This window comes from Somniosus microcephalus, chromosome 3 (genome assembly GCF_052327205.1).
Source record: "Somniosus microcephalus isolate GS21.2 chromosome 3, FLI_Smic_1.0, whole genome shotgun sequence".
NCBI classification, from domain to species: Eukaryota; Metazoa; Chordata; class Chondrichthyes; order Squaliformes; family Somniosidae; genus Somniosus; species Somniosus microcephalus.
In genome coordinates this window covers 298,749,814-298,893,992 of record NC_140989.1, presented here as the reverse complement: position 1 = coordinate 298,893,992, position 144,179 = coordinate 298,749,814, and the positions used below count along the sequence as shown (strand labels likewise).

Genomic DNA, 144,179 nt, shown 5'->3' with positions numbered 1-144,179 from the left:
GATATTCTGCTGTGCCTTGGAAGATGTGGGGAGAATCCTGTGGAGACACAAGATAGATCCTGTACTTAAACAAATCCAAAGAATGGTTTCCAATTCATTATCCTCGGCACACTATTAAAACGGAGTTCTCAGCCAGTGGAGATACTCTTGAGGCCATAGAGAGCTAAGATCCACCTATAAAAATAATCTAAATACATAAGCTGAAACATCAAGAGTAAGAGGACAGAAAAACCCCTAAAATGTAACTGGAAAAATTGCTAATCAAATAACTGGGAGATGAAGTGTGTGCATATTTCAACATACAACTTACACAATGACGCACTGCCAAGCTCCCACCTGTGCAGTGCACGGCCCTCTCTTTCTATTATCCTCCCTTGCATACTCAGCTGCACAATCCTCCCTCTTCTCCCTCTGCCACATACATCTTGAAGTGAGGGTAAAGTGCTGGTGAATGAATGAGACAAGACGTGGCCGATAAATCTCTTCCTTTTTAGAAAGGCAAACCATGATGCCTTTCAAAACATTGGTACTTTTATAACTGATTGGCTATTTTAGTTTAAAGTTATGATACATTAATTGCGAGCAAAAAAGCAAAAATAAAATAAAATTAAAGGGCAAATCAGCTTTAGAGAAGAAATAATCTTCAATGTAATAAATGAACAGTAAAACCAGGTAGCAGTTGCAAGGGAAGATGAGATGTTCTTAAAGCTGATGCGATATTTGTATGTATGACCTTGCAAGTAAGACTTTGTCACTAATATATATTACTGAGGCTGACAATATATATATATATATATATATATATCACCTAATTAGGTGAGAATGAATGAGAAGGTTGTGGCTTTATGACACCAGTATACATTTCAGTACAAAGCAGAAGCCAAGAGCTACAGTGTACACTGACATGCTATTACATTATGAGGTTATGTGTTTATCAATTTTTGTTTTGCTTGCTGTGTATGTGATTATTCCACCTTCCTAATAACAGTGCTGATGAGGCTATGGGCAGATGAATACGTGATTGACTCTGGATTGTACCAGAGGGCAGGGAGCAAAGAATACATTTCCCCCAAAATAGCTGCAATGTTAATGGACTAACTGTGACTTGCAACGCTAACTTGCATCATTGATTACAGATGCTATTAGTGTGAAATCGCAAAGGTTGTGACCCTTGAGGATTTGGAGGCAGATACGTATTTAACCCCTCTCCTTATTTATCAAATTACTGTCCCAACTGTTTGCTGCACGTGAACAAGTCTCATATTTGAACATATTATCCACATGAGTTGTCATAGCTATTGCCCAGCAGGATTCTTTGGTTTTCTAGTGGTATGTTTGGGACGAGTATTGATACTCGTCCCAAACATATAAATGTGTCATTTTCAGGTTGGCAAACTATAACTAGTGGGGTGCCGCAGGGATCAGTGCTGGGGCCTCAACTATTTACAATCTATATTAATGACTTGGATGAAGGGACTGAGTGTAATGTAGCCAAATTTGCTGATGATACAAAGATAGGTGGGAAAGCAAATTGTGTGGAGGATGCAAAGAATCTCCAAAGGGATATAGATAGGCTAAGTGAGTGGGTAAAAATCTGGCAGATGGAGTTTAATGTGGGAAAATGCGAGGTTATCCATTTTGGTAGGAAAAATAAAAAAGCAAATTATTATTTAAATGGGGAGAGATTACAAAATGCTGAGGTACAGAGGGATCTTGGGGTCCTTGTACATGAATCACAAAAAGTTAGCATGCAGGTACAGCAAGTAATTAGGAAGGCAAATGGAATGTTGGCCTTTTGCAAAGGGAATGGAGTATAAAAGAAGGGAAGTCCTGTTACAACTGTACAGGGCTTTGGTGAGACCACACCTGGAGTACTGCGTACAGTTTTGGTCTCCTTATTTAAGGAAGGATATACTTGTATTTGGAGGCAGTTCAGAGAAGGTTCACGATGTTGATTCCGGAGACGAAGGGGTTGTCTTATGAGGAAAGGTTGAGCAGGTTGGGCCTATACTCATTGGAGTTTAGAAGAATGAGAGGGGATCTTATTGAAACATATAAGATTCTGAGGGGGCTTGACAGGGTAGATGCAGAGAGGATGTTCCCCCTCGTGGGGGAATCTAGAACTAGGGGGCATAATTTCAGAATAAATCGGAAATGAGGAAGAATTTCTTCTCTCAGAGGGTTGTGAATCTTTGGAATTCTCTACCCCAGAGAGCTGTGGAGGCTGGGTCATTGAATATATTTACGGTGGAGATAGACAGATTTTTGAATGATAAGGGAGTCAAGGGTTATGGGGAGCGGGCAGGAAAGTGGAGTTGAGGCCAAGATCAGATCAGCCATGATCTTATTGAATGGCGGAGCAGGCTCGAGGGGCTAAATGACCTACTCCTGCTCCTACGTCTTCTGTTCTTATGTTCTGATATTCCCTGCCGCTGAGATGGCCCCTATCCAGAATATTGCCCTGTGAAAAAACCCTTGAATTATGTAGAATTGCTTTTCCTCCAACATGCCAATTGTTCAGTCCTATTACAAATATAAATCTGAACTCCTCAGCACGTTGCCTGCTCACTTCCCTGGGTTAATTATTAGTTTCTGGGATATTTGGTCACATGTAGTGCAGTTTTATCTTGTGGTCCCACTATCCATAATATATTCCAGTGATTTGTGACAGTTGCAGAGATACTCTATTCTTCACATAAGTGTTGAATTTGCATCTATTTTTAATGTGCCTGTTCAGAATAATGTTCTAATATAATGTGATGTGAAGAGGAATGTAGCACCGAATTATATTGACTTAAGTCTCTTGGTGGGAATGAAGTCTGGTCTGAGTATGCCTTCTAATGCTGGTGGAATTCACAAATTCCGAATGTGCAACATAACTTAACTCTATTAGATTCTTTCTCACTCTGCAATAATCAGCTTAGCTGATATTTTTCATCCACTGGTGTATAATATTTACTGCCGTGTTCAACCAATTCTGTTCAGAACCAGTTGTTGTACTGATCTTCCGAGTCTTCATGTCTGTACTGCTGCAAAGTCATCATCCGAAAACACAGTGTCAGTTTCCACATGTACGCTGACAACACCCAGCTCTACCTGACTTTCACTTCTCTCGACCCCTCCACGGTCTCTAAATTGTCAGACTGCTTGTCCGACATCCAGTTCTAGATGAGCAGAAATTTTCTCCAATTAAATATTGGGAAGACCAAAGCCATTGTTTTCGGTCTCCGCCACAAAGTCCGTTCCCTAGCCACTGACTCCATCCCTCTCCCTAACATCTGTCTGAGGCTGAACCGCACTGTTCACAACCTTGGTGTCATAGTTGACCCTTGAGATAAAGAATAGATTTGCCTTCCAAAGCTAGGCTTTATTAACTTTAAAATCAGCAGCATATCTTTCCACATCCAGTCCCAACTAAGCCAGAAAAGGACTGAATTTAAGGTAGCCACAACACATCATGTGATCATCAACTACCAATGAGATTACAACACATATCCCAAGGCAGTTAACAAACAACGAATCACGATACTTTTACTAATCAAGGAATAATCACCACATTCACCCCTCCTTTTAAAATATACTCCAACCTAATAACTTTTACAATTTACAATTAATTATTTACAACTAAACTATGCACGAGAATAAAACTATTTACATAACACAATACTAAATGAACAACAACAAATAATAGCATCACGCATAAGTATTAAGTATCTCTCAACTAAAACAATATACTATAATATTTCAACAATTTTTAAAACATTACTATCAATTTAAAAGTCCATTTTCAATCGGTCGACCGGATAGCTTGTTCGTGTCGACCTTCTTAACCTTGGTGAAATTCCTTGCCCTCCCACGCCAGAAGGCACAGAAGTATCTTCAACAGGAAGGCTATCCATATCCCGATTCTCAACGGTTTCCGGATTAGAAATCCCATCAGAAGATGAACTAGGACGGTCATAAACATCTATTAAAGGCTGACTAATAGAAGTATGATTATCTGCAATCGGATTGGAAATATTCGTAGTATCTGTAACAGCATCCACATTATCCGAATCATGACCATTATTAATATTCTCAGAAGAGGGCTGGCCCCCACAAGGAGCCAAGTCTTTAATTGAAACAATACTTTCTTTCCCATCTTGGAATCGAATATGAGCATATTGGGAATTTGCCTCCAACAGCTCCACCTCCTCCACCAAGGGGTCATATTTTGACAATCTAACATGACGTCGAAGCAACACAGGTCCCTGCATAGTAAGCCATGAAGGTACCGAATATCCCGTAGTAGATCTCCGCGGATAGTTAAAGAGCCTTTCATGGGGGGTCACATTAGTAGCCGTTGAAAGCAATGATCTAATGGAATGCAGGGCATCAGGCAGCACCATTTCCCATTGTGTATTCTTAAAGTTCCGGGATGTCAACGCCAACATAACTGCCTTCCAGATCACCCCATTGTATCGTTCACACTGTCCATTACCCTGGGGATTATACGGGGTAGTTCTACTAGTAGAAATTCCCCGACTCTGAAGGTATTCCTTCAACTGGGAAGACATAAAAGAACTTCCCTGATCCGAATGGATATACGCAGGCATCCCAAAGATGACAAAAAGTTGAGTCAAACATTTAATAACTGTAGCAGCTGATGCATCTGCACAAGGAAAAGCAAAAGGGAACCTTGAAAACTCGTCCACAACAGTAAATATATATCGGTTTTGAGTAGTTGAAGGAAGAGGTCCCTTAAAATCAACACTCAAACATTCAAAAGGAGAAGTAGCCTTTATAAGATGAGCTCGTTGAGGCTTAAAGAAATTCAGTTTACACCGAGCACAGATAGAACATGATGAAGTCATCCGCTTGACGTCTTCAACTGAAAAAGGCAAGTTCTTACTGCATACAAAGTGTATCATCCTCGTAACCCCAGGATGACATAAAGCATTGTGAAGATTAATAAGCGTATCTCCGTGAATCACAGAACAATAAGCCCTCGACAGTGCATCAGCAGCATCATTATCCTTCCCCGGACGATAAACTATGTCAAAATGGTAACATGCCAACTCAATCCTCCATCTCATTATTTTATAATTTTTAATCTTTCCAAAATGTTTAACATCAAACATAAAGGACACAGATTTTTGATCAGTTACCAACGTGAAATGTCGCCCCGATAAATAATGTCTCCATTTACGCAATGCTTCTACTATTGCGTATGCCTCTTTTTCTATTGAGGAATGCCTTTTTTCACTATTATTCAAAGTACGTGAGAAAAAGGCCACAGGTCTTCCATTTTGGTTCAAAGTAGCCCCAATTGCAAAATCCGAAGCATCCGTCTCAATCACAAAGGGAACCTGCTCATCAATGGAATGCACAACTGCTCCTAAAATATCCTTTTTAAAATTCTCAAAACATGTCCTGGCCTCCCATGATAGAGGATATGTCGTAACCCGAATAAGAGGCCAGATCTTCTGTGAAAAATTTGCAATCCAATTAGAATAATAAGAAAACAGTCCAACAACTCATTGCAAAGCCTTAGAATTAGTAGGACAAGGTAAATCGATCAATGGTCGCAGACGTTCTGGATCTGGTTTAATCTTATTTCCCGAAATAATATACCCCAATAGATTTACCTCAGTAGTCGAAAAGATACATTTCTCTTTGTTAAAAGTTAAACCAACTTTTTCCGCAGCTTGAAGGAATCTTTTTAAATTAGAATCATGCTCCACCCTTGATTTGCCACACACTGTGATGTCATCTAAGTATGAAAAGGTGTCAGAGAGAGTGTTATCACTTATAAAAGCATCCATTGCCCGTTGAAAACAAGCAACACCATTAGTAACACCAAATGGTATTCGGCAAAACTGATACAGCTTTCCACCAGCCTCAAAGGCCGTATATGGTTGATCCTTCTTAACAATAGGAATCTGATGATAAGCACTCTTTAAATCAATAGTGCTAAAAACTTTATACTGAGATACTTTATTGATAAGCTCTTAGGGTACGCGTCTAATTGAGTATACCTATTAATAGTTTGGGAATAGTCTATCACCATTCGTTTCTTGTGTCTCTCATTAGTCATGACAACTACCTGTGCTCGCCAAGGCGAACAACTAGGTTCAATGATTCCTTCCAATAAGAGACGTTGAACTTCAGAATTAATAAATTCTCTATCCTGACTACTATATCTTCTTGACTTGGTAGCAATTGGCTTACAATCCGACATCAAATTGGAAAAAAGTGATAATGGAGGAATAGATAAAGAGGTTAATCCACAAATAGATAAAGGTGGCTTAGTCCCTCCAAATGAAAGACTAAGAGACTCGTGTAACTGAAGCACATCATGTTCAATCAAAATATCCGCACAGAGATTAGGCAAAACAGATAGGCGTATATCAGTATACGTATTACCCAGAAGAACCATTTTCACAAAGCAACAACCAGCTATTTGTGAAGTAAGGGTCGTCTGAGCCATACACACCTGATATGTAACAGGCGAAATTTTCAAATGCTTCTCCTTCGCAAACTGAAGACTTATAAAACTCTCAGTACTGCCCGTATCTATAAGGGCCTTCACTTCCAACCCATTAACTTGAGCCGTAACTATAGCTTTGTTTAGGCCATGAGCAAATGCAGCAGAAATTGATGCAATAAACGCCCTATCTAAAGGCTGAATAGTCACAGAAGAGGTAGTGGAGGAAGACCCTCCCACACCAGGAGAAGGGAAGGTAATTGAACCTGATGATTTGCACACACGTGCATAATGACCTCTCTTGCCGCATTTACTACACACAGCCTCCCGAGCAGGACACTTCAGACGAGGGTGCCGGATATTCCCACAAAAATAACACTTCTGAATCCTAGAGGCAACGGCCGCCGAAGTAGAAACTGTTTCAAAATCTAGTAAACCACTCCCATTAAGTCCACATAATTCCTTTTCATCCGAAACTGCCGAAACCATAGTCGCAGGCCGATTAAAAAGAGCATAAGAATCCGAACTTCTCTGAGCCACATCCAATGTAGAAGCTTGCTCAAAAGCACTTTTAAGATCCAGAGTCTTATTTTCTAACAACCGCTGACGAATTGATCTAGACAGTAATCCATTAATAAAAGCATCCCGTACCGATTCGTCCTTATGTTCTTCAGCCGTCACAGCCTTATAATTACAGTCAACACTAAGGCACCGAAGTGCTTGTAAATAAGTATCCAAAGATTCTCCCACCTGCTGCCTATGGGCAGATAGAAGATGACGTGCAAATACCTCATTCTTTGGTTTAACAAAAATCTTTTCCAATGTAGAAATAGCCTCTTCATAAGTTTTACAGTGCAAAATATATTTATATACATCCGGGTCAATGTAGTTGATCAGCATATTCAGCTTATTTAGAGCCTCTTGATCCAACACGCCCAAAAAGTTTTTAAATGTACAATACCAATGTTTCCATTTATCATCCACTCCAGCAGAATTGGGGTCAGCCTTGAATCGTTCTGGTTGAAGATATCGCTCCATTCTAACAAAAAGTTAATAAATTGAGATAAAGAATAGATTTGCCTTCCAAAGCTAGGCTTTATTAACTTTAAAATCAGCAGCATATCTTTCCACATCCAGTCCCACCTAAGCTAGAAAAGGTCTGAATTTAAGGTAGCCACAACACATCATGTGATCATCAACTACCAATGAGATTACAACACATATCCCAAGGCAGTTAACAAACAACGAATCACGATACTTTTACTAATCAAGGAATAATCACCACAACCCTGAAATGAGCATCCGACCACATAGCTGCAGCATAACTAAGACCGCCTATTTCCACCTCCGTAACATCGCCGGTCTTCGCCCTTGCCTCAGGTCATCTCCTGCTGAAACCCTCATCCATGCCTTTGTTACCTCTAGACTTGACTATTCCAATGCACTCCTGGCTGGTCTCCCACATTCTATCTTATGTAAACTTGAGGTGATCCAAAACTTGGCTGCCCGTGTCCTAACTCGCACCAAGTCCCGTTCACCCATCTCCCCTGACCTACATTAGCTCCCGGTTAAGCAACACCTCGGTTTCTAAATTCTCATCCTTGGCCTCGCCCCTCCCTATCTCTGTAATCTCCTTTAGCCCCACAAGCCCCTGAGATATCTGCGCTCATCTAATTCTGCCCTCCTGTGCATCCCTGATTATAATTGCTCAACCATTGGGCGCCATGCCTTCTGTTGCCCAGGCCCTAAGCTCTGGAATTTCCTGCCTAAACCTCTTTGTCTTGCTACTTCTCTTTCCTCCTTTAAGACGCTCCTTAAAACCTACGTCTTTGACCAGTCACCTGCCCTAATTTCTCCTTGTGTGGCTCGGTGTCAAATTTTTTATCTTTTAATACTCCTGTGAAGTGCCTTGGGACATTTTACTACATTAAAGACACTATATAAATACAAGTTGTTGTTGTCATTGTTATAAAAAGTTATCATTAGTCCCCACAGTTACTGGCAAAACTTAAACTAAAAAAATTCAAAGCAGAAGCCTTCCTTTCAGCAAGTAAATACAAACACAAACTGAATCAAGTGAGTCATCATCATTTGCTTCAAACACTTGTTCTATTGACAAATATATTGTTCACTTTGTGGCAAGTGTGGATGTGGTTCATGATTAGTTCTTTTACTCCAGCAAAATTAAAAAGTTAGTTTGCGTAAATGGCTTTTTGGTTGGTCGCAGAGTTCTGCTGAGGGTCACCTGTTGAATTTGTCTGCATTTAAGTTTTATTTAGAATCAATTTTTGAAAATGTTATTTTTTAAAACCAATTTCCATCAGTTCTGAATGATTTTTGGGTTCCCTGGCGAATAGGGTGGACAGACAATTGGTTTCTAGGGATCTTTCAGTGCCACTCCTGTGGCAGTTTCTGAGAACAGTTTTAACATATTCTGATACTGGTATAACATGGCAGTAGATTTTGGTACCTTATCAAATGCTTTTTGAAAGCTCACATATAACACATGCACTGCATTTCCTATCATCAAGGAATAACCCAACCCCTTTGCATCCCATTCGCCATGACCAGGTGAAGGAAAGGAGTCAACCTATCTACCGCTGTGGTTACTGCATAACTGGCTCATACCTTATGAGCTCATGCGGTCGCCCGGCTTGTATCGCAACTTTCTAAGAGACCAGCAAAGGTTGGCCTTGTGACTTACCTTGCCACCTTTATAACACCTGATTTCATTTGCTTCAGGCCTTGTCAGTGAGGATTCATGCAAAGAGGCTTCTCACCGACTCTCACAAGGCCAGTAAATGATGTTTACCCAGCTGCTTGAGAATTTTACATTTCTGATCCAGTAACCAAATTCTTAAATCATCTGAAAATATTTCCAAAAATCTGCCTCTTAATAGTGAATGACAAAGACCTTTGCAGTCTGTTACATTTTTGCTTTCTAACCAAAGCTTTCATACTTCCAATTCAATAACCATTTCTTAATATATTGAATGGATTCATCCTTCATTTTTTAAACTTTTGCCTATATGCTTCAGATGTTGTCATAAGCACCAAGAGTAGCACATTTTACAACACCATGCTTCATACTGTCCACGGGGTCGACACGAGACAATGTGATGATTGCTTTACGACTTATTTGCTGGACAACTGGCCCTTACATATATACAAGCTAACTTGAATGTCTGAATACAACTATCAATATTCTCATATCATATTTGGAATCAGATTCAATTTATTAACATTATAGGTAAGGTGTTCCACAGTCTCACTTGCCACTCACTGTCAATGAGTGTTTCTCTCCTAGTTCAAGAGCATGATGACACTCTCTATTTGTCCTCAGTCCTACGCTGGCATTCTTTCTCCTTGTCCTTGAATTTGCATTGTTCACTCTCTTCTTCCTGGTTATGTTATTCTTCTTAATGTCTACATTATTCTCATTTTTCTTCCCATTCTTGTTACACTAACTCTAGTTGACACTTGTGCCATTTTAACTGAAACTATTTTTTGTTTTTTCTTCAACAATAATTAAGTTAACTCAAGTTCTATGGGCAAGAAATTCATATACTTAGCGCCACCTATTAGCGCCAATGATTCTCGAAAAAATGGCGGCCTCCATATTCGTGGGACTCTTTGCGCTGCCAGTAACGCCCTGTAAAAAAAATGACGGTGTGGTGACGTCAGTCAGCAGGTAACGCCGACTTAATGTCACCTTCGCGAACTTCTACCCTAGCGCTCAATTCAGCACTGGGTCCTAAGCACGCCAGGTTAACCTGGTGTGCAAGCAGGCTGACAGACGCTGACAGGGGCAATATTTGCAGCTGTTAAAGTGACACACACATCAATCAGGTAAGTTTGAATGGAAGAATTTGGCCTTGGTTTTTTGGATTTTATTGAAATGGTGGCTTGCTGCAATATATGTGAAAAGCTTTTTAAGTGTTTTGGGAGTGCTGCTGGATGTTTGCAAGGACTCGGATGGTAAGTGAATGCCTTTGAGAAAACAGAACATGCTGCGAGTACTCAGCAGGTCACACTACATCCGTGGAGTTCACGTCTCAGGTCGACATGCTGCCTGACCAACTGAGTATTTGCAGCATCTTATGCTGTCATTTCACATTTACAGCATCCGCTTGTGGAGGGACGAGGATGATGCAGAAGAGGAAGATGCAGAAGAGGAAGGCACAGAAGAGGAGGAAGCTGAAGAGGAGGAATCAGGCAGAAGGATGCATCCCAGACAGCCCCTTTGTGGACGGGATATCAGGGATGGAATCATCTGCCTGCAGTCCCACTGGCTGGGCAGGCTGCATTTTGTGGGTGTGTGAAATGAGGAAGGCACAAGGGTGGAGTTGTGCTGACGGGAGGGCGGGAAACCTAGAGGTGCATGCCAGAAGGGGGATAATGTACGAGGATACCCGCATCTTGTATCCTTTCAGCCTCGCCACTGGCCAAGGGCTCAACCATGCACCTGCCAAGAATGGCCTGCACTGTCTCCTCCAAGGGGGTGAGGCGATGCTAGGAATGGTAGAGGTGCCTTGTCATTGGTGCAGATTATTGGTAGGTGAGTGACTGGGGGTCCTGCATTGAGCAGTATGTGAGGCTAGTGGTGCAGTTGGTAGGTGACGGCTTTTGAAGATGCATTCACTGACCTTGAAGTGGTCTGAGGTCAATAAACTTCTTTGGGCACTGGAGCGAGGTCGTGGGGCTGACTCTGCTGGCAGTGACGGCCTTGGTAATGTACTCCCACATTGTTCTTTCTGGAGGGCCTCCTGGCCCCTGTGGGTGGAGGGCCAGTCTTGCAGTGTTGACCCCCTGCACAAAGCTGGAGTGCTGCGTGTGAGACCCTGGGTGCCCCTTCCCTGGCTTGCTGAGCCAGTTGTGTTAGTGCTGAGGCAGTTTTCCCATTTGTTCAGTTTAGGAAGGTAATTCAGCTTTAAGAGCTGTATAATTACATTTGGAACTTCTTTTAAATATTGAATATTTGTAAAACAAAGGGACAGAAAGGGCTGAATCGGTGTATTTTGTTTTGTCTTGCTTCAATGTGCATGGCCCCTTTAAATTTCAGAGCTCCTCACTGCGCCCAATATATTGCGAGCTTCACAGCCTCGCACACAGACGCTCGGGGAAGCAGCAATGCCGCACCAGGACAACAAACTGGTCCCAGATCCCTCGTGTAACGCCACCAGGACGGCGTTGATCCTAAGATTAGCGCTGCACCACCTACCTCCATGCCCCCCACAGCAATTTAGGACGGTTAGCGCTGCGGCCATTTCGGGCGGTCGTTAACGGCAGTTGGCGGTGACACCAAGGGCTAGAAATTCAGTTGGTTGCGCCAGCCGTTAGCGCCTTAGGAGGAGTAGATGTCAAGCGCTGGGCGCTTAGCGCCCGGGCGCAGCGCGATCTGCGCCTCTCCCCAACTTCAGTAGACATTTAGCACCGGCGCAAAGTCTTTGCGCGCGCTCAGCTGCGCGCGCAGATCATGACGTCATTTCCGCGTGCAACGCCCTTTGTGCGCCCCAAACCGGATCTTCAGTCGCGCCGGGCCATTGTGCGCCGGGCGGCCCTAACGACTGTTGAGTGAAACGTTGCTCAGCCGATGCGGGCCACGGGGAGCGCAAATTAAAGGGCACTTCCCCTGCACTAGACACGGTAGCCGTGTTGCAACACTCCTTTTTGTGAGAGACAGATCTTCTGGTTTGGCTCAACACAGGAGGAGGAGGAGGAGGAGAAGGAGGAGGACTAATGTCGGCCTTGCAAAAACACAAATGCACCCTCCCCCTTTAAGAGCTCACCGGCGCCAGAGGGTCTGCCGTCAATCAGCAGCTCGCCGCACCTGCCCTGCGCCCGACTTCCGGTGTTTCGCCCCGGGCCGCCGGCTTAGCGCCTAATGATAGTCGTGCATCGCCTGTTTTAGCGCAGCAGCAACCTCTTAGGGCGATGCGACTGAATATCGGCGAAGGGGGCTCGACTTTGCGCCGGGCGCAAACTTTAGCGGCCGCCCGACTTTACCGCCCCAAAAGTGGCTATACTGAATTTCTAGGCCCAACTGCCTTGCTGGTGATTACCAATTTTTCCCCCTATCTCTTTTGGCCAGGACAACAATTTTAAATATCATTGTTTCTGTTCAGTTCACGTTTAAATTTTAGATGTTAAACCACCTTAATGTCACCAGTGCAAATTAATATCCCAGGTAACTGCCACCAATTGTTCCAAATGTTGGGTTTCCACCAGATGTTCAATCGAGTTCAGCATCAACAGTGTCTGCTGTAAATGTACCCTGCCGCCCTTAATAATCAGAAGTTTACCTTTACTGCCACTATCTAGTCATACGATAGTATAACCCGGGGGGTTGTAACGTGAAGTGGATACTAGAATACCACATATACACCCACGAGCCTTTCTCATCTTCTAGAAGGTGGATTGATACACATTCCAGTGAGACGATGCCAATTATAAACCAACAGGCTGATTTATTTTAGGTAAAATATGTGAATGAGCAGATGTTTTTACATAAAAACATAAGAATAGAAGAAATGAGAGTAGGAATAGGCCATATGGCCAATCGAGCATGCTCCGCCATTCAATAAGATCATGGCTGAACTTCTACATCAACTCCACTTTCCTGCCCAATCCCCAAATCCCTTGATTCTCTTAGTGCCCAAAAATTAATCAATCTCAGTCTTGAATATACTCATCGACTGAGCATCCACAGGCCTCTGGGGTAGAGAATTCCAAGGATTAACAACCCTTTGAATGAAGAAATTCCTCCTCATCTCAGTCCAATATGCCCAACCCCTTATTCTGAGACTATGACCCCTGGATCTATTCTCTCCAGGGAGGGTAAGCAGCCTCTCAGCATCTACCCTGTCAAGCCCTCTAAGAATTTTATACATTTCAATGAGATCACCTCTCATTCTTCTAAACTCCAGGGAATATAGGCCCATTCTACTCAATCTCTCCTCATACACTGCATTTTAACCTATTTTGTAAAGCTCCTTGTAACATAGAAAATATTATCCCAGTTAGCAAGCTAAGTTCTTGGAATTTACTCAGATTCAGAAGGGAGTTCTCGTTCTTGGTGCTTGACTTCTGAGCCAGATTGTTGTAGACTTTCCTTGTGCTTTCTTTTTTAGTGGGCAGGAAGCCAAAGGCTTGAAATGTGACCATCCCCAGCTATCTGTGCCTAGGATATGGCCAATCAGACAGCTAATTTTGTCAGCTACCACCCTTGTAGGAGTGGGTTCCTTGCAACTAACCACTGATGAGCTCACACGAATGAAGCCATTCCAGGACATTATGTGTGACTATTCACTGGGATGACTTTAATGACATTCTGTTGTCTCAAACTGATGTATGTGGGAAATATAATTTGCCAGCTGGTCTTTCTGGATCTCATCCCTTGTGTTCTAAATTCTAATCCACACGCCTAAAAGTTGTGGGCTGGAAACTCAGGTTGATTATTCGGCACTATGGGTGCCGATTTGTGTCCAAAATGGCGTCCGCATTGCACACGCACACTTCTGGTGCGGGTTGTGCCGGACGTTATCTTAGTCAAGCCCAAACAAGAGGCGTCCTTTACCCACACCTGAAGCAGGTGTTAGGCCTTTTACATATGCAAATAAGGGGCCTAACGCTGGCTTCTGGTCCCTGCTGCAACTTTGGTTTGTCCTGAGGCAGCCAGTGCCAATGCTGATTGCCTCTGGGAAAATCAATGCTAAATAACATGTAAATAAATAAAGGTAAGTACTTACCATAATCACCGCCGCTCCCGGTCCCGAGATCTCCAACACCACTCCCAACTCCAACCTCCAGGCCCCCTGATCTCCCCCCGGCACTGGCCCTGACCTCCCAGACTCCCGGACAGCACTCCCAGCCCCCCAACAATACACCCAAGGCTTGCGACCTTCCTACCCGACCCCCCAACAGCATTCTGATCACAGACTTCGAGGTCCAACCGTTCCTCCTCCAGGTCCCCGTGATCCAACCCATTCACTCTGTTTTCAGACTGGGTGCTGCAAAAACTGACTCTGTGGAATGTCTCCTCGGAAACTCTCAACATTCCTAAAAAATTGACCTTGAGCAGGCGCTCCAATTGTGAACAGCAGGACGCGGCCAACTGCAAGAACTTCAGTGTTTGAAACTTGGGAAGAGACCGGTCTCAAAGAAATATGGGTTCAGATGGATTCAAAGCACAATAAGGAATGGTAGAGAACATCGCGACAGCACGGGCAACGGAGATACTGGAAATAAACCCATTGCTAGACAAATCCAAGCAGCTAGAAGCCACCAAGAGGAACAAAACTCATTTAAAAAAGTACACAGAAATAAAGGGAAAAACAATTCTGTCCATCTTACTCACCCCAAGGAGACAGACTTTTAATTCTCGGATTGCCATAATCAATTTATAAGGCTGTTTTACCAAGCTCATGTATTAAAGTGCGCTGTTTATGCACTTATCCCTAGAAATTGGATCACTAACCTGTGCGGGCTCCTACCACAGCCCCATCTACATTGTAATGAAATCCAATACCCAAAATTCGGGGCTCCTCAGACCTCCCCACTTGCTGTTAGCACCCTGCGGGTAAGGCGCCCAAAAATGGGCGTTTCCGAATTTCTGGGGCTATATGTTGGAAGGGTTTATTTGAAGGGGTTGATGCAACCTAGTGGCCAGTCATTGAGCAAAATTGGCAGAGACTAAGGAGGAGGTTTTCAGCGTAGAAGCATCAAGTGAGAAGAATTCAAGCAGTGACAGCAGCGGGAGCGGCAGACCTGCGAGGGAGCAGCGGCTGTGGGTGAAAATAAAGGTCGGTGATTTTCAGGTCCAGTCGAGCAGCGGCAGCAGCGGGAGTGGCGGACCTGCGAGGGAGCAGCGGCTGTGGGTGAAAATAAAGGTCGGTGATTTTCAGGCCCAGTCGAGCAGCGGCAGCAGCAGGAGCAGCGGACCTGTGAGGGAGCAGCGGGAGCGGCGGCAGAATTCGAGAGTGACGTCACAGTACAGAAAGTGATGCCGGCGCAGGGGAAGCAGCTGATTGGGTGAGTACGGCCAGGTGAGTATTTATATTACTCTATAGTTTGACAGTTAAGGTTAATAGTTTATAAAGTTTAAAAGGTCTTAATTTTGTGGCTATAGTTTCTAAGGTCTCTGGTGTGTAGCAGGGAGTGCTAGGAAACAAGGGCCCTCGAGTATATAATTTAATTATAGTGTAATTAGTGGTATTGATTTGATTTAATTTAATTTGAATTAATTAAAGGGTAACTCATGGCAGGACAGCTCGGCCTCATGGCATGCTCCTCCTGCACTATGTGGGAAATCAGGGACACTTCCTGTGTCCCTGACGACCATGTGTGCGGGAAGTGTATCCAGCTGCAGCTACTGGCAGACCGCATTGCGGCATTGGAGCTGCAAATGGATACATACTGGAGTATTCGCGATGCTGAGGACGTCATGGATATCACGTTTAATCAGTTGGTCACACCGCAGGTAAAGGCTGCAGAGGCAGGAAGGGAATGGGTGACCACCAGGCAGAGTAGTAGGCGCAGGCAGGTAGTGCAGGGGTCCCCTGTGGCCATCCCCCTCTCAAACAGATATACCAATTTGGATATTGTTGAGGGAGATGGCTTATCGGGGGAAGGCAGCAGCAAGCCAACTTCCTGGCACCGTGGGTGGTTCTGCTGCACAGGATGGGAAGAAAAAGAGTGGGAGAGCTATAGTAATAGGGGATTCTATTGTAAGGGGAATAGATAGGCGTTTCTGCGGCTGCAAACAAGACTCCAGGATGGAATGTTGCCTCCCTGGTGCAAGGGTCAAGGATGTCTCTGTGAGGAGGATGTCGTGAAACTCCAGTACGATTTGGACAGGTTGGGTGATTGGGCAGAAACATGGCAAATGCACTATAATTGGATAAATGTGAGGTTATCCACTTTGGTGGCAAAAACAGGAAGGCAGATTATTATTTGAATGGCAATTGATTGGGAGAAGGGGAAGAGCAAAGAGACCTGGGTGTTCTTGTGCACCAGTCGCTGAAGGTAAGCATGCAGGTGCAGCAGGAGGCTAAGAAGGCAAATGGTATGTTGGCCTTCGTAGCAAGAGGGTTCGAGTACAGGAACAAGGATGTCTTGCTGCAGTTGTACAGGGCCTTAGTGAGACTGCACCTTGAGTATTGTGTGCAGTTTTGGTCGCCTTATCTGAGGAAGGATGTTCTTGCCGTGGAAGGAGTGCAGCGAAGATTCACCAGGCTGATACCTGTGATGGCAGGAATGACGTATGAGGAGAGATTGTGTCGATTGGTGTAGGGTTTGAAAATCCACAACCACGTTTTATTGGAGCCCTCTAAGGGCAAGGTGACCAAAATTGGATTGCCCTGCAGTGGTCCCGAAAAGCAGGCTGGGATATCTGATTACAGGGGTCTGTGGCTCAGAAGCGAGCCATAGATGTCGGCCAATCGAAACAAAATGCATTCTCAAAGGCCAATCAGGGAACTGAGTCGGGCCTGAAGCAAGGAAATCCCCGGCCAATGGGGACTACCCAGCCCAGGTTTGAATATGTGACTCACCCCTAATCAAGCTATGAGTACAGGCCATCATCACCTTAATCAACTCGGACTAGGGACAATAGTTTTGGGATCACTACAGTTAAGAGGTGGCCCAAAATAAACAAGTCCCAGGACTGACACAATGGGACAGCAGACTTCGAGGAGCCGCTGTGCACTCAAAACGATACCCCTGCCCTCGAACTTGTAAACACCAATTTAATTGGGCGCAAAGAGGCCGAAATGGAATTGGGTATAAAATACAGAACCAAGAGATTATTAAAAAAAAGACCAGAAGAAAGAGCAGGAGAGCGAGTTAAGAAGCTGAGGGAGAGAAGAGCTGGGGCGAACTACCATCTAAAGAACTCCAACCACACTGATGAGAAGATCCACCATCAGGCCCCAGACTCAATCGGCATACTGAAAGTTTAAACCGCACCATATACCGACTCCCGTCCCGGGGACATCAACAAGAAGACACCAACGACCGAAGTGGCTGTGGAAGACGGCATTCACTCCCGCTATTTCAGGAGCCTTTTCCATCAAGCACAAACCAATCACCAACAGCAACAACCCAACAACCACACTCAAAGTAGGCTGTGAGTATAATCCAAGGGCCTGCAACTGTCAGTCTAGTCTAGGTAGGAAAGTGGGTTGGTGGGATTGGACTTGGTAAAGTTAAAACAGTGTAAAACATTCTTGTTATGTCCGTTCTCTCCCATATTGTATTTATAGTTATAGAGTGTGTGTGTTTATTACGTTCGTGGTAGAACCAAATAAAATTGGTTGTCACCTGTTTTTTTCAAAGACTACTTGTCTCCGAGTGTCTATTTAAAGTGCATCATTCTCCATCCAAATTCTGGAGTTAGAACCAGATAGGGGCATTAGGGCGCTTCGAACCCGCCAAACAAGGGAACAGCAGGCTAGGGAAAAAGAGAGAGGACTACAGGAGCCCTTGGGCTCGGGAGTACCCCGCAGATTAGGTATAAACTGTGCGGGTCGTCACCGTATTCTAGTCCTCCTCTATAAGCTGTTGTTCTCTATCTCCTTAGAGGGTGTTTAGTGACACCCGACCTGCAGGCTAACATAAGCTGCAAGGGTATAAAGGAGACAGAGGCCCAATACATTAACAGGCACTAAAGACCCCTGTAATTGGGCAGAGCAAAACCCCCTACATTGGGCTTATACTCACTGGAGTTTAGAAGATTGAGAGGGGATCTCATCGAAACCTATAAAATTCTGTCAGGCCTGGACAGATTAGATGCAGGAAGTATGTTCCCGATGGCTGGGGAGTCCAGAACCAGGGGTCATAGTCTAAGGATAAGGGGTAAGCCATTTAGGACTGAGATGAGGAGGAATTTCTTCACCCAGAGAGTGGTGAACCTGTGGAATTCTCTGCCACAGAGGGAGGTGGAGGCCAGTTCATTAAATATATTCAAGAAGGAGTTGGATATATTTCTTAAGGCTAAAGGGATCAAGGGATATGGGGAGAAGGCAGGGACAGGGTACTGAATTTGGATGATCAGCCATGATCTCATTGAATGGCACAGCAGGCTCGAGGGGCCGAATGGCCTACTGCTGCTCCTATCTTCTATGTTTCTATGTTTTTATGTCTCGGAATGGCTGCAGGGCATTCTGGGGGGGGGGGGGGAGGGTGAAAAGCCAGTTGTCATGGTGCATATAGGTACCAACAATATAGGTAAAAACCGGGATGAGGTCATAAAAGCTGAATATAGGGAGTTAGGAGCTAAATTAAAAAATAGGACCTCAAAGGTAGTAATCTCAGGATTGCTACCAGTGCCATATGCTAGTCAGTGTTTAAATAGAAGGATATTTCAGTTAAATATGTCGATAGAGGAATGGTGCAAGGGGGAGTGATTCAAACTCCTGGGACATTGCAACCGGTTCGGGGGGAGGTGGGACCAGTACAAACTGAATGGTTTGCACCTGGGCAGGACTGGGATCGATGTCCTTGGGGGAGTGTTTGCTAGTGCTCTGGGGGAGGGTTTAAACTAAAATGGCAGGGGGTTGGGAACCTGTGCAGGGAGACAGACGAAAGGGAAACAAGGATAGTAGCAAAAGACAGGAAGGAGAAAAGCAAAAGTGGCAGTCAGAGCAATCAAGGGTTTAAATCAAACATGGCCACAGTAAATAATAATTCTAAAAGGTCTAAGAGTGTTAAAAAAACAAGCCTGAAGGCTTTGTGTCTTAATGCGAGGAGCATTCGTAATAAGGTGGATGAATTAGCTGCGCAAATAGATGTAAATGGATATGATATGATTGGGATTACGGAAAAATGGCTCCAGGGTGACCAAGGCTGGGAACTCAACATCCAGGGGTATTCAATATTCAGGAAAGACAGGCAAAAAGGAAAAGGAGGAGGGGTAGCATTGCTGGTTAAAGAGGAGATTGACACAATAGTAGGGAAGGATATTAGCTCTGATGATGTATGGGTAGAGTTGAGAAACACCAAGGGGCAGAAAACATTAGTGGGAGTTGTATACAGACCTCCAAACAGTAATGCTGAGGTTGGGGATGGCATTAAACGGGAAATTAGAGACGCGTGCAATAAGGGCACAGCAGTTATCATGGGTGACTTTAATGTACATATAGATTGGGCTAACCAAATTAGTAACAATACTGTGGAGGAGGAATTCCTGGAGTGTATACGGGATGATTTCCTGGACCAATATGTCGAGGAATGAACTAGAGATCAGGCCATCTTAGACTGGGTATTATGTAATGAGAAAGGATTAATTAGCAATCTTGTTGTGCGATGCCCCTGGGGGCGGAGCAATCATAATATGATAGAATTCTTCATTATGTTGGAGAGTGAAGTATTTGACTCAGAGCCTAGGGTCCTGAATTTAAATAAAGGAAACTACGATGGTATGAGGCGTGAGTTGGGTCGGATAGATTGGGGAATGTTACTTAAAGGTTGACGGTGGATAGGCAATGGCAAACATTTAAAGATTGCATGGATGAACTACAGAATTTGTTCATCCCTGCTTGGCATAAAAATAAAACAAAAAAGGTGACTCAACCATGGCTAACAAGGGAAATTAGGGATAGCATAAGATCCAAGGAGAGGATATATAAATTGGCCAGAAAAAGCAGCAAGCCTGAGGATTGGGAGCAGTTTAGGATTCAGCAAAGGAGGACAAAGGGATTAATTCAGAGGGGGAAAATAGAGTATGAGAGTAAGCGTGCAGGGAACATAAAAACTGACTGTAAAAGCTTCTATAGATATGTGAAGAGAAAAAGATTGGTGAAGTCAAGCGTAGGTCCCTTGCAGTCAGAATTAGGGGAATTTATAATGGGGAACAAAGAAATTGCAGACCAACTAAATACATACTTTGGTTCTGTCTTCACAAAGGAGGACACAAATTACCTCCCAGAGATGTCGGGGAATATAGGGCTAAAAATTGAGTAGCGCCCCAATTGAGGTGCTAACTTCACCGGAAATTGAGTGGTTGCGCCCCAAGAGGGAAGCAGGGCGCTACTGGAAGTGGGGCGCCTCCCTCTTGGGGTGCTGCGAGTGAATATCGTGGCGCTATGTGCCGCAGTGCCACACGCTGTGGCACGTCGCACTGCGGTATTGCAGGCCTTCCTCCCCTTCTTAAAGGGGAGGGGCCTTGTGCAGCGAGACCTGGGGCCCAGCTGGGCCCCCGGGGATCGGGAGTACAGGTAAAAGAGCCTGGCTCCCAAGAGAAGTGCCGGGCTCTTGGAGCGCAGCCGGCACTCCGCGGGGAGGGGGGAGGGGTTCAGGAGGACGGGGGCGGGAGCGCAGGCAGCTGCTGGCAGGCGGCCAGCAACAGAAATGGCCGCCCCGCACCTTGTCTTTAAATTGCGCCTCCCTGGCCACAGGTACACCCCACTGACCCTGTCGGACATAGCGTCTGGCGGTAAATCAGGGGGCACTCCCGAAGATCGTGGCCGGGGTGTGAGCGGGGCGCCCGCTCACACCACGGCCACGATCTTCGGGCAGTGCCCCCTGATTTACCGCCAGCCGCTATCGTCCGACAGGGTCAGTGGGGTCGTACCTGTGGCCAGGGCAGGCGCTAGTTGGTTTGCGCCCCACTTAGCGCCCTCTTAGGGCACTAACGGGTGGCGCTACCAACTGAATTTTCCCCCCATAGGGTCTAATGAGAGGGAGGAACTGAATGAAATCAGTTTCTGTAGGGAAATGGTGTTAGGGAAATTGACGGGATTGAAGGCCGATAAATCCCCAGGGCCTGATAATCTACATCCTAGGGTACTTAAGGAAGTGGCCCTAGAAATAGTAGATGCATTGCTGGTCATCTTCCAAAATTCTATAGACTCTGGAACAGTTCCCATGGATTGGAGGGTAGCTAATGTTACCCCACTATTCAAAAAAGGTGGTAGAGAGAAAACGGTGAATTACAGACCGGTAAGCCTGACATCAGTAGTGGGGAAAATGCTAGAGTCCATTATAAAAGATGTAATAGCAGAGCATTTGGAAAGCAGTGACAGGATCGGGCAAAGTCAACATGGATTTACAAAAGGTAAATTTTGCTTGACTAATCTACTGGAATTTTTTGTGGATGTAACTGGTAGAATAGATAAGGGAGAACCAGGGATGTGGTGTATTTGGACTTTCAAAAGGCTTTTGATAAGGTCCTGCATAAGAGGTTAGCGTGTAAAGTTAAAGCACAAGGGATTGGGGGCAACGTACTGACTTGGATAGAGAACTGGTTGGCAGACAGGAAGCAAAGAGTTGGAATAAATGGGTCTTTTTCCGAGTGGCAGGCAGTGACTAGTGGGATACCGCAGGGAACGGTCCTTGGACCCCAGCTATTCACAATATATATTAATGATCTAGACGAGGGAACTAGATGTAATATCTCCAAGTTTGCAGACAACACAAAGCTGGGTGGGCGTGTGTGCTGTGAGGAGGATGCCGAGAAACCAGTATGATTTGGACAGGTTGGGTGATTGGGCAGATGCATGGCAGATGCAGTATAATGTGGATAAATGCGAGGTTATCCACTTTGGTGGCAAAAACAGGAAGGCAGATTATTATCTGAACGGTAATAGGTTGGGAGAAGGGGAAGTGCAACGAGACCTGGGTGTCCTTGTACACCAGTCGCTGAAGGTAAACATGCAGGTGCAGCAGGCGGTTAAGAAGGCAAATGGTATGTTGGCCTTCGTAGCGAGAGGATTCGAGTACAGGAACAAGGATGTCTTGCTGCAGGTCTACAGGGCCTTGGTGAGACCACACCTTGAGTATTGTGTGCAGTTTTGGTCGCCTTATCTGAGGAAGGATGTTCTTGCCATGGTGGGAGTGCAGCGAAGATTCACCAGACTGATACCTGGGATGGCAGGAATGACGTATGAAGAGAGATTGGGTCGATTAGGCTTATACTCGCTGGAGTTTAGAAGAATGAGAGGGGATCTTATTGAAACTTATAAAATTCTAACAGGACTAGACAGACTAGATGCAGGAAGGATGTTCCCGATGGCGGGGGAGTCCAGAACCAGGGGCCATAGTCTAAAGATAAGGGGTAAGCCATTTAGGACAGAGATGAGGAGGAATTTCTTCACCCAGAGAGTGGTGAACCTGTGGAATTCTCTACCACAGAAGGCAGTTGAGGCCAATTCATTAAATATATTCAAGAAGGAGTTGGATATATTTCTTAAGGCTAAAGGGATCAAGGGATATGGGGAGAAGGCAGGGACCGGGTACTGAATTTGGATGATCAGCCATGATCTCATTGATGGCGGAGCAGGCTCGAGGGGCCGAATGGCCTACTCCTGCTCCTATCTTCTATGTTTCTATGTAATTGGCCAACGAGGCTGGTCCTTCTGATAAACCGTGTGCAATTTGTACCGACATGGAGTCTTCACAATTTATTTTGTTTCATGGAAGAGACTAACAATCGGAGGTAAACCTCTTCAGAAAATTCTGTCAAATCTTTCTCTAACGGATGTGTACCTAATATAATTTGACAATTTCTATTTCCAGGATGAAAATATCATAATCGCAAAAGAACTGCAGCCCTAGTGATCCACGGTGTTTGTTATCTATATGCTTCTATCCTTATAACCTTTAGCCCCAGTTAGCTCTCTGGCTTCTTTTAAAGGATTAATTCACATACTTTGAGTTTGTGGGAGTTGATTCCACGTTTTAACTACTCTGAGGAGAAATAAATCAGGAATGTAAGATAACGATCCACGTCATATGCAGAATAAGTTTTATGTTCTGGTTTCTTACAAAATAACATGTTAGATTATATGGAAAACTTAAAGTACTGAATAAATCATTCAAATGATGGAATGTGCAATCTTTATGTTTGACAAAAAATGATTGAATAGATCACTTAATACTCAATCCATAAAATGTTTCATGAAAGTGAATGCATGGAGTTTGCTTAGTAGATACAATGTCTGAACATTGGATTCAATGCCCCAATACATAAATTTGAATCCATTCAAGGCCAGCATTTATTGCCCATCACTAATTGTCTTTGGGAAGGTGATGGTGAGCCACCTTCTAGAACTGCTGCAGGCGATATGGTGAAGGGATTCTCACAGTGCTGTTAGGGAGGGAGTTCCAGGATTTTGACCCAGTGACGATGAAGGAACGGCGATATATTTCTAAGTCAGGATGGTGTGTGACTTGGAGGGGAACTTGGAGGTGGTGGTGTTCCCATGCGCCTGCTGCCCTTGTCCTTCTAGGTGGTAGAGGTTGTGGATTTGGGAGGTACTGTCGAAGCCCTGGTGAGTTGCTGCAGTGCATCTTATAGATGGTACACACTGCAGCCATGTTGCGCTCGTGGTGGAGGGAGTGAATGTTTCAGGTAGTAGATGGAGTGACGATCAAGTGGGCTGCTTTGTCCTGGATGCTGTCGAGCTTCTTGAGTGTTGTTGGAGTTGCACTCACCCAGGCAAGTGGAGAGTATTCCATCACACTCCTGACTTGTGCCTTGTAGATGGTGGAAAGGCTTTGGGGAGTCAGGAGGTGAGACACTCGCCGCAGAATACCTAGCTTCTGACCTGCTCTTGTTGCCACAGTATTTATATGGCTGGTCCAGTTAAGTTTCTGGTCGATGCTGAGCCCCCCTCATCCCCCCACCTCCAGGATGTTGATGGTGAGGGATCTGATGATGGTATTGCCATTGATTGTCAAGGGCAGGTGGTTGGACATTTTTTTATTCGTTCATGAGATGTGGGTGTCGCTGGCAAGGCCAGAATTTATGCCCATCCCTAATTGCCCTTGAAAAGGTGGTGGTGAGCCATCTTCTTGAACTGCTGCAGTCCATGTGGTGCAGGTACTCGCACAGTGCTGTTCGGGAGGGAGTTCCAGGATTTTGACCCAGTGACTATGAAGGAACGGTGATATATTTCCAAGTCAGGATGGTGTGTGACTTGGAGGGGAACTTGAAGGTGGTGGTGTTCCCATGCACCTGCTGCCTTTGTCCTTCTAGCTGGCAGAGGTTGTGGGTTTGGGAGATACTGTCGAAGAAGCCTTGGCGAGTTGCTGTAGTGCATCTTGTAGATGGTACACACTGCAGCTACGGTGCGCTGGTGGTGGAGGGAGTGCTTCTTCCAAGTGGTGTTCAACATGGAGGAGTACTCTTGTTGGAGATGGTCATTGCCTGGCACTTGTGTGGCGTGAATGTTATTTGCCACTTATCAGCCCAAGCCTGAATGTCACCCAGGTCTTGCTGCATGCGGGCATGGACTACTTCGTTATCTGAGGAGTTGCGAATGGAACTGAACACTGTGCAATCATCAGTGAACATCCCCACTTTGACCCTATGATGGAGGGAAGCTCATTGATGAAGCAGCTGAAACTGGTTGGGCCTAGGACTCTGCCCTGAGGAACTCCTGCAGCGATGTCCTGGGGCTGAGCTGATTGGCCTCCAACAATCACAACCGTTCCTTTGTGCTAGGTATGACTCCAGCCAGTGGAGAGCTTTCCCCTTGATTCCCATTGATTTCAATTTTACGAGGGCTCCTTGATGCCACAGTCGGTCAAATGCTGCCTTGATGTCAAGGGCAGTCGCTCTCACCTCAACCCTGGAATTCAGCTCTTTTGTCCATGTTTGGACCAAGGCTGTAATGAGATCTGGAGCTGAGTAGTCCTGGCGGAACTCAAACTGTGCATCAGTGAGCAGGTTATTGATGAGTAAGTGCGCTTGATAGCACTGTCGATGACACCTTCCATCACTTTGCTGATGACTGAGAGTAGACAGATGGGGCAGTGTGTCTGGATTGTATTTGTCCTGCATTTTGTGGACAGGGCATACCTGTGTAATTTTGCACATTGTCGGGTAGATGCCAGTGAAGTAGCTGTACTGGAACAGCTTGGCTAGCGGTACGGCTGGTTCTGGAGCACAAGTCTTCAGCACGACAGCCAAGATGTTGTCCTCGACCATAGCCTTTCCTGTATCCAGTGCACTCAGCTGTTTCTTGAGATCACATGGAGTGAATTGAATTGACTGAAGACTGGCTTCTGTGATGGTGGGGACCTCAGGAGGAGGCCGAGATGGATCGTCCACTCGGCATTTCTGGCTGAAGATGGTTGCAAATGCTTCAGCTTTGTCTTTTGCACTCACGTGCTGGGCTCTGCCATCATTGAGGATGGGGGTGTTCATGGAGCCTCCTCCTCCCATTAGTTGTTTAATTGTTCACCACCATTCATGACTGGATGTGGCAGGACAGCAGAGCTTTGAGCTGATCTGTTGATTGTGGGAGTGCTTAGCTCTGTTTATAGCATGCTGTTTCCACTGTTTAGCATTGTATGTCGTCCTGTGTTGTAGCTTCACCGGTTGGCACTTCATGTTTTGGTACACCTGGTAATGCTCCTGGCATTCTCTTCTACACTCCTCATTGAGCCAGTGTTGGTCCCCTGGCTTGATGGTAATGGTAGAGTGAGGGATATGCCAGGCCATGAGGTTACAGATTGTGGTAGAATACAATTCTGCTGCTGCTAATGGCCCACACAGCGCCTCATGGATTCCCAGTTTTGAGCTGCTAGATCTGTTCTGAATCTATCCCATTTAGCACAGTGGTAGTGCCACACAACACAATGGAGGGTGTCCTCAGTGTGAAGATGGGACTTCGTCTACATAAGGACTGTGCGGTGTTCACTCCCACCAATACTGTCATGGACAGATGCATCTGCGACAGGTAGGATGGTGAGGACGAGGTCAAGTAGGTTTTTCCCTTGTGTTGGTTCTCACACCACCTGCCGCAAGCCCAGTCAAGCAGCTATATCCTTCAGGACTCAGCCAGCTCGGTCAGTAGTGGTTCTACCGACCCACTCTTGGTGATGGAATTTGAAGTCCCCCACCCAGAGTACGTTTTGTGCCCTTGCTACCCTCAGTGCTTCTTCCAAGTGGTGTTCAACATGGAGGATTATTCTTGTTGGAGATAGTCATTGTCTTCCACTTGTGTGTGGTGCGAATGTTACTTGCCACTTATCAGCCCAAGCCTGAATGTTGTCCAGGTCTTGCTACTTGCAGGCATTGACTGTTTCATTATATGAGGAATTGCAAATGGAACTGAACACTGTGCAGTCATCAGCGAACATCCTAATTTCTGAGCTTGTGATGAAGGGAAGGTCATTGATGAAGCAGCTAAAGATGGTTGGGCCGAGGACACTGCCCTGAGCAACTCCTGCAGTAATGTCCTGGGGCTGAGATGATTGGCCTTCAACAACCATAACCATGTTCCTTTGTGCTAGGTATGACTCCAGCTGTGGAGAGTTTCACCCTGACCACATTGACTTCAATTTTACTAGGGCTCCTCGGTGCCCTTGATCAAATGCTGTCAAGGGCAGTAACTCTCACCTCACCTCTGGAATTCAGCTCTTTTGTCCATGTTTGGACTAAAGCTGTAATGAGGTCTGGAGCGGAGTGGTCCTGGCGGAACTCAAATTGAGCATCAGTGAGCAGGTTATTGGTGAGTAAGTGCCACTTGATAGCACTGTCGACGACACCTTCCATCACTTTGCTGATGATTGAGATTAGGCTGATGGGGTGGTTATTGTCTGGATTGGATTTGTCCTGCTTTTTGTGGACAGGACACACCTGGTCAACTTTCCACTTTGTTGGGTAAATGCCAGTGATGTAGTTGTACTGGAACAGCTTGGCTAGAGGCGCGGCTAATTCTGGAGCACAAGTCTTCAGCACTAAAGAGACCTGGAAGCCTAAGGTAGGAATGGCGGTGGTTGGGACAGAAGAAACCATTGGCCTCTCTTGGACCATGACAAACTTTAAATAACAGTTCATCTAGAGGCAGGCTCGCAGCTGAGAAGAATATGCCAAGTATGCATCTACAAGATGCATGTAGCAACTTTAGTACTGAAGACTTGTGCTCCACAACCTCTACCAGCTAGAAGGACAAGGGCAGCAGGCGCATGGGAACACCATCACCTCCAAGTTCCCCTCCAAGTCACACACCATCCTGATTTGGAAATATATCGCCGTTCCTTCATCGTCACTGGGTCAAAATCATGGAACTCCTTCCCTAACAGCACTGTGGGAGTGCCTTCACTACACGGACTGCAGCGGTTCAAGAAGATGACTCATCAGCACCTTCTCAAGTGCAATTACGGATGGGCGATAAATACTGGCCTTGACAGCGATGCCCATGACGTAATAAAGACTCACTGCGCACTTGGTTGTACATAAAGCAAGGCTTTAATCGACTTGTAACAAAACATGGAGGTCTAGTTAGTAGTCACTAGCTTCCTGTTTCCAGACTGTCTCTGGCCAAGCTGGGCCCACGCCCGAGTATTTATACTCCTCGGACGGCGCCCTCAGCTGGCCATTCAGTAGTACTTCCTGAATTACTTCTTGTAAAAGTTGTGATTTATGACAGCCCACATCCCAGGAATGAATAAAAAAATAGTGGCATGGGAGAGCTGGAGTAAGAGATGTGGTGGGTTCAGCCTGTTAATGTAAAGGAAGGGGTTTTAGGGTTGTGCATGCAAGTAATTGCTGTTAGGGGAGATGGGTAGCCATAATGCAAGATCCTGTGTTAGTGTCCCCCAGAACCAGCAAGCACTGTGAAGAGTTAGTTTTAAAGCTGTTACTTTTAGAGAGTGCAGAGTGCGCTGGTGCCAGGGTGCCAAAATTAGAAACGAGAGCCTGGCCAGTGTCTTAACTTGCCTGCCCTGGTCAGGTCACTGAATTTCTTGCAGCACTAGTCTGTATTCCTGGAGGTGAGTAAATTGGCACTCAGTGTCAGTGCCTTCTCCCTCCAGGTGGCATGAGGGATGTTTCTGGCAGGTTTTCTGCCACAGATGCCCAGCAACATGTATCTCCTTATCTTGATTTCCTTGCAGGGCTTGCAGGTCAGAGTCTGTGAAATTCTGGCATCTTTTTCTCTGCCTGTGTGCCAAGACCTGCTGCCTTGTTTGGCTGCGTGTGCCAGCTGCTCCTATAGTAGACATTTTTGAAAAGTGGCAGGAAAAGATTCCTGAGACATGCAAACAAGCTGACAGTCAAGTGACTGAGCCAAGCATTGCTCCTTGCTTACCTGTTGCTCCCGCAGGCTGCTGTAGTCTTCATCCATAACTGGCTTTTTAAAGGCTGCAAACTCATTTCCATACGCTGATTACACACATTTTACTGAGATTTACGCCAATCGCTATTCCATAGTACATGGAAATGAGCTGACCCAGGAAACACGTGTACAAAAACCTCTTCAGACCTTCACTAGACATAACATTTTTTCCATTGATGTAAAAATGGTGCAATTCGCTGTGTCGAAATCCCCCCCCCCCCCCTCCACCAGAATGCAGTAGAATTTCCATGGAAATCGCTCGATGCCCCACCATTACTTCACTGCTTCGTTTCTCCAGGGTTTCTGCTGATCTTCCATTGAAGTTACAGTGGGAGATTGGGAGAACTCCCATGCAAATCCTCGGCCAATATCTCAATTATAGGTTTCAAATATCATTCAATAAATAAATATAATTGAAGCATGAGGACGTAGTGTTGCTTTTCATTGGTCCTGGTTTGATATTTGGAAGATGTTAATTTGTAAGCTAGCATAGAAGGGAATAGAAATTCGCAACCTCCCCCTCAGATCAGCCATGATCTAAATGAAGACTCGATGGACTGAATGGCCTCCTCCTGTTCCTGTGTTCCTCTCCCCTTCCAATCGCTTTTGGAAACAATCGCAATTTATGCCATTTATAACTTTTAGTTATGTAGTCGTTGCTATTAATTAAATATTTCATTTTGGCATTTTCTACAATGATGAAATCTGACAGAATGATTGGAGACTTTGTCATGTAACTACTGTAACAACTGAGCCTGGCCCAAGTTCAATGTGCAATTCCTTTGAGAGCTGACACTTCTTTTCTTTATAAAGATTCCACAGATAAGGTTCAGTTTTCATTTTCATCAGTTCCACTGGCTGATTTTATGAACATTAAAAATGTATTATTTTTCACGGCTGTGTTTATTAAAAAACACTGCAGTAATGTACAATAAATAACTAATGGATTCATTTTAATGTTGGCTTTTAGCAGAATGGCTCCTGACATCAAGTAGTCTTAAAAATGATTGGGTTAAGAGATAATGAATAAGACAGACTGATGAAACTTTCAGCAGTTACCTGGAAGCTACTGTGTACATATTTTCTTTCTATTAACATCATTAATACGTTTAACTTGCTCTGAAATTGGTGCAGCCATTGAAAATTATTGCCAGCAAAATGTCTTGAAAATGTTTTGGAATTACAATAACAAGGTCGGCGCTAGTGTGGATAGTACCTTGAACTTGTACCACTATCTCCCCCATTCTCAGTATAGGTTAGATAAAATACCGTATTGGAGCAGCTAATGCAACTTTATTGAAAAGGGATATTAAAGGCTGTCTTCTTGGACCTCTTTCTGATCCCTTGCCAAACTATGGCCTAGAAATTCGGTTCCTTAGCGCCAGATTTTTCGGCACTGCGGGTGCAGTTTTGTGTCCATCTGTGGTGGATCGCGCCGGACGCCATTTTGGTGAGGTCATTTGCATTGGCGCAAGGAGTGTGTGCCGGAAGTATGCAGAGTACGCAGATTGTGACGTCAATCAGCATGTAATGGGCCAGTGCTGCCATTTTCGACCTCAGCATTGGAGCTAACGCCCTTTTTTAACCTCCCACAGCTGAACATGTGTTCAGCAGCAGGAAGGACCCCCCACCAGCGCTATTTAAAGGGATAATCACCTGCTTTCAGGTTAGTTGCTGACTGATTTGTATTGGCTCTTGGTGAGTTTGTAGAGGTCTTTCTTGGTTTGGTGTCTTATTTGAAGTTACTGAAGTCTCCAGGGAGTGGCGTGGCAGGTTACTTCAAGGCTTCTGCTCAAACCAGTTACCCCCAGACATGGGTGCTGTAGTTTGTACCCCCTTGGCCTGCAGCATGACAGGGAGGATGAGCAGAGGCGACACAGAGCAGGACAAGCTGCTAGAAGAGACAGGAGGAGGGAGGGGAGAAGGGCTCTCAGCAGGAAGCCATATCCACCCAGGGCCTTCAGGAAGCAATTCTCCTACCTCAATCTCAGCGAGGAACAGTGTGTGCGACGTCTCTGCTTCACTACAGAGATGTTCACTGAAATCTGCCACCTGCTGCAGGCAGAACTACAGCCTTAGAGCAGGGCGAGGGCGGCATTACCAGTGACTGTGAAGGTGAGCATGGCCATGAATTTTTATGCATTGTGTAAAGTCTGTGTGTTATATTGCGAATTACTACACAGACCACAAGAGTAAACTTTAACAGGACTTTACTATTCGAAGGTCAGGGCGGAACTGCCCAATAACTCATTACACAGCACTTATATACCGGTGTGGTCACCACCGGTATTACAGTATACAGCAGCCAAGATAAAGTAGTGCAACACCTAAAATAGTTCTCTTAAAGGTAGAACGGTTACATACACTACAATCCTCCCTTTTTAGCTTACAATATACCTATTCCCCATTAAACATAACATCATAACATATATCCAACTTCATGTAAAAACAGTTCACAGATGTAGTCGCTGCGGGAAACAGTTCACAGATTCAGTCTCTGCGGAAAACAGTTCACAGATTCAGTCTCTGCGGAGGCGCCTCCTGCGCTTCCTGACTCGGTCCGGACAACGCCTCGGTGGTGTAGCAGTTCCCGGTGGTGTAGTCGGTTCACGTTGCTGGGGTGACTCATCCAATAGTCCTTCACTGGACTTAACAGCTTGAACTTTCGTAACTTCTGAACCAGCATTGCTGACTTCTAAAAGCTTGAGTACCTTGGGAAGTTTTTCTACTTCCAAACTGATTTGACTCAGTTCGGAGGGACCACGTGCGTGACCTGGTAGAGGTGATAATGGTTCAGATGGGTCATCTTCTTCTGCTTCGTCTTTTCCTTTCCTGCTTCTTGGAGACTCTCTGGGCTCCACTGCCAGCCGCATGCACAGTTCCTCCTCCTCTTCCTCCTGTTGCCGTAGTAGCGCCACCATCTCCCAGTGTTTCTTAGACTTTTCGTGATTCTTCATGGTTTTTGCACTTTGGAAGATTTCCCCACAAGCTGGGCAGAACAGGTCATCGTTATATTCGGTGTCGTCCAACAGGTCATGGTAATAATCGGTGTCGTCCTGAGCTAGGCCAGCGAGAGGGTCTTCTATTTCCTCCATGCCCAGCTGGACGTTAGCCAGCTTTTGTTCCAAATCCAGACATCTCTCCTGAAGAGACTTCTTCATGTGTTCAGCTTCATCCAGCTTTTTCTGGGCTTCCTGCAAGTCTTTTACTAATGACCTCATTCGTGATTTCAATACTTCAACTTCATTCGGAGATTGATTGATCGTACTATTCAATCCCCCTACTGGAGCAGCTGTTTCAGCATTCTGTTGTTCTACATTGACGTGAGTCAGCGTACTTTTGGCATCCAAGAGCTGCTCTGCTGCAATCTTCTCAGTCTGTGTTGCAACCTCAGCTATTTCAATAACTTTTGAGAGCTCCGAACCCCTTTCCTTTGAAGATTGAAGCTTGTGTTCAAGTTTTTCCCATTTCAGAGTCTTGTCCCTCAGCATATGAAGGAGTTGGCTGACCGTTAACTCTTCTGACATCAGATGTTTCCCAGTATCGTCGTCGTGTGTTTTTGACGTATAAGCTGCAGGGCTGTTTGTAACCTTGCACTGGGGCTCCTTTGCTGCTTTTAATTCGCCATCATCCGCAGCCTCCACCATTCGAATTTCAACAAATGAATCGTCCGGTGATGCTGCACCCAACTTCAGTAGGAGCTCGGAATTCATGGCAACCAAATCAGCCTTTTCTGCCTGTAACCTGCTAACAAGCGCCTTCAGTTGCTGAACATCTTGCTCCACCAGATTAGAGCACGCACCTTCAGAAACCGAATCAGCTTTGATTCGTTTGGCCTCCTCGCGCAGACGGTTTGTGTGCTCCTGCTCCATTTTCTCCATCAGCTGCTTCTGTTGTCTTTCCAGATTCTCCCACTCTGTGTCAAAGAACTTTTTCGTTGCATTCATCTCTTGCTCAAGACGGCGAATCATTTGTTCTAATTGCTGTTGTAGTTTGAAATGGAGTTGAGTTCGAGCCCGGTGTTCCTCAGAAATGTGCATGTCTGTAGACTGGACAGACTCAGAATTCTCTGTCAAACTATGTTGTTGTTGTTCAGTGGAATTCTGTTCTGAAACTTTGTTCTCCTCTGAAGCATAAGCATTTATGCACTCCTTCGTTTTTCCAACATTAGTCTGCAAGTCCATTTTAGACTTGTCTTTTGCACATGGGCTGGTCTTACCATCATCAGTTCCAGAGTCTGAGCTGATTGTCTTCACCGAGTTCTCACTCTTTATGGCTTTTAGGAAGTGCCAGTCTATATTTATTTTCCTGATCCACTCCCGTCCCAGAAGTGGTGGACCTCCCTCAGGTAGTACATATAAGTCCATTCCTTGGTGTTCTTTGCCCTTGTGTCTCACCTTGACTTTTATCTTTCCGATGGGGTATACTCTTCGCCCCGTGTATGTCTGCAATACAATCTTGGTATCTCTCAAGGGAATATGTGAGAATAGCCGCTTGTAGTCCCTTCAGTTTATGACTGTTAGGGCTGATCCTGTGTCCAATTCCATTTTCACTTGGACTCCAGCTATTTTGAGCGTGACCCAGATAGTTTGTAGGTCAGCTTCCTTACTCACATTGTAAATTCTCAGACTACCCAGTTCCTGGCTGTTGGAGTCTGAATCCGAATTCTGTTCATCCGAACTCTTCTCAGCCACCTTGTGTACCTTGCTGCACTTTTCCTGCGGTGACTTTTTTTTGTTGCTGGTCTTCTTTCCTGACCGGCATACTTTAGCTATGTGACCAAGCTTGCCACATTTTCTACATTCCTGGTTTTTAAACCAGCATTGGTTCTGATCGTGTGTTGTCTTCCCACAACGATAACATTTCGTTGTACCTGAAGCCATTTGATCCACGCTGAGTACCGCTGCCTTCAGCTGCATTTCCGCAGTGCCTCTCGCTGCGGCTTCGTGCGATGCTGCAATAAGGACAGCCTTATCAAGTGTAAGATCGTTCTCTTCGAGTAGTCGCTTTTGTGTTCCTTCCTTCGACAACCCGCACACGAACTTGTCTCTCAGTGCCTCTGTCAGATTTTCCCCAAACTGACAGTATTTCGCTAGTCTACGCAGTTCAACAAAGTACTTCGCGTTGCTTTCCTCTTTCAGTTGCGTTCTCGCATAAAATTTAAACCGTTCTGCTAACATCAGCGGTGTGGGGTTCAAATGATCCTTCAGGACAGCAACAATATTAGCGAAAGTCTGATCCGCCGGTTTAGCTGGTGATAGAAGATGCTTCAATAGCCCGTATGTCTTCGCACCCATTGAGTTTAGTAAGGTTAGAGCTTTATCATCATTTGCTATTTTATTGGCCTTACAATATATCTCGATGCGTTCTACATACGTGGCCCAATCTTCCACATCGGAATCGAAATCGTTGATGTTACCACGCTTAGGCATCTTCACAATCTTTCTGAGAAACAACAACGAAATTTTTCTTTAACTTTTTTTTTTCAAAAATGGCGGTTTCCCGCGCTTATCTTCTTCCCCGCCTCCGAGAATGGCGGTTTCCCGCGCTTGTCTTCTTCCCCGCCTAACTGGCGGCTTCCCGCGTTTCTTCCTCTGGCGGGAGGGGTAAGCTTTGCCCTCGGGCGACGACCGCTGGCTTTCGGGGTTCGCAGCCTGCGCGCCGGCTTCAGTTTATTCTGAAGCGCGAGAACAGCTGATTGCGTTCCTTGTTCCCTTTCTCGACAGGGGCAACTGGGCGCTGGGGACAACCAGTTGGCGGCGGACAGTTCCAGCTCTTGGTCCTTTACGGAAAGCTGCTGTAAGCCGCTGGGCGGAAATCTCGCACGGTCTCCCTCGCTCGGTCCCATTCCCCCCTCGCTCGGGCTCTGTCTCTCCCGCTCGCTCGGTCTCCCTCGCTCTCCCGCTCGCTCGGGCTCCTTCCAGGCTGTAGCAGGCAACATTTGCAACATCTCACAGTTTGCCATTCACCGTTGCATAAGTGAGCTCACTGAGGCTCTGTATGTAAAGAGTGGTGAATACATTTCATTCTCTCTTGCCAGAGAGAAGCTGGCGGAGTGAGTATGCGGCTTCACCAGGATAGCAGGCTTCCCATGATGCAGGGTTCCATTGGCTGCACACAAGTTGCTTTGCAGGCACGCATGTGAACTCGGAGACGTACCACAACTGGAAGGGATTCCACGCCCTCAATGTCCAGCTGGTGTGTGACCGTACTCAGCGCATAATGCTCAGTATCCAGCATCAGCCACGATGCCTTCAGACTGCAGCAGGCTGCTGTACCATCTGCATTTGAGCCACCACGATAAACAAAATGGTGACTACTGGGCGACAAGGGCTATCCACTGACCACCTGGCTCATGACTCCAGTGTGCAACCCAAGCACACGTGGGTAGCCTGCATATAATGAAAGCCATGCTGCTACACAGAATGTGATCGGTCAGATCGGGTTCCTCAAACAACGCTTCCACTGCCTGGACAGCACTGAAGGAGCCTTACAGTACTCAACAGAGCACGTCTCAAGATGCATCATAGCCTGCTGCATGCTGCACAACCTCACCATCATGAGGGCATGCCCTTGCCACCAGGCATACGGTGAAGAGCTGAGGAGGAGGAAGAGGAGGAGAAGGAAGAGAGGAAGGGAGGAGGCAACCAACACAGTCCCTTTCTTGCCGGGCTGTTCATGATCAACTGATCTGACTGCGGTACCAGTAAATGCAACCCCAATTCCTCATCCACCCACAGTCCTACACCTTACCATCCCTCTGTTACAGGTCATCACGTGTCCTCTTGGCCACAATGCTACAATAAAAGCCACCTCAAAACAAACATTCCAATCCAACTTTATACATCAATCCATCCAATATTACACACCAAAGTCAACTAGTCACTCTTGTGTATTCCCTCAGTGCCAGTCTTCCATGTGCCTTTGCCTGTCCTAATGCTCCTACGCAGTGCTACCCTAATGGCTGCTCCTCAGAATCAGTCTCATTCCTGGACACACGAATCTCCATCAAAGACGGACACCTCAGCACTTCACTCTACCGCAAGCCCACGGACAACCTCACGATGCTTCACTTTTCCAGCTTCCACCCTAACCACGTTAAAGAAGCCATCCCCTATGGACAAGCCCTGCGAATACACAGGATCTGCTCAGACGAGGAGGAACGCGATGGACACCTACAGACACTGAAAGATGCCCTTGTAAGAACGGGATATGACGCTCGACTCGTCGATCGACAGTTCCGACGGGCCACAGCGAAAAATCGCATAGACCTCCTCAGAAGACAAACACGGGACACAACCAACAGAGTACCCTTCGTCGTCCAGTACTTCCCCGGAGCGGAGAAACTACGCCATGTTCTTCGCAGCCTTCAACATGTCATCGATGACGACGAACACCTCGCTAAGGCCATCCCCACGCCTCCACTACTCGCTTTCAAACAGCCGCCTAACCTCAAACAGACCATCGTTCGCAGCAAATTACCCAGCTTCCAGGAGAACAGCGACCACAACAGCACACAACCCTGCCACAGCAACCTCTGCAAGACATGCCAGATCATCAACACAGATACCATCATCACTCGTGAGGACACCACCCACCAGGTACATGGTACATACTCATGTGACTCGGCCAACGTTGTCTACCTCATACGTTGCAGGAAAGGATGCCCCGGAGCATGGTACATCGGCGAGACCATGCAGACACTGCGACAACGGATGAACGGACACCGCGCAACAATCACCAGGCAGGAGTGTTCCCTCCCAGTCGGGGAACACTTCAGCAGTCAAGGACATTCAGCCTCCGATCTTCGGGTAAGCATTCTCCAAGGTGGCCTTCGAGACACACGACAACGCAAAATCGTCGAGCAGAAACTGATAGCCAAGTTCCGCACCCATGAGGACGGCCTTAACCGAGATCTTGGGTTCATGTCACGCTACATGTAACCCCACCTGATGCAGGGTCATCCAGACTCGAGTCGACATTGGCTTGTTCTCTCTACACAGATGCGGCTGGACCTGCTGTGATTTCCAGCCAATAAAAATGTTTTTTGTCTGTTTTTTTGTTTTTCATACAGACCCCAGCATCTGCAATATTTGACCCCTTGTGACCCCACCTCATTGTTCTTTGATGTAATGTTTCCCTGACTGACCTGTTTGGACACCATTCACACCTTTGACTGCTGTGATTATCTCTCTGCCGAGGTGTGATAAATGGCAGTTGGAAAGGTTACCTGTAAACATCTGACATGATTCTCTGACTATATAAGCTGTGTCTTTATGCATTTCTCCACTTCACCTGAAGAAGGAGCAGCGCTCCGAAAGCTTGTGATTTCAAATAAAGCTGTTGGACTATAACCTGGTGTTGTGTGATTTCTTACATTTGTCCACCCCAGTCCAACTCCGGCATCTCCACACTAATGGCTGCAGCATGGCTGGTGGAAGGCTGCTAATTTTCAGTTGGGGAGACTGCAGGTGGCCTTGCAGGACAACCTTTAGCAGCTCTGGGCAAAGAAGGCTCGGCTCCGGACTGTGTAACCTCGGCATGGGCGGCAGCAGTCTGAGTTGGCTGGCTGACAGGCAACAGCAAGGGCACTGATGGAGTGGCAGTGGTGGGAGGATGAATGATGTCATCCTGAGAGAGGACAGCAGGTTCGTGCTCCACGGAGCCACTGCCCCAGGGCGGCGCCTCAGCAATCCTAGTGATCTGTTGGAGGACAGAATGCTGGACTACTGTGACACCCTGCAAGCCTCTTTCAACACTGGTAAACCCAGCCATGATGGCAGCAGTCTGTGCTTGTGTGGCAACAAGCTGAGCTTGCATGACTTCAGTCTGAGCTTCCACTGCAGCACTCAGACATTGGGTGGCTTCTGCTTGTGCTGCACTGGAAGCTGAGACATCGGCCATCAGACGCTGCATCGTGGTTGGGTCCACAAGTGTGCTAATGAATCTTCCCACCCCTTCTATGCTGGATAGGATGGGCTCCAAGCTCTGGGCAAAGCCCTGTGCAAGGTTGGTGCCGGACTCCTCCATGCTCCTTGACATTGCATTCAGGCTTTCTGGCAGGCCTGCCAATGCACCAAGCATTTCATTGTGCATACCCATCAGCGTTCTTCTGTAGACAGCCCCACCAAAGACCTCATCTGAGTCCTGTGCAGCAGAACTTGTGTGTGGCCTTGACCTCTAGGGAGCTGGCACCTGTACTACACTTTCCTCCTGCCCTAGCTGTAGCCCATTTGTGCCGGGTGACTCATTACGTGCAGATCCTGCCTCTATGCTACCCTTTAAAGTATGCACATTGCCAGTGTCTGAGCTGGTGGCTGAGAGTGTGAGATTGAGTGACCATGTTTCTTCTTCATCAGTGTCATCTTCCTCTACCACCACTGACCAGTTTGGAGTTGCTGTGTGTCTAAAAGGAGAAAGGCACAAGGGTAGGGTTGTGGTGAGGGGAGGGGGGAAAGCAAGAGGTGCATGCTTACACCATGTGCAGCTTGTAATTCGGAAGAGATTGTGGGATGAGGAGGAAGTGGAATATGAGAAGGAGGATTAGGTATGAGCATCTTCAATGGTTTCTGCCTCCGCCACTGGGTCCGGCCTCAGTCACAGCCGCTTCAATAATGCCAAGCACTGTCTCCTCCACTGGGGTTAGGATATGCAGGCATGCTTACCCCCCTCCAGTTTGCTCCTGCTGCCTGCGGTTGTGCTCCACCTTCTCCTGCAAGAGACAGGGAAGTGCGTCACTGAGTGTGGTGCAATGTGTTTGGTTGATGAGGCTGTCATCAACCAAACACATTTGAATAGCTTACAGTGTGTGCAAGCTGTGAGATGTGGGTGTGAGTGTTGCAGCAGTGCTAAGTGTGTGAGGGTGAGGTGGAGCATATGAATGTGAGGTATAAGTCGTGATCGATAGAATTGTTGGTAGGTGAGCGATGGAGTTGTGGTGCATGGAACCGTGTGTGAAGCTAGTGGTGCAGTTGGTGGGATATGGTATTTGAAGATTCATTCACTGACATTGACCACTTGTGTGAGGTCATTGAACTTCTTTCAGCACTGCATCGAGGTCCTCGGGGCAACAATGCTGGCATTTACCTCCATGGCTATCTGCTCCCACTGCCTTCACAGTGTCTGCCTGGAGGTCGTCTTTGGCCCTGCAGATAAAGGACCTCTCTCCTCCTGTCCACCTCCTCTACCTAGGGCTCTAGTGTTGCGTTGGAGAACCTTGCAGCCCACTCTCTGGCATGTTGTGCCATTCTGTTTCTGTCCCAGGTCAAACTCACTTCTGGAATGACTTCCAGCACCTGCTCCCATCAACCTGCACCTCCCCTTTAAGAGGTGCAGGCTGGCTTTAAGAAGTGCAGGCTAGCTTTAATTGGTGCTGGCTTCACACGAACTTGGGCCCCCTGCTGAGCATGCAGCCACTCAGCAGCATGTTCAGCACTGGGCTGAACACCACAATAATGTAAATTACCAGGCAGCACAAAGTTTGCGTGCTGCCTGCATCGGAAGGAACGGGTGCAGGTTCATAGAATCATAGAATCATAGAAATTTATGGCACAAAAGGAGGCCATTCGGCCCATTGAGTCTGTGCTGGCTGAAAAAGAGCCATCCAGCCTAATCCCACTTTCCAGCTCTTGGTCTGTAGCCCTGTAGGTTACGGCACTTCAGGTGCATATCCAAGTACTTTTTAAATGTGATGAGGGTTTCTGCCTCCACCACCCTTTCAGGCAGTGAGTTCCAGACCCCCACCACCCTCTGGGTGAAAAAAGTTCTCCTCAACTCCCCTCTAATCCTTCTACCAATTACTTTAAATCCATGTCCTGGTTATTCACCTCTCTGCTAAGGGAAATAGGTCCTTCTTATTCACTCTATCTAGGCCCCTCAATTAAATCTCCCCTTAGCCTCCTCTGTTCCAAAGAAAACAACCCCAACCTATCCAATCTTTCCTCATAGCAAAAATTCTCCAATCCTGGCAACATCCTCATAAATCTCCTCTGTACCCTCTCTAGTGCAATCACATCTTTTGTGTAATGTGGTGACCAGAACTGTATGCAGTACTCTAACTATGGCCTAACTAGTATTTTATACAGTTTAAAAATAACCTCCCAGTTCTTATATTCTATGCCTCGGCTATTAAAGAAAAGTTTCTGGTATGCCTTCTTAACCACCTTATCTACCTGTCCTGCTACCTTCAGAGATCTGTGGACATCTACTCCAAGGTCCCTCTGTTCCTCTACACTTCTCAGTATCCTACCATTTATTGTGTATTCCTTTGCCTTGTTAGCTCTCCCCAAATGCATTACCTCGCACTTCTCCAGATTGAATTCCATTTGCCTGACCAGTCCAGAATTGACCACGCATCGCGTTCCCTGCGCCTGTTTTCAGGCCTTATCTAATTTCTAGGCCTATGTCTTGTAACTGTTGTGAATCCTTTCTCTCCGTACAGTATAGTTGCTAGTTCTCCTGAAGAGAAAGCTGAGAATTTTGGCTTCTCCTCCAGATCTCCTAATCTAATGTTCTTGTTAAAGAACATGCCTCGATTTCTCTATTCGATTCAGCCACGATAACTAAGATTGAGTTTAATCCTGACTGACTGTGCTGCAGTTCTATGGAGCGTGCTCCTCTGAATTGTCTATTCTTATTCCTCTGAAAGCCCAAATATACTAACAAATATAGGCTGCAAATTTCCTCAGGGTTTTTTCTGCTCTTCTACTGTAACTTTGCCGAAAGTGCGGCATAAATCCTGTTTACATGTGTAAATGGGGTTTCCACCACATTTCCAGTGAAGTTATGGCAGGAGAACAGGAGAAGCTCTGAGGAAATTCTTCCCCCACAGGTTCTTCTTCCATCCAAGTTTCAAATACACTATCCTATATGTTCTTCTTTCTCCCCACAATCCAAAGATCCAAAGAAGTTTACAGCACAGAAGGAGGCCATTCGGTCCATCATGTCTTTGTTAGAGCTTTCTCCTCATTGGCCCAGTAATTCGGGTCCCAACGCGTGAGTAAGCACCATGTACTCACGCGTGGGACCGATGGAATTGCCGGTTTTCTGCATGCACAGCGCATGCGCGGGAAACCGGCATTTCCGATCCTCTGAACCAAGGGGTTCAGAGGTCGAACATGTGCGCGCAGGAGTCTGCGCGTGCACGCTGAAATTCCTTTTTTTTAAGGGTTGCCCGTGCGATAAGGCCTCCAGTTTTTACGCGAGAAAAAAGCAGACGTAAGTACTTAGTTTTAAAAGGTAAGTGGTCTATTAATTAAAGTTAGAACATTTTTTCCACAGGTTTATTATTTTTAAAGACTTTACAGTAAGGTAAGTGTATTTTTAGACCCGATTTGTTAAAAAATTATTTTTTTCAAAAATTTGAATAATTGTTTAAATTCGTTTTTTTACAGTTATTAATAGTTCATTTAATTAGTGGGATTTTTAAAAACTTTTATTTGAAGTTTAAGTACTGTTTTTGGCGCCCGGAGTTTTCATGAGTTTGACAGTTCTTACTATCAAACTCATGAATGAACTTTTGCAACCTCCGATTGGTTGCCCAGTGCTCACGTGATCTCAGCCGACTCATTGAACTAACTACGCCGCTGGATCACGCAAGCACAGCGCGCCGGGAGCTGAACCGGGCCACTGACAGGAAATCCACGCAGGGCCAGGCTTCAACTGTCGGTGCGCTATGTAAGTGTAGGTCGGGGGCTTGCACCCGCGGGAAGCCCCCGACACCAATTTCTGGGCCATTATGTTGTATCTTCTGCTTCTAATATTTATTCAATTTCCCTTAAAAGTTATAATGATCTCTGCCTCAACCATTCCCTGTGGTAAAGCATTCCATGCTTTGACAACTCTGTGCATAAAGACATTTCTCCTAACTTCTCTCTTCACTGTCCTGGTAATCATTTTAAATCAATGACCTCTTCTCACTGACTCCCCAGCCAGAAGAAATAGAGGGAGAGCAATTCAATGCACGACCACCTGCTTTTCCAGTGTAAAATCGGCGTTAGACCTCCCAATTTCACATTGTGATCTGCCGCACGTGAGTTGTGCCGAAAGTAGACTAGATGCCATATTAGTTTGGGCAACTTTTAGTTGTCAAGGGTGTCTGCTTGAAACAGGCATTTAGCTCCTTAAAAGTGCAAATCAGGGTCTTAAACTGGTTGTAGGACCCTGAATGCTAATTGGGGGAATGTTTGTTATGACCAAAGTTAAGTCCAAAGATGTGCAGGTTAGGTTGATTTGGCTATGATAAATTGACCCTTAGTATTAGGGGATTAAATACGTGGGGTTACGGGGATAGGGTGGGATATGTGTCGGTGCAGGCTTGATGGGCCGAAATGGCCTCTATCTGCACTGTAGATTCTGTGATTCTGTGATTCTGTGACACTCCACCTAGTTATGCCAGGAATTGAGCGGTCTAACTAGCGATCTTTAAAGGGACTGCTGGAGGTCGCTCAACAAAAAGCCTGGGAAGTTTTCAGTTTTTATTTTTGGGGACTCAGGAGAAACTGGGATTCAGAACTGTCTACTGCTGGTTGTCCACCTGTTCCAATTTTTGGGCAGGCCTCAGAAACGTGCAGAGGCCTATTAAATAGATGCAAATTGTGATCAAAAGACGTTGGCTGGCATTTTGTTTACCTGTGTGGGTCAGGTGCGGGTGGTCGCTGGGGCGGGTCGCAACCCCGTTGTTGATTCCATCCCGCTCCTGAGATCGACTTTGAGTTAATGGGGGCCTATTAAGCATTACCCGGCCCTGTTAAATGGTGTGGGCCTGATGATGTCATCGATGATGCGTTTTCAGCCAGGATATTTAAAGGAGCCATGGCCACATTGCATTTGAAGTTCATCTAGTGGCAATCTGCAGGCAGCACACTGCACCATTGGAGTGTTGCAACCATTTCCAGAGATGACTGCACAGAGACAGAGGGCTGCACCCAGGTTCTGCTCCATATGACTTCTCCATATGCTTGTGGAGGGAGTCAGGGCATGCAGGGAGGTCCTCTTCCCGTCTAGTGGGTGGAAGATACCTCCCCAGGAGACCAAAAGAGCCTTTCTCCGAATAGCTGAGGAGGTGAACAACAGGGATGTTGTCAGGAGGATCTGGGTGCAGTGCTGCACATGTTTCAATGATCTCATTAAATCAGGAAAGGTGAGTGCAAAGCCACATTCAACTTCATCCTGCTGTGCCTCTCATCACATCCCCATCACTCTGCCTTCCCAACCCTACCCCTGCACATCATTACTCACACCAACATACCTTGCATGTCCACCCACCCCTCCCTCTCTATCTACGTTATCACATCCCCATCTCACGAGCCACCCTTCACACTCACCTTCATCCTAATGAAATCATACCAACTAACAATACACAAGGAGGCCACTCGGCTTTGGCACCCCACTCCATCATAGTCTTCCTATAAAGATGTAACCCATCCATTCCTTACACTCATTCCATCACTCTCACTCAACCTTCTCTTCTTTCCCTCCTTGAAGGAAAAGAGAGCCACAATAAGAGGGAGAGGGAGAGAACCGGAGGTGGAACGTCATCATTGGCGACCTTAACAACAGCAGAGGAGGCTGCCTTAGAAGTTTCAGGAGTCACCGAGCAGCTGGAGGTGGGAGATGGAGAGAGGGGGACATCTCAGCAACCTGCTGATAGACTTATATATAATACAGCTACATGGCATCAGTCACTCATATGGGGACTGATGTCATCAGTCACTGAATTGTCATCGTGTGCATAATGGCATCTGTACTCATTCTTCATATGACATATCTAACTCATCTCTTTACTCTCCCACAGGTCCATCAAGAGCCCTGCCCCTGCCCCACTGAAGAAGAGGAAGATGACTCCTCAGAGGAGCCTCCAGCCTTTAAGGGCGTAGCGTCACCAGACATAAGTGCGCCCAGCACCAGCGCAGATATGCACACCTTGGTGGGTCCCATGTGAGATAGACATAGAAGATAGGAGCAGGAGTAGGCCATTCGGCCCTTCGAGCCTGCTCTGCCATTCAATGAGATTATGGCTGGTCATCCAATTTCAGTACCCTGTCCCTGCCTTCTCCCCGTATCCCTTGATCTCTTTAGCCTGAAGAAATATATCCAACTCTTTCTTGAATATATTTAATGAACTGGCCTCCACCGCCCTCTGTGGCAGAGAATTCCACAGGTTCACCACTCTCTGGGTGAAGAAATTCCTCCTCATTTCTGTCCTAAATGGCTTACCCCTTATCCTTAGACTATGACCCCTGGTTCTGGACTCCCCGGCCATCAGAAACATCCTTCCTGCATCTAGTCTGTCCAGACCTGACAGAATTTTATAGGTTTCGATGAGATCCCCTCTCAATCTTCTAAACTCCAGCGAGTATAAGCCGAATCGACACAATCTCTCCTCATACGTCATTCCTGCCATCCCAGGTATCAGCCTGGTGAATCTTCGCTGCACTCCCTCCGTGGCAAGAACGTCCTTCCTCAGGTAAGGTGACCAAAACTGCACACAATACTCAAGGTGCGGTCTCACCAAGGCCCTGTACAACTGTAGCAAGACATCCTTGTTCCTGTACTCGAACCCTCTTGCTACGAAGGCCAACATACCATTTGCCTTCTTAACCGTCTGCTGCACCTGCATGCTTACCTTCAGCGACTGGTGCACAAGAACACCCAGGTCTCTTTGCACTTCCCCTTCTCACAATCTATTGCCATTCAAATAATAATCTGCCTTCCTGTTTTTGCCACCAAAGTGGATAACCTCACATTTATCCACATTATAGTGCATTTGCCATGTTTCTGCCCAATCACTCAACCTGTCCAAATCGTACTGGAGTTTCACGCCATCCTCCTCACAGCTTACCCTCCCACCCAGCTTTGTGTTGTCTGCAAATTTAGAGACATTACATCCAATTCCCTTGTCCAGATCATTAATATATATTGTGAACAGCTGGGGTCCTAGCACCGATCCTTGCGGTACCCCACTAGTCACTGCCTGCCACTCGGAAAACGACCCGTTTATTCCAACTCTTTGCTTTCTGTCCGCCAACCAGTTCTCTATCCAAGTCAATACCTTGCCCCCAATCCCATGTGCCTTAATTTTGCACGCTAATCTCTTATGTGAGACCTTATCGAAAGCCTTCTGAAAGTCCAAATACACCACATCCACTGGTTCTCCCTTATCTATTTTACCAGTTACATCCTCAGAAAATTCCAGTAGATTAGTCAAGCATGATTTACCTTTTGTAAATCCATGTTGACTTTGTCCGATCCTGTCACTGCTTTCCAAATGCTCTGCTATTACATCTTTTATAATAGACTCTAGCATTTTCTCCACTACCGATGTCAGGCTTACCAGTCTATAATTCCCCGCTTTTTCTCTACCACCTTTTTTGAATAGTGGGGTAACATTAGCTACCCTCCAATCCATGGGTACCGTTCCAGAGTCTATCGAGTCCTGGAAGATGACCAGCAATGCATCTACTATCTCTAGGGCCACTTCCTTAAGTACCCTGGGATGTAGACCATCAGGCCCTGGGGATTTATTGGCCTTCAGTCCCATCAATTTTCCTAACACCATTTCCCTACAAATACTGATTTCTTTCAGTTCCACCCTTTCATCAGGCCCTATGTTCCCCGGCATTTCTGGGAGGTTATTTGTGTCCTCCTTTGTGAAGACAGAACCAAAGTATGTATTTAGTTGGTCTGCCATTTCCTTGCTTCCCATTATAAATTCCCCTGATTCTGACTGTAAGGGACCTACGCTTGACTTCACCAATCTTTTTCTCTTCACATATCTATAAAAAGCTTTTACAGTCAGTTTTTATGTTCCCTACTAGCTTACTCTCATATTCTATTTTCCCTTTCTTAATTAATCCCTTTGTCCTCCTTTGTTGACTCCTAAACTGCTCCCAATCCTCAGGATTATTGCTTTTTCTAGCCAATTTATATGTCCTCTCCTTGGATCTTATGCTATCCCTAATTTCCCTTGTTAGCCACGGTTGAGTCACCTTTTTTGTTTTATTTTTATGCCAAACTGGGATGAACAAATTCTGTAGCTCATCCATTCGGTCTTTGAATGTTTGCCATTGCCTATCCACCGTCAACCCTTTGAGTGCCATTCCCCAATCAATCCTACCCAACTCGCTCCTCAGACCATCGTAGTTTCCTTTATTTAAATTGAGGACCCTTGTCTCTGAGTCAACTACTTCATTCTCCATCTTAATGAAGAATTCAATCATATTATGATCGCTCCGACCCAAGGGGCCTCGTACAACAAGATTGCTAATTAATCCTTTCTCGTTACATAATACCCAGTCTAAGATGGCCTGATCTCTGGTTGGTTCCTCGACATATTGGTTCAGGAAATCATCCCGTATACACTCCAGGAATTCCTCCTCCACAGTATTGTTACTAATTTGGTTGGCCCAATCTATATGTAGATTAAAGTCACCCATGATGACTGCTGTGCCCTTATTACACGCTTCTTTCATTTCCCTTTTAATGCCATTCCCAACCTCCGCCTTACTGTTTGGAGGTCTATATACCACTCCCACTAATGTTTTTTTCCCCTTAGTATTTCTCAGTTCTACTCATACAGATTCCACGTCATCAGAGCTAATATCCTTCATTACAATTGTATTAATCCCTTCTTTAACCAGTAATGCTACCCCACCTCCCTTTCCTTTTTGCCTATTTTTCCTGAATATCGAATACCCCTGGATGCTGAGTTCCCAGTCTTGGCCATCCTTGAGCCACGTTTCCGTAATCCCAACCAAATCATATTCGTTTACCTCTATTTGCGCAGTCAATTCATCCACCTTATTACAAATGCTCCTCGCATTAAGACACAAAGCCTTCAGGCTTGTTTTTTTAACGCTCTTAGACCTATTAGAATTATTATTTACTATGGCCACATTTGATTTAAACCGTTGATTTCTCTGACTGCCACTTTTGTTTTTCTGCTTCCTATCTTTTGCTTTTATCCTTGTTTTCCTTTCCTCTGTCTCCTTGCTCAGGTTCCCAACCCCCTGCCATTTTAGTTTAAACCCCCCCGAACAGTGCTAGCAAACCTCCCCGCAAGGATATTTGTCCCGCTCTGGTTGTCACCTGTTGTCTCACAACTCACAAATGAGCAAGAGCAAATGGTGGAGACAGGGACAGCAGTGGAGACTCCTTGCCAGAGGGTGCAGGACAATCCCAGCTCTGTTCAGCTGCATGCAGACGCTTAGCCTCAGGGGCCATTGAGAAAGAGGGCAATCCTGGAGGTGCAGGAGGCTCTGACAGGTTTTGCGACCGCGATGTCTGCAAACGCCCAGAGAATGGAGGAGTCCATCTCCAACATGAACATCACCGTGTTGCAGGCGATGGCGACTGTAGGCTCTTCCATGGAAAGGATGGCCACCTGCATGGAACAGCTAATGCGCCACACACAGGAGCATATGGTCTCAATGGAGAATAGATGGCTATCTATGGAGGATAGATGGCTATCTATGAGGAATAGATGACAGAGGCTCATAGACCTCCTCTCTAGGAGGGATGTCAATGTGGACATGGGTCCTCATGACCCCACTGCTATGCAGCAGGGAGCTCTCCAGCTCCTCGCTAGCAGGGAAGTGCGGGTGGGCCATGAGAGGGATGACAGTGAGAGGGCACATGGAAGTGGGGGCTCCTCTCAAAGTGCTCACACTTCTCCCCCGTTGCCACCCCCTCAGTCGGAGCCCCAGATGCCTCCTCGGACAGTGATGGCCGAGTCTGCCCCTGCACAGTTGCAGGAGGAGCAGACTTTGGCAGCGACTCCAAAACCCAGAGGATGTCTACCAAGAGTGTCTAAGCAGTCGCAGCAGGTAAGTGAGCAGGCTTCCTCTACCTCTGCTGAATCCACAGGGGTAGCACCTTGTAGAAGCACATGGAAAGAAAGATGACACACAAGTAGATTCACATGGGTGTTTTATTCAATGTTTCTGTAAAGTTTCCGTTAGTGTGATGTCACACATTAAAATCTTTATTTTCACCACTTTCCAGTCTTGGAGAAATTTGTGTGCACTTTTGGAAGTGGCTTAGTGAGTTGGAGTGAATGGTGAGACATAACGTTACCTCCAGCAATGGTGGTCAGTGTGAAAGGAATGGCTTGGTCATTGTAGGGATGCTTTATGGTGTTGTTGTGGGGTGGTGCCAACCTGGCACAACATGTGGCAGCCATATGGGTGTAATGCGTAAATTTAAGTAAATCTGACCATGATGAGGCCATCCCTGGCCTCGTGGGCTGCAATATACTTGAGTGCTGGTTGGATCTGGGTTGCAGGTTACTCCTGCTCCTCCTTCTCATCTTCCAGCTGATGCTCCTCCTTCTCCTCCTCTGAAGATGCTGTGCGCTCAGTGCCTTGTTCCTCATGCAGCGCTAATCCTCACTGCTGTGCTATGTTGTGCAGGGTGCAGCAGACCATGACGAATCTGGAGACCCTGGCTGAAGCGTACTGAAGGGCTCCTCCAGATCTGTCAAGGCATCTGAAGCGCATCTTCAGCATGCCTATTGTCTGCTCTATAACACATCTGGTGGAAATGGGGTTTTCATTATATCTCTCCTGGGCCTCAGCACTTGGCCTCCTCGAGGGTGTCATAAGCCATGTCTTCAATGAATGACCCCTGTCTCCAAGCAGCCAATAGAAAAGTCTGTTTGGAGGAGCGAAGAACTGAGGGATGGTGGACTGGTGCAGGACGAAAGAGTCACAACAGCTGCCAGGGAATTTGGCACACACATGCATGATGATCTTCCTGTGGTTGCAGATGAGCTGCACATTGAGGGAGTGGAAGCCCTTGCGGTTCACAAAGACTCCTGGGTGATGACCTGGTGCCCTGATGGCCACATTTGTGTAGTCGATGACGCCCGTGGGAAGCCAGCCAGAGCAGCAAAGCTGAGTGCTCGCTCAGTAACATTGGCTTCATCAGTGGCAAAGTTGATATATTTGGCTGACTTGTCAAACAGGGCATTGATGATCTGTGTGATGCATCTGTGGGTGGCCGACTGCAAGATTCTGCAAATGTCTGCAGCAGATCCCTGGAAGGAGCCTGAGGTGAAGAAGTTGAGGGCACTGGTGACTTTGACAGCCACTGGTAAGGCGTGTCCACTGTGATGAAATATGCCATTCATCAGGCACTCTGTATTCTCTGTGTTTGATTGTGCCTGTGACTGTGACAAGCAGGGGAGTTTAGTTTCAGTTTCATTTCCTTACCTGTATTGTATTGTGTGTAGGGCTCCACCCATACCTGGCCCCTACTTAAGCAGGCCCCAGCGTGTCTCACAGGCAGTACAGCAGATCTCTGGATGAGAGACACTTCTCCACTGTGTATTACTTTCTGAGTTAATAAAAGCCTTGCTTTGCTCCGTTAACGTTGAGTCTCGGATTCATTGAGGCACATCAATTTTATTAACTCAATTTTCAACGCAATGGATCAACTCTTGAAACCCGAACGTTTGGATTTGGACCCGCATGCTTTGGACGCATCGGCACGATTCGGACACTGGTTTAAGTGTATGGAATTCTTCCTGGACAATTCCGCAGCCATCACAGACGCTACGGACACTGAAAGTATGAAACTCGGAATCCTGCGGAATTGGGTAAGCCATCGGGTTTACCCCCTCATCCAAGACGCCGACACGTACCCGGCCGCCTGCGACATCCTAAAGGTGCATTACCAGCAGCCTACGAACGAGGTGTACGCTAGGCATCTGCTCGCTACTCGCACACAGCGACCTGGGGAATCGCTGGATGAGTTTCTAGTCACCCTGAAAACGCTTGGCAAAGACTGCAAGTGCCAAGATGTAAAAGCCGCAGTGTACACTGACGAGCTTGTTCGTGATGCCTTTATCACAGGCCTCAGCTCCACTTACATCCAGCAGAGACTACTGGAAAAAACGGGATTGGACCTGAAACAGGCTGTGGACACAGCGCGATCCCTGGATGTGGCCAAGAGAAACTCGGACGCCTACTCTTCAGCCCGCGCCGCCCATGCCGCCACGTGTGCACCAAGGGTGCCGCCATCTTGGAAGGCATCTTCCCCGCCCGGCAGCCCGACACCGTCGGGGCCCCGCTCTCCCCCCAGAAGCCCTACGACAGCCGTGACGCGTCGGGGCCCTAACTGCTACTTCTGCGGGCAGCCGAAGCACACCAGAAACCTGTGCCCGGCGAAAGGCACCACCTGCTTTAAGTGTGGTAAGAAGGGGCACTTCGGGAAGGTGTGCAGAGGGAACCCCGCTGGAAAACCCACCACCGCCGCGTGTGCGCCGTGGGAGCGGCCATCTTGGACGCCATCTTGCCCGACCTCGTGGGGTCCGCCATCTTGTGAGCAGACAGCGTGGACACCATCTTGTCTCGATCAGGGCCCTACAGTGGCATCGGTCACAGTGGACCAGACCAGACCGCACCCGCTATCCAAATCAATGGTGGACATCGAGGTAAACGGGTGCGGGGTTAAATGTTTAATTGACAGTGGAAGCACGGAGAGATTTATCCACCCCGAACTAGCACAACAACTCTCTCTAACGGTGGTCCCTGCTCGGGGCACCATCTCTATGGCTGATAAAACCCAGACATCGACCATTATGGGTTACTGCGCGGTACAATTGTCCGTTAACGGAACTGTATACGATAATTTTAAATTACTAATCATGAAGAGTCTATGTGCGAGCGTGATCTTGGGCCTGGATTTCCAGTGCCACCACCAAAGCATCACGCTCAATTACGGTGGGTCCCAGCCGCCCCTCACAGTGTGCGGTCTGGCTACCCTGAAGGTAAAGCCGCCTTCGCTATTCGCGAACAACACCACGCGCCTCTGCATACTAGGCAGCGTGGTGGAGAATGGGGAAATCGGACCAGACCCTGACCGATTGCGCCCCCTACGGGAGCTGCCCCTGCCCAACACTCCCAAAGCCCTGAAAAGGTGCCTGGGGTTATTTTCTTATTATGCCCAATGGGTCCCCAACTATTCCAACAAAGCCCGCCCCCTCTTGAAAGCATCCTCTTTTCCGCTCTCTGCTGAGGCCCATGCCGCCTTCAAAAGCATTAAGCGGGATATTGAACGGGCCACGCTACAGGCAGTGGACGAGAACACTCCCTTTCAAGTGGAAAGTGATGCGTCTGACTTTGCCTTGGCGGCCACCCTCAACCAGGCGGGGCGGCCCGTAGCTTTCTTCTCGAGGACCCTCCAAGGGCCCGAGATCAGACACTCCTCCGTGGAAAAGGAGGCCCAAGCCATCGTGGTGGCAGTGCGCCACTGGCGCCACTACCTAGCCGGCAAACGCTTCACTCTACTTACCGACCAGCGGTCGGTAGCGTTTATGTTTAATAATAAACAGAAGGGGAAGATTAAAAATGATAAGATTCTCAGGTGGCGGATCGAGCTCTCCACCTTCGAGTATGACATCATTTACCGGCCAGGGGCCCTTAACGAATCCCCCGACGCCCTCTCACGAGGGATGTGTGCCAGCGCCACCGGGAATCGGCTACAGACCCTCCACAACGACCTCTGCCACCCAGGGGTCACACGGCTGTTCCACTTCATAAAGTCCCGCAACTTACCCTACTCGATTGAGGAAGTTCGGTCTCTGACCAGGAACTGCCGCACCTGCGCTGAGTGCAAGCCTCGGTTCTACCGCCCAGATAGAGCCCACTTAATCAAAGCTACACGGCCCTTTGAGCGGCTCAGCTTAGATTTCAAGGGCCCCCTCCCGTCAGTCGACCGCAATGTTTACTTCCTGAACATTGTGGACGAATACTCCCGTTTCCCATTCGCCTTCCCCTGCCCAGACATGACCAGCGCCACGGTCACTAAATGCCTCAACAGCCTGTTCTGCCTGTTCGGTATGCCGAGCTACATCCATACGGATAGGGGGGCGTCCTTCATGAGTGAAGAGCTACGCCAGTACATGCTGTCCAGGGGGATCGCCACGAGCCGTACCACCAGCTACAACCCCCAGGGTAACGGCCAGGTGGAGCGAGAGAACGGGACAGTATGGAAAGCAGTCACTCTAGCTCTAAGGACCAAGGGCCTCCCTATCTCCCGCTGGCAGGAAGTCCTCCCAGATGTGCTCCATTCGATACGGTCGCTATTGTGTACTGCCACTAATGCCACGCCTCATGAACGAATGTTTGTCTTTCCCCGGAAATCCACCTCAGGCGTATCCATGCCGTCATGGCTCTCCACCCCAGGTCCGGTATTTGTACGAAGGCATGTGAGGGGCCACAAGACGGACCCTCTCGTGGAGTCAGTGCACCTACTCCACGCCAACCCCCAATACGCGTATGTCCGGCACACCGACAGAAGGGAGGACACCGTGTCCATAAAAGACGTCGCCCCAGCCGGTAACGACAACAACCACGACAACAACAGCAACAACGATCACAGCAACTCTTGCCCACCCAGTATCCTTTCATCACCCCCGGGAGAACATCGACCAATGGTGCCCCCACCAACTACCCCTTCAACAACCCTGGCGGCGCCCCTGGCAGAGACCCAGGAGGCCACCGGGGACACCCAGCCGACACCCGCGGCACCACAACAGCTACATCGGTCACAGAGGACTATCAAACCCCCGAACAGACTAAATCTGTAGAAGGGGTGAATGTGATGAAATATGCCATTCATCAGGCACTCTGTATTCTCTGTGTTTGATTGTGCCTGTGACTGTGACAAGCAGGGGAGTTTAGTTTCAGTTTCATTTCCTTACCTGTATTGTATTGTGTGTAGGGCTCCGCCCATACCTGGCCCCTACTTAAGCAGGCCCCAGCGTGTCTCACAGGCAGTACAGCAGATCTCTGGATGAGAGACACTTCTCCACTGTGTATTACTTTCTGAGTTAATAAAAGCCTTGCTTTGCTCCGTTAACGTTGAGTCTCGGATTCATTGAGGCACATCATCCACCCGCTCCTCTGGGCTGCAGGTCTTGCTCCAGCAACGTGCAAATGTCTGTAACGACCTGGTGTGATAGCCTGAGCCTCCTTTGGCACTGCTGCTCAGTCATGTTGAGGAAGCTCATCCTCTGCCTGTATACCCTGTGTTGGGGGTACCGTTTCTGGCGTGGTGTAGCCCTGCGCTGATGCCCTCTGTCCTGTGCAGCATCAGGAGGTTGAGGAGAAGGTCGGTGGTGTTGTTGTGCCTGGTGCTGCTGGTGTTGGGGCTCATCGTGGTCTGATTCTGAAGACCAAGGTGAGACAGTATAGATGGCACCCATGCTGATGGAATAGATGGCAGGTCAAGTAGAGATGAGAGAAGCAATCTGTCAATGATGTGATAGGTTCTACCAATGAGGTGATACTGGATGGCAACTTTGCTGGAAACACTTGCAGCCTGTAGAAAGCTCAATCTGTGCTGGCAATGCAGTCAGCAATAGCTTCTGCCTGAGGAAAGTGATCTGAGGAAAGGAAGCTGTGAGGTGGGAGTTTTTATTGTACTTTCCATGCTGAGCACTAATCAGCTGGATCAATGGCCACTCAACTTCTGCCTCAGGTTGATAGACGTGGAAATTTGAAAGGTAGGTTTAAAAAGACTCTTAAGGGTCTGACAACTACCTGATGATGATTTAAATGAGCTCGCCCGCCTCTGCCGTTCGGGTCACTGTCACGCCGACAAATGCGCCCGAGGGAAAGGCGCGTGGGGGCAGGATATTGCAAATTTCCCACCCAACCCGCCTTCAATCGCGCCCGCACGGACCCCAGAAAATCCGGATATTGTCCAGACGCCTGATGGCATTTTTGTTTTTGCCTGCATTGCTATCGCCAGTTCCTAAACCCACCCATAGCCATGGATGCTGCAAGTTGAAAGGTAGCCATTTCCAGCAATATTGAAAGGTATCCTTAGCTGCTTTCAGAAAAAATGCTGGAAAGTTTTGGGAGACAGTTTGCTTGTGTTACATTTGGCTTTTTGTTACTCAAACCATTTCAAAGTGCTTGTAGTGGCTGTGGAACATTCTGAACTCTGAAGGGGCTTCTGGCAATGCACATTTTTTCTTCATGGGGATCCTTTTGGCAATCCCACTCTGGCAAGAGGAGAAAGACCCCCTTCCTTCTGCTGACTTGCTCTATAAGAACCTCCAGTACTGCATCAGAGAATCTGGACCCTGGCTGAAGTCGTGCTGCCTGCTGCTCCAGAATATGGGTGTCCACTATCCATCATTAAACAGCGCACCTCCCCTTTAAAGTGCTGCGGGTTGCCTTTAAGTAGAGGTCCCCCTGGTGGTTTTCCTGCCCTCCTAATCGGTGAGCTGTGTGTAGGGATTGTAATTAGTGCTGGCAGCTCACCAATTGCATTTAAATTAGGCCCGGCCACAGAAATTGCACAGGGTTCTTTCCAACTGCATCAGGCGGGTGGAGCAGATGGCTCGCCCATCACTTGCCCAAGTTGCACTACACGTAAAGATTGCCCCCATACTGTCTTAAATTGGATGACAGCCCAATTGCCACAGGAAACAAACTGTTAATCAGAGGACAGCTAATTATACCTCTTTTGTAACCAGTTAATGACCTATTATTGCCTCAAACCAGCTTTTGGTTAAGGCACCAAATAAGCAACTTTAAACAGCTCCTCGTATTCAACAGCTGAAATGAAGTAAATTAAAATAAATTTAAACTCAAAATACAGTAAAATATATCAATAAAAATGTTAATACTTCTGACCCAATCACTCCTGTTGAAGCTAATCTCACACACACTCTCTAGCTTTTCATATTCCAATGGCCACTTGAAGCTTGAAATTCTGTATTGAAACAAAAACCCATTGTACAGCCTTCAAATCCTAGGACCTCGGGTCTTTGAAATCTTTCCTTCTTCTTCCAATCTTCAGTCTTTCAAATCCAACTTTGGCATTACAATCACCAGCTCCTGATTTACCTTGTTTACTCTTTTACAATTTCTTCAACACATGTACGAGACTAGACAGTTAGTGTAAGCAGATTTACATACAAACTAACCAGCAGCAAATCACGCAAGCATTCAGGCCCTGTTTTTAACCCAGAACAAGAATCAGATTGTGGGGGGGTGAGGATGGGGGACGGGATGGGGTGGAGCACCAAACCACCCGACCTCGCCAGTGAGGGACCTGGGTGATTTTAACTTGCAGGCCTCAGCTGCATGCTGCCGGTCAACTGCCCGCCTGGCTTGGGCAGGAAGTGGCAGCTGGCCAGCAGCGGGAGTGAAATTTTGGGCGGCAAAAGGCCGCGAGCCGATACCACAAGAATGGTCACTGGCAACAAGGTAGGGAGGGGGAGCAGTGGGGCAGAGTAAGTCGCGGGGAGGGGGAGCAGTGGGGCAGAGTAAGTCGCGGGGAGGGGGAGCAGTGGGGCAGAGTAAGTCGCGGGGAGGGGGAGCAGTGGGGCAGAGTAAGTCGCGGGGAGGGGGAGCAGTGGGGCAGAGCAAGTCGCGGGGAGGGGGAGCAGTGGGGCAGAGTAAGTCGCGGGGAGGGGGAGCAGTGGGGCAGAGTAAGTCACGGGGAGGGGGAGCAGTGGGGCAGAGTAAGTCGCGGGGAGGGGGAGCAGTGGGGCAGAGTAAGTCGCGGGGAGGGGGAGGGGGAGGGGAGCAGAGTAAGTCGCAGGGAGGGGGCAGTAGGGCAGAGTAAGTCGCGGGGAGGGGGAGGGGGAGGGGGCAGTAGGGCAGAGTAAGTCACGGGGAGGGGCAGTAGGGCAGAGTAAGTCGCGGGGAGGGGCAGTAGGGCAGAGTAAGTCGCGGGGAGGGGCAGTAGGGCAGAGTAAGTCGCGGGGAGGGGCAGTGGGGCAGAGTAAGTCACGGGGAGGGGCAGTGGGGCAGAGTAAGTCACGGGGAGGGGCAGTGGGGCAGAGTAAGTCACGGGGAGGGGCAGTAGGGCAGAGTAAGTCGCGGGGAGGGGCAGTAGGGCAGAGTAAGTCACGGGGAGGGGCAGTAGGGCAGAGTAAGTCGCGGGGAGGGGCAGTGGGGCAGAGTAAGTCACGGGGAGGGGCAGTGGGGCAGAGTAAGTCACGGGGAGTGGCAGTGGGGCAGAGTAAGTCACGGGGAGGGGCAGTAGGGCAGAGTAAGTCGCGGGGAGGGGCAGTAGGGCAGAGTAAGTCACGGGGAGGGGCAGTAGGGCAGAGTAAGTCGCGGGGAGGGGCAGTGGGGCAGAGTAAGTCACGGGGAGGGGCAGTAGGGCAGAGTAAGTCACGGGGAGGGGCAGTGGGGCAGAGTAAGTCACGGGGAGGGGCAGTAGGGCAGAGTAAGTCGCGGGGAGGGGCAGTAGGGCAGAGTAAGTCGCGGGGAGGGGCAGTGGGGCAGAGTAAGTCGCGGGGAGGGGCAGTAGGGCAGAGTAAGTCGCGGGGAGGGGCAGTGGGGCAGAGTAAGTCACGGGGAGGGGCAGTGGGGCAGAGTAAGTCACGGGGAGGGGCAGTGGGGCAGAGTAAGTCACGGGGAGGGGCAGTAGGGCAGAGTAAGTCACGGGGAGGGGCAGTGGGGCAGAGTAAGTCGCGGGGAGGGGCAGTGGGGCAGAGTAAGTCGCGGGGAGGGGCAGTAGGGCAGAGTAAGTCGCGGGGAGGGGCAGTGGGGCAGAGTAAGTCACGGGGAGGGGCAGTGGGGCAGAGTAAGTCACGGGGAGGGGCAGTGGGGCAGAGTAAGTCACGGGGAGGGGCAGTGGGGCAGAGTAAGTCACGGGGAGGGGCAGTGGGGCAGAGTAAGTCACGGGGAGGGGCAGTAGGGCAGAGTAAGTCACGGGGAGGGGCAGTAGGGCAGAGTAAGTCACGGGGAGGGGCAGTAGGGCAGAGTAAGTCGCGGGGAGGGGGAGGGGAGCAGAGTAAGTCGTGCGGAGGGGGAGGGGGAGGGGGCAGTAGGGCAGAGTAAGTCGCGGGGAGGGGGAGGGGAGCAGTGGGGCAGAGTAAGTCGCGGGGAGGGGGAGGGGAGCAGTGGGGCAGAGTAAGTCGCGGGGAGGGGGAGGGGAGCAGTGGGGCAGAGTAAGTCGCGGGGAGGGGGAGGGGAGCAGAGTAAATCGTGGGGAGGGGGAGGGGAGCAGTGGGGCAGAGTAAGTCGCGGGGAGGGGGAGGGGGAGCAGTGGGGCAGAGTAAGTCGCAGGGAGGGGAGGGGGAGCAGTGGGGCAGAGTAAGTCGTGGGGAGGGGGAGGGGAGCACTGGGGCAGAGTAAGTCGCAGGGAGGGGAGGGGGAGCAGTGGGGCAGAGTAAGTCGCGGGGAGGGGGAGGGGAGCAGTGGGGCAGAGTAAGTCGCGGGGAGGGGGAGGGGAGCAGTGGGGCAGAGTAAGTCGTGGGGAGGGGGAGGGGAGGGGGAGCAGTGGGGCAGAGTAAGTCGCGGGGAGGGGGAGGGGAGCAGTGGGGCAGAGTAAGTCGCGGGGAGGGGGAGGGGGAGCAGTGGGGCAGAGTAAGTCGCGGGGAGGGGGAGGGGGAGCACTGGGGCAGAGTAAGTCGCGGGGAGGGGGAGGGGGAGCAGTGGGGCAGAGTAAGTCGTGGGGAGGGGGAGGGGGAGCACTGGGGCAGAGTAAGTCGCGGGGAGGGGGAGGGGGAGCAGTGGGGCAGAGTAAGTCGCGGGGAGGGGGAGGGGAGCAGTGGGGCAGAGTAAGTCGCGGGGAGGGGGAGGGGAGCAGTGGGGCAGAGTAAGTCGCAGGGAGGGGAGGGGGAGCACTGGGGCAGAGTAAGTTGCAGGGAGGGGAGGGGGAGCAGTGGGGCAGAGTAAGTCGCAGGGAGGGGGGAGGGGAGCAGTGGGGCAGAGTAAGTCGCGGGGAGGGGGAGCAGTGGGGCAGAGTAAGTCGCGGGGAGGGGGAGCAGTGGGGCAGAGTAAGTCGCAGGGAGGGGGAGCAGTGGGGCAGAGTAAGTCGCGGGGAGGGGGAGCAGTGGGGCAGAGTAAGTCGCGGGGAGGGGGAGGGGGAGCAGTGGGGCAGAGTAAGTCGCGGGGAGGGGGAGGGGAGCAGAGTAAGTCGCAGGGAGGGGCAGTAGGGCAGAGTAAGTCACGGGGAGGGGCAGTAGGGCAGAGTAAGTCGCGGGGAGGGGCAGTGGGGCAGAGTAAGTCACTGGGAGGGGCAGTGGGGCAGAGTAAGTCGCGGGGAGGGGGAGGGGGAGCAGTGGGGCAGAGTAAGTCGCGGGGAGGGGGAGGGGAGCAGAGTAAGTCGCGGGGAGGGGGAGGGGAGCAGTGGGGCAGAGTAAGTCGTGGGGAGGGGGAGGGGAGCACTGGGGCAGAGTAAGTCGCGGGGAGGGGGAGGGGAGCAGAGTAAATCGTGGGGAGGGGGAGGGGAGCAGTGGGGCAGAGTAAGTCGCGGGGAGGGGGAGGGGGAGCAGTGGGGCAGAGTAAGTCGCAGGGAGGGGAGGGGGAGCAGTGGGGCAGAGTAAGTCGTGGGGAGGGGGAGGGGAGCACTGGGGCAGAGTAAGTCGCAGGGAGGGGAGGGGGAGCAGTGGGGCAGAGTAAGTCGTGGGGAGGGGGAGGGGGAGCAGTGGGGCAGAGTAAGTCGTGGGGAGGGGGAGGGGAGCACTGGGGCAGAGTAAGTCGCAGGGAGTGGGAGGGGGAGCACTGGGGCAGAGTAAGTCGCAGGGAGGGGAGGGGGAGCAGTGGAGCAGAGTAAGTCGCAGGGAGGGGGAGGGGGAGCAGTGGGGCAGAGTAAGTCGCAGGGAGGGGGAGGGGGAGCAGTGGGGCAGAGTAAGTCGCAGGGAGGGGAGGGGGAGCAGTGGGGCAGAGTAAGTCGCAGGGAGGGGCGGGGGAGCAGTGGAGCAGAGTAAGTCGCGGGGAGGGGGAGGGGGAGCAGTGGGGCAGAGTAAGTCGCAGGGAGGGGAGGGGGAGCAGTGGGGCAGAGTAAGTCGTGGGGAGGGGGAGGGGAGCACTGGGGCAGAGTAAGTCGCAGGGAGGGGAGGGGGAGCAGTGGGGCAGAGTAAGTCGTGGGGAGGGGGAGGGGGAGCAGTGGGGCAGAGTAAGTCGTGGGGAGGGGGAGGGGAGCACTGGGGCAGAGTAAGTCGCAGGGAGGGGGAGGGGGAGCACTGGGGCAGAGTAAGTCGCAGGGAGGGGAGGGGGAGCAGTGGAGCAGAGTAAGTCGCAGGGAGGGGGAGGGGGAGCAGTGGGGCAGAGTAAGTCGCGGGGAGGGGGAGGGGGAGCAGTGGGGCAGAGTAAGTCGCAGGGAGGGGAGGGGGAGCAGTGGGGCAGAGTAAGTCGCAGGGAGGGGGAGGGGGAGCATTGGGGCAGAGTAAGTTGCGGGGAGGGGAGGGGAGGGGGAGGGGGGCATTGGGGCAGAGTAAGTCACGGGGAGGGGAGGGGGAGCATTGGTGCAGAGTAAGTTGCGGGGAGGGGAGGGGGAGCATTGGGGCAGAGTAAGTTGCGGGGAGGGGAGGGGAGGGGGAGGGGGGCATTGGGGCAGAGTAAGTCGCAGGGAGGGGAGGGGGAGCAGTGGAGCAGAGTAAGTCGCAGGGAGGGGGAGGGGGAGCATTGGGGCAGAGTAAGTTGCGGGGAGGGGAGGGGAGGGGGAGGGGGGCATTGGGGCAGAGTAAGTCGCAGGGAGGGGAGGGGGAGCAGTGGAGCAGAGTAAGTCGCAGAGAGGGGGAGGGGGAGCAGTGGAGCAGAGTAAGTCGCAGGGAGGGGGAGGGAGAGCATTGGGGCAGAGTAAGTTGCGGGGAGGGGAGGGGGAGGGGGGCATTGGGGCAGAGTAAGTCGCGGGGAGGGGGAGGGGGAGCATTGGGGCAGAGTAAGTTGCGGGGAGGGGAGGGGAGGGGAGGGGCAGTGGGGCAGAGTAAGTCGCAGAGAGGGGGAGGGGGAGCATTGGGGCAGAGTAAGTCGCGGGGAGGGTGTGGGGAGGGGAGGGGGAGGAAGCAGTGGGGCAGAGTAAGTCGCGGAGAGGGGGGCATTGGGGCAGAGTAAGTCGCAGGGACAGGAGCAGTTGGGCAGAGTAAGTCGCAGGGAGGGGGCGTCAGTGGGGCAGGCTAAGTCGCGGGGAGGGGGGTCAGTGGGGCAGAGTAAGTCGCAGGGAGGGGGGGTCAGTGGGGCAGGATAGCCCTTAGCTTTCCCTTTTGGGCCGGAAGGAACACTCTTGATGCTCTTGTCCTCACAAGGAAAGGAAAAATACTTACCTGTTCTGGTCTTGGATACTCGTCCCGCAGTCTACACCTGGTGGGAAAGCCACACCAGCTTCCCCTGCTCAGGCCACAATTAAAATTGCAGTTGGGGCTGAATGATGTCAACAAATATCAATCTGCATATTAAAGGAGGTAGCCACCAGCATTAGGCAGATGTCCTTACCCCCTGCTCAGAAGAACAGATTAAAACTGAAGATGATGGGATCTGTGTGGTCCAGTTGAGTATCTGGTCAATGGTGACGCCCCCCCAGGATTTTGATGGTGGTGGATTCGGCAAAGGTAATGTCATTGAATGTCATGGGGAAGTGGTTAGACTTGTTGCAGATGGTCATTGCCTAGCTCTTGTGTGGCGTGAATGTTACTTGCCATTTATCAGCCCAATCCTGAATGTCATCCAGGTCTTGTGGCTTGCGGCCATGGACTGCTTCATTATCTGAGGAATTGTGAATGGAACTGAACACTATGCGATCATCAGTGAACATCCCCACTTCTGACCTTATGGAGGGAAGGTCATTGGTGAAGCAGCTGAAGATAGTTGAGCCTAGGATGCTGCCCTGAGGAACTGATGCATCTGTGGAGACAGAAACAGAATTACCGTTTCTGGTGGATGATGAAAGGTTACTGACCTGAAACGTTAACTCTGTTTCTCTCTCTACAGATGCTGCCTGACCTGCTGAGCATTTCCAGCATTTTCTGTTTTTATACCACCTTCCTATTGCTAGGTATGACTCCAGCCACTGGAGAGTTTTCCCTCTGATCCCCATTTACTTCAGTTGTACTAGGACTCATTGGTGCCACACTCGGTCAAATGCTGTCTTGATATCGAGGGCAGTCACTCTCACCTCATCTCTAGAATTTAGCTCTTTCGTCCATGTTTGGACCAAAGCTTTAATGAGGCCTGGAGCCGAGTGGTTCCATTGGAGCCCAAACTGAGCATTGATGAGCAGGTTATTGGTGAGTAAGTGGTGCTTGATAGTACTGTCAACAACACCTTCCATCACTGATGATTGAGAGTAGACTGATGGGGCAGTAATTGTCTGGATTGGATTTGTTCTGCTTTTTGTGGACATGACATACCTGGGCAGCTTTCCACATTGTCGGGTAGATGCTAGCTTGGCTAGAGGCGCAGCTAGTTCTGGAGCGCAGGCCTTTAGCACTACAGCCAGGATGTGGTTCAGGACCTGTAGCCTTTGCTGTGTCCCGTGTGCTCAGATGTTTCTTGATGTTATGTGGAGTGAATCGAATTGGCTGAAGACTGGCATCTGTGACGGTTGGGACCTCAGGAGGAGGCCAAGAAGGATGATCCACTCGGCACTTCTGGCTGAAGATGGTTGCAAACGCTTCAGCCTTGCCTTTTGCACTCACGTGCTGGGCTCCACCATCATCAAGGGTGGGGATGTTCATGGAGCCTCCTCCTCCTGTTAGTCGTTTAATTGTCCACCACCATTCACGACTGGTTGTGGCAGGACTGCAGAGCGGGAGGGGAAACCACGACTGAGTCTGATCTAGTCTGCATTCCACATCCACATCCACACATGCATTTTCTAGATTGGACAGTGATCAGGGGCAGGAACCCTGGTTGATTGTTCCTCTCTAGCCAAGAGGGGCTTAGTCTGTTTTAATGCTGTTGAGACTCATAACAGATGAGAGAATCAGGATTCTGGGACCTCCGTATCACAGCAGGAAGTGTACTTACACACTAAGCCAGCTTGAGAGTGACTGATTGTATTGTTTTTTTATATATAAACACCATATGGTCTTTTTGAAGAAGTCAGAGATGATTGACAGGTTTGCTTTTTGTTAATTAAATTAAATAAAGTCTGTGTAGGCTAATTAAGATAAATACTGCAAATATTTGAATTAACCTTCTGAGTACTGAAAGACACTTTCAGCTTTCAGAACACGTGCTTATCCATCCTTTCATATAATATATGTGCCAACGATTTTCTGTAAATACCATAAAGTACAACTAGAATAAAAGAACAGAGTCTAAAAATATTCCATAATTCATAAAGGAATGAAACATGTTTTTTTACAATTTTCAATATTTTTATTCTTAGTGCAAAATATAACTTGCAAGAGTTAATAATTTTTGGGCAGGAGGTGTATTTTATTTTACAGATCATTGGATAATTGATTGAATATCATGTTATAAATAGCCTAAGATGAATCTAAAGGAGAAATATGGTACACTGTCTCCTGGGTTTATAGTGTTTATAGAAACGCCTGAAGCTTCTGGGCATTTTATTAGGAGGAGTGTGGTAGTGATGTATAAGGTATGGAAGATGTGGCCTGCTGACTGCTGTGTTCCATAGGTATTCAGACTCAGCTGCTGAGATTTTTTCCAGGGGAAAAAAAAATATTTTTTGTCACTGCTGAAGGACCTACAGGCTTCCAAAATCACCCAGCAACTCCCCAAGAGAAGGGTGTTCATTGGAAAGTGAAGAATGTGTGCAGGTTTGATGGGAGAGCAGCACACGCTCAAGGTAGGGTGCCTTTTCATTGCTGCGAGGGAGGAACTGTGATTGTTGGGTGAAGGAAGAGAGCGAGAGGGAGGCTTTCTGTGTCGTCTGTCATTCAGGTCATGCTAAAATGTCAGGTCATCTGGAATCCGTTTAGGGGATGTGAATGCATTTCATAAAGATTCTGGGTTTCCTTTATTCGGGAGAATTGTGCTGTCACTGACATGTATTATAGATTTCCTAGGGCAAGTTTAATGCTGGGTTATGCTGAAACAGGCTGTGTGTAAATCACTGGCTGAGTGTGAATATATTACTGCTGCTTATTAGAAATTGCAAAACAAAGGAGTCAATCGGGAAACAAAATTATAAAAATTAAATGACAGTTATGAGGGGTGAATTTATGCTGTGTATTCTTAATTATTATCCTGTTACTGTAATATGATTATGAAATTTAATGAATCTGCTTTGTAATTGGTCTATTTTAAGACATGATCTCGATTCGCAGCTTTCAGAATCTGTGGCTTAGTTGCTAACAGGTTACTATTTTGTTTTCCATATGCTGTATTTAATGTAGGTGCTGAGGGCCTTAGTCGCGCCGATTGTAATGAAAGCTGCTCTTACAGATTGGCCAGTAGGTGTGTCTCAGCTGCTGTGCGATTAAGAAAATGACATGATGCAGCACATTGCATTACAAATCAATACTGTGATGACAGCTTTTGCCAGTCCTTACAGGGCAGCCAAAAGGGCCTGTCCTGAAATAAAAAAAGGTTTAATAAGGAGGAACTGTGCAACGAGCCAAAGAAATTGATGCTGCTTTATTCAGTTAGCATGTTCTACAATGAGAGCATGATTTATACACTTTTATCTCAAATGGTCTGGGCATTAACTTTCTCCCATATCTAAATTGAGCACCCCTAATTGCAAAAATTGCAAATTTATATATTCATTTTTCTTCTTTGATGCATTCTTTCTTTATTCATTTTGATCATTCTTGAGAATCAATCCCATTTACTGTACACCCAGCGACAGCACTAAACACTTTATCCATTGGTGAGGAGTAGGTCAATAGCCAGCAAATCGCAACAAAAAAAAGAAAATCATATTGGATTTTCCATTGGGTCCCAATAGTAGAAGATAAAATTATTTTTTGCATACAAGGCAGATACCATATAATGCATTTGTAATGATGTTCGAATTCTCTTTGTCTTCTATCTTGTGCAAAATTCCCTGAAGTACAGTTGAAAAATTATTAAGGATTTACAATGTTCCACTTTCTTTCACAGTAGATTGCACTTGTTGTGGCATAGAGTCGTTCAGCCAAGGCTATGAGGCAGTTAGGGTTAAGGAATGCTCTACAATTGTCGTAATTGTTAATCCACAATTGCCAAACAGGATAAGTATTCCATCTCTTACACTTCGATGGAATATCCCATCACAGTATGATAATCTACCCAACATGTCAACCGAGAACTAATAAAACTCACTTCCAACTGGCTAGATGATGGACAGCCCTGGAATATCTGAATACCTAACCATTTAATTGGGAGTCGGATGTATCAGGTCTCCTGGGTTCTTAATTGGGTTTTGTGTAAAGTATTTTACTCATGTGCAGGTTACGCCCTACCCAGTCCAGCATCAACACCAGAACCATAGCAACCGAAATCACAGCCCAACTCAGATTTCTTAAAGTGAAATTACATTCTATTCTTGGGTGAACCTATCAGAGTATAACTTAAATACAGGAAGGGTTTGGTATTGGACTTGATTTAAGATAATTATTTTAGTCACTGACCATTAGTGAGTTCAGTTCAGAGAGGGGAAATAATGGATTCTTCTCGTAGAATGGACACAAAAGCACAGAATAAAGGAGTATCAAGTTTGACATCTGATTCAAGTGGTTAGACAGTCAGAAAATGATCTAAGCAGGTGCTAAGCCAAAGAGAGTTAGGTTTGTGAAAGCTGCCGACAGAGATGAATGTGGTGGGGTAAATCTAAATCCAAAGTCAGAATTCTGTGTGGTCTTTTTGGCTTTGGATGCCTTTCACTAACTTCCTGTGGATGAGCTTGAGGTTCTTTTAATCCACAACACTTGTGCTTAAAATCCTAAAGTTGCACTTACCTGAAGCAGGCAGTGGATGGCGTCCAAAACCTAAAGGGGTCCATTGATATACACTGATATAACTAAATAGATCCAATGACCCAATTCTGATCTATATCCATTTTTAAGTGACACAAGCACTTATTCTTAGTTGCAGAAGAGATCCAGCAGCAGTAGAGTTAATGTGAACCAAGAGAATCCAGCATGATTCTTCTCTCCCTTTGTAAGTAGCTAGCATAGGACAAGCTGTTTTGAAGCATTTTGTGGTTTTTCATTTTGGACCAAAGTAGAGTAAGCCTTTTGAATCTAACTCAAAAGCCGGACCATAGAGGTACATGATGATCACTATGTATGAAGAAGCTACTAATTTATACTCAAAATGAATGGTGAGGGCTGAAAGTCTATTACAATGTTCTAAATAATAGTATTTTTGGTTCAATTAGTTGTTTTTAGGTGGAAATTTCTACTGGACTGTTGAAAGAATTGTTAAGAAAGGACTTGGTGGCAATTTTAACCTAACTTGGCCAGCAGGAAACTGACGGGTTTGGATAGACAGTCCGTTTTACACCCACCCGATTTTTACTTCCCATCCAGCGGCGGGTTAGGTTATAATGATATCCCTTGTATTATACAGCCCCTTGTTTTGGCACCTTATTCTGTCCTCAGCCCTTCATATATAAAGTGGCTGTTATTGTTATCTTGGCTAGCGCGGCAGCCAATTTGCGCACCGCATAATCCCCCAAAAAGCAAATGAGTTCAAGGACCAGTGAATCTGTTTTTTACAGAGAAATGCTGGCCAAGACAACTTCCTGCTTTTCTTCAAATAATACCAAGGGATATTTTATGCCCACCTGAACAGGCAGACAGGTTTAATGTCTCATCTGAAAGATGGCACCTCTGATAATGTAGCATTGAAGCGTCAGCCTAGATTATGTTCTCAAATCTTTTAGTGAGAGTTGAACCCATGACCTTCTGACTCACGAGTGCTACTAACTGAGCCAAACTGAGTGAAGGCACCCCTTGTCACTGCAAATTAATGGTGGAATTACATTATGTGTGGTGCCAAGGTCAACAATCAAGAATAATTTATATTTATTTTTTTTAAATTACATTCAAGCAAGTAGTAACACATCTACAACTTACCTCTCCAGAGCCTCCAGCTTCAATGTGGGAGGACTGAGAAGACTGCAGTAGCACATGCCCATCCACCTGCTGCCAGACCTCATTTTAGAGACAGCCCTTGACACAATGATAGATGAAATTGGGTCACTATTGTGTTTGCCACCGTAGCTGGTTCTGGAGGAAGGAGAGAGAGAAGGCTTTGTGGAACTCCTAAAAAAATTCACATAAGCCTCCAATGTAAAAAGTATATATTTTAAAATAAATATGATATACCACCTCTCAACTGTACTATTGAAAAGATTACAGCAGGACCGTTGTCTATCACCAGCTTATGCTATTACTAACAATCCCCTTTCCACAGTGACAGTAAGGTCACAGTCACCACCTTATTCTCCCCATTTAAGGGGGCACTGTCTTCATAAAAAAGTACTTGACATTTGGCAAATGTGTTTATGACGGGCTGTGCGCCATTTTCACAATGATGAAATGATGCAGTTCAATGTGAATTATATTGCATTGTGTGTTTGTAAACAAAAAAATATATAGTTTTGCCAAATGCTTTTATGAGGATGGAACTTCTTTAAATCTATATCAATAATATAAATCCAAAATATAGTAGCACTAGCCCGATTATGAATTGTAAGTACTGATATTCCAAATGGGGACCTGGTTCATAGAACTTATTCTGTGTACCAGTGAGTGAGGAAACTGAATCACATGCACACAGTTAAAACAATACCATTGCTGAAGCACCCTGGCTTAGTGACTGTATCTACTTACATTAATTTAGTTTCTTAATGCTGTTAACTTTAATCATGTCTCCAAACAATATCCTCTGCTAAAGCACTGTTTAAACAAAAATATTTAAAAAATCAATAGGAAAAAATGGTAAAGGTAATCATATTTTCACTGTTTAATTTTTAAAGGGGTGCTGAGACTGCCCTGCTAAAAGAGTATCATCAATGGGTTGAGGACGGAAAGATTCTGGGAGTGTTATTTTTTCATAATGATATAAGCAATATTATAATACTTACTTGAAACTATAACTGTTACAAATGATATTTTCATGATGTGATTATCATTTGTTTCATGTGTTTACAAAAACTGTTGGAAAGGTATGCCAATGATTACTCAATAGCAGTCTGCTTTTAACAACCATTTCATTTATGACTCATGGTCCCACTTCATTTCATTAATCTGTGAGACTTGGGTAAAGGGTTAAGGACAATAATGTAGGGTACCATCAGGACTACAAGGAATAGCAGAAGAAACAAGGGCCAAAGACAAAAAAACTTTCAACTTTGGCAGGGAAAGGAAAATTGGGGGAGGTTTATGACAGTCAGTTGATCAGATATCACCTGTTTTATGCAGCCACTCAAGTTGAAAGTTCTGCCAAAGTGTAAATCAAGTAGTAGTCATTAGGTAACACCATGCTTGAGTTTTAACAGCCTATAGATTGTGGGACAAAGGGAAACCCGAGGGACATAAAACATTATGGCCTAGAAATTCAGTGGGCTGTGCCACCAGTTAGCGCCTAAAGAGGGCACTCAGTGGCTTTAGCGCCACTGGCTGCGCCTCCCGCGATATTTAGCTGGGGTGCTAATGGCAGCGTTAACCTGTTGCGCTGCGCCACCTCCGATGACGTCATCGGTGTGTGCAGCACCCCGCTACCGCCCCGATCTCGATATTTGGCAGCGACCGCCTCTGTAGCGCTGTTCGCAAATGGCGCCCGGTTCACGGGACCTTCCTGTGGTGGCAGTGGCGCAAATTAAGGTGGAGGTGCGGGGCGGCCGTTTTTTTCGGCGGCCGCCTGCCAGCACCTCCGTCCCCGGCCTCCTGATCGCCCCCCCCCCCCCGCGGCATTGCCAGCTGTTTTCCGAGAGCCCGGCACTTCTCCTCGGTGCCGGGCTCTTTTGCCGGCACTCGCGATCTCTGATCGCGCTGGTGCAGGCCCCTCCCCCTTAAGAATGGGAGGAAGGCCTGCAGTACCGCAGCGCGCCGTGCCGCAGCGTGTGGCGCTGCGGCACGTTGCGCTGCGATATTCAGTTTCAGCGCCCTAAGAGGGACGCGGAGCGCCTCGAGCCTCGCCCCGTGTCCCTCTTGGGGCGCTCAAGCTGAATTTCCGGCGGTCGCTACTGCTCCAGACGCTGCGCTAAATCCGGCGCCCAGGCGAGCTTGGCGCCCCGTTTGCGGCTCCACCGAATTTCTCCCCCTATGTTTTGAGCTCCTGGTAAAGATGAGTGTAGAAAAAATGCAATGTGTTTTTATAGGATAGCAGAAGTACAAAGCAGGAGTAGAAGATGCGTATCACCCAACAATTTGGACAAGGTGAGAATCTCGCAAAAGTTAAGGTTTTCCCAACAAGATGTAATCAAATTTTATTTACTTTTGTTTGGTTCTTTATCAACAAAAGCATTCTTGTTTAGACAGCTAAAGGAAGAGTTGTTATTTATTTGTCAGAGGGAGGATATGGAATTGAGACGGGAGAAAAGGTTAAATGAACTGAAGAGATTTATGGAAAGGAAAATTGGGCAGCTAATCTGATATCACCCATTGTACACCATCTCCAAAAGTTAAAATTCAGATTGGCATTCTTGGAGCTTGGAAATAACAAGCGATGGAAGTTCAGAGGACCATTGACTGTAGTAGTGTTGATAGACTAGAGAAAGGTTGTGATGGAGTCGGAGATTACCTGCTAGTAGTGACAGTGAGATGACTTACCAGACTACTATTTTCTTGCATCCTACTCAGGAGTGTGAAAGAGGTTCTGGAAAAGTCTTCCAAGATACTGGAGCAATATTTAAGTCTGGGACAGATGTGGGATTTGGAGAGAATTAAAAGTTATTCGGGCGAAAATAAGTGTTTGGCATAAAAGGAACAGCTTCTTGGAAGCAGATTTAGCAATGGAGGAGGTATAGGAATTGCATTTCAAGTCAGAGGAGCGAGTGAAGCCAAGAATGTTGCTATAGGAACAAGGAATAATTGCTTCAGGACACTCACAAGGAATAAAACTAGTAACAAAGTCTTTTTATTTGTAAGTTGAAGTGATGTGTGGCTTATAATAGATGCTACCAGTGGGATTCTGGAAAAAAATTGCAAACTTAGATGCAGAATCTGAAGTACACGTACCACAAAATCAATAGGTATCAGCAACACTGATGGAGAAATGGGTCAGAATAGTCAGGGTGAAAAGCTTAGGAATTAATATTCTTATTAAAATGATTTACAAGTGAAGAACAAGGCTGTTCTGTTGGAGGTTGAAATGGCTGCTGACATTGATTGTTGGGATCTTAATGCTAAGCTGAAGCTTCTGACACTTGTGTACAAGGAGCAAGCCTCATATTGTATTGGAAATTGACAGAAGGTACTTGTACTGATCACCAGGTTGTGAGCAATGGCATCATACAGCATCTATGGATTAGTTTAAGGAGACTTGTGATTATTAAGTGGGGTGTATTATCGGGTATCCAAAGTGAAGATCGTGTCATACATGAATTGTAAAGGGTCCTTTGTTAAAAGCATGAAAGGTAGAGAACATTGGATAGACTTGATATATATGTCAACTTTAAACATTGGAAAATATTAAAAATTGTTCAGAAATTTAGAGAAAAAAAATCCACCTAGAAACACCACTAGATTAAACGGGCATCTACAACACTATTTGATGACTACTTGAAGAAAATAGTAAGAAGATAAGTACTTAAAGGACTTCATTACAGACTTTAAGATATGGGATTATATAAAAGGCTCAGGAAGACACAAAAGTTGCTGAAGAGGCAACCTAGTTAAGTATACTGCAATTGATGAAGCATCTCCATATGGCCAATACAATCTACATTTAGAAAACAATTAGCGGAAGGTGCATTCTGTCTGCACCAGAATATTCCAATAGGAAGATGAAAAGATCACTACACTGAAGGCAAGTGTAATGGATATTATGGGCAAGCAACAGTGTCCTGTTAATAGAACCAAGATCTATTTTGGCAGATGGCGAAAGCATAATTGTGGAACACAAGAAATCCAACTTATTTCAAGATGTAGAAGTGGAAGCAGATAGGCTTGAGACACTAAAACCTCTTTAAAATATTATTCAAAGGCAATAGCTGAAGGAATGAGATTGGTTAGAATAGGTCCAGAAATACTCCAAAAGAACTTTAAGGTAATTTCCTTTCTCCAGCAGTGGGAAGGTTGCAAAGCTATAAGATGTGCAGCAGGGACAAGATATTGCAGTAAATCTGGGACCAATATTTCTGGCCAAACTAGTATAAGACCGTAAAACAGCGGTGTAAATAGTATATCATACGAGGAAGCAAGAGATCTCCAACTAAGACAGGAGATCTTATGTCTACTAGCAACTTTAAGAATTCTGGAATGAATAGTTATTGGTATACAGGTGGCACTTCCTTTAGCACCATTGGTAACATGCATAAAAATAATAGCATAAAATATAATTTTTTGAACAGTCACAAAGAGTGGAAGGACACAAATAGGTCTAAATGGTTCTATGTATGGCTTTGACTGGATTATGTAAGAGAGCAGACGATAAATTCTCTTGATGGCTCAGTTTGTTGATGCACTGCCCAGTGTGGAAGTGTGCTTTTAATCCTACCCACCTGGTGGACAGTTAAAATTGCTTAAGCTATTTACTCACCATGAAGCTGCCAGGAACCAACTGATTGCAATTTTAACCTGCTCAACTGAGCAGGCAGCAAGGACTGCCAGCCAAAGCTGGCGGGGTCCTTTTTTACATATGCATGTTGGGTCCCAATGAGGTTGTTGGAACCTTATTGCAATTTTTATTGGATGGCCTGAGCAGGAAGTGGAAGTGAGTTTTCCGCCAGGTCAACCTAACAAGTAGACGAATCAGGGTCAGAAGGTGCCTGAAAAGATACATTTTTACATTCGTTTAACTCATGGGGCCAGCTGATCCAGCCACTTACCTGCTGTCGGTGGGCAGCCTCTGGGCCTGCGATTTTCTGCCTCTTCCTGGCAACTTCCCAGCCTGGAACGGGTGGAAAGTTGGCCGGCGGGATTTAAAAGAGGCCTAGCCGTTAAAACTGGCCGGGTCTCATTCTGCCGTGGGTGGGTGAGAAATTAACTCAATAGCGCATTTTCCGCCCCATGCCCTCCAGAAACCTGCTGAAGATAAAATCCACGAATGTCCCATGTTTGATGTTGTGTTATCTGATCTCAGCCGGAGCAGTGTTAGAAAACTGGCCTCAGTACCCTTTTGTGGATATCAGATGAGACCAGGATTGGGCTAAGCTGTGATGTTCCCAATTAATGAACAGTATGCCAGTGCAGGCTATCTATGTGTAGAGTGGTTGTTTGGTACTGGAAGGTGTACGGTCCTCTGAAACTGTACCTCAGCAGAACCTTTAGGAGAAGAACAGATAAAACTGAGAAAAAACAACTTGGGTATTCTGATTAAAGGCAGCTTATTGACTATTTCTTCAGGAGACCAGATCTGCAAAGGCAGCACATGAATCAAATACCAGTAATATTATTATGAATTTACAACAACATGGTGAAGCTGTAGTACTGTTAAATTCTATTTGTGCTACACATAGTTTTGGGTCCATTAATCTTTTTCATTTTTATAAGTGACCTAGACCCGGGTGTAGGGAGCAGCATTATAAAGTTTACAGAGGATATGAAATTTGGCAACGTAGTAGATAGTGATGAGGATAGTGGTGAGGGTAGTTGTAGACTTCAGGATGACATAGACAGAATGATGAAATGGGTAGAAGCACGGCAGATAGAGTTCAATGCAAAGAAATGTGAAGTGATACACTTTGGGAGGACTAATATGGAAAGACAGTGTACTATAAATGGCACGATTTTGAAAAGTGTAGATGAGCAGAGAGACCTTGGTGTCCATATACACAAATCCTTAAAGGTGGCAGGGCAAGGTGATAAGGTGGTTAAGAAAGCATATGGGTTACATGGGTTTATAAACAGAGGCATAGAATATAAAAGCAAAGAGATCATGCTGGAACTTTATAAATCACTGGTTAGGCCTCAGCTGGAGTGTTGTGTGGGCACCACACTTCAGGAAAGATGTAAAGGCATTGGAAAGGGTACGGAGGAGGTTTACCAGGATGTTACCAGGGATGAGGGACTTCAGTTATGAGGAGAGGGTGGAAAAGTTAGGACTGTTCTCCTTGGAACAGAGAAGGTTAAGAGGCGACTTTTTGAGGTTTTCAAGATGATGAGGGGTTTTGATAAAGTAGATAAAGGCTGTTCCCTTTGGCGTGTGGTCAATAACCAGAGGTCATAGATTTAAAATCATTGATAAAAGATCTAGAGGGGAGATGGGGAGAAATTTTTTGAGCAACTTACAGGGTTACGGACTAACCACGACTGCTTTTTCAAAGAGCCAGCACAGGCACGATGGGCCAAATGGCCTCCTTCTGTGCTGTAAATTTCTATGATATATATAGGCCATCAGGAATCTACAGGGTGGCACTGGTTGTTCACAACAGATGCAAAATGATTTAAGTGACATCAAAATGACAGCACAAAGTGAATGAACTAGCATAAAGGTTACATTCTGTAGATTAATACAATAAATGTCTGGAATCTGAACTCTGTAATTACCTTAAAGTGAGATTAAATTTAAAACATTATTGTGAGTGACATCTTCCATTTGCATCTAATTTGCACTGAAATAATTAACTAGAATCGCTAGGCTGCGGTTGCTACTTTAGCATGGTCACTTCTGGCCTACATACTGTTATTCCAACAAAATTCTACAAAAGTTTGATGTTTGTCTCTATATTTAACATTACAGATTTAGTCATACCAATTTAAAGAGACCATTCTTTCTAGGTTTCTTGAGCTTTCCAGAAATAATTACTCCACCTCATCCAACACTAAAGCAATTATACCATTAGAGAGCTCTTTGTCAAGCACCAAGCCATAGAAGTGTAATTGACATTGTACACCCAGTGGTGTTAGAGATGCAGTTTTCTTCTTTACCTATCATTAGTTCACTTGACCCTGTTGTACTTGAAGAACCAAGCTGGCTTGGTACAGTCGCCCGGTGTGTTTATTCTACAATATGAGGCATAAGAATGTTATGTTTTGGGCATATATGCATATAGTAAGTGTATATCTGTCAAATCTTTAAGAATGCATAGGGTCTCCGGTTGGGTAGGGAGAGGTGCTTGGGGGTTGTGGGCGAGGGACAAAAGTATGTAGGCGGGTTTTTTAATTTGTTGATAAAATGTTATATATATTTTTCTTTAAGCATCCCACACTGGGGATGGTGATGCTTCTGAGTGAGTTGCCTACAAAACAACAGTGACTATTCTTCAAAAATAATTCATTGGTTGTGAAGCATTTTGGGACATCCTGAAGATGTGAAAAAAATGCAAAATAAATGTAAATTCTTTCTTTTCCCACTGGTGTAAGCAGCCTCTACACTTTTTGGATTCAGGGGAGGCATGGATCCAAAGCCTCAATTAACAAAACATAAAAGAATGCTGGAAATTGAATGGCTCTCCGAGTTTATTTTATTTGTAAGCTCAATATAAAACTTCATTTTAGTTGTTTTCACCAACTAGGCTTTGATGCTTTATTTGTAATGTATAAAGTGCATTGAACTCTGACTGAGAGGTCGGGCAGGCAGCTGAACACATCATTATCCTGACATCTTCATGGCCTCTGCTGATCGTGGATCCTGAAGTCTGATCTGAAATGAAACACTTGTTGATTTGCTGTTCACTCCTTCCTGTTACTAGGCACCTCTGTTCTATTCCATACTAGAACACGTCAAAATAAGCAACTTATACAAGGGAAGCCCATGTGAAATATTAATCTTCTTTCCCAACCGTTTGATGAATATTTGCACAGCACATGTAAAGAAAGAAAAAAAAATTGCTTGTAAACACACGTATAACAATGGGTTAAGATGCAAAAATAAATCATGAATGCTAGAAACCTAAAAGGGAATGAAAAGTCCTAGAAATACACAGCAGGTTGATTAACATCTGACACTGAAAGATGTGACCTTTCATCAGTTAAGGAAAGCCTGTGTGGGTGAACAATGTAGACATCATGTTGCTGACTGATACAGGTGGCCTGGGAGCTCAGCTTTCTGGTGTAAGAACAAAATAGTGACCCTGGCAGCAGGTACCACTGGTATTGTCATGTTTACTGCCAGTGTAGCTGTGTCCCAGAGGCAGGGAACAAAACCCTTGATCTGTGCCTCGAGAAGCAAGTGTGCCTCCAGAGACAGCACTTTAATGTAAATGGAATGTTAGATGAGTAAACCAGCAGCCGTTCACTTATTGGTAAGCTTGTACCCTTCTGAAACTAGCAATAAGAATGCAAAAAATTTGGATAGTTTAGATTTGGGATAGTTTAAATCTTAAAAAAGAGAGGCTCTCCAAAGCCATGTTAATTTTTTACAGTCATCTCAGGTAATTAAAAAAATCCTGTCACCTTGTCAGTTCAGATCAGGGTTACTTTAAAGAAGAAATGTGTTTTGAGTTATTCATACCAGAAATATAATATTTTTTTAAAACAATGTAACACTATACATCCTTAGGTGTAATGCATAGCCTTGATCTTAATCTAATACACAGCAAAGTTTTTGGCTGATACTACAGCTTTGCGTATTGCTTTACTCCAAGAATTTAATATGTTTCCTTATAGACCTTAGCTGCCGATTAATGCTTCAGGAGAAAATAATCACACCCAGTTCCTTGAAGCTAACAAAGAAAATAATTTTAGTGACATAAATCCGTTTGAAACTGGCAAAGTCTGTGGTGTGCTGCACTACTCGGCACGATATCGAGGAGCTTAGTATTTGATTGATCTGCACCTTGTACCTTCCCCCCCCCCTTTCTACATATTAATTGAAATTGCTATGTGTATGAGTGGAGGGGGGTAGAGCTTTTTATTTGCCTGAAGAAAAGTTAAAAACCAAATGACAAAGTATATCTGTGTATCTATTTGAACCGTTTTGTGAGTTTGAACTTGAAGAGGCATTCTTGTGACAGATTGCCTTGTGTTATAGTTAGCAACTGTCACGCCCAAATGGGGAAAAAAGAAACCACCAAACTTGTTTCCCTTTTTTATATTGGATTTATTAAACCTTTACTGTGCATGACTTAAAAGAAAAATCTGCTTCGGCAGGCAAGACAAATTGTTAGCTGTTGAATCACTTCCCGGCACAGTGCAGTGTTGGCAGTTGATTAGCGTAAGTGTGTGCAGATTGAGCCACAGTTTGAAATCAAAGATGGCTGCCACACTGTTGTGTTTGCCAAACTGCAGAGAGCCTGGGTGATTAATAGGCCTGACCTTCAGTTTTTATCCCTGAGTCATTTAGCACTATCTTCAATTTCACAAGGCAGTACGCAATCACATCTTTTACAGCATTTAATTCAATCACACCTGACTGGATACAAGACGAAAAGTTGATTGACTTGGAGTATCAAGAAATTTGGAGTGAAAATGGCTGAAGTCACATAATGCCATGATATCATAATATAATCAAAACAGACATTTGATAGTATAAAAACTTCAGTATTAGGCAAATTATATATTTTTTTTAACTGTTATGGAAGGATTGAGTAACAACAAAGTTGTGTGCACTGTTTTCATGCTAAATTGAGAACCGGGTTGGCAATTCAATTATTTGACTTGGATCCTTTTTAAATGACTTATATTTGCAATGTCTGCTATTGCAAAACAGTGATTTTACAATAGATGCATTTACTGTTCTTTGGCATTGAGACTTTCATCAATATGACTTATGCACTAGTTATACTATACAGCTTGTTTTGATGCAGAGCTTTTCAATTTTGCATCAATGCTAACCATTGTAACAAAAACAGAAAACACTGGCAACATTCAGTAGGCCAGTCAGCGTCTGTTGAGAAAACACAAGTTGACATTTTGGATACTTCTTCAGAACTGGAAGATATTAGTTGTGAACAGCATTTAAATTGGAACAGAGCAAGGGAAAGAAGGATGAGGGACACACAACGAGCACACACACACAGGAATAGAAATAGAATGACCTTAGGTGGCAAACAGGAGAGGTTAAATGGCAGGAGTAATATGCACATAAGACAAAAGGAGACATAATAAGAGAAATCAAAGAAATAAAAGACACATACAGGACACAGAAGAGGCAAATTTAACCCTACCTACCCAGCAGAAACCAGGTGGATGGTTAGTTAAAATCGGCCAATGACTTACCCGCCAACATCCTGTGAATTACCTTGTTACCTGTGATTGTTCCTTTGGTGCCAGTCAGCAGCCTCTTACCATCTGAAATTCCGCTCCTGTCTGCTGGACAGGTGACACTTCATGCCCATTTCAGGTGGGGCAGATGAGTGGCGGCATCCAGATGAGGTTATAATTGCCTGGGCCGCACGCTGCTGAGGTCGGGGTGTGGATGGGGGGAGTTGGTTTCTCGCCTCGCTCTCGCGCGCCCAATTCCTGGTCCTGATTAAAATTGGGGCTAGAGTGTGTAAGAATAGCTAAAGGGGAGATAGGACCATGGATCGTCATTTGGATATGAAGTCACTGGAATTGCATTTAAGCAAGAGGTATGGAGACCAAATCCAGGAGGTCGTCTAAAATCACTTAGCTGCTGTACATTTGCAATGTGATTACTGCCAGTGTGAATTGAAGTTTAAGCAGATCCCTAGGAGTCTAATGGACAGCCCAGAAACTTTTAAAATTTCATTGTAATCTTTTAATGTGACAGAGCGATAACATTTGCTGTTTAACAACTCATCTGAATTTTGGATATACTTTTCAATTGGCAGATTACAATGCAGATCCAGTAGCATAACTCAGATCTATTGGCACCACACCATTCTCACCAGGTACTGGTGTCAAACTGGTACCTTGTAGTACAGTGACACCCTTGCATATGAATTGTACACAGCAAATGTGACACCCATATTTTCTAATAAGAGGCCTTTAATTGTAGACAAAATAATCATTTTGAACCAGCAGCAACATTTCAGACAAAATACAAAAAGCTGACAATGATTCCTAACCTAGTTCCTAGCCATCATCACTCATTCAAGTAGCATGTTCAGGGGCTAATAGGTAAAAATAAATTCAGAATGTCATTTTGCCTTTAAGGTACAAGCTCTTTTATGTGGTTTTGTCCTCACAGTGTCTGAAAATCAGACTGTTTCTCGTTTGTAGAAAGATCATCATAAAGATAAAGGGACAAGTTACCATATCAAAGGATTTCCACTTTTGATGCACAAACCAATTCCCAACAGTTTGCCCACTTTTGCCTGTCTTACACAGCAGGGGATTGAAAGTGCTGACTGGTGGTCTCATGATGCTGAAGTCTCATTATTATTACAGTGCTGCCTACAGTGGCTGGGCTGTGATATAAATTAGGAGCAAATAAAAACTGACAAAACTACATATGCTGGAAAGCTGAAACAAAAACAGAAAATGCTGGAAACACTCAGTAGGTCAGACAGCAGCTACGAGAGAACAGACAAAGGCCAGGAAATTGGACCAATTTGCGCCGGCTGTTAAGGCTAGTTTGGAAGAATAAATGGCGGCTGCCTCGCTTCCGCTCGTGGCGGTCGCCATTTTGGGCAGGTCGGCAGTGCTGCTGTTTCCTGCACTCGCTGCAGAAATGGAAATGAGGCAGATTGAGATGTCAATGAGTGTGCAACACTGATCTGATGCACAATCTGCAATTTTGGACTTCACCGCTCCATTTAACACCCTCTCCTAATCACAACCAGCTGACCATGCGTTCAGCAGCAGGAAGGCTCCCCCAGCAGCGCTATTTAAAGGGATCATCAACAACTTGCAGCTGACTTGCTTTTTCAGTTCTACTGGCTCTGTTTGTGCAACTGTTTGGAGCTTTCTAGAGTTGTTTATAGTTGGTGAGGTGACAGGGAGTGTTGCTGCAAGTGGAGAATGCCTTGCTTCTCATTTAAAGGGTTCTGTTCACACCACTTTTTCCCAGTCATGTGAGCTCTACTTGCAGTCCCCCTCGCAATCAAGTATGACAGGGAGATGGAGTGGAGGCAGCGAAGAAGAGGACAAGATGCTCGCTGAGGGAGGAGGAAGAGGGACAGGAGGCCTTACCCACCTAGGGTCTTCAGGGAGCACTTCTCCTACCTGCACCAAAGCCAGGAGCAGTGTATTCGGAGGCTCCGCTTCACCAAGGAGGTGATCTCAGAACTCTGCCATCTCTTGGAACCAGACCTGCAGCCTCAGAGCAGGGCGATGACGGCACTGCCAGTGGCTCTCAAGCTGACCATGGCCCACCACTGGATCCTTCCAGTCTGGAGCAGGAGAAATAGCTAACATCTCCCAGTTCGCCATCCATCGCTGCATCCAGGTCACGGAGGCACTGTACTTCAGGAGAAGGGACTTCATTGCCTTCTCTCTGAACAGAGAGAAGCAGGAAGAGTGCGCATGTGGCTTTGCCAGGATATCAGGCTTCCCCATGGTGGAGGATGCCATCCACTGCACACACGAGGCTTTGTGGTCGCCGCATATCAATTCTGAGATGTTCCGTAACTGCAAAGGCGACCACTCACTTAATGAGCAGTTGGTGTGTGACCACGCCAAGCACATCATGATGGTGAATGCCCGGTATCCTGACAGCAATCTTGATGCCTTCATCGTGCGCCAGTCCGGTGTGCCAGCAATCTTCAGCCACTACGTCAAACCTGAGAGTGGCTGCTCGGAGACAAGGTCTACCCGCTCTGCACCTGGCTGATGACTCACCTCCACAACCTTCTGCAGCAAAGCCCCTCCCCTTTAAGAAGTGTAGAGAGCCTACGACATATTTTATTGGCCAGTAGACTGCACCTGATATTGGCCCGCCTGTTCAGTGTTAAGCCAATCAGCAGCGTGTTTAGCGCTGAGATCAGCGCTACAATCATTATAATGAGCAGGCAGCACAAATTTTACATGCTGTCTGCACCACTTTGAACAGATGCGGGCACATAGCGCTTTGTGCTGTCCATGCCCGTTTTCGGGCCTTATCCAATTTCTTGACCAAAGTTAATTTTTTCGACTCTGCCCCTCTTCCTAATGTAAATTAGGTAGTGAACACCTGTCTGAAGGCAGGGAACACCACCTGAAAAGTTGGTTTTGATCCGTGCCTCCGGAGCAAAGCACCACAGTTGGCAAGCATAAATGGCTGATGCCCTTGACATTTGATTTTGGGCCACCATTTTGTTCTGACCACTGGTGGATTGAACTTTCACTCACCTGTATGGGTCAGTGATGCCACTTTAACATTGCTGACCTGTACCTAAAATTCTGAATGCTATTTTTGAACAACTGTGTAAATTCTGTGGATGTGAAGTTGTTCTGGTGTTACTACTGATCTTCAAATCTGCCCCCAGTATGAGCAGGTCAAATTCAGAACACAGGCTACTGCACAATATTGTGAAATGGCTGCAGTTTGGTAAGGGGTCTGTCACCCTGCACTGTGGGTGCTCCATAAGATGTTCCTTAGAACCTTCCTCTTTGACCAAGCTTTTGGTCATCTGCCCTAATATCTCCTTATGTGGCTCGGTGTCAAATTTTGTTTTATAACTCTCTTGAGAAGTGGCTTGAGATGTTTTACTACGTTAAAGGCGCTATATAAATGCAAGTTGGTGTTGTGGGTTGTAGAAAGTGACTGATTCCTCATATACTGAGTTCTTGAACCCAGCTGGGTCCTCTAGTAGTGTGAAGAACTTCCCGATTAAAAATCAGAATAATAAGACTCACTCCATACATCTCTCTTCTGTTTAAAAATGTGCACTTTGTAACATAGCCATTGAGATACTGACTAAACATAGACTTCTCCAAATACTTATAGGGCCTAAACACTGTAATTTTGATGTAAAGTGGGCCTAAAGTTCCCTTCAAGCTTTCTGAAGGATAGCTCTGACATTTTGTTATGACCTTCAACATTTATTGATTTGAAAACGAGTAAGAAAACATTATTTTGTAGAACTAGATTGCCATGCTATGAAATTATTTTCAAAGCAGTAGTCTCAGAAATAAGCTAATGTGTTAAATTTACAGTGTAGCACAATGAAATGTGTGCACTGGTAGCAGCAATAATAAGGAGGTGGTGTAATCATAAGCAGGGTGGGCAGTCCTTTTAACTGTCAGGCCCCAATTTTCTTTCAAAAAATATAAAAGATCATCAATTCAGCCTTGGCGCTGAGAGCTAACATTAATTCACATCAATGCCTCCAAAATTGGACATTTTCTTCTGTAAGTGAGACATTTGCATCTGGTAGCTATTTAACTAAATAAACCTATGTAGTTTGAAGCCTTGCTTCTTGAACCCAAACGCAAAGAAATATAAATCAAATGAATTCTTCAAATGAACTCTGCACCCAATTCCTTCTAGAACCAATTGCTATACAGCCCACACTAGTGAATTCCAGTCACATCCCAGTCAGAACAAATAAATCTGGGGAAGATTTAGAGTGAGATCAGTGTAATAGTGGTGTTGCACCATGTGATCATGCAGAAAAGAGTAATAAAAGGGAACAGTTGTGGAAACTAACTATTGTGAAGCCACCATATACAATATGGTTGTGTAGTTGATGCCCATTTAAAACAGAGGTGTGTAAAGATTACACCCACACCTTGTACGAGCAGAACAGTCAGGCTCCTGGCAAAGGTCATAGAGTCATAGAGTCATAGAGTTTTACAGCACAGAAAGAGGCCCTTCGGCCCATCGTGTCTGCGCCACCCATCCATCCCTGTCCAGTCTAATCCCATTTTCCAGCATTTGGTCCATAGCCTTGTATGCAATGGCATTTCAAGTGCTCATCCAAATGCTTCTTGAATGTTGTGAGGGTTCCTGCCTCTACCACCCTTTTAGGCATTGAGTTCCACATTCCAACCACCCTCTGGGTGAAAAAGTTCCTCCTCATCTCCCCTCTAAATCTCCTGCCCCTTACCCTGAATCTATGCCCCCTTGTTATTGACCCCCCTACTAAGGGGAAAAGTTCCTCTTTGTCTACCCTATCTATGCCCCTCATCATTTTGTACACCTCAATCAGGTCCCCCCTCAGCCTTCTTTGCTCCAAGGAAAACAACCCCAGCCTGTTTAGTCTTTCTTCATAGCTGAGGCGCTCCATCCCAGGTAACATCCTGGTGAATCTTCTCTGCACCCTCTCCAAAGCAATCACATCCTTCCTATAGTGAGGTGACCAGAACTGCACACAGTACTCCAGCTGTGGCCTCACCAGCGTTTTGTACAGCTCCATCATAACCTCCCTGCTCTTATATTCTATGCCTCGGCTAATGAAGGCAAGTATCCCATATGCCTTTTTAACCACCTTATCTACCTGTTCCGCTGCCTTCAGGGATCTATGTACATGTACACCAAGGTCCCTCTGACCCTCTGTACTTCCTAGGGTCCTACCACTCATTGTGTATTCCCTTGCCTTATTTGTCCGTCCAAAATGCATCACCTCGCACTTTTCAGGGTTAAATTCCATTTGCCACTTTTCCGCCCATCTGACCAACCCGTTTATATCGTCCTGTAGCCTGAGGCTTTCCTCCTCGCAATTTACCACCCCACCAATTTTCGTGTCACCTGCGAACTTACTGATCATACCTTTTACATTCTCATCCAAATCATTTATGTAGATCACAAACAACAAGGGACCCAGCACCGATCCCTGAGGTACCCCACTGGACACAGGCTTCCAGTCACAAAAGCAACCTTCGACCATCACCCTCTGCCTCCTGCCACTCAGCCAGTTTAGGATCCAACGCGCCAAGGCACCCTGGATCCCATGGGCTCTTACCTTCTTGACCAGTCTCCTATGCGGGACTTTGTCAAAAGCTTTACTGAAGTCCATGTAAACCACATCCACAGCATTTCCCTCATCCACCCCCCTAGCCACCCCCTCGAAAAATTCAATCAGATTTGTCAGACATGATTTACCCTTGACAAAGCCATGCTGACTATCCCCGATTAATCCTTGCCTCTCCAAGTGGAGACTAATTTTGTCCCTCAGAATTTTTTCCAATAATTTCCCTACCACTGATGCTAGGCTCACTGGCCTGTAATTCCCTGGTTTATCCCTGCTACGCTTCTTGTATAATGGTACTACATTAGCTGTTCTCCAGTCCTCTGGTACATCCCCTGTGGCCAGAGAGGTTCTGAAAATTTGTGTCAGAGCCCCTGCAATCTCCTCCTTTGCCTCCCACAGCAGCCTGGGACACATCTCGTCCAGGCCTGGGGATTTATCCACTTTTTGGCCTGCTAAAACCGCTAGCTCCTCCTCCCTCTCGATGCTAATATGTTCAAGTATGTCACAGTCCCCTTGCCCGATTTCTATGTCTGCATCGTCTTTCTCCATAGTGAACACAGATGCAAAAAATTCATTTAAAACCCCGCCTACATCATCTGGCTCTACACACAGATTGCCACTTTGGTCCCTAATGGGCCCGACCCTTTCCCTGGTTATCCTCTTGCCCTTAATATACTTATAAAACACCTTAGGATTTTCCTTTATTTTGCTCGCCAGTGTTATTTCATGGCCCCTCCTCGCCCTCCTAATTTCTTTTTTAAGTATGCCCCTGCACTTTTTATACTCCTCTAGGGCTTCTTCCGTCTTTAGTCTTTTGTAACTGCCAAAAGCCCCCATTTTATTTCTAATGCATTTTTGTATATCCCTTGTCATCCAAGGTTCCCTTTGCTTGTTGGTCCCACCCTTGACCTTTACAGGAACATGTTGGTGTTGTACTCTCTCTATTTCCCTTCTGAAAGTCTCCCACTGTTTTGATGTGGATTTTCCTATAAGTAGCTGCTCCCAGTCCACTTTGGCCAGGTCCTGCCTTATCATATTAAAATCGGCCTTCCCCCAATTTAGAACCCTTATTTCCGGGCCGTCTTTGTCTTTTTCCATGACCACCTTAAATCTCACCGAATTATGGTCACTGTCGCCAAAATGCTCTCCTACTGATACTTCCACCACTTGCCCGGCTACATTCCCCAGAATTAGGTCCAGTACCGCCCCCTCTCTTGTAGGACTTTCTACATGTTGGCTCAAAAAGCTCTCCTGGATGCACTTTAAGAATTCTGCACCCTCTAAGCCTTTCACACTCTGACTATCCCAATTTATATTGGGGAAGTTGAAATCCCCCACTATTATTACCCTATTATTTTCACACTTCTCTGAGATTTGCCTACATATCTGTTCCTCTATCTCCCCCTGACTGTTTGGGGGCCTATAGTACACTCCCAGCAAAGTGCTTGCCCCCTTTTTGTTTTTAAGTTCTACCCATATGGCCTCATTAGAGGAACCCGCTAATATATCATCCCTCCTTACAGCAGTAATTGACTCCTTAATTAATATTGCAACACCCCCTCCCCTTTTACACCCCCCTCTGTCTCGCCTGAAGATTCTATACCCCGGAATATTGAGCTGCCAGTCCTGACCCTCCCTCAACCATGTCTCCGTGATAGCAGGTTAGATACCTTATCAGGTTAGATACCTTATCAAAGATTGCTTTTTGTTGCACTTTTGCTGTATTCTTTTTAACTGGTGCTCATTAAAGGCGATATTAACTTTATTGTTAATAACATTCCTTCGTAAAAGGGCTACCAGAGTGACAATTACAAGCTTAATTCAGCCGTGGCAATCTTATTGTGTCAACTGCTACATCAAAACAAGATTATTGGGATTTTGGGGGGAAAAGATTCATGATCTATGTATTATGATATTTTTGTGATGCTAACACTTTGCTCTGTGCGTTGAATTGCTATGGTGCCACTTATCTCAAGGAGAAAAGATTCTCTTAGAGACATTCATAAATAAATAATGTTTTTATAGAGTCAAGAAAATGCCATTAGGCTCAAGAAATTTCTTGAAAGATCGACTCCACCAATTCACCAGATCCACCAATCCATTTTCTCTCCAGAAATGCACTCTTGGACCCATTTATGCTGTCTGTTTCAGTGGCCTTTTGTGGTAACTTACTCCAAAGCTATCGTTCAGCTGAAAATTATGTTATGTCTTGCTTCTTCCCAACTTCCTAATTTTAATTTGTAGCTTTTGCCACCTTAAACAAAGGGCTGAAAATGTAAAAGGGCAACAATATCCTTTTAAACAGGGGTCCCGCTTTCAGTGCTGTTTTCCTGGGCCCTGAATTTGCGGGTGGACGCTTCCAAGCGGCAAAAAATCTACAAACTTACCCGATGGTCCCGGAGGTTTGGACACTCGCGCTCCTGGGCCTCGATGCATAGCCCGCGTAGAGGCCCATGTAGCCCAGCGGCACAGGCCATTCGCAAGCGCCCCAGGGATCACGTGGGCCGACCCAACCAATGAAAGAAAGGGAACCCCCATTCGTGCTTACGGGGATTCCGTATGTATGGAATCCTCATACGTATGAATGGGAATACCGCCAAAAATACACATACACTTCAATTTTTTTTAAAAATCACATATTTAAAATTAATCAAAATGGCATTTAATTAAATAGTTAAAACAAAAATTTAATTTTTTGAAAATATAAATTTACATATTTTAAAGGGGCTAAAAATAAACTTACCTTATTTCACAGGTTTTTAATTGTATAAATTATTGAATTTTTTTATTTTTCTGATCTTTAAAAATCTTACATAAGAATTTCACAGGCATTCGCTGGGCAGACATTGGGCAAATAGTCCAACTCTCCGCCTGCAGAGGCCCTTTTCCCGGGGATGCATGCAATCTGTCTAGAAGATTCTTGACAGATTGCTAGTTCTGGATTTTAGCACATGCACTTCGCATGCCTAAACTCTGAACTTGCGCGGCCCCTACTGCCCCTTTAGTTTCCGTCGAAGTTAAGGCAGATATTGGGACAACCTCCCCCCAAACCACACCCGTGGAATTTCTACCCCATAATCTTCAGAAAACAGATTTCATTTGAAATATGTTTAATGAACCAGATCACTTAACCACTAGTTCACAAAACCTTGGCATTGCTGGAGGCCAGAGAACATGTCATCTGCCCCCCTCAGAGTTGCAGCTGTGCATGACCTGAGGATACCATGGTAACTGAAGGGAAAATCTAGGTACTTCAAACTGTCACAAAAATATGTATGATCTCACATTATGTAATTTACACAGAGGTATGTTAGTAAGAAAGCTATTCTAGTTTGCAGTGAGAATTCAACAGTCAGACTTGAAATTGTTTTGTGTCTGTGTGTTTGGCATCTTCTCAGTTGCTGCTGCGGTGAGTAGAATCTAATTAGCACAAGTGGTTTTCTTTATTTCCAAGCAAATTTACCAGGGATACGTTACCTTTTTAAAATTTGTATTTTTATCTCCGTAAAACTAAATTACAAATCTCACTAAGAGTGCCAATGCCCTTCTTTACTGTCTCCACAGGGTCTGTTTCAAAATGAAAGCTTTCAACTTTTGCTCCGGAATTTCCAGAGAAGTCAAGGTCCTTTTCTAAAAGGAGCAGACTGGCAATGCCTTAAGGCTGCCTTGCAGAAATTGCTGAGAATAATCATACTCCCTCATACACACAGGTTATAAATGGTTTATATTTTAGAATCTAAATCCCAACTCTTCCATATTTAGTTTTACATCCTGTAGTCACTTGTTTTCTTATTTCCCCAGTGTTTCAATTCTCCCCTCCACAGAGGTCTCTCAGCTCATTAAAATGTCCTTATAGCTTGGAGGGCGCATTGTGATCTTCTGCATAAACACTGCGTGAGCAAGGGTTCCTTTTAATTGCGAAACCTAGGTGAAGGGCCCAAGGTTCCTATTGCAGGATACCAGCAAGTTGGAAGAGTTTGGGGAAACAAATAGTGGTAAATCAAAAAGTAGTGATTATATGAGAACAAACTTGGGCTTCAAAAACCTGGAGATTGTTGAAGGAAGGGGAGACCGAAGGAAGTCAGAAGTTCCACAGTTTTGATATGCTGTGAACGAATCAATTTAAGCATAAAAATAGTTGAATTATATCCTTAACAAAGCTGTTGGACCTCGTTGAGATGTGGGCTTTTCAAGTTGAAGGTAGCAGCCCTGAAGTTCCACTGGACCATTTGCACTGATGTGGTGCCCCTGAACTGGGACTTGCTCCCTCCGATGATGTCTAACACTGACCCCACCTTCCCTGTAAATTGTGGGTGGGGTCAGCTCATTTAAATATCCATTGGTGTTTCAGTATTCCAGCCCTGTGCAACATGGGAGTAGTGCACTGGGGTAGGGGATGTGAGGGAGTGTGGGGGTGGGGGGGGGAGGTGCATAGGTTAAACATTAGGAGAGCAGCCGTTAACAGAAACATAGTAAAATAGGAGCAAGAGTAGGCCATTCAGCCCTTCGAGCCTGCTCCGCCATTCAATATGATCATGGCTGATCCTCCATCTCAATACCATATTCCCGCACTCTCCCCCTGAGGATTGCAGCAGAAGACTCGGGGAGCAGCATATATATAGTAAAGTGTTTGGAACAGGGAGTTAACTGGCAGGTAGCTGTAACGGAAGGATCATGTGTGATTTTGTCTCACTTTTAAAGTATGTCTTCAAGTGGAGGATCTGACAGAGGCTCCCAAAGAAGGAAGCAGGACATTGGAAGGAGGTAGAAAGGAAGAGCATACAATATCAATGAGATCGATTTTTACACACTCCTGGATGAAATTGAGCAAAGGAGAAAAAGATTTGTGAAAGCCCATGGGAGGAAACCGCAGAAAACTGTCTCACGTGCCATGTAGAGGGAGGTGGTAGTGGTACTGAGTGCCATCACCCTTCCTACATTACAACAGTGACAACACTTCAAAAGTATTTCAGAGGCTAGATTTTCCAATCAGTGTTATTATAATGCCAGTTTGTAAATGTTTTACTGTTGGCATTATAAATAAGACTGATTGGAAAATCTGAGCTATAATCTGTTAATAATCCTCTCAATGCAATTGAAATTTACACTTCAGTAGGTATCCACTGTGAATAGTTGGCTGACATTCCAGATTTAAATATAATTTAAAATCAAATTTTGTGAAGGAACTGAAGGGGGAGTGTATCCCAGCAGTTGGCAGTGAGGCTACATACTGAGGACCGGAAAATTGATTCAATCACTTATAATATTTAGGCTGCCACAAAGTCACTGCTGTGGAACATTCTACTAACTCTATGGCAAATTATTATATTATATATGGCATGGTGGTCAGTGCATTGTGGCAGTATTATGCATTGACAGGAGATGGTTCAATGATCCCTCCATTGATTTTCTAATCCCAGCCTCGCTGTTGTGAGATGTGCTGAACCAAATGCCACTCCCTAGGGAGGTTAAATTGGATATGATTGTTCAACGGTTCACATTTTCACAACAAGCTGTGTTGATGGTGCCTGGGAGATGGCTGCCTGCCCTGCTCTCTTGGACTCAGGAAGTGCCTAGTGAGGAGAAAACAACGAGACAAAAGCACCAGAGAAACAGTCGGAGGATGGCATTCTTCAGCTATGTGGCAGTGACTGTAACAAAACGATTTATAGCAGTTTAACTTGGAGGAAAAAAATCTAATCTTTTAGAATAGATTTTGGAAAACAGCCATTTTCAATGCTTTGCTCAGGAAGTTACCTCTGACAATGCCAACCTACAGTACCACACGGGATGGAAGCCTAGATAAGCTGGTCCGGTCCTCAAATGGGGGTTGAACACATAACCTTCTGACTCAGATTCAAACCAAGCTGACACTTGTGGGGGAAAGAGAAAGATTATAGTTGTTTCTATTTGATTTGCTTTTATTCCAGTATTTTTGCTTCCATAAGTTAAAATTCCCCTTTCTGCAATGACACTGACATTTATTTGATTGTGACAAATATGTCCTTGGAGCACAATTTTTGCAGAATATCTGGTCCAGTACAAGATTTTGAATATTTCTACAAAATTGAGTTTTTGCAGAATTCTGCAAAATATTCTGTACTGCACAAAAAATGCAGGGATTACAGTTTGAAAATAGGGCCCTAACACTTTTATTGAACTGGAAAAGCAGGCAGAGGCAGAGATGAACCTTCTCCTTGGTGGTCCCACAGTGCCCTTACAAACAATACACTCACTCCCCAAGTCATGATGTGCTGTGTAAACAAACTGCTATCACTGTGCTTATTGAGAGTTAACAAAATGCATGCCATTGACATTTATAAAGTAATCCAGGCTTTCAAAACCAATTTAAAACAATCCTCAAGAATAATGAGCATTAATAATATATATATTTTTTTAATTACAAATAAACTGTAAAAAATAAATAAAAGAAAAATAACCATTCCTGACAAATATTTTTTTTAATTCTCACCACGAGAGATGCCAGTGCTGGGAATGGAGAATTTTCTCATTCCAAGCACTCAGTAGCAAGCATTCCCAGGTCAGGTACAGCAAAGCGAGTTGTAGATACTCCGGCCAGCTTCAGAATAGTGTGTCAATTCAATTCCCACACAAGCTGTCTTTGTGTGCTGTCAGAATGATATTGTCAATTACTAGGGCAACTCAGTTGCTATTGCTCAAATCTGCTCAGAAACTGGAATTTTCACTGCTACTGGGACTTTAATACAAAACTCTGGTATTCAAGTAGCAAACTAGAGAGCCAGCTCATGCCTTAGCTCTGTTGAATTGGTCAAAAATACAGACTTCAGGGGCCCAACATTTGAAAGAAAGATGATTTCTGCACACTACCACTACCAATTGCTGAATGCATTGGACTGCCTGTCAGGGAGATTCCTAAACATGTTGGATAGTACGGTGAAGTTTTCGGTTCTCATGCTGTCACTCTGCAGTCATCAATAGCTGTTGCTGCTGAGTCCCCTTCCCGCAGGAGTCTGCGACACCAGTAACAGCATCTCTCAGAGATTCTTATATTAGGGCCATGCAGGCCGTGGGCTCAATCACCTCGCATTGGACAGACTGGGAGAGCAAATGGATAGCGGCATCAGGGGATTTCCTAGAAACTGCTCCCTTGTAGACCAATGGGAGTGCTGAGCCGCTGCCCAGGAGCTGGGACAGTTGTGCAATGGAAATGGAACACAATGACATCTCTCATGATGATGTCGGTTCTGTACGCTCATGACCTCCTGAACCAATGCCTACCCTGGTGCCAGAAAGCAAGCTGGCCCAGACTTTCTGGCAGAAGCCGAGTTGTTACTCAGGCCTACGCTGCTAGAGGTCGCTGACCACAAGCATCTCATAAGCTTTGAATGAGCCACAGCAGCTTCCCATCTCTCATGTTGCAGCCACTGGGGAGCACCTCGTAGAAACACAAGAAGATAAATGAACGCTTCAGACAGGCACTCAGGACTCACATTGGGTGAGAAATAGTTTGTAGGCTATTATGTCCATGTATAATTGAGACACGGACTGCAGGAGTTGATTATAACAAGTCTTTACTGAATGGAGACAACCTGGAAACTGAAACTACAGAAGCCTGCTAGGGCCTTTTATACAGGGGTGGTCACTGCCGGTACTGCAGTCTGAGACCAGTTATTCCCTTAAAGGTACATACACAACAATTCCTCCCCTTTTAGATAAACAGTACATAACATTCATTTAACAACTAAATAATAACTAATTACAATTACGGTTGCTAGATACATTGGTTGAAGTTAAGCAATTATAAGTTCAGTCTTTGAGGAGGCTTCCTGATTCTGTGTGGATAACGCCTCTTTGGGATATCAGGTTCTTCTGGCAAGGTTGCGTCGGGATCAATGTCGTTGTTTGGTTCGTCTGCTTCCAATATCACCGATTCTGCGGTAGATGCAATTGGTACTTCGGTTTCATCGCCAGGTGTATCAGATCGTGGTGTGGAGTTGACATTTTCCAGTGACTCTAGAATCTGGTCAGCATGGCGTCTTACAATGCTCTCTCCGACGTCCACAGTATACATTAGAGGTCCTTGCCGTGTACAGATCATTCCTGGCTGCCATTTCTCTGTGCGGTAGTCCCAGGACAAAACTGGTTGACCTATCTTAAAACTCCTGGTCGGCCTTTCATTCATATTCTGAAACTGCCTGTTCTCCACATCTCTTCTGACGTTTGGCTTAACCAAATCCAAGCGGCATCGTAGTCTTCGATTGAAGAACATCATGGCTGGAGTTTGGTTGGTAACCGCATGTGTCGCATTCCGGTAGGCAAACAAGAAGTTATCCACCTTGTGTTGTAGGGGTATATCTTAATTACACATTGCCTTGATAGCCTTCTTGAATGTTTGAACAAACTTCTCGGCCAATCCATTAGTGGCTGGATGATATGGGGCGGATGTGTAATGCTTAACACCATTGTTCTTTAAGAACCTCCGGAACTCTTCAGACACAAACTGTGGTCCATTGTCAGAGGAAATCTGTTCAGGCAGCCCATTCCTGGCGAATATGGTTCGTAAGACTGTGATAGTTTTTTCTGTGGTGGTTGAGGACATTTTTATTACCTCTGGCCACTTTGAATGTGCATCGACCGCAATTAAAAACATCGAGTCCATAAAGGGACCAGCAAAATCAATGTGCACCCTTTGCCATGGAGATGAGGGCCACTCCCATGGATGTAGAGGGGCTTGTGGTGGGGCATTTTGGACCTTCTGGCATCCTGTACAGCTTTTGGTCATCTCTTCGATTTCTCTATCGATTCCCGGCCACCACACAAACGCTCTGGCTAAGTTCTTCATTTTTACCCCTCCCAGATGACCCTCATGAAGCTCATTGAGCACTCTATCCTTCAATTTGGGTGGAATTACTACTCTGGATCCACACATCAAGGTTCCTCTGCACACTGACAGCTGTTCTCTTCTTGGCGAGAATGCTGGCAGCAGTGGTTCGCCATGTGCTGGCCATCTCTTCACCGTTAAATCATAGACCCAGGAGAGTGTCGGGTCATTTCGTGTTTCCTTTTCTATGTTTGCATTCGTCACAGGGAGACATTCGACTATAGTCGAGTGGAATAACTCCACTGGATCCACTGCCAGTTCTTCTTCCACCGTCGGCAACGGTAGGCGCGACAATCCATCAGCATTCCCATGCTGTTTAGTTCCTTTGTACTCGATGTCATATTGGTGTGCCCCTAGGAAAAGGGACCACCTCTGTAGCCGTTGTGCCGTCATTATCGGTACGCCCTTCTGAGGGTTGAAAATGGAGACGAGAGGTTGATGATCAGTTAGTAGAGTAAATTTCTGACCGTGCAGGTAGTGATTGAACTTCTTCACCCCCCACACCAGGCTGAGGGCCTCTCTGTCAATCTGGGCGTAGTTATGCTCGGCTGAAGTTAACGAGCGTGACGCAAAAGCTATCGGCCTCTCTGAAGCATCAAGGAATTTATGTGACAGTGCCGCTCCAATGCCGTAGGGAGACACATCACACGCCAGTCTTATCGGTAGTGATGGGTTGTAGTGAGCCAATACTTCTCTTGAAGTGATTAGGTCCTTACTCTTCTGAAAGGCCCGCTTACATTCATCGCTCCATTTCCATGCTACTCCCGTTCGTAGTAGGGCGTTCAGTGGATGCAGAATTGTGGACAAATTCGGCAAAAACTTATGGTAGTAATTCACCAATCCGAGGAATGACCTCAGTTGCGACACATTTTCAGGCGCTGGAGCCTTAACTACCGCTTCAATTTTGTCAGGGGACTTATGCAACCCCTCTTCATCAATCACGTGGCCACAATACGATATCTGTTTCTTAAAAAACTCGCACTTGGGGCGATTGGCTCGTAGCCCATGTTCACGTAGTCTAGTGAGCACCTGCTCTAGGTTGGCAAGGTGTTCACTGTCATCTTCACCTGTCACTAGGATGTCGTCTAAGTAACACTGAGTCCCCGGAATCCCTTGCAGGACTTGTTCCATCGCTCCTTGCCATATCGCTGGAGCTGATGCTACTCCGAATACCAGTCGATTATACTGGTAAAGACCTTTGTGAGTGTTTATCGTGAGATACTTCCTAGAGGATTCTTCAACCTCCATCTGCAAATATGCTTGTGCTAGGTCAATTTTTGTAAAACGCTTCCCTCCAGATAGTGAGGCAAAGATATCTTCTATCCTTGGAAGAGGATATTGTACTGTGTGAAGGACTGGGTTCACCGTCACCTTGAAGTCCCCACAGATGCGAACCTTCCTTGGCTCCTCAGACTTATTGATTAACGTTTTCTTCATGACAGGAATGATGGGTGTCGCCCACTCGCTCCAGTCTACCTTAGATAACACGCCTGCATTCTCCAGATTCTCCAGCTCTGCCTCGTCGGCTGGGCGAATTGCATATGGTACCGGTCTTGCTTTGAAAAACTTGGGAATTGCATTCTCCTCTATTTTTATCGAGGCGGTTACGCCTTTAAGAGTGCCCAGTTCTTGTTGAAATACCTCTTTGGCGTCAGCTAAGATTGTTGACAATCGTCCAGGAGTGACGTCGTCATCCTTTTTACCAGTCACCGTCAGTGCCTGAATGGAGTGCCAGTCTAAACTTATCTTTCTGATCCATTCATGTCCCAATAACGGTGGTCCACCATCTTGCAGAATGTAGAGATACAATTTCCGTATTTTCTTGCCGTTGTATTCGACAGGCACCCTTATTTTTCCTCTGGGGTATACCTTTTGCCCCGTATACGTCCTCAAGACAATGGATGTCTCTCTCAAGGGTATGTGTGAGAATAGCCGCTCATAGTCTCGTCAATTCATGACGGTTAGAGCTGATCCTGTTTCCAATTCCATTTTGACTTGGGACCCTGCTATCGTGAGGGTGACCCAAATGGTTCGGAGATCCTCTTTTGCGATTACGTTGTGAAGTTTGAGACAGCTTAGTCTCTTGTTCCCGGATTCACTATCGCTCATCTGGTCTTCGGAACTACTGTCCGTCATCTTTTGTACTTTCCTGTACGGTTCCTTAGTAGCCTTTTTGTTGTCGTTGGTCTTCTTCCCAGACCTGCAAACTCGTGCAATGTGTCCCATCTTTCCGCATTGCCTGCATATTTTGTCCTTGGACCAGCAGTCCTTCTGGTCATGGTTTGTTCTGCCGCAGCGATAACATTTTGCAAATCCCTGTGTCATTTCGTGGGTGCCGTATTCCTGTGGCTTTTGTTGTATTTCCACAGCTCCCCTTGCTGCTGCTTCGTACGATACTGCCACGCTGAAAGCCTTATCTAGCGTCAGCTCTTTCTCTGAGAGTAACCTCTTCTGGGTTCCTTCACTCAGGAGTCCACAGACAAATTTGTCCCGTAAGTTATCTGCCAGTCCTGCTCCGAACTGGCAGTGCTTTGATAGCTTGCGTAGTTCCGTAAGGTAATCAGCATTGCTCTCATTTTTATGCTGATTTCTCCTGTGGAATTTTAATCTTTCTGCTATCAGCAGCGGTGTAGGATTTAGGTGTTCCTGTAGGATAGCAACAATTTCGTTAAAACTCTTCGCCTTCGGTTTGGCTGGAGTAATCAGGTCCCGCAATAGGCCGTACGTTCTTGCGCCCATTAAATTTAGCAATACCGATGCCTTTAGCAATACCGATGCCTCGCAATATACCTCGACTCTTTCCACATACGTGGTCCATTCTTCTATTGCATTATCGAAGGCAGTGATATCGCCAGTCTTTGGCATCTTGAAAATCTAAGATGGCGCCTCCCGTGCTTTGCCTTCGTCCCCGATGGATCAAAATGGCGCCTCCCGCACTTTTCCTTCTTCCCCGCCGAGTTAAGATGGCGCCTCCCGCGCTTTCCCGCCGCTGCCGCTGCTGCCAACGCTGTTGCTGGCGATTATATTTATTTTACTATCCTGTAATGGCGACGCCCTATGGTCTTCGCGCCTCCCCGATTGCTGCTGCCAACGCCGCTCTCCACGGTATTTTTATTTTTCTATCGTGCTTCAATATTTGCTCTGTTAATTGAAGAACCGTTCCCGTCGTGGAGCGGACCCTCTGGGACACTTCCCTCCCTCTTCTTAGGTCCGAACGCTGCCCGGCTTTGAAGCACTGGCCGCGCCCTGTGTGCTCCACCCTCTCTCTCTCTCTTTGCTTCCCGACTCGCTGCCCAGCCCCGTTGCAGAGCCACTCGATCGAGCTCTAGCCCACCGCAGCCCAGGAAGGATCAGTGCACTACCTGCCACCAGCCCGATTAGCTGGGAAACCACAGACTGGAGAACCAAGCCTGGGTCTCGACAGTCTCTCCTGCACTTTTCAATTCGATGATTTGGAGGGTGGTTGCCCACGGTCGACGCCCGTTTCTCGAGTTTCTTTGGATTATTATTTTTTTTTTTCTTCTGGCTTCGACCTTCAATAACGTCGTCTGAGGTGCTGCCGAGTTGCAGGTAAGTTTGTTTCTTACTCGTCGCCAGTATTATGTCCGTGTATAATTGAGACACGGACTGCAGGAGTTGATTATAACAAGTCTTTACTGAATGGAGACAACCTGGAAACTGAAACTACAGAAGCCTGCTAGGGCCTTTTATACAGGGGTGGTCACTGCTGGTACTGCAGTCTGAGACCAGTTATTCCCTTAAAGGTACATACACAACATAGGCCTTCCTGTAAGCCAGTAAAACCACAATGTTGTTTGAAATCTTTGTGTGCAGAATAGCTGGTGATTCTAACGTTAGTTGACATGAATATAAATTTTGGTATATGGACAGATGCTGTTGATTGTAGTGTGGAATGACTGGAACATATTTTGGACATAACTGTTAATGCAAAGGAACAAGGCCTGTTCACCTGACGTTCTCTTCAATGAGCTGCTGCTGAATGGCTTTGTCTGCAGGCAACTGTTGCGCTCCTCCTGCTTCCTCACCCTCCTCAATGCCATCAATGTCCTCCCCCTCATCATGCTCAAGGTCCTTCTCCAATGGTGGCTCCGTGTGTTGTCCCTGATGTACAGAAAAGTTATGCAGCATACAGCAAAGCACAATTATATGGGACACCCTTTCTGGGCTGTATTGCAGGAAGCCACCAGATATGTTTAAGCATCTGAACTGTTCTTTGTTAGGGCTCTAGTTGATCCATGAATCTGATTGTAGCAGAGTACCGCAACTGAGTGTGGGATTCCTAAGAAGAATTGTGTGCTGTGTGCAAGGGATAGCCTTTGTCTCCAAGCTTCTAGCCTTTAACTTGATGTGCAGGGGCAAAGAATAGAAACATAGAAACATAGAAGATAGGAGCAGGAGTAGGCCATTCGGCCCCTCGAGCCTGCTCCGCCATTCAATGAGATCATGGCTGATCATCCAAACTCAGTACCCTGTCCCTGCCTTCTCCCCATATCCCTTGATCCCTTTAGCCTTAAGAAATATATCTAACTCCTTCTTGAATATATTTAATGAATTGGCCTCAACTGCCTTCTGTGGTAGAGAATTCCACAGGTTCACCACTCTCTGGATGAAAAAATTCCTCCTTATCTCTGCCCTAAATGGCTTACCTCTTATCCTTAGACTGTGACCCCTGGTTCTGGACTCCCCTGCCATTGGGAACATCCTTCCTGCATCTAGTCTGTCCAGTCCTGTTAGAATTTTATAAGTTTCAATGAGATCCCCTCTCATTCTTCTAAACTCCAGCGAGTATAAGCCCAATCGACCCAATCTCTCCTCATACGTCATTCCTGCCATCCCAGGTATCAGTCTGGTGAATCTTCGCTGCACTCCCTCCATGGCAAGAACATCCTTCCTCAGATAAGTGTGGCATCGGCAGCGGGTGGAGGCGGAGCAGAGCGGCAGAGCGACTACAAGAGGCCCCAGAGGCTCAGGTAGGCCTCAGTGCGGCATCGGCAGCGGGTGGAGGCGGAGCATAGCGGCAGAGCGACTACAAGAGGCCCCAGAGGCTCAGGTAGGCCTCAGTGCGGCATCGGCAGCGGGTGGAGGCGGAGCAGAGCGGCAGAGTGACTACAAGAGGCCCCAGAGGCTCAGGTAGGCGTACCAATCTCCAATCTCAGGCAAGGAGAGAGATAAAAAGTATTCGAGGTGTGACGTCACCACATACAGGTAGGTGATTGGTTGGAGTATTTCTCTTGTTTTAAAACTTTAAGTCTGTGGTTTATAGTTTTTAAGGTTGCTGTGGTGTAGCGGGGACAGTTTGTCAACCAGGGCCCTTAAATATATCATTTAACTGTAGTGAAACATAGAAGATAGGAGCAGGAGTAGGCCATTCGGCCCTTCGAGCCTGCTCCGCCATTCAACGAGATCATGGCTGATCATCCAAACTCTAGCACCCGGTCCCTACACCGACAGCCATCCCACCCAAGCCCTATCCCCGTAACCCCATGTATTTAATCCCCCCTAACACTAAGGGTCAATTTTTATCATGGCCAATCAACCTAACCTGCACATTTTTGGACTGTGGGAGAAAACCAGAGCACCCGGAGAAAACCCACGCAAACACAGGGAGAATGTGCAAACTCCACACAGACAGTCACCCGAGGCCAGATTTGAACCCGGGTCCCTGGCGCTGTGAGGCAACAGTGCTAACCACTATGCCACCGTGCTGGTGGGATTCATTTAATTTTAATTAATTAGTTAAAGGGTAAGTCATGGCAGGACAGCCCAGCCCCGTAGTGTGCTCCTCCTGCTCTATGTGGGAAATCAGGGATGCTTCCTGCGTCCCTGACGACCATGTGTGCGGGAAGTGTGTCCAGCTGCAGCTACTGACAGACCGCATTGCGGCACTAGAGCTGCGGATGGATTCATTTTGGAGCATTTGCGATGCTGAGGACATCGTGAATATCACATACAGCGAGTTGGTCACACCGCAGGTAAAGGGTGTACAGGCAGGAAGGGAATGGGTGACCAGCAGGCAGAGTAAGAGGCGCAGGCAGGTAGTGCAGGAATCCCCTGCGGCCACCCCCCTCTCCAACAGATATACCACTTTGAATACTGTTGGGGGGGATGACTCATCAGGGGAAGGCAGCAGCAGCCAACTTCCTGGCACCATGGGTGGCTCTGCTGCACAGGCTGGGAGGAAAAAGAGTGGAAGAGTGGAAGAGTAGGGATAGGGGACTCAATTGTAAGGGGAATAGATAGGCGTTTTTGCGGCCGCAATCGAGACTCCAGGATGGTGTGTTGCCTCCCTGGTGCAAGGGCCAAGGACGTCTCGGAGCGGCTGCAGAACATTTTGGAGGGGGAGGTTGAACAGCCAGTTGTCGTGGTGCACATAGGCACCAACGATATAGGTAAAAAACGGGATGAGGTCCTAAAAGCAGAATATAGGGAGCTAGGAGGTAAATTAAACGATAGGACCTCAAAGGTAGTAATCTCAGGATTGCTACCAGTGCCACGTGCTAGTCAGAGTAGAAATAGGAGGATATTTCAAATGAATACATGGCTAAAGGAATGGTGCAAGGAGGAGGGATTCAAATTCCTTGGACATTGGAACCGGTTCTGGGAGAGGTGGGACCAGTACAAACGGGACGGCTTGCACCTGGGCAGGGCCGGGACCGATGACCTAGGGGGAGTGTTTGCTAGTGCTGTTCGGGGGGGTTTAAACTAAAATGGCAGGGGGTTGGGAACCTGAGCATGGAGACAGAGGAAAGGAAAACAGGGATAAAAGCAAAAGATAGGAAGGAGAAAAACAAAAGTGGCAGTCAGAGAAATCAACGGTTTAAATCAAACGTGGCCACAGTAAATAATAATTCTAATAGGTCTAAGAGCGTTAAAAAAACAAGCCTGAAGGCTTTGTGTCTTAATGCGAGGAGCATTTGTAATAAGGTGGATGAATTGGCTGCGCAAATAGAGGTAAACGGATATGATTTGGTTGGGATTACGGAAACATGGCTCAAGGATGGCCAAGACTGGGAACTCAACATCCAGGGGTATTCGATATTCAGGAAAGATAGGCAAAAAGGAAAGGGAGGTGGGGTAGCATTACTGGTTAAAGAAGGGATTAATACAATTGTAATGAAGGATATTAGCTCTGATGACGTGGAATCTGTATGGGTAGAATTGAGAAATACAAAGGGGCAAAAAACATTATTGGGAGTGGTATATAGACCTCCAAACAGTAAGGCGGAGGTTGGGGATGGCATTAAAAGGGAAATTAAAGAAGCGTGCAATAAGGGCACAGCAGTCATCGTGGGTGACTTTAATCTACATATAGATTGGGCCAACCAAATTAGTAACAATACTGTGGAGGAGGAATTCCTGGAGTGTTTACGGGATGGTTTCCTGGACCAATATGTCGAGGAACCAACCAGAGATCAGGCCATCTTAGACTGGGTATTATGTAACGAGAAAGGATTAATTAGCAATCTTGTTGTACGAGGCCCCTTGGGTCGGAGTGATCATAATATGATCGAATTCTTCATTAAGATGGAGAATGAAGTAGTTGACTCAGAGACAAGGGTCCTCAATTTAAATAAAGGAAACTACGATGGTCTGAGGAGCGAGTTGGGTAGGATTGATTGGGGAATGGCACTCAAAGGGTTGACGGTGGATAGGCAATGGCAAACATTCAAAGACCGAATGGATGAGCTACAGAATTTGTTCATCCCAGTTTGGCATAAAAATAAAACAAAAAAGGTGACTCAACCGTGGCTAACAAGGGAAATTAGGGATAGCATAAGATCCAAGGAGAGGACATATAAATTGGCTAGAAAAAGCAATAATCCTGAGGATTGGGAGCAGTTTAGGAGTCAACAAAGGAGGACAAAGGGACTAATTAAGAAAGGGAAAATAGAATATGAGAGTAAGCTTGTAGGGAACATAGAAACTGACTGCAAAAGCTTTTATAGATATGTGAAGAGAAAAAGATTGGTGAAGCCAAGCGTAAGTCCCTTACAGTCAGAATCAGGGGAATTTATAATGGGAAGCAAGGAAATGGCAGACCAACTAAATACATACTTTGGTTCTGTCTTCACAAAGGAGGACACAAATAACCTCCCAGAGATGTCGTGGAACATAGGGTCTGATGAAAGGGAGGAACTGGAGGAAATCAGTATTTGTAGGGAAATGGTGTTAGGAAAATTGATGGGACTGAAGGCCGATAAATCCCCAGGGCCTGATGGTCTACATCCCAGGGTACTTAAGGAAGTGGCCCTAGAGATAGTAGATGCATTGCTGGTCATCTTCCAGAACTCGATAGACTCTGGAATGGTACCCATGGATTAGAGGGTAGCTAATGTTACCACACTATTCAAAATAGGTGGTAGAGAAAAAGCGGGGAATTATAGACCGGTAAGCCTGACATCGGTAGTGGGGAAAATGCTGGAGTCTATTATAAAAGATGTAATAGCAGAGCACTTGGAAAGCAGTGACAGGATCGGACAAAGTCAACATGGATTTACAAAAGGTAAATCATGCTTGACTAATCTACTGGAATTTTTTGTGGATGTAACTGGTAAAATAGATAAGGGAGAACCAGTGGATGTGGTGTATTTGGACTTACAGAAGGCTTTCGATAAGGTCCCACATAAGAGATTAGCGTGCAAAATTAAGGCACATGGGATTGGGGGCAAGGTATTGACTTGGATAGACAACTGGTTGGCGGACAGAAAGCAAAGAGTTGGAATAAACGGGTTGTTTTCCGAGTGGCAGGCAGTGACTAGTGGGGTACCGCAAGGATCGGTCCTAGGACCCCAGCTGTTCACAATATATATTAATGATCTGGACGAGGGAATTGGATGTAATATCTCCTAATTTGCAGACAACACAAAGTTGGGTGGGAGGGTAAGCTGTGAGGAGGATGTCGTGAAACTCCAGTATGATTTGGACAGGTTGGGTGATTGGGCATAAACATGGCAAATGCACGATAATGTGGATAAATGTGAGGTTATCCACTTTGGTGGCAAAAACAGGAAGGCAGATTATTATTTGAATGGCAATAAATTGGGAGAAGGGGAAGTGCAAAGAGACCTGGGTGTTATTGTGCACCAGTCGCTGAAGGTAAGTATGCAGGTGCAGCAGACGGTTAAGAAGGCAAATGGTATGTTGGCCTTCGTAGCAAGAGGGTTCGAGTACAGGAACAAGGATGTCTTGCTACAGTTGTACAGGGCCTTGGTGAGACCGCACCTTGAGTATTGTGTGCAGTTTTGGTCATCTTACCTGAGGAAGGACGTTCTTGCCATGGAGGGAGTGCAGCGAAGATTCACCAGGCTGATACCTGGGATGGCAGGAATGACGTATGAGGAGAGATTGTGTCGATTGGGCTTATACTCACTGGAGTTTAGAAGATTGAGAGGGGATCTCATCGAAACCTATAAAATTCTGTCAGGTCTGGACAGACTAGATGCAGGAAGGATGTTTCGGATGGCCGGGGAGTCCAGAACCAGTGGTCATAGTCTAAGGATAAGGGGTAAGCCATTTAGGACTGAAATGAGGAGGAACTTCTTCACCCAGAGAGTGGTGAACCTGTGGAATTCTCTGCCACAGAGGGTGGTGGAGGCCAGTTCATTAACTATATTCAAGAAAGAGTTGGATATATTTCTTGAGGCTAAAGGGATCAAGGGATATGGGGAGAAGGCAGGGACAGGGTACTGAATTTGGATGATCAGCCATGATCTCATTGAATGGCGGAGCAGGCTCGAATGGCCGAATGGTATACTCCTGCTCCTATCTTCTATGTTTCCATGTTTCTAAGGTGACCAAAACTGCACACAATACTCAAGGTGTGGTCTCACCAAGGCCCTGTACAACTGCAGCAAGACATCCTTGTTCCTGTACTCGAATCCACTCGCTACGAAGGCCAATATACCATTTGCCTTCTTAACCGCCTGCTGCACCTGCATGCTTACCTTCAGCGACTGGTACACAAGGACACCCAGGTCTCGGTGCACTTCCCCTTCTCCCAATCTATTGCCATTCAGATAATAATCTGCCTTCCTGTTTTTGCCACCAAAGTGGATAACCTCGCATTTATCCACATTATACGGTACTGCATCTGCCATACATCTGCCCAATCACCCAACCTGTCCAAATCATACTGGAGTATCTCAGCATCCTCCTCACAGCACACATGCCCACCCAGCTTTGTGTCATCTGCAAACTTGGAGATATTACATCCCTCATCTTGATCATTAATATATATTGTGAATAGCTGGGGTCCTAGCACCGATCCCTGCGGTACCCCACTAGTCACTGCCTGCCACTCGGAAAAAGAGCCATTTATTCCAACTCTATGCCTCCTGTCTGCCAGCCAGTTCTCTATCCAAGTCAGTACCTTGCCCCGAATCCCATGTGCTTTAACTTTACACGCTAATCTCTTATGCGGGACCTTATCGAAAGCCTTCTGAAAGTCCAAATACACCACATCCACTGGTTCTCCCTTATCTATTCTACTGGTTACATCCTCAAAAAATTCCAGTAGATTAGTCAAGCACGATTTACCTTTTGTAAATCCATGTTGACTTTGTCCGATCCTGTCACTGTTTTCCAAGTGCTCTGCTATTACATCTTTTATAATGAACTCTAGCATTTTCCCCACTACCGATGTCAGGTTTACCGGCCTATAATTCCCCGTTTTCTCTCTACCACCTTTTTTGAATAGTGGGGTAACATTAGCTACCCTCCAATCGATGGGAACTGTTCCAGAATCTATAGAATTTTAGATGATGACCAGCAATGCATCTACTATTTCTAGGGCCACTTCCTTAAGTACCCTAGGATGTAGATTATCAGGCCCTGGGGGTTTATCGGCCTTCAATCCCGTCAATTTCCTTAACACCATTTCCCTACAAATACTGATTTCATTCAGTTCCTCCCTCTCATTAGACCCTATGTTCCCCGACATCTCTGGGAGGTTATTTGTGTCCTCCTTTGTGAAGACAGAACCAAAGTATGTATTTAATTGGTCAGCCATTTCTTTGTTCCCCATTATAAATTCCCCTGATTCTGACTGCAAGGGAACTACACTTGACTTCACCAATCTTTTTCTCTTCACATATCTATAGAAGCTTTTACAGTCAGTTTTTATGTTCCCTGAAAGCTTACTCTCATACTCTATTTTCCCTCTCTTAATTAATCCCTTTGTCCTCCTTTGCTGAATCCTAAACTGCTCCCAATCCTCAGGTTTGCTGCTTTTTCTGGCCAATTTATATGTCCTCTCCTTGGATCTTATGCTATGCCTAATTTCCCTTGTTAGCCACGGTTGAGTCACCTTTTTTGTTTTATTTTTATGCCAAACAGTGATGAACAAATTCTGTAGTTCATCCATGCAATCTTTAAATGTTTGCCATTGCCTATCCACCGTCAACGCTTTAAGTAACATTCCCCAATCCATCCTACCCAACTCGCGCCTCATACCATCGTAGTTTCCTTTATTTAAATTCAGGACCCTAGTCTCTGAGTCAACTACTTCATTCTCCATCTTAATGAAGAATTCTATCATATTATGATCACTCTACCCCAAGGGGCCTTGCACAACAAGATTGCCAATTAATCCTTTCTCATGAAAGTAAGCATTCAGGTGCAGCAGGCGGTTAAGAAGGCAAATGGTATGTTGGCCTTTGTAGCGAAATGGTTCGAGTACAGGAACAAGGATGTCTTGCTGCAGTTGTACAGGGCCTTGGTGAGGCCAGATCTTGAGTATTGTGTGCAGTTTTGGTCACCTTATCTGAGGAAGGATGTTCTTGCCATGGAAGGAGTGCAGCGAAGATTCACCAGGCTGATACCTGGGATGGCAGGAATGACGTATGAGGAGAGATTGGGTCGATTGGGCTTGTACTCGCTGGAGTTTAGAAGAATGAGAGGGGATCTCATTGAAACTTATAAAATTCTAACAGGGCTAGACAGACTAGATGCAGGAAGGATGTTCCCGATGGTCGGGGAGTCCAGAACCAGGGGTCATAGTCTAAGGATAAGGGGTAAGCCATTTAGGACAGAGATGAGGAGGAATTTCTTCACCCAGAGAGTGGTGAACCTGTGGAATTCTCTGCCAAAGAAGGCAGTAGAGGCCAATTCATTAAATATATTCAAGAAGGAGTTGGATATATTTCTTAAGGCTAAAGGGATCAAGGGATATGGAGAGAAGGCAGGAACAGGGTACTGAATTTGGATGATCAGCCATGATCTCATTGAATGGCGGATCAGGCTCGAGGGGCCGAATGGCCTACTCCTGCTCCTATCTTCTATGTTTCTATGATACCCAGTCTAAGATGGCCTGATCTCTAGTTGGTTCCTCGACATATTGGTCCAGGAAACCATCCCGTATACACTCCAGGAATTCCTCCTCCACAGTATTGTTACTAATTTGGTTAGCCCAATCTATATGTAGAATGGAGGTTGGATGATTGACGCAATATAAAAGGATTGTGGAAGTTGCCAGAAAAGCAGGCACAGACCTGCATCAAACACCAGATGCACATTAATAGAGTGGAAGCCTTGTGATTCACGAAGCTAGTCGTATTGAGTGAAGGAGCGACATGAGTCAAGTCAATGACACCATAGACTTGGGGGAATCCTGCAATATGTCCAAATCCCAGAGTCCTATCCTGCTACTTCAGGATGTCCATGGAGAAATTGCTGAATGTGTTTGCTCTCTCAAGCAAGGCATCAGTCATTTGTTGACTACAAGCTTGAAGCACAGACAAACTGATGTTGCTGCTATTCCCTGTGGCAACCTTGAAGGAGCCAGAGGCAAAGAAGTTCAGGGCTGCAGTGACCTAAATTATAATAGGCAATACTGTGCTAGTTGGTTGCAAATCGTTTTGTAGATGTGACAACTCTGTCACTGCTTCCATAAAGAATTGAAGTGTTTTTATGCACTGCTCCTCCGGGAACTGCAGGTATGTTGCTTGGTGCCTATAAACTCTGTTGGAAGAATAAGAATTCCCTCTGAGCATGCATCCTATTTGCTCTCCATCCAACTCTGCTCTGCTTCTTCCTACAGATTACGTTGTTGCTGAACTAATGACGTTGCCAAGTTTCCTGCATCAAGTAACAAAAAAAACTGTTTTAAATGTTATAAAGGGGGATAACTGTACACTTACTGATGTACACTTACTGATGTCACTCTCACTTCCCCCTCCCCACTGTTCCTGGGTACGTGAGCAGAGTGGTTCTGTTACTGGACCAGTAATCCAGAGCATGGAGTAATAATCCAGGTTTTCTCCGGGTGCTCCGGTTTCCTCCCACAGTCCAAAGATGTGCGGGTTAGGTTGATTGGCTATGATAAATTGACCCTTAGTGTTAGGGGGATTAAATATGTGGGGTTACGGGGATAGGGTGGGATATGTGTTGGTGTAGGGGTTACGGGGATCGGGTGGGATATGTGTCGGTGCAGGCTCGATGGGCCGAAATGGCCTCTATCTGCACTGTGGGGTTTCTGTGATTCTGTGAAAATGTGAGTTGAAATCCCACCATGGCAGCTTGAGAATTTGAATTCAGTTTCAAGAATTTGGAAATGAAAAGCTGGTATCAGTAAAAGTGACCTTAAAGCTGGTGGATTGTCATAAAACTCAACTGATTCACTAATGTCCTTTAGGGAATGAAACAGACCTATATTTGACTCCAGTCCCACACCAGTGTGGTTGACTCTTAACTGCCTCTGAATTGGCCGAGCAATCCACTCAGTTGTATCAAACCTCTAAATGCAGCGGATCAAGAAGAAGGCCCACCACCTTCTCAGTGCATCTTGGTATGGACAATAAACGACGGTCTTGCCAGCAAAGCCCACATCTTGAGAATGAATTAAGATTTCATTCACTCGTATTCAGTTACATTTTAATGTTAACAAAGAACCAACTGGGTAGTTATTTTTCTGCTAGGTTTACGTAGGAGAAATTTATTTTTTAACTTCAAAGTTCACTTCACATGAGTTGCAGTTATGCTGCTTCTGGTGACGCCAAGTAGTGTTGGATTAGCTCCTCAAAGTGGTATCACAGTGGTCTTACAAATATTCAATTTGGCAATTTTGCAGCAGTTACAATATACATTTTTATCAATTCTATCCCGAAGCTACTTTGTATTGATGTAAAATGTATAGTATATTTAAAAGATTACTGGTTAAGCAATGAAATTCTGTATAAAAAAAAATTGAAAACACTGATCAAGATTTCAGATGGAAGCCCATTAATCCAGATCTGCTTTACCATTCTAGAACCTCTTCATTGAACACTGTAATTACCTGACTGTTGTACAGTTCTGCATGTTATCATTAATTAAATATTTTACTGGTATTGCTCATGACACTTTCTACTGTATGGTTGACAGTGTGACAGCAGATGCTGCCTGTGACTGGTGCAGAATTCCAATAGAGTCCTAGTTTCAACCCTAATGTGCTAGACAGCTGTCATATTCTTAGACAGGTATGACAAATCAAATCTTCATGCTTCTAACGATAAAAGCATATTTGATTAATAACTTTTCTGTTCCTTGAGGGAGATCTAATAGGTATATCTACCTATGAAATTACATGCTAAATAATCCCTGCCTTCCACTTTTCAAGGTCATAGTTAGAACCACTGAGAATACGGCTGGAAGGTCCCCTCCACTGGCAGTCCCTGAGCAGCACAGCTGAATTGAATTTGAGCTCCAGTGGCATTGTGATTCAGCTAGCAGCTTGAAACAGAAGCTCCACCACCAGACACTGACTGCTGCTGTAAACAGTCTCCACGGTACCTGGAAAACAGCCAGAAAAGTGAGACATGGATTGTTTTCTAGCATACAAGAGTTTGGGCAAGCAGGCAAATTTACAACAGAAAGTGTACAGGATGAAACCCAGCATTTTACCATTTGTGGTCCGAAAATCAACCTGACAACATGGAAATCATTGAATGAAGTGAATCATGAGGGCTGTTCTGTATGTTCACATCACAGTGAAACAAAGCAGTTTAACAATTCATAGCTAGCTTCATCGCACCAAGAGTTTGCTCTTTTTTGTCTTCAGATACATCAAAGAAGCATATGTGCAAAAGACATGAATATCCAGCTCAGATCACAAGGGGAGACTATCGTTACATTTCTGGGTCACACTATCATACAAGTAGATATAGTGCAGTGTGAGCCAACTCCCACAAAAGTAAGATGCTCAAACCAGTTATGGAGTGACTGACTCACTATACCCGAGAATATCTACAGAAGACTCAAGTTCGTAACACTTACCTTCGCAGTTCCCTTCAAATCTGATAACTTTCTCCTTATTTGAGTCCAGATACTGTAGATTGCATTAACTCTTGATCTCTCAGGCTATGAGCACAGATTTCCTCTGGGAGTGAACACTGTAGGTCCAAACAGGCACCCTGCTTTGTATGTGTGACATGGAGCAGGAACATTACTGCTGCATCACAAAATCTGGCTGTTCTTCTACTGTGATGCTCCATTTCACTTGTAAAAACTCTTGAGTGACTTCAATTTGCCAGCTCCTATTCCCAGGTCAGCTTCATCTTAAGGGGGTGCTGAGGCTTTTAAATATCTGCAGTAGTACTCTCAAACTCTGTCTATACGTGGAAACTCCCAGAGCACATAATGGAAGAAAGAAAGACTTGCATTTATACAGCACCTTTGACAACCTCAGGATGTCCCAAAGCACAATTACAGCCAATAAAGTACTTTTTGAAGTGTAGTCACTGTTGTAATGTAGGAAACATGGCAGCCAATTTGTGCACAGCAAGCTCCCACAAACAGCAATGCGATAATGACCAGATAATCAGTTTTTAGCGATGTTGATTGAGGGATGAATATTGGCCAGGACACCGGGGATAACTCTTCTTCAAAATAGTGCCAAGGGATTTTTTGCTTCCACCTGAGAGAGCAGATGGGGCATCAGTTTAACGTCTCATCTGAAAGACGGGACCTCTGATAGTGCAGCACTCCCTCAGTACTGGACTGGAGTGTCAGCCTAGATTTTTGTGCGTGGGACTTGAACCCACAACCTTTAATTGAATATTTAATTTTTGTCAATTAGAAAAGGTGTAGTGCCAGGGGACTGGCGGATAGCTAACGTAATGCCGATATTTAAGAAGGGGGATAGAAAATGTCCAGGGAACTATAGACCAGTCAGCTTAACATCGGTGGTAGGAAAAAATAATGGAATCCCTACTAAAGGAGAAAATTGAAGAACATCTAGAAACCAAAAATATAATAATAAATAGTCAGCATGGATTCAAAGGGGAAAGTCTTGCTTGACCAACCTCATTGAATTTTTTGAAGAGGTAACCGAGAGAGTAGACAAGGGTAATGCAGCAGATGTAATTTATCTGGATTTTCAAAAGGTCTTCGATAAGGTACCACATAATAGAATAATGAATAAGGTCAGGGAATGTGGAGTCAGGGGACAAGTAGCAGAATGGATAGCTAGCTGGCTTCAAGACAGAAAGCAGAGTATAGGGGTAAAGGGTAGCTAATCATAGTGGCAGAAGGTGGGAATTGGTGTTCCACAAGGATCAGTGCTGGGACCACTGTTGTTTATAATTTATATTAACAATTTAGATGTCGGAATCAAATACGCAATTTCTAAATTGTGGATGACACCAAATTGGGAGTGGATAGTCAATACTGAGGAGGACTGCAACAAATTACAATAAGACATTAATAAACTTGCAGAATGGGCATATAATTGGCAAATGAAATTCAACACAGATAATTGTGAGGTATTACATTTTGGTAAGAAAAATAGGGAGGTTACATATTACTTGGATAATAAGAATCTAAATGGGGTAGAGGAGCAAAGGGATCTCGGGGTACAAATACACAAATCACTAAAAGTATTGACACAGGTTAACAAGGCCATAAAAAAAGCAAACCAAGCACTAGGGTTTATTTCTAGAAGGATAGAATTGAAAAGTAGTGAAGTTATGCTAAACCTGTATCGAACCTTGGTTAGACCACACTTGGAGTACTGCGTACAATTCTAGTCGCCATATTATAAAAAGGATAGAGAGGTACTGGAGAGGGTGCAGAGAAGATTTACAAAGATAATACCAGAAATGCATGGGTATACCTATCAGGAAAGGATGAACAGGCTGGGTCTCTTTTCTCTTGAAAAGAGAAGGCTGAGTGGTGACCTAATAGAGGTCTTTAAAATCATGAAAGATTTTGATAGAGTAGATACAGAGAGAGAGTTTCCACTTGTGGGGAAGAGCAAAACTATAGGCCATCAATCTAAGATAGTCACCAGGAAATCAAATAGGGAATTCAGAAGAAAATTCTTTACCCAGAGAGTGGAGAGAATGTGGAACTCGCTACCACAAGGAGTGATTGATACATTTAAGGGGCGGTTAGATAAGCACATGAGGAAGAAGGGAATGAGGATTATGCTGATAGAGTTACATGAGGAAAAACGAGAGGAGGCTCGAGTGGAGCATAAATGCCGGCATGGACAGTTTGGGCTGAATGGACTGTTTCTGTGTTGTATATCCTATGTAATCCTATGAAACTGAAAGATTAGGTGGAAATGGATGTGAGTTAATAATCCTGTTTTTGCTTCACCAATGCCACCATCAAAATTTGTATCCTTTGTGTGCAATTGTAGCCTTCCTACTGCTGCCCTGGCTGAGATCAGTGAACATAGCACAGACCTGGGATTGAAGCTGGGCCCTTCTCATCATTATTGCTCAGTGCCACCAGAGATGTTGACAATACCCACTAAAACTCTGAAACCTTAAAGCATTTAATAAATTTCTCGGTTCTTAATCTTTACCTTCTATGTTCAGTTTTCATTTCAGCCAATAATCACCTATATGGGAATGACAACTCCATTTATTTCAACAAACATAGAAACATAGAAGATAGGAGCAGGAGTAGGCCATTCGGCCCCTCGAGCCTGCTCCGCCATTCAATGCGATCATGGCTGCTCATCCAAATTCAGTACCCGATCCCTGCCTTCTCCCCAAATCCCTTGATCCCTTTAGCCTTAAGAAATATATCCAACTCTTTCTTGAATATATTTAATGAACTGGCCTCCACCGCCCTCTGTGGCAGAGAATTCCACAGGTTCACCACTCTGGGTGAAGAAATTCCTCCTCATTTCTGTCCTAAATGGCTTACCCCTTATCCTTAGACTGTGACCCCTGGTTCTGGACTCCCCGGCCATCGGGAACATCCTTCCTGCATCTAGTCTGTCCAGTCCTGTTAGAATTTTATAAGTTTCAATGAGATCCCCTCTCATTCTTATAAACTCCAGCGAGTATAAGCCCAATCGACCCAATCTCTCCTCATACGTCATTCCTGCCATCCCAGGTATCAGTCTGGTGAATCTTCGCTGAACTCCTTCCATGGCAAGAACATCCTTCCTCAGATAAGGCGACAAAAACTGCACACAATACTCAAGATGTGGTCTCACCAAGGCCCTGTACAACTGCAGCAAGACATCCTTGTTCCTGTACTCAAACCCTCTCGCTACGAAGGCCAACATACCATTTGCCTTCTTAACCATCTGCTGCACCTGCATGCTTACCTTCAGCGACTGGTGCACAAGGACACCCAGGTCTCGTTGCACTTCCCCTTCTCCCAATCTATTGCCATTCAGATAATAATCTGCCTTCCTGTTTTTGCTACCAAAGTGGATAACCTCACATTTATCAACGTTATATTGCATCTGCCAAATCACCCAACCTGTCCAAATCATCCTGGAGTTTCTCGGCATCCTCCTCACAGCACACGTCCACCCAGCTTTGTGTCGTCTGCAAACTTGGAGATATTACACCTAGTTCCCTTGTCTAGATCATTAATATATATTGTGAATAGCTGGGGTCCAAGGACCGATCCCTGCGGTACCCCACTAGTCACTCCCTGCCACTCAGAAAAAGACCCGTTTATTCCAACTCTTTGCTATCTGTCTGCCAACCAGTTCTCTATCCAAGTCAATGCCTTGCCCCCAATCCCATGTGCCTTAACTTTACACGCTAATCTCTTATGCGGGACCTTATTGAAAGCCTTCTGAAAGTCCAAATACACCACATCCACTGGTTCTCCCTTATCTATTCTACCAGTTACACCCTCAAAAAATTCCAGTAGATTAGTCAAGCACGATTTACCTTTTGGAAATCCATGTTGACTTTGTCTGATCCTGTCACTGTTTTCCAAGTGCTCTGCTATTACATCTTTTATCATGGACTCTAGCATTTTCCCCACTACCGATGTCAGGCTTACCGGGCTATAATTCCCCGTTTTCTCTCTACCACCTTTTTTGAATAGTGGGGTAACATTAGCTACCCTCCAATCCATGGGTACTGTTCCAGATTCCATCGAATGTTGGAAGATGATCAGCAAAGCATCTACTATTTCTAGGGCCACTTCCTTAAGTACCCTAGGATGTAGATTATCAGGCCCTGGGGATTTATCAGCCTTCAATCCCATCAATTTCCCTAACATCATTTCCCTACAAATACTGATTTCTTTCAGTTCCTCCCTTTCATCAGACCCTATGTTCCCCGACATCTCTGGGAGGTTATTTGTGTCCTCCTTTGTGAAGACAGAACCAAAATATGTATTTAAATGGTCTGCCATTTCTTTGTTCCCCATTATAAATTACCCTAATTCTGACTGCAAGGGACCTACGCTTGACTTCACCAATCTTTTCCTCTTCACATATCTATAAAAGCTTTTACAGTCAGTTTTTATGTCCCCGGCAAGCTTACTCTCATATTCTATTTTCCCCTTCTTAATTAATCCCTTTGTCCTCCTTTGTTGAATCCTAAACTGCTCCCAATCCTCAGGTTTACCGCTTTTTCTGGCCAATTTATATGTCCTCTCCTTGGATCTTATGCTATCCCTAATTTCCCTTGTTAGCCACGGTTGAGTCACCTTTTTTGTTTTATTTTTATGCCAAACTGGGATGAACAAATTCTATAGTTCATCCATACGGTCTTTGAATGATTGCCATTGCCTATCCACCGTCAACCCTTTGAGTGACATTCCCCAATCAATCCTACCCAACTCGCGCCTCAGACCATTGTAGTTTCCTTTATTTAAATTCAGGACCCTGGTCTCTGAGTCAACTACTTCAGCCTCCATCTTAGTGAAGAATTCGATCATATTATGATCGCTCCGACCCAAGGGGCCTCGTACAACAAGATTGCTAATTAATCCTTTCTCATTACATAATACCCAGTCTAAGATGGCCTGATCTCTGGTTGGTTCCTCGACAGATTGGTCCAGGAAACCATCCCGTAAACACTCCAGGAATTCCTCCTCCACAGTATTGTTACTAATTTGGTTAGCCCAATCTATATGTAGATTAAAGTCACCCATGATGACTGCTGTGCCCTTATTGCACGCTTCTCTAATTTCCCTTTTAATGTCATCCCCAACCTCCGCATTACTGTTTGGAGGTCTATATACCACTCCCACTAACATTTTCTGCCCCTTGGTATTTCTCCGTTCTACCCATACAGATTCCATATCATCAGAGCTAATATCCTTCCTTACAATTGTGTTAACCCCTTCTTTAACCAGCAATGCTACCACACCTCCCTTTCCTTTTTGCCTATCTTTCCTGAATATTGAATACCCCTGGATGTTGAGTTCCCAGCCTTGGCCACCCTGGAGCCATGATTCTGTAATCCCAATCAAATCATATTCGTTTACCTCTATTTGCGCAGCGAATTCATCCACCTTATTATGAATGCTCCTTGCATTAAGACACAAAGCCTTCAGGCTTGTTTTTTTAACGCTCTTAGACCTATTAGAATTATTATTTTCTGTGGCCATGTTTGATTTAAACCGTTGATTTCTCTGACTGCCACTTTTGTTTTTCTCCTTCTTATCATTTGCTTTTATCCTTGGTTCCCTTTTCTCTGTCTCCCCTGCTCAGGTTCCCAAACCCCTGCCATTTTAGTTTAAACCCTCCCCCAGAGCACTAGCAAACACTACCCCTAGGACATCAGTCCCGGCCCTGTCCAGGTGCAAACCGTCTGGTTTGTACTGGTCCCACCTCCCCCAGAACCGGTTCCAGTGTCCCAGGAACTTGAATCCCTCCCCCTGGCACCATTCCTCTAGCCACGTATTCATCTGAAATATACTTCTATTTCTACTCTGACTAGCACATGGCACTGGTAGCAATCCTGAGATTACTGCCTTTGAGGTCCTATTTTTTAATTTACCTCCCAGCTCCCTATATTCAGCTTTTAGGACCTCATCCTGTTTTTTACCTATATCGTTGGTACCTATATGCACCACGACAACTGTCTGTTCACCCTCCCCTTCCAAAATGTTCTGCAGCCGCTCTGAGACATCCTTGACCCTTGCACCAGGGAGGCAACACACCATCCTGGAGTCTCATTTGCAGCCGCAGAAACGCCCATCTATTCCCCTTTCAATAAAATCCCCTATTACTATAGCTCTACCCCTCTTTTTCCTCCCGTCCTGTGCAGCAGAGCCACCCCTGGTGCCAGGAAGTTGGCTGCTACTGCCTTCCTCTGATAAGCCATCCCCCTCAACAGTATTCAAAGTGGTATATCTGTTTGAGAGGGGGATGTCCACAGGGGACCCCTGCACTACCTGCCTGCGCCTACTATTCTGTCTGTTGGTCATCCCTTCCCTTTTTGCCTGTCCAATCTTTGCCTGCGGTGTGACCAACTGCTTGAACGTGATATCCACGATGTCCTCAGCACGCGAATGGTCCAGTATGTATCCAATTGCAGCTCCAGCGCCACAATGTCGTCTGCCAGTAGCTGCAGCTGGACACAGTTCCTGCACACATGGTTGTCAGGGACACAGGAAGTGTCCCTGAGTTCCCACATAGTGCAGGAGGAGCATACCACGGGGCCATCATGACTTACCCTTTAATTAATTCAAATTAAATTAAATCAAATCAATCCCACCAATTACACTACAGTTAAATGATATACTTAAGGGCCCTGGTTTACCCACAGTCCCCGCTACTCCAGAGAGCTTAGAAACTATAAACCACAGAGTTTAAGTTTAAAAAGAGAGAAATACTCACCAACCAATCACTTACCTGCTTTCTGGTGACATCACACTTCGATTACTTTTTACTTCTCTCCCTCTCTAGAGATTAGTAAGCCTACCTGGTCCTCGCCACTGCTTTTAAACCTCGCCGCCGCTCAGCCGCCTCGTCTCCCGCAGGTCCGCTGCTGCCGCCGCTCTGAGGCCTACCTGGTCCTCCCCGCTGCTTTTAAACCTCGCCGCCACTCAGCCGCCTCGTCGCCCGCAGGTCCGCTGCTGCCGCTGCTCTGAGGCCTACCTGGTCCTCACCGCTGCTTTTAAACCACACCATGAGAGGGTTACTTTGTGATGCATCGGGATACTTGTGTCAATTCAACTTTGTACACTCATTTATGAATGCTACAGTGCTCCAGGTTGATGTGTACTATTGATGTTGTTGTATCTGCTGCCAACTTCAGTTTTCACCCACTGTGCTGAATCCCAGTGAAATTCCTATTTGGGAAGTATACTGTCCTACCAGAAGTCAATACTCACCATTTTCAACAGCGCCATAGGATGGGTTATTAAATCATCAATGGCCTGTTTCTGTGTGGTACTTTCTATGTAATTCTATGTAAAAACATACAAGAAGCAGTAAGATAGCCTTTTACATTCACTGCTAGTTCATAAGGGAAGGCTGACAAACCAGATTTCTTATCCCCAGAGTAATCCTTTCATCACAGTTTACACAGTCCAATCCTAATCACGTACCTCATCTCAACAATTGATTACTCATGTTAATGAACATTGTTGTTATTCTGAGTGTTATCATATCCCCTGCCAAAACTATGTGTAAAATCCCTGGCTTAATGTACCAGTTCATAAATGTTGCTGGCACTGTCTGCCACTGGTCATTGTGATTAGCATTTATACCTCTAAATTGGCATTACAATTGATGGCTATCTCATTAAAGAAGTACTGTGTTTATAAAACTCTGTTCTCTAGCCACTAACTCCATCTCTCTCCCTGGCAACTGTCTGAGGCTGAACCAGACAGTTTGTAACCTTGGTGTCATATCTGACCCGAGATAAGCTTCCGACCACATATCCATGCCATCACTAAGACCGCCTATTTCCACCTCCGTAATATTATCCAACTCTGCCCCTGCCACAGCTCATCTGCTGCTGAAACCCTCATCCATGCATTTGTTACCTCTAGACTTAACTATTCCAATGCACTATTGGCTGGCCTCCCACATTCTACCCTTTGTAAACTTGAGGTCATCCAAAACTCTGCTGCCCGTGTCTTAACTTGCACCAAGTCCCGTTCATTCATCACCCCTGTGCTCGCCGACCTACATTGGCTCCCGGTTAATCAACGCCTCGATTTTAAAATTCTCATCCTTGTTTTCAAATCCCTCCAGGGCCTCACCCCTCCCTATCTCTGTAATCTCCTCCAACCCTACAACCCTCAGAGATATCTGCGTTGGTGGCCTTGCCTTCAGCTGCCTAGGCCCTAAGCTCCAGAATTCCCTCCTTAAATCTCTCCGCCTCTCTACCTCTCTTTCCTCCTTTAAGACGCTCTTTAAAACCTACCTCTTTGACCAAGCTTTTGGACATCTGCCCTAACATGTGGCTTGGTATCAAATTTTATTTGACAACACTCCTGTGAAGCACCTTGGGACGTTAAAGGTGCTCTATCAATACAAGTTGTTGTTGTATAAAAAAGAGCTGGGCAAACCTATTTTGCTTGTTCATTTCACTTGTGCCGGATATCACACTGACTCCCACCAAAAACAAAGGGTTTGCAAAAGAGTTTGAGTCAGCAACCATTAAAAAGAGGGAAAGGAAGAATGGGTGACGGAATGGGTCTGCACAGTCGACTTAAACTTTTGGGACCTTGGGTCAAATCCAGCCCAGACTGATGGGTACATATTGGCTATATGAGTTCTATCTGAAATAGATTTGGGCAGTCTCAACCCAGTTCATAGTGGCCATAGATGTATAGCATAAAACTACTCCCTAAGTTATCAGTCTTACTCAGTGAGGTTGCAGGATGGCTAGCATGGGATCATGGAAAATGTCACATTGGTACAGGGTATGGTAGCCTAATAGTTATAACACTAGAGTAGCAAGCCAGAGGTCATGAGTTCAAATCCCACCAGTTGAGAATTATATTCAATTAATCTGGTAATTTGTGGGCTGACACCAGAATAAAATGATGATGAAAACTTGTAAAAGCCCAATTGGTTCACTAATATCACCCAAACCCATGTGGTTGACTTTTAATATTCTCAGGACAACAATGAATGGATAATAAATGCTGCTTTGCCAGTGTTACTCACATTCCAAGAACACATTTTAAAAAAGGAATGGGTCTTCTGGGTTAGGCACAAGACACATTGGGATAGATCTTCAACTTGCTGCCTGGGTGTAAATCTGGTGTTGTGGAAATTAAAATTGGGTAGTTTCTGTAATGGGCAGCTGATTTGCAATGTCAGTTTTACACCCATGTGGCATGTTGAAAATCTTCCCCATTGTGCAGGAAGAGTCAATAAAGCTTTACTTTGCATCTAACCATTTTATATTTCGCTTACATTGCCAAGCACCAACCAAAAACAATAGTTACCCAATACATTGCACTAAGCCTAAGCATATATGTACCAAATGTTCAGTCACATAGGATCTAGCTAAACTAATATCAGTCTCCACCATGTTGTCGTCGTACGTGTCTTCACACTGTTCCCTTTGGGGAACTGTATGAAGTGGTGGAAGGATTTCTGGCTGCGATTAATGCTCCTTCTGTGACCGTAACCATCTTCGTACCAGCCATAAGGGTGGTTAGTCCTATGGCGGGAGGGTTTTACGGGCTCCCACAACCCATATGAGAGTGGGGGGGGCACCCACACCCACAGACGCAAGTATCCCGCTGGATGTCAACCCAGAGTTTAGAGCCGGAGCTCCAACTCCACTTGCCGGGACTGTCTGAAGCGGGGTTCGAAACCCTACGCCTTTCTGGCCCAGCGGCGGGGATGCTACCGCTACGCCAAAGGCCCACTCCTCTCCACCATGTAAACATGTTGGAAACTTGTGGGAAATTTTCTAAGGAAAAGGTTACACAGTACAGCTCAAAACTCTTAAAGGAACATTTGGTTGATGGGGATGGGAGAAGCAGCTCTTAGTAAGCCTGACTTGGTTTGGGGAAAAACCATCAGTCACAATTGTCTTTTGACATAATTTACATCATCACATTGTGTGTTTGACAAACCTTTTATCATTTATTTACACTTTTTGATGAAAGTGGGGATCCTTTACTGGAAACGCTTTCCTCAACGCAATGTTCCCTTTATCCATCTGGCTTTTTAAGTAAATGTTGCAAGGTATTTAAGATGCTAACTGCCTCTTACTGGATGCACCCAATAACAGGCCATCTGTTGATTAAGGTATGATGTTGAAATCAATTAGCTTTCAGGAAAAACATGAGTACAATTTGAGGAGAGAAATACAGAAGTTGTTAGAGTATGTTGGAATACTGCATACATTGCCTGGCCAATTCAAAAAGATTTTAAAAAGGTTCTTCGGTGTGTAGATTATTGAGAAGTTCAAGTAAGATAGTGTTATCTTGTTAAACTATTTGTCCAGTAACTGTTTTTAAAAGAATCAAAAACAGAAATTATATGGTTGTGTCCCACATGATTATTTCATCTTTGATCATGTGACAAGCTACGACACCTGTGTAAAGTCACTTGTCAGACAGTGCAATTCATTGTATCCATATTCCTTAGGTGTTATCTCTACCTAATTCTGGAGAAGAAGAAATCCAACCCTTCTTCCAAATTGTTTCTTAATTGGAGCATATGGACAAAAATATGAGACAACTAATACAATCCAGCTTTAAGAAGAAAAACAAATTGGATTAGTTGCTAAATAGAGTAAGAGGTTACACCTGATTAAATTGGAGCAGGTCCTCAGGAATTAATGAAGCTCCCTAGTCCATTTCTAAGAAGAAATTCTGGGATTCTGATAATTACTGAACATAGCTGTGATTTGCAATGAATCAAAAGAATAATATTAAACCAGGCTGGCATAATTGCAACGTGAAATGCAAAAGTGCTGATTTCTGCTAAGATCTGATGAAATAAAAATATCCCATGTGAGCAGACTATTTGAAAAGAAAGATTGATTTGCAGTTGAAGTTTGAACCCTGGAGATTATGCTCTCTCAGTACTTGAGAAGAAAATACAAGTTCTGAAAGTTAATCTCCTGAGCAAAGTAAGATTTTCACTTTTGTGAATTTCCGAGGTTAGTCTGGGTAAGGGGGTCAAGTACATTTATCTAAAAATGTAGACAATTCAATGACATTCTAAAGGACTGCTTCAGTTTAAATTATAATTTAGATAAAGTGGATAGTGCCTCAACTATCATGGATAGTTTTGTCAAAATCTACATATATATTTTGTATGATTTTTATACCAGGATGATGTTGTTTATTCTTTTTATCCAGATTCGTGCTTATGATTCAATTACTGAACTTTTTGTAGAAAATTATATTGGAAATATTTTTCTTCCTACAAACTCAATTTTTTTTATACAATTGCACTAGGAATGAATCCTTTGTACCATATAGTAATTTATCGCCTAATTTGGTACCATCCTAGAAAAATTATCAGCACTTAATGACTTGTTGAAGCGCTCGCACACACTAACTCAAAATCCTGGAACTCCCTACCTAACAGCATTGTGGGAGTAGCTTCACAACACAGATTGCAGGATATCAAGAAACAAGGCATAGGCAATAAATGCTGGTCTTGCCAGTGATGCCCACATTCCAAGAATGAATAAAACACATAAAACTACATTCAACTTGCAACTCTCAGATTTTCAAGGAGCTTAAATGTGGATAATTGGCATTCCTCTAAATCGTATTGGCACTGCTCTAGCGTGCCCTTTTCTAGCACTTCAAAACTCTTTGCGTCCCTCAGTAGTTCCCCTCCTGTTTCAGCCTATGGACATTTAAAACCCGTGAGTGACCCAACACTTTTTGATTTATATTGTCTTGTCTTGACCTGTTTGATTGTTCTCCTGAGTCGACCTCAGTTATTAGTTGGGAATACATCAATTCCTACATTGGTGACCCCATTTTTCGTGAACGTTTTTCACGAAAGCAGCGCAGCCGGTCCCCAATTTTTGTGAATGTTTTTCACAAAAGAAGCACGCCATGGAAGCAAACGCCGTTTTGTGAAAGCTACCGCAATTCAGGGAGCAGCAAGCGCCCTCGTGCTTTATTCTGGTAGAAGCCCCATTCGCCTTGCGCAACATCGATGCGGCGCAGACCAAGCACCGGTACGTGGTCTCTGCACTCGACAGCTCTACCGCCTCTCGGATCGTCCGCCTCCTCGACATCCCCCAACGGAACAGCAAGTATGAATCCCTCGAAGCGCGGGTACTGCAGGTTTTCGGGCCCACAAGATCGGAGCACGCCCCCGCGGAGATGCCATGAGGATTCACCCCTCGCAAGCCATGAGGACTCATCCCTCGCGAACCACGATGACTCATCCCCTGCAGACGCCGCCCCAGCTCCTCAGCCTGCTGGGTTGTGTAATCTACCGTGCGCAGTTCAGCGCGAAAGCGAAGCATTGCTGCCCTCCCGGCAGTTTTCCCCAAGAACGAAACAACAACCGACACTGCGATCAACGAGGTACGGGTCTAACGGGCCTCCCGCGGCCGCGATGGCGATCGGCCACGCGGGAAAATTGCTGTCATCACTGATCATGGCCTCACCCTTGAACTGGCGGCTGATCAACGCAGCAACTGTTAATTCTTCTGTGTTACCGCAGTAACACTACGGCACGCACCGTTTGTGCGTTCCCGACTCCTGAAGAGTTCGCTCGCCTGCTCGGCGAGTTCCCCGACCTGACAAGACCCACGTTCATTTCCTCCTGGATCGCCTGTTTTGGCGTTGCCGCAGATATTTCGTTCGACAGGGGACTTTCTAACAGCATCGACAGAGCCATGGTCCGCATCTACCCAGCCTGCCAGCACCGGTGCCCGTTTCGAACCACGGGCTTCAGAGGTCTCATGTTTCTACGGTCCTTCACAAGGCTGAATACGTTTTATTCGCCATGACGCACGTAAGGATCTGCTCAAGACCACCACATTTCGGTCGACCGCTTGGGACCAGCACCTTTGGACCTCGCCCGCCACGTCGAGACAGCACAACCGCCGCGATGAGGTCGGACACCCATCGTCGTTATGGCAGACCAAGTGTGACTGCCCGCCAGACCACCAGCCGCCCAGTAGCCTCCGCCCCGAGACTACAGGAGTCATTCGGACAGGCTCGTCAGACCACCTCACCGTTTGACTTTGTCCATTAAAGCGAATTCTGGGGGGGCGCATGTGGCGGTACCACTGAGTTAATCTAGCTAATTGTATATAATTCCCTTTAACGATGTTCTAACACCAGCCTAAACCTGTACTATTGTGTTGGGCATTACTGGGTTTTGTATATAGTGTTTTGCATGTACGGGGCGTTGCCCCTTTAAGAGCGCGGGCAAACGCGATGACGTCACGTCGCACATCACGTGACCGCCCAAACGCGGGCAAACACGATGACGTCACGTCGCACATCACGTGGCCGCCCCAAGCGCGGGAAAACGTGATGATGTCACGACACAATCCACGGGGCTGCCGAGTCAGTCCTCGTGGCGTCCCCGTTGGGTGAAGACCTGCTCCATGGCTCTCCTGCATCGATCTTTGTTGTTTTCTGGAATTCATCAAATCCAACATTAAAGCCCTGTTTGATTGTTCTCCTGAGTCGACCTCAGTTATTAGTTAGGAATACATCAATTCCTACAGTTGCCCATTTACTGCCACCTCCAAAGACCAATTTCCCCCCCATTGCTCTTGTCTGTTCACCCAGGTTTCTCAATTGAACAAAAAAATGTGAAAAGCAGGAAAGTTCACCCAATCATTCTTGTTGGATGGTGTGATGCAATATTATGGACTGTGATCTGAACAGGCAAAACTTACTTATACTTTTCTACCAGTACACTTCAGTACCACTACTTCACTGATGTGGAATTGCCAGACATCATACTAACCAGCTAAGCCATTTTCTCTTTTTCTTAAATTGTGACCTTTTATGAAATCTAAATAATGCAGCAGCACTCTACCATCACTGACAGGAATCCTTGTGTGTAAATGTTCCTTTCTTGGGTGGAGTGGGGACCTTGTAAATAAGTGTAATGCTACCATTCAGGTAGTGTTATTAGTATAACAACAGAAAATGCTGGAAAAACTCAGCAGGTCAGGCAACATCCGTGGAGAGAAATTTGAGTTGACGTTTCAGGTCGAACCCTTCTTCAAAACTGGAAAGAAAAGAAACTAGATCGAAGGCAGGGCTGCGATCGGACAAAAAAAAAAAGTGTTATTAGTATGATTGAGTTGCAACTTAAACAATATTGAGAATCAAATGGAGTTGAATTTTTAGTGCTTGATAGCTTGTGAAATAATAGGGTTTCCTTGCCCCTTTCTCCAGTGACAGAACACTAATATTGAGATCATTGCTGATTGGGGAGAGAGAGAGAATCCATCCATTTTTGTGCCTAATATCACAACACTACACATCTTTGAGCATTTGTGGAAAAAAAGAATGAAATCATGTTCTAACTTTTCCATTACAGGCTTTCTCTCTGGAACTTTAATTCAATTTGTTTTATATCAATGCAGACAAATCAAGCTGTACAAAGAAGACCAGTAACATCATGGTACATGCAGTCAGCCAAATCTTAAAATGTATTGCAGTGGATCCTAATGGTTTATAGATGCTTTCAATGGCTGTACCTTGACAGGAGCAGCTTTTTGTTCAATGCCTGTGTAAATGAGGACCTGTGTTAATTGTGGATAAGAAAATGGCTTTTAATTATTCTGCCGGCAATTCACTGTTTTCAATATTAATTGCAAGAATAGTAACCCTATTAATGTTCAATTTTGACAATAGTAAATAACAGGCACATTTGCGCATTGATAAACTCCACATCTTCCGAAATGCAGAGAGCTGATTATGTCAGTAAAAATAAATGAAGTAGAACCTCCTCCAGGAGCTTCATCTGGTAATTAAATATTTCAGCTTTTCTCTTGGCACCTGTCAGATGAACCTAGTGCTTCACCAACTGTTTGGCAACTGTTCCTATGGTGACTGTTGCATACTTGCACCTTGTCAGTTGGCCGATTTTAACAACCGTTTATAATGAACAACAGTTTAGAATGCATTAAAGTCCACTGAAGCCTCTCTTAATCAGACTTGCATCAGTAATTATAGCTCCAGTTATTCAGTTTACTCAAAAAAGCTTTTGCTAATATTAGTAGTAAAGAAAACAGTTTTTCCCATGATTCACTAGATAATGTGCCTTAATTTAATTGTCCCTAAATACACAGTGGGATGACTTAACTTACAAACATAAAATAAAAGATGCTAGAAATACATAGCATGTCAATCAGCATCTGAAAGGGATGGGTTAATGGTGCTTTATTATGAAAGGTCATACCCAAGCCATTAGCCTATATTTATCTTTCAGATGCCTCCTGACCTCTTGCAGATTTTCAGCATTTTCCTTTTTAGCTCAATGTACGACTTCTAACAACAAGACACTGTTTATAAAGCCAGGATGGACGTTTTATGTTTTTAAAAAAAGTAAATCCCCTTTCTCTCCCTGAGGAATGCATCAAATGTGACCTAGAAGATAGGGAAACTAACTCTAGGCCTCTATAATCAAAGCTGCTCTGAAATAGTTGCGAAGAGGTAATTGAGACTGGCCTGGGGGCCATTTCCCCTTCCATATTGTTTCACCCTCTCTATCCCTGGGACTAAGCACCTGGTTCCCAATCTGTGTTTTTTCACAGTAACACTGATGAGCATGGTTGCAATTGTGGCAGAACATGTTGCGAGAACTCCCACTTAGTAGAATTCTACATGATCCAAAAGACCCGAGAATTCTATGATGACAGGCAGCATGTGTGATCGATACAGCTAGTGTACAATTTGTTATTTATATTGATATGTAGCTGAGTATTAAAGATGGTTTGCTTCAGATTTTTGCTGGATAATAATTTCTGAATCCTCGGGTTTACCCAGGTAAAAGCGATCTCAATCCACGCGAATAGGTATTGTTCAGTCTGCAATAACACACGCAATGATTGAATGTGACTCCTTGTTGATAGAATGCAAGAAACTACTACTCACCATGGCAACACTGAACAGTGTTCCACTGGCCTACTTATATGAACGTGCCAGTTGCTTAATTTGTTACTGCACATGGAATTACTCCTTTTATCGTATAATCTTTGGGGTGGGGGGGGGGGGTGGTTGGAAAGCCTGATAACATATATCACTCTATATATCAAGTTGTTCATTCCTTGTTACATTAATATGACTTGCTCGATGATTCCTGGAAATAAAGCAGATTTTAGATTTAGGACTCTTCTAGATTCCCAAAAATCAATGCCTTCAGTTGACTACATAACAGTAGCTCTACCGTGATTTTTATGTTGACTTGTTTATCTACCTTCCAACCTTTGTTCACAACCTTGGTGTCATATTTGACTCCAAGATGAGCTTCTGACCACATATCCGCGCCATCACTAAGACCGTCTAGCTGCACCTCCGATACGTTGCCTGACTCCGCCCCTGCCTCAGCTCATCTGCTGCTGAAATCCTCATCCATGCCTCTGTTATCTCTAGACTTGACTATTCCAACGCACTCCTGGCCGGCCTCCCACATTCTGCCCAAAACACGGCTGCCTGTGTCCTAACTCGCACCAGTTCCCGTTCACCCATCACCCCTGTGCTTGCTGACCAATATTGGCCCCTGGTTAAGCAACGCCTCGATTTAAAAATTCTCACTCTTGTTTTCAAATCCCTCCATGGCCTCGGCCCTCCCTATCTCTGTAATCTCCTCCTGCCCCACAATCCTCCGAGATATCTGCGCTCCTGTAATTCTGCCCTCTTGAGCATCCCCGATTTCAATCACTCCATCATTGGCAGACGTGCCTTCAGCTGCCAAGGCCCTGAGCTCTGGAATTCCCTGCCTAAACCTCTCTGCCTCTCTTTCCTCCTTTAAGACGTTCCTTAAAACCTACCTCTTTGATCAAGCTTTTGGTCATCTGCCCTATTATCTCCTTATGTGGCTCGGTGTCAAATTTTGTTTCATAATGTTCCTGTGAAGCATCTTGGGAGGTTTAACTACGTTAAAGGTGCTACATAAATACAAGTTGTTGTTGTCACTTTTCAGTCAGCCAATTGAAGAACTATAGTTTTCAGAGCATCAGGAAGAAAACAACCCCAAATTAGTTAATTGTTTTTTTAACATGGTAATCAATGTGCTGGAATCTCCATATAGGTAGGGCATATTAAAAATGAACTTTTTCATAAGACACCATTTAAGGTAAGTTTTTTCCTACTGTTCTTGTGGGAACAGCAGGATCAGGAGTGCTCCTCCTGGCCACACAAGAAAAATTTCGGCCTCCCCTATGCCAGGCGACCCCCCTCCCTCCTGCAGAAACTCTCCCTGCGACTTCCCTTCTTGCCAACGAACCTTTCCTTGGCGCTGGCTGGCACCAGAGTTGACCACTTAAATTATTGGATTCCTTTTCTCTGTTCTTCATTTGCAAAGTAATTGCTTTGACAAATGGAATATTCAGAGCATGCAGCTGAGTGACCATAAACTTCATGACAGCCTTAAGAAGGTTGGCCATCGCTATAGCTTGATGATGTATTTACTGTTAATTTAATGGGTTCAAATTCAGCCAGTTTGCAATATTTCTGCGATCTCATTAAACTGATTAGAGGTGAGGATGGGATTTCCGAGCAAAAGCACTGTTATGGATGGAGATCTTTAGAACAACTGTGTATTCCAGTGTAAAGCTCTTACTGTTCCACCATGTTTTGCATCCAGAATTATGGTCTTGTTCTTTTCTGTATTCCTCATTAGCATAACTGAAGCAAATCACTTTTCATGGGAGACTAACTAAGATTTTTCACCTTTTTATTTAGAGTGTGAATATTGTCATGTTCCAGTTTGCTAATGCAGAATTAAGAATTATTTTGGAACTATTCTTTCTTCATCAGTGACAGTATTCTGGTCGTCCTGATATTAGCTGTTGCCACTATTGCATTAGTTTGATTTCCTTCACCTCTTGGAGTTAGAATTGTCAGACAACATGGGGGTGAGATTTGTAAAGCAGGTCCAGCTGTGTAATTTGAGTCAGATGCGCACGACAGAATTACTGTTCAGCTTTTATAAGTGTCCCAACTTTAACCATCATGCTGCAACTGTTGTGGTGCAAGCATGTCATTCAACAGTGAGGTTTTGGCCTGGACTTTGCGCAATTTGCCCAAAACCGGCGCAAAAGATCGTGGAAACTTAAGCGCAGATTGCATTCAGCGCAAATCGAGTTTCTGCCATCTTTTGCGCTTGTTTTAAAAACATTGCACTCGAATCAGGCCCCGCCCACAAAGCTGACCCTGCCCCCAGGATGAATTAATTGCCTTTGGGAATTTCCGCTAAATGCGCTCGTTTGTAAGCGTTCGAAGAGGTTCTAAAATTACTAAGAAACTGACTACTTTACCCCGATATAACTTGAAGATAGTTTTGTATATATTTTTTAAAAGTCATTTAAAAGCGGGTTACTCACAGGTGGTGGATTGACACTGTGATTAAAAATGCTTATTTTTTTAATGAAAAACCCATTTGCAGCTGTGTTAATAAAACTTCACCAAGATTACTCTTAAATAAATAAAGGAACATTTTAAAAGCAAATTTAAAAAAAGTTTCAAAATGCTGCCCGATTGCACTGGTTCAAGACAGATTTTCAATTGGTGATCTGAAAATGAGTTTGAGCAGAAACTCGGTTGGGGAAGGGGGGGAGATGGACGAACACTTCTCAAAACTGGCACAACCTTTGGGTGCAATCTGTGCCCGGATCACTGATTGCCCCCAAAGCAGAAACTCTCCCCCTTTATCTTTCCCCACCTGCCGTAAACTCGGCATTGCAGATTAGCCGCTCCTTGTACACTCCACTGGATTGTCCTTTCCATTGACTTGGGTGGACGATCTCTCTCTTACTGTCAGTTTTCCACCTGGTAGTGAAAATTTAAATCTACCCCTATTGGCTTCAGGGGTTGGAGTCTGCCCGTTTACCTCAGGACTGTTAATTGTCTTTACTAACGCATAATTTAATCAAAAGTTCCCTCATGGAAGTGTGTAATGTATGTGCAATTTAGACAACTGTTAGACATGCTAAGGTTGTTCTCAAAACCAGGCATTAACATAAGAACATAACATAAGAATTAGGAACAGGAGTAGGCCATATGGCCCCTCGAGCCTGCTCTGCCATTCAATAAGATCATGGCTGATCTTCGACCTCAACTCCACTTTCCCGCCCGATCGTCATGTCCCTTGATTCCCTTAGTGCCCAAAAATCTATCGATCTCCATCTTAAATATACTCAATGACTGAGCATCCACAGTCCTCTGAGTGAAGAAATTTCTCCTTATCTCAGTCCTAAGTGGCCAACCCCTTTTCCTGAGACTATGACCCCTAGTTCTAGACTCTCCAGCCAGGGGAAACAGCCTCTCAGCATCTACCCTGTCAAGCCCTTTAAGAATTTTATATGTTTCATTGAGATCACCTCGCATTCTTCTGAACTCCAGAGAATATAGGCCCAATCTACTCAATCTCTCCTCATAGGACAACCCTCTCATCCCAGGAATCAATCTAGTGAACCTTTGTTGCATCCCCTCTAAGGCAAGTCTATCCTTCTTTAGGTAAGGGGACCAAAACTGTGCACAGTACTCCAGGTGTGGTCTCACCAGGGCCCTATATAATTGCAGCAAGACTTCCTACTTTTATACTCCAACTCCCTTGCAATAAAAGTTAACATATCATTTGCTTTCCTAATTGCTTGTTGAATCTGCATGTTAACTTACTGTGATTCATGTACACAGACACCCAAATCCCTCTGAATACTAACATTGACTAGTCTCTCACCTTTTAAAATATATTATGCTTTTGTATTCTTCCTACCAAAGTGGATAGTGTCATATTTCCCCACATTATATTCCATCTGCCACCTTCTTGCCCAATCACTTAACCTATTTATAGCCCTTTGCCACCTCTTTGTTTCCTCCTCACAGCTTACTTTCCCACCCAGCTTTGTATCATCCGCAAACTTGGATATATTACACTCGGTTCCCTCATCAAAGTCATTGATATAGATTGTAAATAGCTGAAGCCCAAGCACTGATCCTTGTGGCACTCCACTAGTTACACCTTGCCATCCTGCCATTCCTACTCTCTGGCCTCGATTTTAACTGACCCGTGGAGTCGGGATTGGAGGCGTGCGGGGGGTTAAAGTCCCGAATTCGGGGGTCCTGACACCATCCCGCCCCAAACCCGCCTCCATGTAAGTTTCAAAGGAGGGAGGTACCCGCCCTGCACTGGGACCCGCCTACCCGAGGCAGGAAGTGATTAGTTAACAGGCAGTTTTTAGCCTAATCCCTATTTTGAAGGTTGTCGTGTGGGATTCCCGACGGCTCCAAACCATGCCAAGTTAGAGGAGTCGGGCCGTCAGGTTGAAGGACTTGGAGGGGTCAAGATGTCGGTGTTCAGGTGAGTGATGGGTGCATGAGTGCAAACGTAAGTGTGTTTGGTGTGTCTAAAGTGTGTAAAGAAGTTTAAATTACCTGTACTTACCTTTTTAGCCTTCCTTCCTCTAGGTTTCGGGAGTCCATCATCTAACCGGCACAGAAAGCAGAACGGCTGCGAACTGTCAAAAGTGACAGCCTGCAGCTTTCTGTGCCGAAGAGATTTCTATGAGTCTGTGTAGAAGGACTCAGGTTAGAAGTAAGACTGTCAGTGTTTGACAGCTTCAAACAGCTGTGAAACACTGATATTTCATCTGTCAAAACGTCTTGACAGATGAAATTTCAGTCTGTGACGTCACCTGTTGCCGGGTGGCCCTTAATTGGCCTGCTGAGCCCGCTGGGTGGGCTCAACAAGGTCAAGCAAGTTAAAATCGCGTGGATTGGCCGCATCGCGATGGAAGCGGGACTACAAGCCCGAAAGTTGCAGTCCCGCCTCCTTCCCGATTTCTGAGTGAAAATCACCCCCTCTGTCTTTTGTCTGTTAACCAATTCACAATCCCCAATCCCATGAGCTTTGTGACTTTCAAGCCCAACTCTTTAAAAGTTGATAAAACCACCAGACAGCCAAGCAGCTGCTATTCACACCTTTCAACCTGAATCCTAAAACAGATTAGTTACCTGCCCAGTGGGAGAGAATTCATTTAGTCCTGAGTGTTATGTTCTGCCTTTGAGACTCGGGGGATGGTAAAGTGGGCCAGATTTTGCTGTAGCAGGGCATCAACGGCATCTGCTGTTAGTAAGCCTTGCCCCACACCCTTCAGCTCAAAATATTTTTGCCCACTAAGTTGCTAGAAGTGCGAGCTGATAACATCGCTGTGAGAGAACCCGGGCAACTGGGACCTGAGTGAACAGGGCAACCTACTGTGTATCTCCTTAACCAATCAGATTGAAGGATTGAGAAATAAACAGTGGAAGGACTGAAATAGAAGTGTAAATTAGAGTGGGTGAAATCAATGTCAAATCAGATACAGAAAGAGAAATAAAGGGGTCGATTTTCCTGGAGCCGTCAGGCGGGGTTTCAGGCATGTGGGGGGAGGAAATCCCGAATTCGGGGGTCCCGACACCATCCCGTCCAAAACCCCGCTCCACGCAAGTTTCAGAGGCGGCGGGTACCCGACCCGCACTGGGATCCGCCGACCCCAGGCGGGAAGGGATTAGTGCCAATTAACAGCCTGTTAACAGGTAGTTAACAGGCAGTTTTGAGCCTAATCCCTATTTTGTGGGGTGTCGTGTGGGATTCCCGACTGCTCTAAACCACGCCAGGTTAGAGCAGGTGGGCCGTCGGGTTGAAGGAGTTGGAGGGGTCGCGATGTCGGTGTTCAGGTGAGTGATGGGTGCATGAGTGCAAAGGTAAGTGTGTTTGGTGTGTCTAAAGTGTGTAAAGAGCTTTTACTTACCTGTACTTACCTTAACAGCCTTTCTTCCTGTAGGCGTCGGGAGCGCATCACTCAGCCGGCACTTAAAGCTGAATGGCTGCGATCTGTGAAAAGTGACAGCCTTCAGCTTTGAGTGCTGCTGAGAGTTCTAACTGAATCTGTGCAGAAGCACTCATGTTAGAACTCAGACTGTCAGTGTTTGGCAGCTTCAAACAGCTGTGAAACACTGATATTTCATCTGTCAAGAACTCTTGACAGATGAAATTTCCGTCTGTGACGTCACCTGTTGCCGGGTGGCCCTTAATTGGCCTGCTGAGCCCACTGGGCGGGCTCAACAAGGTCAATCAAGGGAAAATCGCGCAGCTTGGCCGGATGTCGATGTAGGCGGGTCTAAAACCCGAAAGTTGTAGTCCCGCCTTCTTCCCGACAGCTTCGGGAAAATCGACCCCAAAGAGAGGGAAATAAATATTGGATTAAGAGAGAGAGAAAAAGAGACCAAAAAAAATAAATTTGACATTTTCAAATTTCCAACAATTTATACCTGAAGGAACAAGACTCCACACTTGTAATAATTAATTTTCAGTGCCAGAGAGGTTGATCAGCATTAATTAACAATTACCAATTTGTTACACTTGACATGACAAGTCTTAACTTCCTGTGGCGAGCTTAGTTCGTATCTACTGCACAAATACAGCAACTTCATGCCATTCAATTCATTTCAATGGTGAGGCAGACAGCGAGATGTTGTGTTCACAATGCTAATGGTGGAGCAGCGCAACTCGGACACCAACTTTGGGATATTGGCATTTAACTGCACATCTGCTCCTCACCTGAAGTTGCAGCACCATTTGCGCGTAAATAATGGCGAGTACCATTAGCCTCACCATTACTTTGACAGCAAAATCAGGCCGAATACATGTGGGTTTTCCCGGTTCTATCAGTTGAGTCTAAAGTGATAACTGAGCTTTGTGTGCTGGAGTGGGGGGCAGGAATATTACTGGATTCACATACTCACTTCTGTGAGTCCGAAAATCTGGATTCTCTTGAAATCTTCCAGATTATCAGACTATGCAGGAAATATGTTCCGAAGAAGAAGTCTTTGGATCACAGCATTGAAAACTCTACACAGCAGTTCCAGTAGGCAGACCTGTGTCCCCTATGATCCAGTGGCTTGTAGGGGGTGGCATGTGCCCAGTCAGCTCTGCTCCTGACTGTCTCTGAGTGGTTCGAATCGCTCCCACACCCCTGGGTTCTAGACACCGGACTTAGGTACAGGCGGCGATACAGAAAATAGAGTAGACAAGTGGTTTGGTGCAAGAAAACCACAATTTTTTATTAAAGGCACAATAAAACACAATCTTACTGAGAATTACTGAAATAATTGCAGGCATATAAAATTACACTGATATGGGAATGGGGAACACATGGCACATCGAGGGAAACAAATACATTAAAAACCCCTTATCCTTATCACACCCCCAATACCTAACTAGATTAAGCTACGAGGGGCCAGGAATTCATGCTCACCAATAGGGATTTTTTATGGTTTGAAACCTGTCGATTAAGCCAGTCGCAGTTTTTTGGGGTTAGCTCTTGTTTTCCTTTGGGCCTGCCGTCGTCACGTGCTCACAGGGCGCGACGATGGAGTTATCTGTGCGAAGTACCCTTCCCCTTTTCTCTTCGTTAGATTAAAGCCTTTTGTGGGGTACGTCACCTTGCAGGAAATGGTGGTTCTTCTGGTGGCGGTTTGGTCGCCGATGGTTTTGTTGCGGTTGGGGCTTGGTTGGCGGTTTTTACCGTTAATATGATTTTCCTACCCAAGCTTCAAACGCCAGCTTATTCTTGATTGGCTTTTACTGTCCAAGCATCAAATGCCAGCTTATAACTAGGCCGTTTGTCTTGATTTCACTGTCCATGCATCAAACGCTAGCTTATAACTAGGCCATTTGTCCCCCAATGCTTCTCCTTACTGCCCTTTGCTGCCGATCGGTTTTACTGTTCATCTCGTCTCGTCTGCCTGTTTGCGGCCTGTGTGTCCTGTGCGGCTCGAATTCGGTTCCGTTCTTCTCCCCGTTTGGCCCCCGGTGTTGTAATGGGCATTCTCGGTGTTGGGAGCGAGCAAGAGAGCGAGAGGCAAGAGGTAAGAGAGCGAGGGCTACCGGTGGGCCTACAATTATACCCGGTTCTTCACCCCTTATCTGCGCACCAAATCAGGTAAGTTCTTTGTCTAACTTTTGGTGGGCTCGTCTAAAATGATTACAGCCATTTACTTTAACGACTTCTGGGGCAGTTGTCTCCTTGTATAATGGCTTCGATATCCTGGCTGTTTGTTATTTATGAAATTTAATTGTCTTTCCTGGCTTGGCAGCTACCTGTGAGCTGTTACCGATTATTTATGCAGAAAGTTAATGGCCTTAAGATTAAGGCCATCCTGACTTGATCTGTTCCAAGGTGAAGAATGCATATTCTGTGTTTACCTAGCTGTCGGGCTTTAGAAAGGACAAAGTCTTTCACAGATCCATGCAGTTTCATTTCAGGTTTTGAAAGTTGCCTGCCTTCTGCAGGGCCTTGCTTTTAAAATCCTGCAAGCCTTGGTCACGAGGTCTCAGAAGCCATTTTGGGTACCCTTTTTAGTAACTTGTCCATACAGGGTTCCTTTATCCATAACTTTTGAGGAATGTGGGAATTTTGAGAACCCTACACTCCTCCCGTTGATACTAAACTCGCTTTAAGTATCATCCTGACAAGGTGAGCAAAATTTCTGACCCTCCACAGTCAATCTTCCCCTGTAATTACCTATCTATGCTCCCACGACACATGCATTTCCCATTCTGTAAAAATGTAGTGTACATAAGCATACATAGAATAATTACAGTCATTCACACACATCCAAGCATGGAGGGGTCCAACACTTCTGCACCACTTGGTACACAAACATCTTTATTAAAACAACACGTCAAAAATCTTTATTGAAAACAACAAAAACACAAAAGAAACAAGAATCTTTAATCAGAAATACAAAAAACTCAAACAGGTGTATCTCCCTCCACCTTCACATAATGTTCCTTCCAGGTCCTTTGGTTTCGGAATTCTAGTATTTGACCTTTTCCCTTGCATTGAGTGCATACTAGGTACAATACTATTCCCAGCTGGCAAACCAAAAGGATGTGGGAAGCCAGTCTAATCCACGAAGGGACCTCTATGTTTTCAAAAATGTCCCACCAGGGTGGAACTACAATGTCCAGTATCTTAGCCCCTATCTCTACCGTCTTCTGCTCCAGAGTGTAGAAATGTTTCTGTGAGACTATTACTGCTTTGAGTATTTTGGTAAGATGTTCCAGGAGAGGGGGGATTTCGTAGCTGAAATGCGCTACATACTTTTGCAGGTTGGTGAAATTCTCCTTTACAGTGAGGTGAACAGTGGAGGGTTCAGGAATGGGGACAATTCATTCCTGGGCCACTTGAACTTCTGCCTCGGGTTTAAAGCAGAAACTGCTGTCACTTACGGGACACCAGCTATGCTGTCCATGCTGGTAGTGGGGCGCCCCTGTGGTGACACAATATGTCCCACCTCCTATATATGCTACCTGTGGGGGAACATGGTCTTGTGCCATTACCTCCATGTGCAATTTATAGGTTTTGCGCCAGTAGCTTTAAACCTGCACTGTGGTTTTGAATAGGCATTCAAGTGCTGGGGACACAGTATTATGTGTGCTCCCTGGCTCCAGCACCCCGAGAGGTCAGTACCTCCCACTTTATGACATAAGGTGGAATCGCTGTGAAACAGATGTGTGCACCCCTTGAATGACTCCAATATTCTCTACCCTGTATACCGGCGCGGGTCGGGCTGTCCTACCCATGACCGGCATTCTCACTACTATACCCATGATAGTATGGTTGGACCGTCCACAATCTACTGGGACTGGGTAGGCCTCAGAAGCTAGCCGGAGTTGACACGGGCTTAATGCATTCTCAAACGGATGAAGGGCTGCGAGGTGTTTGTTGCTGATCCAGGAAGGGACTAAACCCTGTTTTAAATCCTCCAGATTACTGCGGCCCTCGCCCAGCAACCATGCCCCGTACAGCACGCACACCTCGTTCTGTGCAGCCTGGTCTGAGGCATTTCTGTCCTCTCTTATAAGGGCATTTACAGTCTTTGCGTGCTTCTCCAGCTCTGCTATTATTTCTTTTAAATGGACCGTCATGGCCTGGTCCTCATGTAACTCTGAGCCTACTACCTTATTTTCATCCATTAAGATCTTCCACAACTGTGTTTTTAAACCGTTTATCTGTGTCTGCAACTCTGTCATCCAGACTGTTGATGACAGAGGACCCTGTGTTAAACGCTGTAAAAACATCATTCCAGGCTCCCCTTCTTTATCTCCCCGCATTACCAAAATACTCATGGCGTGTGGTGTACAGTTCGGTTTTGTCTACGTTGGCAAAATCGAACTCGTAGAATTTCCTAAACATGTCTTTCAACAGAGCCTGGTACAGCTGCTCTGTCTCTTTGGGGCACCACTTAGGTAAGTGTACCTCGATGAGCTTCAGGATCACGGAAGCTACCGCGTAGTGTACCCCCTGGTATAGTACCTGTTCCGTCGGTACTACTACCAGCCCATTCCCTGGTCCCTTGGTGGTGGCAGGGCACCTCTCTCTGTGTGTCCTTGCTGCCTGAGTCGTGGGCAGGGGCTTTCGGGCGCGTGCAACGAGTTCAGTGGCTTTAACTGGGGCTAGGTAATGTGGGACTATGCAAGTGTATAGGTGGGAATCCCATTCCACCCCCTTCCCCTTATCCAGCCATGATGCGGAGAAGATGATGGATATGCCCGTGGGGCAGGCCTTTTGTGACACCCACATACAGACATAAATTCCTTGTTCCGACTCCCACCACTTATCCCAGCATATGCTAATCCCTCCTTGGGTCCCGGTGACTGTCCGGTGGGTGTCGTTCCCCATTTGTTCCCAGTCAGCTGTACAGCCCCCCATGTCTGTACTCAGCTTCCTGAGCCACCACCACCTTCCCAGGGGAATCTGTCCTCTACAAGTCAGGCACACGCGCTTCCCCTCAGTGACCCCGACCCGTGAGGCCACAACCTGCATGCTGGGGCAGTGGAGGGAGGCCTCCCCGTAGGTGAACCCGGTCTGGCTGGAGTGCCGGGTGGAGTTGGATCCCAACCACCCGGGCCATCTTCCCTCATGGGAGTAGATGGCGGGCTCCTCCGCGCCTTGTTCGCTGCTCCCAGCAGTCACAGCTGGTGCTTTCTCTCCCGAGCACCCATAGATGTGGGAGTCCTCCACGTCACCTCGCTTTCCAATGCTCATCCCTATCAGGGCGAGTAGGAGTACGCCCCCTTCATTCTGAAATCCTTTCCTGCAAAGAGACACAAGAGCATATAGCCAGGTCCCGAGGAGATTCTCTGGCTTGGGTGAAGCATAGTCGAGTCTCGCGACCTCGACTCAATACAAACACTCTTAAAGAAAATACTACTACTATTTAAACTACCAATCACCTTGTTTAAACTTAAACTAAACACCCAAACTTTACAATAACACACTCAAAATTCCCGTAAAACTATGTACATCCGCCGCCCGTCTCCGGGCGGCCAGCCTAATCCCTGTTTGGGCTGCGGCACACCGCTCCCTTCGGTGTGGCCGCACTGTCCTGTACTTTCAGTCCCTCGCAGCCTGTGGCTGCTGGCTGGGGACCTCTGTCCTTGGACTCACCCCTAACTCGGGAGGCTGTCCCTTTAAAATGGGGAGCCGGTGACCACGGTTTCCTTGGCTGGGGCGTCTGTGGGGACCTTCTAAGGACTTTGGCGGGTGAGGTTTTTTTGGCTGGTGAGTCTTTAACCCGAGCCACTGCTCTCTCCTGTGCGGTCTGTGGGCTTACCACTACTGCTGGCTGGGGATCTCTATCCTCAGGCTTTACCGCTCCTGAACCTGGGCTAGGGGCAGGTAGCTCGCCACCGCCTGGTGCTGCAGGCTGGGGGTCCTCGCTTTCAGGTCCCAAATCTGGGTCCGGGGTGGGGTCTTCGCCCTCAGGTCCCTCCTCCTCTAATCCTGGGTCAGGGGCGGGGTCTTCACCCTCGGGTCCCTCCTCATCTATATCCCAGAAGAGTGGGGGAGTGTCCCAAGCGGTGGACGGGATGGCCCCTCCCCTTAAACAAGCCACAGCGCCTGCCTGTGCAGTCTGTGAACTTGCTCCCGCTGCAGGCTGAGGATTTCTATCCTCAGACCTTGCCCCAACTGGCTATTCTCTCTTCTCGGGTTTAAACAGTTTACACTGATTAATATGGAACCATTTGGTGCGCCGAGGCATCTTAATGGCGTATACCATGGGGCTTGCCTTGTCTACAATGCTGTAGGGCCCCATGTATAATGGTTCCAGACTTCCTATCCGAGCAAAATTCCTCACCATGACCTGATCCCCTATTTCCCACTCGTGGTGTTTTCGGGGTTCTAACAGCAATCGGTTGCTCCAATGCTGCTTTCCCATGTTCCCAGCCGCCTGCTCCTGGACCTGTTTAAGGTGCTCGAAGAGGTTTCGGGCGAACCTGTCCCGGTTTACCTCTCTGAGCTGACCCTCCGTGAGCACCGGGGCTAGTACATGGGTGGGGGTCTGCATAACTCGGCCAGTCATCAGCTCGTGCGGGGAGTACCCCATGCTTTTTGACTGGTTGGCCCGGATCCCCATCAGTGTTGGATCCGTGGATCAGTGGATAAATAATCACACGGATGCTGTACATTAACAAATAACAGGTCTTTACTGGAGGAGGGTAATCTCTAGACTGGTGTACAGAGGCATGCGCAAAGCTTATATACCAGTGTGGTCACTGCCGGTACTACAGTATACAGGAGCTGTAAAAAGTAGTTCTGACTTAAAGGCACATACACTACAATTCCTTCCCTTTTAGATTAATAATAACCCCCTTAATATTCAAATAACAATTACATTTTTACATGTACATTAAATAACAAAAGTCCATTTATAGATTCGGTCTTTGGGGCGGCTTCCTGACCCTTTCGGGATAGCGCCTTTCCAAAGGTTCTTGTTCTTGGTGCAGAGGCGATTCTGACCCCTTTTCATCGGGTAGTTCATCGGGTTCCACTGCTATTGGGTCTGAAGTATGTCGGGTTCATCCCCAAGTACTCGAGACATGGGGATGACGCGTTCCTGTGACGCTAAGATCTGATCGACGTGGCGTCTCACAATGTTCTCCCCAACATCCACTGTGTACATTAATGGCCCCTGCCTTGTACATATCGTTCCGGGTTACCACTTCTCTGTTCGATAGACACGGGCCAAGACTGGTTGCCCTACATTGAAGCTTCTTGTCGGCTTCTCATTGATCTGCTGGAATTGTTTGTCCTCAACATTTCTTCGCACATTTGGTCTGAGCAAGTCCAGACGAGATCTCAACCTTCGGTTAAAGAACATCATGGCCGGGGTCTGGTTGGTAACTGCATGTGTCGCGTTTCGGTAGGCTAATAAGAAATTGTCCATCTTATGCTGTAGTGGAATTTCCTCGTCGCACATGGCCTTTATCGCCTTCTTAAAGGTTTGTACGAACCTCTCAGCCAATCCATTGGTGGCTGGATGATACGGGGCGGATGTGTAATGCCTTACCCCATTCCTTTTCATGAATTTTTGGAACTCGTCAGACACAAACTGTGGTCCATTATCAGAGCAGATCTGCTCTGGCAAACCGTTTCTGGCAAATATGGTCCGTAGGACTGCAATCGTTTTCTCTGCAGTGGTTGAAGACATCTTTATCACCTCAGGCCAGTTTTAATGAGCATCCACTGCTATTAAGAACATTGAGTCCATGAATGGACCAGCGAAATCAATGTGCACCCGTTGCCATGGAGAGGAGGGCCACTCCCATGGGTGTAGAGGGGCATGTGGTGGTGCATTTTGGACCTTCTGGCATCCTAAGCAGCTCTTAGTTAGGTCTTCGATTTGTTGATCGATTCCCAGCCAGCACACATAAGCCCTAGCAAGGCTTTTCATTTTCACTCCCCCCAGATGGCCTTCATGTAGCTCATTTAGCACTCTCTCCCTTAACTTGGGTGGAATCACCACTCTGGATCCACACATCACTGTCCCCTGGCATACTGACAGCTGTTCTCTTCTGGATGAGAATGCTGGCAACAGTGGGTCGCCATGTGTTGGCCATCTCCTCACCGTCAATTCATACACCCGTGATAGCGTCGGATCATTGCGGGTCTCCTTCTCTATATCCGCGTTTGTTACTGGCAATCGTTCAATTATCGACGAATAAAATATCTCGATAGGGTCCACTGCTGCTGCTTCCTCCACAGTAGGCAGTGGCAGGCGCGATAGCCCATCAGCGTTCCCATGCTGTTTCGTGCCTTTATATTCTATTTCATATTGATTCGCCCCTAGAAACAGGGACCATCTTTGTAACCGTTGTGCAGTCATCACTGGAACGCCCTTCTTAGGATTAAAGATGGAGACAAGTGGTTGGTGGTCAGTCAGCAAGGTGAACTTCTGCCCATGCAGATAGTGGTTGAATTTTTTTACTCCCCATACTAGGCTGAGGGCCTCCCTGTCAATCTGGGCGTAGTTGCGCTCGGCTGAGGTTAGTGACCGAGACGCAAAGGCTACTGGCCTCTCCAAACCGTCCGGGAATTTGTGCGACAGCACCGCTCCAATGCCGTAGGGTGATGCATCACATGCCAAACGAATCAGTAATGCTGGGTTGAAATGGGCCAACACCTCTTTTGATGTGATCAATTCCTTACACTTCTGGAAAGCTCGTCTCCGTTCGTCATCCCACTTCCACGGTACCCCTGTTTGCAGTAGGGTGTTCAGCGGGTGTAATACCGTAGACAAATTTGGTAAGAACTTGTGGTAATAGTTTACCAGCCCGAGGAACGACCTCAGTTGTGACACATTTTCCGGTGCTGGAGCCTTGACTACTGCCTCAATCTTTTCAGGGGACTTATGTAACCCCTCTTCATCGATGACGTGGCCGCAATACGAGATCTGTTTCTGGAAAAACTCGCACTTGTGGCGATTAGCTCGTAGCCCATACTCCTTTAATCTGGTGAGCACCTTCTCCAAGTTAGCGAGGTGATCACCGTCATTTTCGCCCGTGACCAAGATGTCGTCCAAATAACACTGGGTCCCTGGAATCCCTTGCAGGACCTGATCCATCGCCCTTTGCCAGATAGCCAGAGCCGAGGCTACTCCAAACACCAGCCGGTTGTATTGATAGAGACCTTTATGAGTGTTGATCGTAAGGTAATGTTTCGAAGCTTCTTCTACCTCCATTTGCAAGTACGCCTGGGCTAGATCAATTTTGGTGAAGCGCTTACCACCAGATAGCGAGGCGAAAATATCCTCAATACGTGGAAGCGGGTATTGCACCGTGTGAAGGACTGGGTTCACTGTCACCTTAAAATCCCCACAGATGCGGACCTTCTTTGGTTCCCCAGGCGCATTACTCAACGACCTCTTCATTACAGGAACGATGGGTGTAGCCCACTCGCTCCAGTCCACTTTGGACAGTACTCCTGAACGTTCCAACCCTTCCAGCTCTGCTTCAACAGCTGGTCTGATCGCATAAGGCACTGGTCTGGCCTTCAGAAACTTTGGGCTTGCATTTCCCTCTATTTTAATTGTTGCTGTTATTCCTTTTAGTGTTCCTAATCCCTCCTGGAACACTTCTTTTGTGTCAGTTAGCATTTTTGACAGTCGTCCAGGTGTGACGTCGTTATCCTTTTTGGCCTCAACCTTCAGTGGCTGTATGGAATGCCAATCTAATTGTATCTTCCGGATCCATTCACGTCCTAGCAGTGGTGGTCCTCCATTTGGCAATACATATATATCCATTTTAGGTATTTCCTGCCCTTTATATGTCACTTTCACCATTATTTTTCCTTTGGGGTAGACTTTTTGCCCCGTATACGTCTTCAAGACAATCTCTGTAGCTTTCAAGGGTATGTGTGAAAATAGCTGCTTGTAGTCTCTTTGATTTATGACTGTTAGAGCTGACCCTGTGTCCAATTCCATTTCCACTTGGACTCCGTCTATCTTGAGTGTAACCCAGATAGTCTGGTGATCCTCCATTTCGGTTACATTATGTAGTTTCAGACAACCCAGCTCCTTGCTTCCGGAGTCTGTGTCACTTTTCTGTTCGTCTGAACCACTGTCCATCACCTGGTGTACCTTTTTGTACTTCTCCTGTGGAGATTTCTTACTGTTGGTTTTCTTCCCAGACCTGCAGACTCTTGCTATGTGTCCTGCTTTCCCACACTGTCTGCACACTTGGTCCTTGAACCAACAATCTTTCTGGTCATGTGTTGTTCTGCCGCAGCGATAGTACTTCCCTGTTGCATAGGTCATTTCGTTGGTGCCATATTCTTGCGGTCTCCGTTGTATCTCTGCAGCGCCCCTTGCGGCTGCTTCATGTGATACTGCCATACTGAAAGCTTTGCCCAGCGTAAGTTCCTTTTCTGATAGAAGCCGTTTCTGGGTTCCTTCACTTTTTAGCCCACACACAAACTTGTCCCTTAATGTGTCTGCTAGTCCCGCTCCAAACTGGCAGTATTTCGATAGCTTGCGCAGTTCCGTTAGGTACTCAGCATTGCTTTCGTCTTTGTGTTGGTTCCTTTTATGGAACTTAAATCGTTCTGCTATCAGCAGCGGTGTGGGGTTTAAGTGGATCTGTAGGATTTCTACTATGCTTTCAAAATTCTTGTTTACTGGCTTCTCTGGGGTTATTAGATTTTGCAGTAACCCATAAGTTTTTGCACCCATGGAATTTAACAGACCCAGTGCTTTATTAGCATCTGGCACTTCATTCGCCCTGCAGTACACCTCAATACGTTCCACATATGTCGCCCAATCTTCGACTTCATTGTCGAACGTAGAGATACTGCCACTCTTCGACATCCTTGGTTGTGCGTTAACTATCACCAGTGGCACCTCCCGCGCTTCCCCTTCTTCGCCGCTGGCACAAAATGGCGTCTCCCGCGCTTTCCTTCCTTCCCACGCTCGCCCGTCTTCTCCGCTGCGGCTTCGCAAAATGGCGTCTCCCGCGCTCTTCCTTCTTCTCCGTGGCTCAATGGCGCCTCCCACGCTCTCCCTGCTTCTCCGCGGCTCAATGGCATCTCCCGCGCTCTCCCTGCTTCTCCACGGCTCAATGGCGCCTCCCGCGCTCTTCCTGCTTCTCCGCGGCTCAATGGCATCACCCCTTGCTTCGCCCCGCGGACCCTGATCAGCCCGTGATCCCTGGCTGTGCTCTGCGCGTTCTTCTTTTGATATTTTTCGACGCCGCTCAGTCTAGAACCTGGCTGTTTCTTACCCTCTCTCTCTCCGGTTGCTTTATTTTTCCTCGACGCCGCTCGGTGTTCAACCCCCGGCTGCGCCCTGCGCTCTTCACCCTCTGTCTTACCCCGTCGACGCTGCTCGGCTCTCTCTCTGCCGTCGGTCGTCTCCAGCCGCCGCTGCTCGGGAAGGGTCTGCTCCGGACCTGTTGTCGGTCTCTTACTGCTCGTTGTGGCTGGGGAACCAAGCCCGGCTCTCCACAGCCCCCCCAGCGAAGTTGGATCTCTGCCTGACTGCTGGGCGGTTGCTCGTGGTCGACGCCCGTGTTCCTGGCCTCGACTATTTTTTTTATTTTTTAAATTTTATGTTGCAGGTAGATTCGAATCGACACTCGTCGCCACTGTTGGATCCGTGGTTCAGTGGATAAATAATCACACGGATGCTGTACATTAACAAATAACAGGTCCTTACTGGAGGAGGGTAATCTCTAGACTGGGGTACAGAGGCATGCGCAAAGCTTATATACCGGTGTGGTCACTGCCGGTACTACAGTATACAGGAGCTGTAAAAAGTAGTTCTGACTTAAAGGCACATACACTACAATCAGGACCAACGGTAGGACCTCGGCCCATTTTCTAGGCGAGTCCACAGTCTCTTTCCTCAGCCTTTCCTTTAAAGTCCTGTTCATCCTCTCCACAATCCCTGATGACTGTGGGTTGTGAGCCACGTGCCACTTCCCCTCGATGCTGAGCAGCATAAGGGTATTCTGCATTACCTGCCTGGTAAAGTGACTCCCTTGGTCGGACTGCACATACTGTGGTAGCCCCCATTGCGAGAACAGTTCCCGGACCAGGATCCTGGCTGTACCCAGAGCTGTGGCTGTTCTGCAGGGGAAGGCTTCTACCCATTTCGTGAACACATCTATCAGGATTAGGCAGTATATATAGCCTCCCTGGGCGGTGGGCAGGGGCCCGATGTAGTCGACCTGTATCGACTGCCATGGTCCCTCTACCCTCCTGGTGTGTCCCATAGGTACCTTCCTTTTGTGGGGGTCAGGGTTGTTTGCAGCACACACCAGACAGCTGGCACAGAACTCGCGGACATCTTCCCTGAGTCCTGGCCACCATCCCGCCTGTTCCACCCGCTGCCAGGTGGTCTCAGGCCTGGGATGCCCCGCTCCTGGACCCTCATGGGCCAGTTGAAGGAATTCCCTCCGGTGCTGCTGTGGTACAACCCATTGATCCCCCCGGAACAGCATGCCTTCTTTCACAGAGAGGGCGGCTGTGCCGTAAGGGCCCTCTACCCTTTTTCCCTCCGTCACTGCACTGAGGACTGCCTTGAGGACGGGGTCTTGGGTTTGGACCATCTTAAGGTCTGGGGCTAAAGCTACCCCTGCACTCCCTTGTGTCCCATCCCTACCCCTGACTGCTGCTATGGGTCTGGACCCATATGGGTCCCAGAAAGTGCCTGTGCGGGCACCCTCCTTAGCTAGCATGTCAGCTTGCTGGTTGCCTTGACTATGGGGTTCTGTGGAGGAATGGGCTTTCACCTTATGGATGAAAACCTCCCCTTCCTCCCCCACTGCTGCCAAGATTTTCTCCAGCAGGTGTTTTACTGTGAGGGGTCTCCCGTTGGCGGAGGCGTATCCGCGGCGGGACCAGATGGCCAGGTACTCCGTACACGAATTGCACGTGAACATGCTGTCCGAGCAAATCGTGTATGGGGTGGGGAAGATTTCGGGGTGTGTAACAACGTACACCACCGCGGACAGTTCAGCCTGCTGGGTGCTCATGGTGCTGGGGAGCTTAATTGCCAGGGCAATGTTTGCCGCTGGGTCATAAACTCCACACCCCGTGAGGCGCTCACCAGCAGATACCGTGCTGGAGCCGTCCACGTAGATTTCGCAGCCCGTGGGATGTATCCCAGCCCATAAACCTATGTCCACTTCCCAAACACCTTCTATGGAACACCAGTTGGCTGTTCCAGGATATACAAGGTTGGCTGCGAGCTTTGGACCCTTCACCTTTAGGTCCATCTGTGAGAGGAGCAAGGTCCAGCGGGCAGTGCGGGCACTGCTCACTGTCCCATCCTTGATCCTCCCATCCAGGAGCATCTGGGTGGGTGGGTGATGGGTGAGGAGGGTGATGGGAGAGGTGCCTGTGAAGATCAGCGATCTTTTCACAGCCCAATGTGTGGCTAAGAGGTGCCTCTCACAACTGGAGTACCTCTTCTCCACATCCGTGAGTATCCTGGAGGAGTAGACCACCAGCCTCAGCCTGCCATGCCGCTCTTGGAGCAGCACAGCACTCAGGCTGTCCCCGCTGGCTGCTACCTCCAGGAAAAACTCTTTTCCCCCATCTATGGCCCCTAGAGCTGGTACGGTCTGCAAGTCCTTCTTGAGCCTGACAAATGCTGCCTGGCAACCCTCATCCCAAGCTCACTCCACTCCCTTGTGTAGGAGTCGGAGCAGAGGGGCTGCTGTGTCTGCATAGTCCTCAATAAAGTCCCTGCAGTACCCGGTTAGCCCTAGAAACGACCTCACACCCGTGACTGTGTTGGGGACTGGTAACTCCTGTACCACTTCCCTCCTAGCCTTATCTATGGCCCTTTCCCCAGCGCGTACGGTCAGGCCCAGGAATTTCACCTCCTGCTGGCTGATCTGCGCTTTCTTTGGGTTTACTTTAAAACCCTTTTGCCTGAGCAGCTCCAGCAGTTCTGCCAGTAGTGGGCCATGCTCCTCTCTCGAATCAGTGAATAGGAGCAGGTCATCCACATATTGTACCAACTGCCTGGACTGGCTGAAATCCTTTAAACTGTTTGCCATGCACTGATGGAAAATGCTGGGGCTGTTGTGGAAGCCCTGAGGCAAAAAGTTCCAGGTGTACTGTTGCCCTTTAAATGTAAAGGCAAACTTGTACTGATCCTCCCTCCTTAAAGGGATGGACCAAAACCCGTTGGAAATATCCAGCACCGTGAAAGTGGTCGCGGATGCTGGGATACTTCCTATCAGGTCGGCAACTGCTGCTACCGTGGGTGCACAGGCTGGGATGTTACTGTTGAGCACCCGATAGTCCACCGTGATCCTCCAGGAATTGTCCGGCTTTCTAACCAGCCACAGTGGAGAGTTTATGTGGGTGGCTATCGGTCTCAGGACTCCCTGCTGTACTAAGGAGGACATGGCTGCTTCCATGTCTGGCTCCGCTTCCCTGGGGAAGTTGTGCTGTTTTTGTGGTCGGGCCATGGGGTCCCCGTCTACGCTGACCTCAAACCTGTTGACTCTCCCGCAGTCGTGTTTGTGTGTGGCAAATGTGGCTAGGTGGGCTTGCACAAATGCCTGGAACTCCTTTGGGGTATTACTGACCATGAGCTCAAGGTTAGAACCCTCTTTGGGCTTCATGGTGCATAGGGTCCCTTTCCCTTCTTTCCCTGGGATGACTACTACTCCGCCTTCCTTTCCTGTACTTGCCCCCCATAGGCAATGGTTTCTTAAATCAACCAGGATCCTGTGGCCTACAATAAAGTCGGCTCCCAGGATCCCTTTTCCACCCTCCTGCTCCCACTTCATCAGGATACAGGTCCACTTAGAGCGGAGTGTACCCAAACAAATGACGAGCGGGATGGAAAACAAACTGGCCTGTTCTCTGCCTGTGAATCCTGACAGACTGTATGGGACCCCACTAGATAGAGGTGAGGTGGTGGGGTTAGCTGAATGGACCACAGTGCATGATGCCCCCGTGTCCAACAGATAGGTCCCCTTTACCTTTTCTACCTCCATCTCCACGAGGGGTCTCTTCCATACATCGTACCGAAGGGAACACAGGTAAACAGGCTGCGCTGGCTCTAGTCAGGGCTGTGGGTTGGTTGGCGCTGACGGAGTCAGAGCACTGGTAACGGCTGCTACTCTCCCCTGGCCAGTCAGTAGGGACCTCATTGTGTCCAAAAATGACTCGACCGCAGCGGGAGGGATTACTGTCTCTGCCTTTTGGACTGGGGCTGTGGGATTCTTTCCCTTGTTATTTTTCCAAGGGTTTTTGCACTCCTTCCTCCAGTGTCCATCCTTCCCACACCCGTAGCAATTGAGCTTAGTGCTAGAAGGGTTATTCCCTTCCTGATGCCACTCCTTCCTACCCTGTCCGGGTTTTAACTCATGCACTTTCCCCTTGGGTGGGTGTGCATCGGTTCCCCTACTGTTCTTATAGGCTAGGGTCAACTGTCTGATCACCGTAAGTTCGGTGGTCGGGGAATTCTTGGGGTCGAACCAGACTTCCGCCTTGGCCCGGACCTGTGGCAAGCTGTTTGCCACCAGGCAACGGAGCCAGTGGGCCAGCTGACCCCGGTTCAGGAATGCTCGATTAGGTGCCCCAGGACAGGCGCTCCTATGTACCGATCATAACTGTCCACGAAAGCCTGCGGGGTTTCCCTTGCGAGCTGCACCGTCTTCTCCACACGGGAGAAAAGACTTCCCTCATTCATCCCCATGGCCTCCAGAACTTCATCCCTAAGCTCCTCATACCTGCTCTGCCCCTTCTTACACTCGTCAGAGAGGGACTGGAGGAGCCTACTCTCCAGGGAGAATAGCAGCATTTTGGCCTGCTCAAGTGTCATCGCACTTGTTGACGCTGGCTGCCTGATCTACTTCCCTGAAGTGGATCGAGGGGTCCCCTTTTTCAGTGAGCTTTGGGATATGGCTCACCATAGCCCTAAGCTGTTGGGTGCTTAGGGTAATACGAACTGGTTTTGGAGGGGTCCCTCGTCCTCGCCATTAACAGGTGGGCCGAACCTCCGATGCCGGGCTGGGCACATCAGCCCTGGGTCCAGCCTCTCTTGCGGGGGTCGTTCCACCTTCGCTTCTACCCCTGACTTCACTCACCCTTGCTGCCAGACCTCGCTAAAACCTGGCGCTACAGGTGGTGGTCGTGGGACCTCCTGTTCCTCCACCGGGTCGTCCCTTGGCACTACCTGTGGTGTCTGAACCGTTCTCCCCTTGTTCCCTTTAAAATCCGCCTGGCCTGCCTTCAGGCTTATGAGGCACACCATGCCCTTTGCCTTCCTTAGGGCCAGGCTCAGATTCTCTATTTGTTCCGTGCAGGGGCCATGATCTGCATCTTCAAATCCCTGTTCGCTCGCTAACTTGTAAGCTGCCTTTACTTCTTTTACTTTCTCCTCCTGTTCTCTTACTTGCCTTGCCAGGCGGGCGTTCTTTTCCTGCAACCTCAACTCATTACCCTTGGCTTCGGTGACCTGGCAGTGTAGGTATTCCAACCTGGCCTTATGTTCTCCCATTAATTGTACCCTTTCCTGATTCAGGGCCTGCAATGCTACCAGCAACTTCTCCCCTGCTAGAGTCCTGTCCTGGATATCCAGGGCTGACTTCTTTATCTCGGCTGCCTGTGCTGCAACGAGCCTGTCCAAAAGCTGGACCTGCTTCTTGAAGCACATCAGCCAGACTGCCTTCTCTAGGGATTTCTTGTGCTCCTTCCCTTCTGTCCACTTGGCTGCGGCATCTACCGGACGCCCAGCATTTAACAGATTGGTGATCCACTTCTTTGCGATATTCACCTTACTGAACACATAATCAAAAATCCTTTCCTCCATTATGGTTTGCTCTTCCGAACCATTGTCTACCGTATCGCACATCTGTTGCCGGAGTCCTGCCACGGTCGCCATTTCTGTAGGAGGTGGTGTGTGCCCAGTTAGCTCTGCCCCTGACTGTCTCTGAGTGGTTCGAATTGCTCCCACACCTCTGGGTTCTAGACACCGGACTTAAGTACAGGCAGTGATACAGAAAATAGAGTAGACAAATGGTTTGGTGCAAGAAAACCGCAATTTTTATTAAAGGCACAATAAAACACAATCTTACTGAGAATTACTGAAATAATTGCAGGCATATAAAATTACACTTATATGGGAATGGGGA

The 144,179-nt window shown here is 46.4% G+C and overlaps 1 pseudogene; it reads right to left on the bottom strand.

Annotated features, from left to right (window-relative positions):
* Window positions 1-34,599: 34,599 nt before the first annotated feature.
* Window positions 34,600-122,637, bottom strand: LOC147122087 (uncharacterized; annotated as a pseudogene).
* Window positions 122,638-144,179: the final 21,542 nt, after the last annotated feature.